The sequence below is a fragment of the Pristiophorus japonicus genome, chromosome 8 (assembly GCF_044704955.1).
Source record: "Pristiophorus japonicus isolate sPriJap1 chromosome 8, sPriJap1.hap1, whole genome shotgun sequence".
Classification (NCBI taxonomy): Eukaryota; Metazoa; Chordata; class Chondrichthyes; family Pristiophoridae; genus Pristiophorus; species Pristiophorus japonicus.
The window spans coordinates 84,756,562-84,900,740 of record NC_091984.1 but is presented as its reverse complement, the minus strand read 5'-3'; the positions used below and the strand labels follow the sequence as shown (position 1 = coordinate 84,900,740).

Genomic DNA, 144,179 nt, shown 5'->3' with positions numbered 1-144,179 from the left:
ATGTTGTAGGAAGTGGGGCTGAAGGTGAACACAGGTAAGGCATAGTTAGTACAACAGCATGTTATGTTCCTCAGCAATTCTGTTTTAGCGACCTGACAAGCATCAGCATTACTGTGATCAGCTGATCGTCTGTATTCAATATCATATGTATATGCTGACAAAATCAATGCCCATCTCTGCATTCGGGCTGCAGCTAATGTTGGAACTGGGGACTTTGGATGGAGGATTGCTGTTAGGGGCTTATGGTCCGTAACGATGGTAAACTTACGACCATATAAGTATTTGTGAAACTTCTTGACCCCAAAAATTAATGCCAAAGCTTCCCTTTCAATTTGCGCATAATTACTATCACTGGCACTAAGAGTGCGTGAAGCAAAAGCAATTGGTCTCTCCTCCCCACTACGTAATACATGAGAGATTACTGTCCCAACTCCATACGGAGAGGCATCACATGCTAGCTTAATCTCCTTAGATATGTCATAGTGAACTAACATGGTGCTCTCTACCAATTTGCTTTTACACTCCTTGAATGCTGTATCGCATTCTTTTGACCACTTCCAATGGACCTATTTTTTCAAAAGTTCATTCAGTGGATGTAATACTGTAGCCAAATTTGGTAGGAACTTCCCATAATAGTTCAAAAGACCCAAGAATGAACGAAGTTCAGTGACATTTCTCGGAGTGGGTGCATTTCTAATTGCATCCAATTTTTCCATGGTTTGATGAAAACCATCTTTGTCTACTCTGTACCCTAAGTACTCCACTGAGTTTTTAAATAACTCACACTTACAAGCAGACACTCGTACTCTGTGCTTCTCTAGCCGTTTGAGGACTTCATTCAATATGTTATTATGAATTTGCCTATTTGGTACTGAAATTAGTATGTCATCCAAATAACATACTACCCCTTCAATACCTTGCAAAATCTGGTTCATCACCCCTTGGAATATGGCAGGGGCGGTGGACACTCCAAACGGTAGCCTATTAAATTGATATAGGCCTAGATGAGTGTTTATAGTCAAGCATGACTTGGACTCCTCATCTAGTTCAAGCTGCAAGTAGGCATTTGTAAGATCCAGTTTTGAGAAGATCTGACCACTTGTCAGTGTTGTGAACAAATCTTCTATATTTGGCAATGTATTGGGGACATTACCCTCTCGAACCTGGTTTACGGTTTCTTCATAATCACCACACAATCTTACCTTACCATCGGACTTAGGTACAACAACAATGGGTGTAGCCCAATTACATCGATCTATCTTACAAATCATGTTCTCAGTCTCTAGTCTTTTGAGTTCTTGCTCGACTTTCTCCTTGAGTGCATATGGTATGGAACGTGACTTGTAGTAAACCGATATAGCATCCTTCTGTACCCTGACACTCGCCTTGAATCCTTGGATCGGACTGCCCGTTTCGCAGAATACCTTCGGATACTTCTTGATAACCTCATCTGTTGATGAAAATCTCGCTTCCACACAGAAAATCTTACTCCAATCCAGCTTCAGTGAGCTCAACCAATTTCTTCCTAGCAAGGCAGACTTGTCTCCTTTCACTACTATTAGAGGCAAGTTCTGAAATTGATCTTTATATTTCATCGGTACGGTGATACGACCTACCACAGGAATTTTCTCTCCCGAGTATCCTTGCAGCTCTATCTTGGATTTCTCCAGTTGGAAATCACGCAATTTGTCGCGATCTAGTGACTCCGGTACTACACTCACGGATGCATCCGTGTCAATTTCCATTGGTATCTTGAATCCCGCAACATCTTTGTGGATTTTGATGCTTTCCGAATCGCTGTCAATCAACCGAGGTAAATCACCTGCAGGCTCAACCTTCTCTGCTCTAAGGAGATAACACCAGCTTCTCCAGTCTATCCATGTAACTGAAGTCCCTCATTCATGGAACCATTCTTGTAAATCTTTTCTGCAACCTCTCTAAGGCCTTCACATCCTTCCTAAAGTTCAGTGCCAAAAATTGGACACAATACTCCTGTTGAGGCCCATCCAATGTTTTATAAAGATTCATCATAACCTCCTTGCTTTTGTACTCTATACCTCTATTTATGAAGCATAAGAACCCGTAAGCTTTTTTAATCGCTTACTCAACCTGTCCTGCCACCTTCAATGATTGTGCACATATACCCTCAGGTCTCTCTGTTCATGCACCCCCTTTACAATTGTACCCTTTAGTTTATATTGCCTTTTGTAAGATTTCTAAATCTCTCTGGCATTAAATTGACAGCAAGACCAATTCTTTCAAAACAATCGGAATGAGTTTATTAAACACACACACATGCACGTAGCCTATCGAACACAACAGTAGTCTATTAGTATCTTACGGACTCTACTTAATTACAACAGGTAAGGTAATGAGTTACAGATTTACAGAGACATATACTTCCCTCTGAGTCAAGCAAAGCACGTAGCCTTCTTCCTTGCTTCTTGTGGTCTTGTGGAGAGGGAAGTTTCGGGATTCGGAATAAAAAGGCTGATGACGTTATCAGTGATTACATCGTAGCATTAAAAAAGCTATCGATGCACTGCAATTTTGGAAACTTTCAAAACCGACCATTACAGGATCGTTTTGTTTGTGGGGTGAAAAATGATGCGACCAGAAGGAAGTTATTGACGACGGATGACTTGACTTTTGAGATTGCTTGTCAGACAGCGAGGTTGATTGGGATTTCAGGGTGTTAATCGCGACAGGACATAAAATTTTACACCTGAAAATATTTCGCGTTTCTGTCCACAAGTTTTGGCAAAAAATCCATCTGGAGGAGCGTTGGCATTAAGTCAGGCGTTGCACGCCTGAACCGAAACATTCGCCGTTAAAGGAGGCAGCCATTTTGCAAATGCACATTGATTTTTTTTTTTCTTTTACAGTCGCAAACGCTAATGCAGGGCGTGGCAGCTTCATGCGCGAATGCGCATAAAAACCGACCCACTTCAGCCACTTCTGCTGAGATGGAGGATCAGGAGGGAAGGCAGTGTGCCAGGTGCTTCAGCCATGAGGCAAGTGACGCCTTAGTGCACGCAGTGGAGAGAAGGTGGGCCTCATTCCATCTTGCTGGGGGAGCCAGACCACTCACTCCTGTGTTTAAGAGAATATGGAGGGATATAGCACAGGAGGTGTCTGCTGCAGACACTGTGTCCAGGACTGGCACACAGTGCTGCAAAAAGTTCATCGACCTTACAAAGATCATCAGGGTGAGTACCATTTGCATCTATGTATGCCTCTGTGACTTCTAACATTAATCTCACACACTATGTGAAGTTTGTCATGCATATGGTCCCTCTCAACACTCTGTGGGGTGACTATCACAATGTATCAGCACCCATTGGCTTTTAATGATCCATGCACAATCGGAGGCTCCTGGTCCCAGTGGCGTACAGCAATGCAGTGCCGGGGTGGAATCTCGCAAGCCAACTCTCTGGAGGATGAGTCGCTCTGCTCAAAGACAGGCAGACGTGGAAGTGGACCTGGTGAAAATGTCCAGGGAAACCACAGGAATGCACCATGAGCTGGTGGCTGCATTGGGGCAGATCCCAGCGAGCATCGTCAAGCTTACTGCGACTGTTGCGGAGGCAGCGTCGCAGATTGTTGTTGCGGGTCCTGAGTCCAGCGAGACCATCATTGCCCACATCATTGCCCATGGCCTCGAGCAATAATAGTGGAGTTCCAGAGTGTGAGGCACGTGCCATTGATGACGTTGCAGACTCGGGCGCATCACAGACACAAGCTTTGCTTCAGCTTGGCCATCTCTCCACGTTTCCCACTGTCCAACGGGGAAGTGATGGTGCCAAAGCAGGCCAGGAAGGTGTGGAGAGACATTGTGCTCCAGTTGCTAAACCCAGCCCTGTCGGACAGTCAGTGGCTCCACGGAAATGCGAGGTGGAGTCATTCCTCAGGATGACAGCATTCCAGATCCCATCACGCACTCGCCAACCATGCTCCATACACAGTTGACACCCCAGTCACCTGTGTCTGGTGACGCCAATGATGAGGTGCCCCAGTTCAAAGCTGGGCCTTCCAGGCCAAGAGCTGGTCCGGGCCATCCTGAGATGCCATCTGCATTGTCTGCCCCCCCTCCCCCCCCCCCCCCACCCAACACAGCAACCCTCCAGCAGCCTTGCTGTATGCCCTGAGGCCTCATTGAGAAGGAGTAGCAGGCATGGGAGAGGGTTGAAGGGAGGGGGGTGGGGTGGGGGGAGGTGGTGAAATGTCTTGCAAAGACCCATTAAGGGCTGGCATCACTTCATTGGCAGTAATGTCTGTACCTTTGTGTTAAATCACTTTTTGTTCATTGCAGGAAGCTGTCTTGTGTGAAATCACTTTTGTTCGCTGCAGGGAGCAGTTTTGTGTTAATTTACATCGTATTTAAGGATTGTATAGGTGTTTTTTTGGGAGGGTAGAAATTGTTAATGTTAGATCTTGATAAACATGTTTGTTTGACTTTTGCCATTGGTGTAGTGTATCTCATTCGCAGAATCAAGTGTAGAATAGCCAGCATGGTAGCATAGAGTAGCGAGTCAACACAGCAACGTTACCTTCCCCCTTCAACCAAAACGGTCAATGATGAGCTGCTGAAGTAAGGCTCTTGCTGCGGTCACATCTCCATGCTGCCTCCCCTGTAGTTGTGGTGGATGCGCAATGGGTTCCTCGCCAGGCTCCTCTTCCTCGTCCTCCTCTTCCTCCTGAGGTGGTCCTACAATCCCCACTGGCAATGCCTGTCCCCTCATAATGGCTAAGTTGTGTAGCATGCAGTAGACGACAATGGACTCTGAGACCTGTTGAGGGCAGTATTGAAGGCTGCCTCCAGAGTGGTCTAGGCATCAGAAGCGCTGCTTTAGCAAGCCAATTGTCTGTTCAATGATGCTGCGGGTGACTGCATGGCTCTCATTATAGTACTGCTCGGCTTCTGTGGCAGGGCTCCGGAGGGGGATCATGAATCAGGTGGCTAGGCCATATCCTTTGTCCACGATTAGCCAGCTCTGACCTTGTCTTTGTCGCTGAAACATTTGTGAGACACTGCACTCGCGCAAGATGAAAGCATCATGTGTGCTCCCTGGATAGTGGGCATTTACTGTGAGAATGTGCTGCATGTGGTCACAGTGGTATCCCTTTCCGTTTCTGAAGACCTCTTGGTGTTCGCAAGGCGATGTGTGTACAATCAATTGCGCCTTGAACCCTCGCGAAGCCTGCAAATGGTCCAAACCCGAGAGCCCTCTCATTTTAGCTGTCCCTGCTCATTGGGAACTTTATGAAGTCCATTCTGCGGGCGTACAGAGCTCTTGTAACTGGCGAATGCAGCGATGTGCAGCATGCTGCTAGATGCTGCATATGTCACCTGATGCTGCCTGGAAGGAGCCGGAGGCATAGAAGGCCATCGTCACAGTCACCTTGACGGGCAGCGCAGTGCTGTTGGCGCTGGCAGGCTGCAGGTCTGTCTGTATGAACTGGCATTTCTCTGTCAGCACTTCTTTTCGGAAGCGCAGCCTTCCTAACGCACTGCGCATCAGAGATGTGGAGGTATGAGCGATGTTCTCTGTAAGCCCATGGGGGGTAAGGCCTCCTCCCCAAACATCTGCGACCTCTTCGATTCCGTGGTCCAACATGGACAAGAACCCTTCTTCCAGCTTGAAGTCGCCTGCTAATAGCACCCAGCATGATTTGCTGCCGAATGAGTATTGCCCCCATTGAAATCTCTCACTGAACTTGTAAGCAAATTGTCATGGCACATAAAAGTGTCGTTTGCAACTCGGAGCCTCAGGCAGCATTCCGCGCGCAACAGTAGCGGTAACTGACAACTGCGATATAAGATCCTCCCACCTGCTGCACCCTGGGACCACCTGGTTTTTTTCAGTCGTTTTCTGGGGCAGTCGTTAAATGAGGTATTAGGGCAGAAAATTCCATTCGAGGCATTAGCGCAGCCTTGCACGATGATCTAAGTCATACTGACGTTCAAAATGGAGGGCAGGCGGTAAGCTTTTGCACCGCGCTAAAACCATTTGCGAAACTTCTGGCTGTGCGCGAAATCCTGGATGCCCCATTTCACATCCAGAAACAGCATTTACCACCCCACCGGGGCACAAACCGAGGCGCAAAAGAGCAGAAAATCCAGCCCCATAGGCTTTTACTTTTCTGACCAGTTTACCATGTGGATGTTGTAAGGGAGACCTTCAACAAGTACCTGTGGTCACTGCAAGACTAGTCATATCATTAGGGCTGCCTTTTTACATCGAACTGTTTATATGCTGGCATTTAGCTCTCCTCCCCAACTACCAAGGCTCCCATTGTGAAAACATTCCAAAAATAATTATCCCAGGAATTGCCCCACCTTTCCCCAAATCATTCTGCACCTATTACATCATTACTAACAATTTTTTAATTAACAGAAATATTTGTGCTATTATGTTGCTTATTGATACCGTACTTCGCCTTTGTGCCTGAAACTGTGTGATCTTTCAAACCCAGTCTACCACTTCCCAGTGCTCCCTCAGGGGAATGGAGTACTTAAATGACTGACTATTGCTTTCCAGTAGGAGCCAGTAGAGCCTGTTAAGTTAAAAAGCACAAAAAATTGCATTTCAAAATGAAATTGGCTGTATGCCCAAAATCTAGTTTTCTTCTAATGCCCATTCTCACCAAAGCTGAACAAATAATTTTCTTCTGCATGAATATGTACTTTGGATAAATAAAAAATGCTGGCTGGTACTGAGAGAGGGACAGTGTTTGACACTGAGGGTATTGCCAACACATCCATGGCTGACAGCACATTTGCATGTGTCCAGAGGGCAACAAACTATTGAACATAATGCAACAGAGCTTTACTACTTTGATGGTATATAACAAAATAGTTTGCATGTTAAAAATATCTTTTACATGGAGAATTTAGTATCTATGGGCTCAATTTTGGCCACCATTCTGCGGTGTTCTTTTGGCGTCTGCAGCTTTTTTTTGGAGCAGACAATAATCTGCAGATTTGGCCAAAGTTTCTGCGCTGTTCTAAAATAGGTACATCCGATTTTTTTAGTTCCCGATTTTTCTACGTCACTGGGGGCAGAACCTGTCGTGTGCGCCACTTCTGGCCATTTAAGCGAGTTTGGCCAAATACAATTTTTTTTCTAAAACGGTGTACTGCACGCTTGTGAAAAACCTTTCCTAAACTTAAGGAAATCTGCGCAAAGGAGAGAAAATCGGCGGAGAGAAGACGCCATTGTTCAGCGGAGCTGAAGACAGGGCAGGTAGGTGGGGGAATGGGTAATTTCGGCCCGGAATAGGTGCGGGCTGGCCCACTGCCATCCCAGGCCTTTTGGCCGGGATGGCAGCGGCTTCAGTTTCCAGCCCAGCCTCAGCCCTTTTTCAGATTCCAACCTCAACCCTTTTGAGCGCCCCTCGTTACCCTAGCAACATTAGTTTTTGGCGCATGCCTTAAGCTCCACCCACAAAGCTTAAGGCCAATCTGCGCTGCTCCAAATTCAAAGTTAATTCCGGCGGGGTTTTTTTGCCGCATTTGGGCCACTAAAAAATCGCACGTACCTCTTCAACTGCGCCAAAAATCACCCATGCGGAAAATTGAACCCCATGTGTTCTTTTGAGTCAGTAATACATATTTTCACCACAGGATGGCATAATTTGACAGCAACAATCAGGGTTCTAGTGTAGAGAATGATCATAGGAACATAGCAATTGCTAGATTTTTTTAAAGTCCAAGGTCCATCTAATTTGCTTTCTACCATCATGGTGGTCGATACAGTGATAATGGAATTGTTGACTAATCACAGCAGTAAAACTCACTTCCTGAGATTTGGACTGTTACATTCTTCTGTCTATACAGCCCAAGATCCTACTTGAAAGACAAAAAAGAAAGACATGCATATAAGATTTTATTTGCTCTTTTTAGTGCTTCCATAACATGTGCTGAGTGTTCAGTGATCTGCCCACCAGAACCCACAAATCCTTCTCCTGCCCATTTCAGATCCCATACATTTCCCTGCTACCATGAAGGAAAAGCAGGAGGAAATTACAATTTTTTTTTAACTGCTAAATCTCTTGAAGGTGTTGATTCATTCTCGGGTTCCTTTTCATGGATACAGGGAGCCCTCCAGCACCTTACCCAAACGATTATTCTCCATATGTGGCCCCATACAATGATTGCTGGCAGGTTGTTTGCATAGATTTTCCAGCAGGGGTCATTCAATAGCTATTGAGTGAGAACCCTGACTGATCCTTCCACTTCCTAGTCCACTAAAGTCGATCCAGCATCTCATGCTGCCCCAGCATCTCAATGCCGTCCCAGCATCTTAGTGCTGCCCCAGCTCAGACCAGATAATTCAGCACAACCATTACATTGAACCCAGGTTTAATGCAGGTTTCCATATCTCCATGTTTCAGTATGAAATGATTAATTAATCCTGAAACATAGCGATTTAATATGGAAGAGCTGTTTTAATCTCAGCTGGGATTTGGGTTTTTATCAGAAACTGGAATCTACTGCAATATTTAGTCTCAGAGTTACTCTCATTGATAGAATACTTTTCTCACTTGAATGGATCTAACAGTCTGGTACTGCTTCTTCCATCAGAGTGCAAAACTAGACATTTAATAATGTATATATTGCATAGCAACAATGTCATAGCAACATTCGCAAAAAGGTCATCAAGCTTAACACAGACCTGATCACAAGGTTTGTTTCTTTGGACTACGTAATAGTTAAAAAAAAATGTTTCCTCTGTTACTGGCAGGAGTTCTGTAAGATAAACGTCATCAACACATTGTAAAAGCAAGACTACAGCAGATAATTCATGAGAGATATGACTTTTAATACTGGATTGGTTCAGCGATTGCTATGTGTGTAATGCTTTCTTTCATCATATCAATTGAAATTAAGGAAAAGAATTGTAGAAGAAATACTAGTTAGTGAGGGAAGTATCAGCTGGAGATTCTTCCGATTGGTATCCAGCACCTGCAGCTGGAAAAGTCATGGAAGTTAGATGAAGACAGGACTGGGATTAGCTGCGATGTTTCCCTCCTCCTCATATACCCCTTGGTTAAATAACCCGGTGACACTCACAGTTCTCGGCTCATACTTGCACTGGAGGCTGCTGGCACCTGTGGAATTGTACATTGGCAAATGGTCAGCTGCTTTGGGAGGGATTCAGTCAAAATTGGCTTAGAGTAGGAAGCAGAGGGTAATGATTGATGGATGTTTTTGTGACTGGAAGGATGTTTCCAGTGTGGTTCCGCTTTTTGTGGTATATATCAATGATCTAGATTTGATTAAAGGGAGTATGATTAAGAAGTTTGCAGACGACACTAAAATTGGCTGTGTGGTTGATAATGAAGAGGAAAGTCAAGGACTGCAGGAGGATATCAATCTATTGGTCAGCTGGGCAGAGCAGTGGCAAATGGAATTTAATTCGCAAAAGTGTGAGGTAATGCACTTTGGGAGGGCTAATAAGGAAAGTGTACACACATTAAGCGGTATGCCACTTAATAGTGTAGATGAACAAAGGGACCTTGGGGAGTGCTTGTCCATAGATCCCAGAAAGTAGTAGGCCAGGTGGATAAGGTGGTTAAGAAGGCAAATGGAATGCTTGCCTTTATTGGCTGAGGCATAGATACAAGAGCAGAGAGCTTATGCTTAAATTGTATAATACTCTGGTTAGGCCACAGCTGGAGAAGTGAGTGCAGTTCTGGTCGCCATATTATAGAAAGGATGTGATTGCATTGGAGAGGGTGCAGAGGAGATTTACTAGGATGCTGCCTGGAATGGAGAATCTTAGCTATGAGGACAGATTAGATAGGCTGGATTTGTTCTCAGTGGAAGAGAAGAGGTTGAGAGGAGACCTCATTAAGGTGTACAAAATTACGAGGGGCCTGGACATAGTGGATAGCAAGGGCGTATTACCATTGGTGGAGGGGTCAATTATGAGGCAGCATAGTTTTAAGGTGGTTGGTGGAAGGTTCAGAGAGGATTTGAGGGGGAGCTTCTTCTACGCAGAAGGTTGTGGGGATCTGGAACTCGCTGCCTGGAGGGTGGTGGATGCAGAAACCCTCACCACACTTAAAAGGTGCTTGGATGGGCACTTAAAGTGCCGTAACCTGCAGGGTTACAAACCTAGAGCTGATAAGTGGGATTAGACTGGATAACTTCTTGTTGGCTGGCGCAGATACAATGGTAAGTATTGCAGGGAATCGAATATGGCCAGTGTGATCTCCTGGACTAGTTTCGATCGCCTGGATGGGTTGGAGAGGAACTTTCCCAGATTTTTTTTTCCCCCAATTGGCCTGGGTTTTTATCTGGTTTTTGCCTCTCCGAGGAGATCACATGGCTTCGGTTGGGGTGGAGTGTAGAATGTTTCGGTGCAAGGGGTGTCGCAGTTGTGTAGGGTGGACTGGTTGGGCTGGGTGCTCTTTACCTTTCGGCCATTGTTCATTGTTCATAGGCTTATATGTAAATTTCAGGGCTGCTGACCGAGGACCGTGCAGCTCTGTCGGCCGGTGTGGACACAATGGGCCGAAATGGCCTCCTTCTGCGTTGTGGATTTCTATGTTTCTATGTTTCTATCTTGTGCCCTTGATAAGATGCCCCTTCCACACTAAAAAGTTGGTGTTAAGCCTCAATGTTTGCAGTAGTGACTAAGCATAAAAGTGTAGTGTTCTGAAGAAAATCCTTTTATTTACACAGCAGCGTGAGGAGAACATTTCCTTTACACAAGTCCTGTAAAATTATAACCTGCACTGTGAAGCTCTCCAGGTGCAACACTCATGGTATTTTTATAACTTGTTTTTCATCGCTTAAACCAAAACATGTTTTTATAACTCATCCTCTGACATTTTGAGACACTATTATTGCTAGATATGCAAACTCCTCCCCCCATCCCTAGCATATACAGAAACTGTACTGTAATCTGAGAAATGTCAGCGTCTTCATAATCACGTACATTAAAACCAAGTCTGAGCAGTTCAATACGGTGACATTGCTGAAATAAGTGAATTCAAAAGATTCCACTGAAAGAAAGAAATTCCTGAATCAAAAAATCCATTACTCCATAAAAAAGCTTTTATTTTTCTAAGCTGGTTTTGAGAGAGCGGTGCTGTCCTGGCTTCCCAGTATCACTCTTTCTTGATCATAATTCCATCATTTATTCATTGTTCCAGAGGCATTTGATCCCCTTTGGTAACTTGCCCAATTGGTTTCTCGACATGTAGGGTGGGCGAGATGGAGGATGTGAGAGAGAGGGTGTGAGAGAGGGGGATGGAGAGAGGGTTGGGAGAGGAGGAGGGAGGGAGTGAGAGAGGGAAGGGGAGATGGAGGGTGGGGGAGATGGAGGATGTGAGAGAGAGAGGGTGTGAGAGAGGGGGAGGGAGAGAGGGGGAGGAGGGGGGAAGGGAAAGGTTGGGAGAGGAGGAGGGAAAGTGAGAGAGAGAAGTGGAGATAGAGGATGTGAGAGAGAGGGTGCAAGTTCAGAACCAGAAGAGGTGAGGGCCCAGGGGCAGCACGGGCCAGCCCACACTGCGATATGTGTGCGCATTAGGTCCGTGCAGCAGAGCTGGTCTCCAGTTGTCTTGGTTAATCCTTGCCACTGAACCAAGACCGAGCTCTGTCAAGTCCGTGTGGTGGCTGGTGTGCAACGGCCACCAAACGTTAAAAATATCCACGCACGACATCTTCCAACCTTCAACATGTAGTTCAGGACCTGGAATATTAGGTCCTTCATTGAAACACCTGTGAACTCATCCCTTTTTGGCGTGGAAGCAAGTCATCCTCGATACGAGGGACCACCTATGATGATGACTCGACATGTGTGTACCAATTACAGTCAGTCCAGAGACTTGAGGTCTACTCCCACTTCACCTGTGTCTTTTAGCAATTGTTCTGCTCCACATACCTCTGGACTTGCATTCACAGCCCCCTGGGTATTAAATGTCATAAGAGCTGGGATTCAGTCCTTTTCCCGTTCTTTTGCTTGCTGTCTAGTGAGAGAATGCAGTGGAATCCTATTGGGAATGGAAAAACTATCAGCATAGCACTAGTAAAAGGAACCTATTTAAACTATAGGCTTGATAGTTTAATACATTTTGTTTGTTCTATGCTTTTTCTTCTCCTGTCAGGAAGCATTTTCTTCTAATCCGTAACTACTCACAGTGACATGATTAAAATCATGAAGTATCACAGGATCAGATCTTTGCCCCCTCACTCCAGGGTGCAGCATGTTGGAGCACTTTAAAAAAAAATCATTCCTAGGATGTGGGCGTCACTGGCAAGGCCAGCATTTATTGCCCATCCCTAATTGCCCTTGAGAAAGTGGTGGTGAGCCGCCTTCTTGAACTGCTGCTGTCCGTGAGGCGAAGGTACTCCCACAGTGCTGTTGGGAGGGAGTTCCAAGATTTTGACCCAGCCATATATTTCCAAGTCAGGATGTTGTGTAACTTGAAGGGGATGTTGCAGGTGATGATGTTCCCATGTGCCTTCTGCCCTTGTCCTTCTAGGTGGTAGAGATCACGGGTTTGGGAGGTGCTCCCGAAGAAGCCGTGGCGAGTTGCTGCAGTGCATCTTGTAGATGGTACACACTGCAGTCACGGTCCACCGGTGGTGGAGGAAATGAATGAATGTTGAAGGTGGTGGATGAGGTGCCAATCAAGTGGGCTGCTTTGTCCTGGATGGTATCGAGCTTCTTAAGTGATGTTGGAGCTGCACTCATCCAGGCAAGTGGAGAGTATTCCACTCCTGCCTTGTACCTTGTAGATGGTGGAAAGGCTTTGGGGAGTCAGGAGCTGAGACACTCACCATTGAATACCCAGCCTCTGACCTGCTCTTGTTGCCACAGTATTTATGTGGCTGGTCCAGTTAAGGTTCTGGTCAATGGTGAGCCCTAGAATGTTGATGGTGGGGGATTCGGCAATGGTAATGCCATTGAATATCAAGGGGCGGTGGTTAGACTCTCGCTTGTTGGAGGTGGTCATGGCCTGGCACTTGTATGGTGCGAATGTTACTTGCCACTTATCAGCCCAAGCTTGAATGTTGTCCAAGTCTTGCTGTATGTGGGCATGGACTGCTTCATTTTCTGAGGAGTTGCGAATGGAACTGAATGCTGTGCAATCAAGGAACATCCCCACTTCTGACCTTATGATGGAGGGAATGTCATTGATGAAGCAGCTGAAGATGGTTGGGCATAGGGCACTGCCCTGAGGAACTCCTGCAGCGATGTCCTGGGGCTGACAAGTGGCCTCCAACCACCACAACCATCTTCCTTTGTTCTAGGTATGACACCAGCCAGTGGAGAGTTTTCCCTCTGATTCCCATTGATTTCAGTTTTACTAGTGCACCTTGATGCCACACTCGGTCAAGGGCAGTCAATCTCACCTCACCTCTGGAATTCAGCCCTTTTGTCCATGTTTGGTCCAAGGCTGTAATGAGATCTGGAGATGTGTGGTGCTGGCGGAACCCAAACTGAGCATTGGTGAGCAGGCTATTGGTAAGTGCTGCTTTGTAAGCACCTTCCATCACTTTGCTGATGATTGAGAGTCGATTGATGGGCCGGTAGTTGGTCGGATTGGATTTGTCCTGCTTTTTGTGGACTGGACATACCTGGGCAGTTTTTCACAGTGTCGGATAGATGCCAGTGTTGAAGCTGTACTGGAACAGCTTGGCTAGAGGCACGGCTAGTTCTGGAGCACAAGTCTTCAGCACGACAGCCGGGATGTTGTCAGGGCCCATAGCCTTTGCTGTATCCGGTGCACTCAGCCGTTTCTTGATATCATGTGGAGTGAATCCACTTGGCTGAAGACTAGCTGAAAATGGTTGCAAACGTTTCAGCCTTGTCTTTTGCACTCACGTGCTGGGCTCCGTCATCATTGAGGAGTGGGATATTCATGGAGCCTCCTCCTCCTGTTGGTTGTTTAACTGTCCTCCACCATTCACGACTGGATGTGGCAGGACTGCAGAGCTTTGATCTGATCCATTGCTTGTGGGATCACTTAGCTCTGTTTATAGCATGCTGCTCCCGCTGCTTAGCATGCATGTAGTCCTGTGTTGCAGCTTCCCCAGGTTGGCACCTCATTTTTAGGTATACCTAGTACTACTCCTGGCATGCTCTTCTGCACTCCTCATTGAACCAGGGTTGGTCCCCTGGCTTGATGGTAATTGTAGAGAGAGGGATATGCCAGACCATGAGGTTACAGATTGTGGTGGAATATAAGTCTGGTGCTGCTGATGGATCACAGTGCCTCATGGATGCCCAGTTTTGAGCTGCTAGATCTGTTCTGAAGCTGTCCCACTTAGCACGGCGGTAGTGCCACACAACACGATGGAGGGTGTCCCCAGTGTGAAGACGGGACTTTGTCTCGACAATGACTGTGCGATCATGGGTAGATGCATCTGAGACAGGTAGATTGGTAAGGACGAGGTCAAATAGGTTTTTCCCTCGTGTTGGTTCTCTCATCACCTGCTGCAGGCCTAGTCTGGCAGCTTTGTCCTTCAAGGCTCGGCCTGCTTGGTCAGTAGTGGTGCTACTAAGCCACTCTTGGTGATGGACATTAAAGTCCCCCACCCAGAGTGTATTCTGTGCTCTCATTGCTTCTTCTAAGTGGTGTTCAACATGGAGGAGTACTGATTCATCTGTTGAGAAAGGGCGGTATGTTTCCTCCCGAGTGTATACCATTGTGCCACCACCTCTGGTGGGTCTGTCCTGCCTGAGGGACAGGGATGGTGATGGAGGAGTCTGGGACATTAGCTGAAATTTATAATTCTGTGAGTATGACTATGTCAGACTGTTGCTTGACTAGTCTGTGGGACAGCTCTCCCAATTTTGGTACAAGTCCCCAGATGTTGGTGAGGAGGATTTTGCAGGGTCGACTGGGCTGGGTGTGCCGTCACCATGTCCAAAGCTGGTGCCCAGGTCGATGCCAAATAGTCCATCCAGTTTTATTCTTATTGTTTCTTGTAGCGGTTGAACAAGACAGTGATTCAGAATGTAACCCTTGGCAAAAAGCTGAGTAGCATTGTTCTAGACCATGGTTATTATGTGGAAGGAGAGATCAAAACTGAGCCTGATTCTGCTTTCTGTAACACCGCCCGACTCCGCCCCTGCCTCAGCTGAAACCCTCATTCATCCATGCTCTTGACTATTCCAAGTCACTCCTGGCTGGCCTTCCATTTTCTACCTTCTGTAAACTTTAGGTCATCTAAAACTCTGCTGCCCCTGTCCTAACTTACACCAAGTCCTACTCACCCATCACCCCTGTGCTCACTGACCGACATTGACTTCCAGTTAAGCAACGCCTCAATTTTAAAATTCTCATCCTTGTTTTCAAATTCCTCTCTTACCCCTCCCTATCACTGTAATCTCCTCCAGCCCTACAATCCTCTGAGGTATCTGCGCTCCTGCAATTCTGGCTTCTTGAGCATCCCCGATTTTAATCACTTCACCATTGGCGATTGTGCCTTCAGCTACCAAGACCCTAAGCTTTGGAATAACCACCCTAATCCTCTCCACATCTCTCCTTTAAGGTGCTCCTTAAAACCTACCTTCTTGACCAAACCTGCCCTAATATCTCCTTATGTGTCTCAGTGTCAAACTTTGTTTGATAACGCTTCTATGAAGCGCCTTGGGGATGTTTTACTACATTAAAAGCGCTATATAAATACAAGTTGTTGTTGTTGGTATCCACACATGTGAACTTTACAGATCATTGGATAGCGATCAGGATCAGTGCACTGAGGCCGATTGTAGTGCTCCCCCTGCTGCCTCATCTGAGATCAGCTGACTCAGCACTGAGCAGAAATTGAAGCTGGGCTCTTCAGGTGTGTATTGCTTAGCTCCACACGTAGGGTATAACTGGTAATATTGGATATAATATTTTGTAGACACATGGACTAGCCAGATGGACCACAATGATCATTCTTATATATGGTCTTCTGTGGTCCATTTGCTTACTTCAGGAATGACCAAACAATGGGCCTTAGGCCATTTGTATTTTCGAACGCTTGGCCCATGGCCCAAAAAGCTGAAGCAACTCGGGTCAAATTTGCTGTCACATATTTTATTTGTTGCTTTACCTGTTTTAATTCCATTGGACTAGAGATGCTGGTCTTAGCGCTGTTACATCCTTGGTGCATAATTCGTAAATTAGAACACCAAGATCTGTCAGTATCAGCTGGTTTGAGATTTAAATTTCATATGTGGCCAGTGAGAGCCACCTAAACAGCCGTGACAACAAAAGCTTAGGTGCTGCTGCCGCACTGACATTGGGAGAAGCGAGTGCCAATTCCTTTTTTAACATGTACATGATCATTAACAAGCATCATTCTAACTTTCTCTTTACAAGGATGTACCACTTATTTGATGAGCCAGCAATGCCCCTTTAAGACTCGTTCCGAATACTAAACATTGGAGCATATGGCAGCAGAACACAAAAACAGGAGGTGAAACGTTTGCAATAAATGAATACATTTGCAAGATTACTTGGCATATTTGTTGTAAGATTTGGAATTGTAGAACTGAAGTTCTGCTTCACTTCTGAAGCAATTGAGTTTGTAAGATTGAGCATTCTTAAATTTGCAACCGAGATACAACCGAACCCCTGCAAAACAGATACCTGAACGGCGGCATTATTTACTGTGGCATTCCTGGCTGGACTCCCACATTCTACCCTACGTAAACTGGAGGTGATCCAAAACTAGGCTGCCAGTGTCCTAACACACACCAAGTCCCGTTCACCCATCACTCCTGTACTTACTGACCTAAGTTGGCTCCTGGTTAAGCAATGCCTCAATTTCAAAATTCTCATCCTTGTTTTCAAATCCCTCCATGGCCTCACCTCCCCCTAGCTCTGTAATCTCCTTCAGCCTCCCTGCCCCCCTTCTCCCCCCACCCCCCGAGATATCTGTGCTCCACTAATACTGCCCTCTTGAGCATCCCTGATTATAATCACTCAACCATTGTTGGCCATGCGTTCTGTTGCCTGGGCCCCAAGCTCTGGAATTCCCTGCCTAAGCCTCTCCGCCTCTCTACCTCTCTTTCCTCCTTCAAAACGCTCCTTAAAACCTATTTCTTTGACCAAGCTTTTGGTCACATGCCCTAATTTCTCCTTATGTGGCTCAGAGTCAAATGTTTTGTCTCATAATACTCCTGTGAAGCGCCTTGGAACATTTCACTACGTTAAAGACGCTATATAAATACAAGTTGTTCTTATTGTTGTTGTTATTGTACTGAACCATACAAACTGGGAAGAACACAGATTGGATCCTGCTTTTGTGCTTAATTAGCTGATTTCAGGTGTGGTGGTAGCGAGGCACAATGATTTAGGGTGACCATATATCCCTGATTTCCGGGGTCAGTCCATGGATGAGGTACTGTGTCCCTGAGCAAACATGTTCCTGAAAGAATCCCTGGTTCACAAAACACATCTCCAGAGTAAACCCCTGGGCAGTGAGTGTACCCCCTGACCTGCCAGTTTGTGGTTCTATGGCTAAATTAAACAACAACTTGTACAATGGCCAGAGTGACTCACTGTGCATGCGCGATTGGACGGTTTTCCTGCGCATGTGCCGAGTGTGCTTTGAGTTTCCGATCGGGCTCCTGCTGCTGGATTGTCGGCATCGGAAGTGCCTGGGAGCACGGCAACCGGAGCAGGTGTGGGAGAGGCCGTGGGGAAGGATCCGGTCACAATCAACGGGGGAAGGAAGGGGCGAGCTCATCCTAGACACCATATGGGGGCGGGGGTCAGATGTGACCTCAGTCATGGGGCGGGGGGTGTGGGGGGGGGAGCTGGAGTCAGGTGTGACCTCAGTGACTGGGGCGGTGGTCAGGCGTGACCTCAGTCATGGAGGGGGGAGTTGGGGTCAGGTGTGACCTCAGTCATGGGGCGGGGGGGTGGGTGGGGGGGGGGGGGAGTCAGAGTCAGGTGTGACCTCAGTGACTGGGGCGGTGGTCAGGCGTGACCTCAGTCATGGAGGGGGGAGTTGGGGTCAGGTGTGACCTCAGTCACTTGTGGGGGGGGGGGGGGAAGGTCAGGTGTCTGAATGTGCTTCAATAATGTGACGCCACATCCGCGGTAATGATATGCACATTTGTTCTGCATTTGTGGTGTTTATGCACAACTGTTAAAATATAGGCTGCTCACAAATTTTGCCTCACTACGCTGTGCAACCTACATTTCCGTCCTGGCTACTTTGCTGTGCTCCCAACCTGTGTGTCCCCGGATTCGGTTTAGAAAAAATGGTCACCCTACTCAGCATCCCATAAATTGAAAAGTAGAAAAATTTCCCCAAATTTCCCATCCCAGCCACAGTTCAGTGGATGCTGGATGAGGCAAAATTTGTGGAATTATAGACCAGCATTAGACAGTGCCATTAGGAGAAGAGGGGAAGACAGCCAAAGAAGGAAGGTATTCGTCCACCTCAAAATAGTTTTATTTATGTTCGGTGGCCCTGATACCTGAAGTTAACAGGAATTCCTGGCTTCATAGCACTAAAGAACACTATTGGTGGTCCCCAAAGGCTCCATTGGTAAATGCACGCCTGCTCTGGAACTGAGCCATAGACCCCAATTTAAACTCAAGGCCAGTTTTGGGCGGGTGAGCAGCGGTGTGAATGAGAAACCCCACTGCTCCAAAAATGAGGCCCACATTATTAAACTCCTGGGCCTCACTTAAATACAAGCAGCTGACTTCCAACTCATTCTAGGCAGGAAATTGGCAGAAAGTGGTAAAAGATTACGGAGCCCGGAGGCCACCTGCTGACAGCGGGTAAGTGGTGGGATTGGCTGCCAGGTGGTTTCAATTGTTCTAGATGCAGCCATTTTTGAAATGTACTGGAGTAATTCAAACTTTAGAACTAGATTTTGGCTGAACTCAGAAGCATTCTTGTTCAGAAATGATAGTATGACGAAGGAAGCCTGCCATTTTGCTCTTAATTAAATGGTTTTCTAGCAATTAGCCGCTGGGGGTGGGGAGGAAAGCAAGTGCAAATATAATACCCTCAAATAGAACATCATGTTAAACAGTTGAATCTCATTGTGTTTAATCAATGCTGCAATTCATCTCAGTGACTCAGACAAGGAAAGCGAGAAACTTGAGCACAAAACTTTAGGCTGACATTCCAGTGCAGTACTGAGGGAGTGCTGCATTGTTGGAGGTGCCATCTTTTGGATGAGCCGTTAAACCGAGGCTCCATCTCTCCTCTCAGGTGGACATTAAAGATCCCATGGCATTATTTTGAAAAATCATAGAATGGTTACAGCACAGAAGAAGGCCATTTGGCCTGTCAGGCATGTACCACCTCTCTGGAAGAGCACTTCAGCTAGTCCCACTACCCCACCTTTTCCCCATAGCTCTGCAAATATTTTTCCTTCAGGTACGTATCCAACTCCCTTTTGAAAGTCACAATTGAATCTGCCTCCACTATCCTTTCAGGCAGTGCATTCCAGATCCGAACCACTCTCTGTGTAAAAACGTTTTCCTCATTGTCACTTTTGGTTCTTCTGCCAATCACCTTAAATCTGTGTCCTCTGGTTCTTGACCCTTCCACTAATGGGAACAATTTCTCTCTATCTACTCTTTCTAAAGCGCTCATGATTTAGAACATCTGTACCAAATCTCCTCTCAAACTTCTCTGCTTGTAGGAGAACAATCCCAGCTTCTCCAGTCTATCCACATAACTGAAGTCCCTCATCAATGGAATCATTTTTGTAAATCTTTTCTGCACCTTCTCTAAGGCCTTCCAAAAGTGTAGTGCCCAGAATTGGACACAGTACTCCAGCTAAGTGTTTTATAAAGGTTCACGATAACTTCCTTGCTTTTGTACTCTATGCCTCTATTTATGAAGCCCAGGATCACATAAGCTTTATAACCACTTTCTCAACCTGCCTGTCACCTTCAATGACTTGTGCACATGTACCCCTGGTCTCTCTGTTCATGCACCACTTTAGGATTATATTGCCTTTCCTCATTCTTCCTACCAAAATGTATCATTTTGCTTTTTACTGCATTAAATTTCATCTGCCACGTGTCCAACGATTTCTCAACCTGTCTGTGTCCTCTTGAAGTCTATCAGTACCCTGCTCACTGTTCAATATACTTCCAAGTTTTGTGTCATCTGCAAATTTTGAAATTGTGCCCTGTACACCCACATCCAAGTCATTAATATATATCAAGAAAAGCAGTGGTCCTAGTTCAGACCCCTGGGGTGGAAATTGCCCACCGCCTGAAATGAGGCGCACCTACTGCTTTTTGCCATTCATTACTGCCGCAATGGATGTGGCGGCCTTTAGAGGGAAATTCAGCATTTTTGCTGAACAAAAGGAGCGGTGCGGTATTGGTGTTGTGAATGGGCTGTTTGCAGCGGTGTGGGGGCGAAGTGGCGGATTGGGTCGCGAAATTCAGCTGTTGCCGATTCACTCAAAGCAAGCCATCTGCTCCCTGGTCTTCTTAAAGGGTAGGTTTTCCAGCTAGGCCCTGAGCACTGAGTTTGTCTCAGTTGTTTGCGAAGGTATGGCTAATGCCAGAGGTATAAGGAGGGCCAGCCGCTTTTCTGATGTGGATCTCAAGACCCTGATCAAAGCTGTGGAGGGAAGGAGGCACCTTCTCTACCCTAACACAGGCAGGCCGACTCGCACCGTGTTTGTGGATACCTGGAGAGAGATCGCTGTGGAGGTCTCGGGGACCTCCATTCATGACCACACTGCCACCCAATGCCGCAAAAGGCTGAACAGCAGCATTCGACTGATGAAAGTGAGTACATGTTCAATCAACTCCTCACCTTCCATCTGCGAGCCTCTCCTTCACCTATTATTTCCCACATTCACTATATTGTCACTGAAGCACCATTTGATTGGTGAAGCATGTATATATATATGTGTGTGTGTACTCGCAATGGAGGCTCCCTTTCACTTCAGAGTTACACCTGCATGTAATGGACCCACACGCATTAATTGCCAAGGCCTCATGACACCGCTACTCACCAACCCTTCATTGCTTTGCAGGCCAAGGTATCTCACAACCATTTGGAGCAACAGAGGACTGGTGGGGGCGAGCCAGATATCCAGCAGCTGACTCATATTGAAGAAAGGGTGCAACGGCTAGTGGGCCCACATATTGCCTTCCCTGTAGCTGCCGGTCGTGTTGATCTCACTGGGGGGCAGCATCGTTAAGTGAAGGCCTTCCTTTAATACCATTTCTTCCTGTCAGTCCAAGCGCCTACCACGGATTTGCTTATGATTGGATGCAAGTTGCTGGCTGCAAGGTGCAATGCCCTACCTCACCCTCACGGGACCCATTGTGCCATTTATGATTGCAGATGAGACCCCGAACGTGAGTCACAGCGAGACCGAGACCCTTGAGGCGACTGAAAGCCAAAGTCAGGATGACACCCTTGAGTCCATTCCAGATATTGCCGGCGTGTCTGATGAGGCCGAGGAAGAGGGGGACACTGCTGGCAACACCGTGTCACTGCTTCCTATGCTCACACGCGCCAGCTCGGATACTGGGAGCATGTGGTCGGGTCAGTTAGAAAGAGCAGAGTGGTCTGCACTGGGTGAAAGCACCGCGGCCTAGCGGGCTGCAGTATGGTCGAGGGCATAGGCAACCTCAGGTGCCATCCCTCCAGGGGGCGAGTGCGCACACGACTTCTGCTGCAGTGGATTCAGATGAGCTCATCGATGTTGGGGCTTATGAAAGAAGGGTGGAGGCCATGCATTCGAAGATGTTGGGGGCAATGGCAAGGGTGCCCAAGAGCCTGTCGCAAGTTGTCAGCAGCATGGAGGAGTCTGCCTCCCACATTGTGGACAGCTCTGCACACACCATGGAGCCCATCATTGCCAGTGTGTAGACGACAGTGGACTCCCAGAGTGACTGTACAGATCTAGCCGTGATGCCGCATGTCGTGGGCGATGTGGCAGCTGCCATTACAGCACAAGCGCAACAAAACGAACGTTTGAGTGCTGCTTTGGAGAGGATGGCCGCAGCCCTGGAAGCTCAGAATGCTCTTATGTACTCTGGGCAACAGGCCACGGAGCATCTTACTGCTGTCGTCTCTAGTGGCATCGAGACTGTGCCTGCTCTGATGCAGTTTCAGCCGGATGCCATGTGAGATCTGACTGCTGCCATTGCGGCTGGGTCCACCATGATCCACGGGGGAACTTCCGGTGTCGCGCCATCCCACTGAACTGTGCTCCCACAGGTTGGTAGGGATGGCGAGATGCTGCCCCGGGGGAGTGGCGCAGGTTCCTTGGACCAGGAACATGATGTGCTCTCTCAGGATCACAGCAGTCCTGAGCCCAGACCTAGCACTCCTTTCTTTCCTTCCCTACTTTCCTGAACGCCTTATATCCAGGAATATTTAGCACCCAATCCTGCCCTTTTTTGAGCCAGGTCTCTGTATCACCATAACATCATATTCCCATGTGGCTATTTGCGTCTGCAGCTCACCAAACTTATTTATCACACTTTGAACATTTACACACCTGCACTGTAAACCTATGTTAGACCTTCTTGTATTCTCTCTTAGTCTGACCCCAACTAATTCTGTACTATTTCTTAGACTAGTGCTATCTGTCTCTCCCAATCGTTTGTGATCATGTTTCTCCTTTCTAATACTACATCTTGCTGCCCATCCCCCTGCTAAATTAGTTTTAAACCCTCCCCAGCAGCACTAGCAACACCCCCACGAGGTTATTGGTCCTGGCTCTGTTGAGTTGCAACCCATCTGGCCTGTACAGGTTCCATCTCTCCCAGAACCTGTCCTAATGTTCCAAGAATCTAAAGCCCTCCCTCATGCACCATCTCTCCAGCCATGTATTCATCTGCTCTATCCTCCTATTTCTATACCCACTAGCTTGTGACACCGGGAGTAATCCGGAGATTACTACCTTTAAGGTCCTGCCTTTTAATCACTTTCCTAGCTCCCTAAAATCTGCCAGCAGGACCTCATCCCTCTTTCTACCCATGTCGTTGATACCGATATGGACTATGACCTCTGGCTGTTCACCCTCCCCCCCAGAATGCTCTGCAGCTGCTCAGTGACATCCTTGACCCTGACATCAGGGAGGCAACACACCATCCTGGAATCATGTCTGTGGCCACAGAACCACCTGTCTGTTCCTCTAACTATTGAAACACTATCTCGATTGCTTTCCCAAATTTGTGTGCTAGCCACTATTTATACCTCAATCAACATCACTAAAAAAAACAGATTATCTGGTTATTATCACATTGCTGTTCGTGGGATCTTGCTGTGCACAAATTGGCTGCCTTGTTTCATAGAAACATAGAAAATAGGTGCAGGAGTAGGCTGTTTGGCCCTTCAAACCTGCACCACCATTCGATAAGATCATGGCTGATCATTCCCTCAGTACTCCTTTCCTGCTTTCTCTCCATACTCCTTGATCCCCTTAGCCGTAAGGGCCATATCTAACTCCCTCTTGAATCTATCCAATAAACTGGCATCAACAACTCTCTGCGGCAGGGAATTCCACTGGTTAAAAACTCTCTGAGTGAAGAAGTTTCTCCTCATTTCAGTCCTAAATGGCCTACCCCTTATCCTAAGACTGTGTCCCCGGTTCTGGACTTCTCCAACATCGGGAACAATCTACCCGCATCTGACCTGTCCCGTCCCATCAGAATCTTGTATGTTTCTATGAGATCCCCTCTCATCCTTCTAAACTCCAATGTATAAAGGCCCAGTTGATCCAATCTCTCCTCATATGTCAGTCAAGCCATCCCGGGAATCAGTCTGGTGAACCTTCGCTGCACTCCCTCAATAGCAAGAACGTCTTTCCTCAGATTAGGAGACCAAAATTGAACACAATATTCCAGGTGAGGCCTCACCAAGGCCCTGTACAACTGCAGTAAGACCTCCCTGCTCCTATACTCAAATCCCCTAGCTATGAAGGCCAACATACCATTTGCCTTCTTTACCACCTGCTGCACCTGTATGCCAACTTTCAATGACTGTTGAACCATGACACCCAGGTCTCGTTGCACCTCCCCTCTTCCTAATCTGCCACCATTCAGATAATATTCTGTCTTCGCGTTTTTGCCCCCAAAGTGGATAACCTCACATTTATCCACATTATACTGCATCTGCCATGCATTTGCCCACTCACCTAACCTGTCTAAGTCACCCTGCAGCCTCCTAGCGTCCCCCTCACAGCTCACACCGCCACCCAGTTTAGTGTCATCTGCAAACTTGGAGATATTACACTCAATTCCCTCATCCAAATCATTGATATTGTAAAGAGCTGGGGTCCCAGCACTGAGCCCTGCGGCACTCCACTAGTCACTGCCTGCCATTTTGAAAAGGACCCGTTTATCCCGACTCTCTGCTTCCTGTCTGCCAACCAGTTCTCTATCCACGTCAATATATTACCCCCAATACCATGCGCTTTGATTTTACACACCAATCTCTTTGTCAAAAGCCTTTTGAAAGTCCAAATACACCACATCCACTGGTTCTCTCTTGTCCATTCTACTAGTTACATCCTCAAAAAATTCCAGAAGATTTGTCAAGCATCATTTCCCCTTCATAAATCCATGTTGACTTGGACCGATCCTGTCACTGCTTTCCAAATGCGCTGCTATTGCATCCTTAATAATTAATTCCAACATTTTCCCCACCACTGACCCACCACCACTCAGGCTAACCGGTCTATAATTACCCGCTTTCTCTTTCCTCCCTTTTTAAAAAGTGGTGTTACATTAGCTACCCTCCAGTCCATAGGAACTGATCCAGAGTCGATAGACTGTTGGAAAATGATCACCAATGCATCCACTATTTCTAGGGCCACTTCCTTAAGTACTCTGGGATGCAGACTATCCGTCTCCGGGGATTTATCGGCCTTCAATCCCATCAATTTCCCTAAAACAATTTCCCGCCTAATAAGGATATCCTTCAGTTCCTCCTTCTCACTCGGTCCCCTAGTACTTTCGGAAAGTTATTTGTGTCTTCCTTCGTGAAGACAGAACCAAAGTAATTGTTCGATTGGTCTGCCATTTCTTTGTTCCCCATTATAAATTCACCTGAATCCGACTGCAAGGGACCTACGTTTGTCTTCACTAATCTTTTTCTCTTCTATATTACAACAGTGACTACACTTTAAAAAGCACGTAATTGCTGTAAAGCGCTTTGGGCTATTTGGTGGTCGTGAAAGTCGCTATATAAATGAAAGTCTTTCTTTTCTTCTTTTTAAACCTCTCAAAGCAGTTCTCATGTCATGGTTCCTAGAATTTCTTTGATAATCACTGTTTTAAATTAGCATGATAAGATGAAGAACACCCATTTTGAAACTTGATTTCCTTCTTTCCTTTCAAATCTAATTCCATGAGCGCAGCCCATCCTCCATCCCAGTGACAATGTTTGAGCCTGAACAATGAGTGTTGGTAGACTATTCAACTATAGGGTGAATCACAGCAGAGCCTGACCCCAACGTTACCTCAATGTCAGTAGGTGTGGATGAGAAGATGACTGGCTCACTGATGAGTGGAAATCGATTTTCCCTATTTACCTTATCAAAACGTTTCATAATCTTGAACACCTCAATGAGCTCTCCATTTAACCTTATCTGCTTTAATGAAAAGACAATTTCCCTAGTGTCTCCTCATAACTAAGCTTCCCATTTCTGGTGTCATAATAGTGAATTTCTTTTGCACCCTCTTCATGGCCTCTACATCCTTCCTAAAAGAGAAAAATGAAAACTGAACACAATAATCTATCTGCATCACCGCTTTCTTTGTGTATTCCAACCCACTATTTATAAAAACAAGGATTATCTTATGTACTTTCTACAGCTTTATTAACGTGTTCTACTAATTTGTATAATGTGAACCCGTAACTCTTAAAGTTTTAATATTCAGTCTAGATTTCCTCTCATTCTTCTCTCAAGTTAAATTTCATCTGACATCAATCTGCCCAATTTAGTAACATATCTATATCCTCCTGAGGTCCCTTACAGAACTCTTCAGAGAACCACACTCCTTTTTTTATGTTATCTGCAAATTTTTATATTGTACCTCCTATACACAAGGCCAGATAATGTATGTATATTGAGAAGAATAATACTAACACTGTCCCCTAGGAGACATCACTACTTGTATCCCTACAATCTGAAAAAAGTCCATTAACCATTACTCTCCGCTTTCTGTGTGTAACCAACTTCCTAACCATGCTGCTACATTCCCTTTAATACCACATACTTTAATCTGATCAACAAGCCTCCTATGCAATATTTCATCAAACACCTTTTAAAAATCCAAATACCAATATCAACCATATTTCTTTATCAATACACTTTTTTAGTTCCTGTATGTCAGCTGTGGTTCAGTTGGTAGTACTCTCGCCTCTGAGTCAAATGTTTGTAGGTTCAAGTCCCACTCCAGAGACTTAAGGACAAAAATCTAGGTTGACACTATTAGAGATGCCTTCTTTTGGATGAGATGTTAAACCAAGGCCCTGATTGTTCTCTCAGGTGGATGTAAAAGATCCTATGGCACTATTTTGAAGAAGAGCAGAGGAGTTATCCTCAGCTTCTTGGCTAATATTTATCCCTCAATCAACATCACTAAAACAGGTCATTATCACATTGCTGTTTGTGGGAGCTTGCTGTGCGTTTCCTACATTACAACAGTGACCACACTTCAAATGTATTTCATTGGATATAAAGTGCTTTGTGACGTCCTGAGGTTGTGAAAGGCACTGTATACATGCAAGTCTTTCTTTTTTAATTAAATCTGTCAGACACAACTCACCTTTTACAAATCCATGCTGGCTATTCTTAATTAACCCGCATCTTTTAGATCAGTATTAATTTTATCCCATATTACAGCATCTAGAAACTTACCCATTACCGATGTTAGGTTGGCTGGTCTATAGTAACCTGTTTATCACTTTCTTCCTTTGAACAGAATGTTACACTGGTATCACTTCAGTCTTCTGGAACAATTTCCATATTCAAGGATATGGTCAGATTGTGTCTGAGCCTTTGCCGTTTCCTCTCTGGCTTACCTCAACATTCCAGGAGATATGTGTCAGGACCCATTCTCCTTTTGAACTGTTGTGGCAATGTGGGACTCCAGCCTATCTTTACATGAGCTCTACCCTTGCAGATTTTTCATTTCAAAGTTGCACAGGAAATTACATTTTTTCATTGTGCTCTGCCTGAAATAATTTTTATGTCGTTTTGTCTTTTGCCGCTGTGGGCTGATTTGCTGGGAGATGTAGTTTCCCAGAGTTCAAACTGTAAATTTTATGGATACACAAACAAGGGAACATTTTGACACTTGTATTATGATAGAAACTGGGATATAAGAAATTAAATGGCAATTTCAGTGGTTCAGTGGATAAATGTACTGAATTATACAGCTCAGGAATGCTCCACTTTGGTCCCTGATTGGTGCTGATTTCAGTTGAGGCAGTCACTGGGATGCAACAATTGACTACAGCACAAAAGAAGAAGATTCATAAAGTATTCAATTCTTCACTGCTATCTAGTGGCTTCTGCTGAAAATTGCATAAATTTGATGTCTGGTGAACAGAAAGCCAGATATTGCTGCGATGCTTCCCATGGTTGAATAGCCTGCTGAGACTGATTTTCTGGTTATATATATGAAAAATGACCACTGAGCGAGGTACTGGAGGGAATGCCAGTGCCAGTGGAATTGTACCACAGTCTGAGTTGCCACCTTCAGTGAGGGAAAATTTGAGTTGGAACAACATGCCGGCATTCAAAGCTTGAACGTGGTAGGTTTAGGAATCAGATCAACTGCTGTTTCAATACTGCTCTTGCTCTTGAATAAAACAGATGGAACAGTAGGAGTATTTGAAAAAAAGTTATTAAAAAATTTGGGTTGAGTGGGATATTTTTCAGGTTCCAGCAAAGCTGCCAAATACTGTTTATTTTGCCAAAAACAAAAGGCCCAGATTGCACTAGTTTGACACATATCTCAGTACGTACTGCTGGATTTCTAAAAGATGTTCCATATCACTCATGAAAAAACTTGTCTCAAAGCAGACTGATCCTACATTGTTCCTATGCTATATTATTAATATTCCTGGTAATCCAGACATTGAATGATAAAGGAAAAACAAATAGATTTCCTATGGTAGAGAACAACTTCACACACAGAGCAACCAGTAAATTGACTGCTTTATTAATTTAGTTTCGATGATCGCTATTTGAATTTCTTGATACTGCTTTTAGTTAGAACAGACCATCAGTTTATTTTTGTGATTAATGGGATGGGACTAATCGCTGATCTGTACAAAACGGTACATACACCAGCTTAGTAATTCCATTTGGTAGACGAACTAACTCCTGTCTGGATCCAACTGATCGCTTAACTGCAACATTGATACAATATTTATGGTGTTCAGTGAACATCTCTAAATTTTCAAACTCAAGCTAATACCCCAAATCTTTCTACCTTTAAAACAAACAAATATTTGCATGTATATATTTCCATAGGATCCAAGCATATTCAAAATCTACTGATCCTTTTGTCAACAATTACAAGTCAGTTGACCCAGATTCCATTTGTTTATCTATTTTCTTTATAACCTATAAGTCCTCCAATCTATCAAGCTCCGCTTTTAGTTTTTTTCCTTCTACAGTGCAAACACTGCTTTTCTGCAGGAGTAGTTATCAGCATTGGAGAAATTGAGTTGAGAGGAGACAAAAATGTGGATATTATCATCAAAGATGGGAATGAGATACAAGTCAAAGAAGGCAAGGTTGCAAGATGGAAGTAAACAGTCATCATGTTGGACAGGATGATAGGTTTGAAGCTGAAATCTTGTTTCAACAGGATAGCAAGGATTCACATGTTCTGGTACAGCTTGAGTCTGTGGTCAAGGAAGAGATGGAATCAACAACAACAAAACTTGTATTTATATAGCGCCTTTAACGTAGTAAAACGTCCCAAAGCCCTTCACAGGAATATTATGAGATAAAAAAATTTGACAATGAGCCGCGTAAGTAGAAATTAGGGCAGGTGACTAAAAGCTTGGTCAAAGGGGACAGAATTAAAGGAGCGCAGTCATCTCAGCAGGTTGTGGGGTTGGAGGAGATTACAGAGATAGGGAGGGGCGAGGTCATGGAGGGATTTGAAAATAAGGATGAGAATTTTGAAAACGAGGCGTTGCTTAACCCCTCTCCTCAAAAAACCAACTCTCAACCCAATGTAGATCAGCGAGCACAGGGGTGATGGCTGAGCATGGATGAGGGCTTCAGCAGCGGATGAGCTGAGGCAAGGGCTGAGACGTGGAAATAGTCGGTCTTAGTTATGCTGTGGATATGTGGTCGAAAGCTCATTTCAGGGTAAAATATAACACCAAGGTTGCGAACAGTCTGGTTCAGCTCAGACAAAAGTTGTGGATAGGGATGGAGTCAGTGGCTGGGGAACAGAGTTTGTGGCGGGGACCAAAAACAATGGCTTCGGTCTTCCCAGTATTCAATTGCAGAAAATTTTTGCTCACCCAGAACTGGATGTCGGACAAGCAGTCTGACAATTTAGAAACCATGGAGGAGGTCAAGAGAAGTGGTAGTGAGGTAGAGTTGGGTGGCATCAGCGTACATGTGGAAACTGAAGCTGTGTTTTCGGATGAAGTTGCTAAGGGGCAACATGTAGATGAGAAATAGGAGGGGGCCAAGGATAGATCTTGGGGGACATGAGAGGAAAAGATGCGGGGGTGGGAAGAGAAGCCGTTGTAGGTGATTCTCTGGCTACGATTAAATAGATAAGAATGGAACCAGGCAAGTGCAGTCCCACCCAGCTGGACGAAGGTGGTGAGGCGTTGGAGAAGGATAGAGTGGTCAAAGGCTGCAAACAAGTCAAGAAGGACGAGGAGGGATAGTTTGCCTTTATTATAGTTACAAAGGATGTTATTTGTGAGTTTGATGAGAGCCGCTTTAGGACTGTGGGAGGCGCGGAAAGTGGATTGGAGGGATTCAAACCTAGAATTGCGGGAAAGATGGGCATGGATTTGGGAGGTGACAACACATTCAAGGACTTGAGAGGAAAGGAAGATCGGAGATGGGATGTTAGTTTGCAAGGACGGAGGGGTCGAGGGTCGGTTTTTTGAGGAGAGGGGTGACGATGGCAGATTTGAGGGAGAGGGGGACAGTACCTGAGGAGAGAGAACCATTAACATGGGAGCCAGAAAAGGAAATTGGGTGGTCAGCAGTTTGGTGGGAATAGGGTCAAGGGAGCAGGAAGTGGGTCTCTTGGACAGGATGAGCTTGGAAACGTCATAGAAACATAGAAACATAGAAAATAGGTGCAGGAGTAGGCCATTTGGCTCTTCTAGCCTGCACCGCCATTCAATGAGTTCATGGCTGAACATGCAACTTCAGTACCCCTTTCCTGCTTTCTCACCATACCTTTTGATCCCCCGAGTAGTGAGGACTACATCTAACTCCTTTTTGAATATATTTAGTGAATTGGCCTCAACAGCTTTCTGTGGTAGAGAATTCCACAGGTTCACCACTCTCTGGGTGAAGAAGTTTCTCCTCAACTCGGTCCTAAATGGCTTAGCCCTTATCCTTAGACTGTAACCCCTGGTTCTGGACTTCCCCAACATTGGGAACATTCTTCCTGCATCTAACTGTCTAAACCCGTCAGAATTTTAAACGTTTCTATGAGATCCCCTCTCATTCTTCTGAACTCCAGTGAATACAAGCCCAGTTGATCCAGTCTTTCTTGATAGGTCAGTCCCGCCATCCCAGGAATCAGTTTGGTGAACCTTCGCTGCACTCCCTCAATAGCAAGAATGTCCTTCCTCAAGTTAGGAGACCAAAACTGTACACAATACTCCAGGTATGGCCTCATCAAGGCCCTGTACAACTGTAGTAACACCTCCCTGCCCCTGTACTCAAATCCCTTTGCTATGAAGGCCAACATGCCATTTGCTTTCTTAACCGCCTGCTGTACCTGCATGCCAACCTTCAATGACTAATGTACCATGACACCCAGGTCTCGTTGCACCTCTCCTTTTCCTAATCTGTCACCATTCAGATAATAGTCTGTCTCTCTGTTTTTACCACCAACATGGATAACCTCACATTTATCCACAAGGTTCCCCCTTGTCCACTCTACTGGAAACATCCTCAAAAAATTCCAGAAGATTTGTCAAGCATGATTTCCCTTTCACAAATCCATGCTGACTTTGACCTATCATGTCACCTCTTTTCATCTGCCATGCATTTACCCACTCACCGAACCTATCCAAGTCACTCTGCAGCCTCATAGCATCCTCCTCACAGCTCACACTGCCACCCAACTTAGTGTCATCCGCAAATTTGGAGATACTACATTTAATCCCCTCGTCTAAATTAATGTACAATGTAAACAGCTGGGGCCCCAGCACAGAACCTTGCGGTACCCCACTAGTCACTGCCTGCCATTCTGAAAAGTACCCATTTACTCCTACTCTTTGCTTCCTGTCTGACAACCAGTTCTCAATCAACGTCAGCACACTACCCCCAATCCCATGTGCTTTAACTTTGCACATTAATCTCTTGTGTGGGACCTTGTCGAAAGCCTTCTGTAAGTCCAAATACACCACATCAACTGGTTCCCCCTTGTCCACTCTACTGGAAACATCCTCAAATAATTCCAGAAGATTTGCCAAGCATGATTTCCCTTTCACAAATCCATGCTGACTTGGACCTATCATGTCTTTCCAAATGTGCTGCTATGACATCCTTAATAATTGATTCCATCATTTTACCCACTACTGATGTCAGGCTGACCGGTCGATAATTCCCTGTTTTCTCTCTCCCTCCTTTTTTAAAAAGTGGGGTTACATTGGCAACCCTCCACTCCATAGGAACTGATCCAGAGTCTATGAAATGTTGGAAAATGACTGTCAATGCATCTGCTATTTCCAAGGCCACCTCCTTAAGTACTCTGGGATGCAGTCCATCAGGCCCTGGGAATTTATCGGCCTTGAATCCCATCAATTTCCCCAACACAATTTCCCGACTAATAAGGATTTCCCTCAGTTCCTCCTTCTTACTAGACCCTCTGACTCCTTTTATATCCAGAAGGTTGTTTGTGTCCTCCTTAGTGAATACTGAACCAAAGTACTTGTTCAATTGGTCTGCCATTTCTTTGTTTCCCGTTATGACTTCCCCTGATTCTGACTGCAGGGGACCTATGTTTGTCTTTACTAACCTTTTTCTCTTTACATATCTATAGAAGCTTTTGCAGTCCGTCTTAATGTTCCCTGCAAGCTTCCTCTCGTACTCCATTTTCCCTGCCCTAATCAAACCCTTTGTCCTCCTCTGCCGAGTTCTAAATTTCTCCCAGTCCCCGGGTTCGCTGCTATTTCTGGCCAATTTGTATGCCACTTCCTTGGCTTTAATACTATCCCTGATTTCCCTCGATAGCCACGGTTGAGCCACCTTCCCTTTTTTATTTTTACGCCAGACAGGGATGTACAGTTGTTGTAGTTCATCCATGCGGTCTCTAAATGTCTGCCATTGCCCATCCACTGTCAACCCCTTAAGCATCATTCGCCAATCTATCCTAGCCAATTCACGCCTCATACCTTCAAAGTTACCCTTCTTTAAGTTCTGGACCATGGTCTCTGAATTAACTGTTTCATTCTCCATCCTAATGTAGAATTCCACCATATTATGGTCACTCTTCCCCAAGGGGCCTCACACAATGAGATTGCTAATTAATCCTCTCTCATTACACAACACCCAGTCTAAGATGGCCTCCCTCCTAGTTGGTTCCTCGACATATTGGTCTAGAAAACCATCCTTTATGCACTCCAGGAAATCCTCCTCCACCGTATTGCTTCCAGTTTGGTTAGCCCAATCTATATGCATATTAAAGTCACCCATGATAACTGCTGCACCTTTATTGCATGCACCTCTAATTTCCTGTTTGATGCCCTCCCCAACATCACTACTACTGTTTGGAGGTCTGTACACAACTCCCACTAACGTTTTTTGCCCTTTAGTGTTCTGCAGCTCTACCCATATAGATTCCACATCATCCAAGCTAATGTCCTTCCTAACTATTGCATTAATCTCCTCTTTAACCCGCAATGCTACCCCACCTCCTTTTCCTTTTATTCTATCCTTCCTGAATGTTGAATACTCTTGGATGTTGAGTTCCCAGCCTTGATCATCCTGGAGCCACGTCTCTGTTATCCCAATCACATCATATCTGTTAACATCTATTTGCACAGTTAATTCATCCACCTTATTACGGATACTCCTTGCATTAAGACACAAAGCCTTCAGGCTTGTTATTTTAACACCCTTTGTCCTTTTAGAATTATGATGTAGTGTGGCCCTTTTTGTTTCTTGCCTTTGTTTACTCAGCCTTCCACTATTGCTTTTTACCTTTCTACCATCTGTTTCTGACTCCATATTACTTCGCTCTGTCTCGCTGCATAGGTTCCCATCCCCCTTCCATATTAGTTTAAACACCCCCGAACTGCATTAGCAAATGTTACCCCCAGGACATCAGTTCCAGTCCTGCCCAAGTGCAAATTGTCCCTTTTGTACAGGTCCCACTTCCCCCAGAACTGGTTCCAATGTCCCAGGAATTTGAATCCCTCCCTCTTGCACCACTGCTCAAGCCACATATTTATTCTAACTATCCTGCTCCCTCTACTCTGATTAGCATGTGGCACTGGTAGTAATCCAGATTACTACCTTTGAGGTGCTACTTTTTAATTTAACTCCTAGCTCCCTAAATTCTGCTTGTAGGACCTCTTCCCGCTTCTTACCTATATCGTTGGAACCTACATGTACCACGACAAATGGCTGTTCACCCTCCCTCTCCAGAATGCTCTGCAGCCGCTCCAAGACATCCTTGACCCTTGCACCAGGGAGGCAACATACCATCCTGGAGTCTCGGTTGCGGCCGCAGAAACTCCTATCTATTCCCCTTACAATAGAGTCCCCTATCACTATTGCTCTCCCACTCTTTTTCGCACTCTTCTGTGCAGCAGAGCCACCCATGAACCTGGCTGCTGGTGCCTTCCCCTGGTAAGTCATCTCCCCCAACAGTATCCAAAACGGTACATCTGTTTTGGAGGGAGATGACCGCAGGGGACTCCTGCACCACCTTCCTGCTCTTGCCTTGTCTCTTGTTCACCCATTCACTGTCTGTCCTAACCTTTACCTGCGGTGTGACCAACTCACTAAATGTGCTATCCACAACATTCTCAGCATCGTGCATGCTCCAGAGTGAGTCCATCCGCAGCTCCAGTGCCATCATGCGGTCTGTCAGGAGCTGCAGCTGGACACACTTCCTGCACACATAATAGTCAGGGACACTGGAAGTGTCCCTGATTTCCCACATAGCACAGGAGGAGCATGACACGAGTCCGAGCTCTCCTGCCATGACTTAACCCTTAAATTAATTTACTTACTAAAATTTACTTAAACACCAAACAGCTACTTAGTAGTTCGCTTCCAATTAAACCCATCTAAAAGTCAGTCTAAAAGAGAGTTATACTTACCAGTCATGAGGGGAGATCAGAGAGAAACTGGAGAAAGATGTGAGTTCAGGGCTCGGGCAGGGGGCTTCCTTAGAGGAAGTTTGGTCCGGTGGGCTAGGGGAAGGAAGGGAAGGGGCAGAGGTGGCCGAACCGATGGTCTCAATCTTTGTGACAAAGAAGTCCATGAGCTCCTCACACATTGTCAAAGGGTGGAGAATGGGGAGAGGGGTTTAAAAAGATGGGTAACAGTGGAGAATAGAAGCCGAGGTTTATCTTTACATTCCAGAATGATTCTGGAATACTGAGCAATTTTGGGAGATGAAAGCAGGACCCAATAATACTTTATGTGGTCCAGCCAGATCTGGTGGTGAATGGCTAAATCAGTTTCTGCCATATCTGTTCAAGTCTGCGCCCCTTGGACGTGAGGGAGCGAAGATTAGGGCTGTACCAGGGGGAATGGCCAGGGTGAGAGAGAGTAATTGTTTTAACAGGGACTAGGGCAACAAAGATAGTGGTGAGGGTGTGATTAAGCAGATCGGTAGCCGCAGAAAAGTCATGGTGAATGCAGAGCTAAAGGCTGGACAGTTGGAAGTTCATAAGTGCAATTGTAAGAGAGTTGCAAGAGATTTTTTTCCAGATATGGACACAGAAAGATGTAGGGTTTGGTGGCAGGCGGGTGGAATGGGGATGTGGGTGGCAAGCGATACGAGGAAGTGGTCAGAGATGGCCTTATCTACAATTGTCACGATGGGAGTAGCGAGTCCACGAGAGATGGCAAGGTCGAGGGGTTGGCCGTGAATATAGGTTGGGGAGTTTAGATGGAGGAAGAGATTAAGGGAGGATAAGAGGCTAGTGAACTCCGAGAGAAAGAGCATGATTAATTGAGATGGAGGTTGAAATCACCGAGGATGAGAAATCGTTCGGTGCAGTGGCAGAGGGAGGAAAATAGTGAAGAAATATCAGTGGTAACATTTTTATGGTACTTGGGTGGGTGGTAGCCAACGAGAATTTTAAATGAGAGGTGGAATAGGGTGGAATGTTCCAAGGAGGAGAAAGTGCCGGAGGAGTAGGGTAACAGACCAAGGTGTGATTTGCTGAGGAGAGCCACACTGCCACCACGGCAGTCTGCGCGGGGCAAGTGGTGGAAGGTATAGCCAGTCAGGGAGGCTTCATTTAAGGGTATGGTGTCATCGCCCCTCAACCAAGTTTCTGTCAGGGCCATGATGTCGATGCCATCATCCACAATAAGCTCATGGATGGGAAGGGCCTTGTTTGCAAGCGAACGCACGTTCTGGGGGAGGTGTGGAGGGGTGTGCCTGCATCCACAGAGTCAGTGCTGCGGGGAGTGAGTTGGACGGGGAGGAGATTGGAAAGATTAGCCACCAGTGGGCACGCTGGGTGGGAAGGTCAGCGAGAGAGTAGGATGGGACAATTGGGATTGCTGCTCATAAGGAGGCAGTGACGAGTACCTCGACGGGCCCTTCATAGGATGCCAAGAGAGGCACAGAGGGAAGCTGGAGGCTTTTCTCGGAGGGCGTCAAGCCTGGGACGACAGCTGGAGAGTAGGAAGGTCGAAGAGTAATGAAGGATTGGGATAGGGATTTGGGAAGGCAGAGAATTCAAGAGAGGAGAGATGAAAGGAGGCCTGACGACAGGAGAGAACGGTCAGGGAGAGTTAAAGAGAAAAAGAAATAGGCGGAAAAGTGGAAAAGTATTGAATGGCTTGAATCCGGAGCGGCAGCCAAAGTGTGGACGTGAATGAACAGGGAAATAGTTCAGGTTACAGAGACCTGTTTAAATGTAGTAGTTAATGGGATACAATAGTAGGGAGACCAGAGTCAAAGTCAGAGGTTCCATGGAAGGACAAAGTTGACATGAACAGGATGGGCCAGCGCAGAGCATCGCCGAACCGCTGTCCGATGCAGGTGAATGAAGTCCGGAAGCTATTTGAAGTGTAGAGAGATCAAGGGCGTGCTGTAGCAACGAGAGTCGGTAGCGGTAGAAAGATGATGACGACATTGACATAAGTTTGTGGATCGGGGTAGATCACCATAAAAACTGCAGCCAGCAAATTAGTGACAAGGGAGTTAAGTTTCTGGCATAGGCTAAAAACAATAGTCTTCCTAATATTCAGTTGGAAAAAATGTTGAGTCATTATGGGCTGGATTTTCGGCTTTTCTGTTTTCGGGGCGAAAACGGAGACTGAATGGGAATGTTACCGGTCGGGAATAGGTTGCGTTTTAGTAAGGAATTTTCACCAGCAGGGCCCTGCGCCAGGATGCACAGCGCAAAGGGAGGGGTTGTGCAACTTTTGTGGCGCAAAAATGGGAAACTCGCAAACTAAAGTGCCGGGCCGGGAGTGCTCCGAGAGAGGCCTTTGGGGGTGGGAGAAAAAATACTTTAAAAAATCCACAAAAACATTCCCAAAACATTGCCCACACCACAACACAAATCGCTAAAAAAAATTAAAAGAACAAACACTCACACTTATCTTTACAGCACTTTACTTTCCTCACCGCCACCAGCTCACTGATTGATGTCATAATCTGCCTGCTCTGCATGCTGCTGGTGGTTGTTCGGTGCACATGCTCAAACCCATTTGCCAAAATGGTGTCCTGTGTGCTTCCCGTCGGAAGTGCGCACGCAGCTCAGACCGTCATTGCGAAGCGCGATTCCAGGCGTACGGGTCGGGTTTGAGTGAAAACTCAGACCCTGTCGCAACATCCAAGACGTCTGAGGAATGAAGGATTGGGGTAGGGATTTAGGAGGGCAGAGTATTCGAGAGAGGAGAGATGAAAGGAGGCACGAAGACAAGAAAGAACAGTCAGGGAGAGATAAAGAGAAAAAGAAATAGGCGCAGCTCTTCCCAGCGGTGCTGCTAAGCGCCATCGCAAAACCTGACCCGAAGCTCGCGACAGGACGCAGGAGGCCTCGCCGCCTTATTTCATGCCGGCCCGGGGTGAAACCTGGAGTGCAAAGGACTGGAAAATCCAACCCCATGACTTGAACAGGCAGTCTGACAACAGTTGTGGGGTCAAGAAAAGTGGTGGAGAAGTAGAGCTGGGTGTCATCGGCATACATATTGAAGCTGATCCCTTGCTTGAAAATGATATCACTAAGTCCAGCATGTTAGATGCCGAGAAGGAAGAGGGGGCTTGAGGCTCACTTGGGGGATACTGGCGGTGACTGTGCACAGACAGTAAAAGAGGCTGTTGTTGGAGATGCTTTTGGATAGGTAGGAGTGAAACTACGTAAAGAGGGTCCCATGGAATGAAAGAACAGAGAAGGAGCGATAAAGGAGGATTGTGTGGTTAACCATTACCAAATGCTGTGGAGAAGTCACAGAGCGATAATGCACTATAGTCAGAGGATGTAATTCATGCCGTAATCAGGAGAAAAGGGATTTAAACACAGTGTTTAGAAGAGAAGGTATGGAGTTGGATAGAGACACTAGGGGCTAAATTTGCCTCTGTAGCACATGTATCTTAGGTGGCACACGGCAACATATCTGGTTGGCAACTAGTGGGGTGCCGCAGGGATCAGTGCTGGGACCCCAACTATTTACAATCTATATTAACAACTTGGAAGAAGGGACTGAGTGTAACGTAGCCAAGTTTGCTGACGATACAAAGATGGGAAGAAAAGCAATGAGTGAGAACACAAAAAATCTGCAAAAGGACATAGACAGGCTAAGTGAGTGAGTAAAAATTTGGTAGATGGAGTATAATGTTGGAAAGTGTGAAGTCATGCACTTTGGCAGAAAAAATCAAAGAGCAAGTTATTATTTAAATGGAGAAAGATTGCAAAGTGCCGCAGTACAGCGGGACCTGGGGGTACTTGTGCATGAAACACAAAAGGATAGTATGCAGGTACAGCAAGTGATCAGGAAGGCCAATGGTATCTTGGCCTTTATTGCAAAGGGGATGGAGTAGAAAAGCAGGGAAGTCTTACTGCAGCTATATAAGGTATTAGTGAGGCCACACCTGGAATACTGCATGCAGTTTTGGTTTCCATATTTACGAAAGGATATGCTTGCTTTGGATGTAGCTCAGAGAAGGTTCACTCGGTTGATTCCGGGGATAAGGGGGTTGACTTATGAGGAAAGGTTGAGTAGGTTGGGCCTCTACTCATTGGAATTCAGAAGAATGAGAGGTGACCTTATCAAGACGTATAAGATTATGAGGGGGCTTAACAGGGTGGATGCAGAGAGGATGTTTCCACTGATGGGGGAGACTCGAACTAGAGGGCACGATCTTAGAATAAGGGGCCACCCATTTAAAACAGAGACGAGGAGAAATTTCTTCTCTCAGAGGGTTTGAATCTGTGGAATTCGCTGCCTCAGAGAGCTGTGGAAGCTGGGACATTGAATAAATTTAAGACAGAAATAGATGGTTTCTTAATCGATAAGGGGATAAGGGGTTATGGGGAGTGGGCAGGGAAATGGAGCTGAGTCCGTTATCAGATCAGCCATGATCTTATTGAATGGCGGAGCAGGCTCGAGGGGCCGTATGGCCTACTCCTGTTCCTATTTCTTACGCAAAAATGTGGTCTGAGCTGCGCACGCACTTCCGACAGGAAGTACGCAGACACCATCTTGGTAAATAGGTTTGCGCATGTGCACCTAATGACCGCCGGCAGCAGGCAGATTATGACATCAATCAGTGAGCAATGCTGATTTAATACCAGCGCTGCAATTTTCAAACTCCTCACTTCAGCCAACACCCTGACTTAATCTTGCACAGCTGAACATGACATTAAATGGCATGAAGGACCACCTGCAGTGCTACTTAAAGGAATCTTGAACTACTTACAGGTTAGTTGTCTGATTATTTCTTCTGGCTGCTGGTGTAATGGTATGTGTTTTTGGAGCTTTCATATACTTTGCTAAAGTTTGAATAGTCTACAGGGAGTGATCTGGCTGGTGCTGACGTACTTTACTGTTAATTTAACAGCTTGTCCTGAAACAAGTTGTTTCCAGACAACAGTGGCCTGGCAAGGCTTTCTCTAGGAATTGAGCGTCACTGGGAGAATGAAGAGAGGCCACGCAGAGCAGGATAAGCTGCTGGAAGAGAGGGGAGATGGAGAAGTGCTCTCAGCCGGAGGCCATATCCACCGAGTAACTTTATGGAGCAATTCTTTTACGTGAGGTAAGGACCAATGCATGAGACGTCTTTGCTTCACAAAAGAGGTTGTGACTGAAATCTTCCAAACGCTGCAGTCATAACGGCAACCTCAAAGCTGAGGTGTGAAAGTAAGGTGTGTCAGATCATTAAACTTCTTCCTGCAATGCATCCATGTTCTTGGAGCAACATTCACTTTTCAAAAACCTCCCACCTTGTCTTCCAGCCTCAATGTACCTCCCCTTTAAGAGGTGTGGGCTGCCTTTAAGTCGCGCCAGCCGCTTGCGATATAGGTCCCCCTGCTGATGCGAGTGGCCAATAAACAGCACAGGTAGCACTGGCTGTATGCAGAAATGATTTCAAACAGCAGGCAGTACCAAGTTAACATGCAATGAACGGGCGTGGGTTAATTGCAGACTAAGATCCCCATGGCCGTTTTCAAAGTTAGCCAATTTAACCCCCTTCAATAATACAAAAGCAAAATACTGCGGATGCTGCAATCTGAAATAAAAACAGAAAATGCTGGAAATCTCAGCAGGTCAGGGAGCATCCGTGGAGAGAGAAACAAAGTTAACGTTTTGGGTCTGTAACCCTTCGTCAGAACTGGAAAAGTTAACCCTCTTCATGTTTGATAACCTTAGAGAGGAAATGGAAGTTAGAGATGGTAGCTGGAGAGAATGGATAGTTCAATGGTGTTTTTTTTGAGAATGGAGTTGATGATGGCAGTTTTGAAAGGGGGACAGTGCATGAGGAAATCAATCCACTAACAATGTCAGCCAGTATGGGAACAGATGGGATAGTTTGACAGGAGTGGGTACCAGATTCAGGGAGGAAGCGGCAATGTGGATGGAACACTGGGAGAGGGTGGGAATGATGGAGGGGGGAGAGAAATGGGAAGTAACACCAGAGGCAGCTGCACAGATGGCCTTAATCATCTTCTCTTCACGTGTTGCAACCCATTTCTTCCACCACTTTATATCGAGCAGATCAGGCTCTGCGTTGTTTCTGTAAAAGTCTCTTTTTACACCGACAAATCGTTAGCCTGATTCACAACTCCCTATCAGGAGAACAGACTAGATCCGATGGGAGGCGGTCACTGCACTCCCATCAGACACAAGAATAGCGCTAGATGACAATCCAGTATTTAGAGGCTGGAATTCTGGTCTCCTGCTCACCAGGACAACGATGGAGGAGGCCAGACAGGTGTATCCCCCTGGATGCCATCCCAGGATTCATAGAATCATAAAATAATATAGCAGTGGTCCTGGTACTGAACCCTGGGGAACACTAATGTACACCTCCCTCCAGTCTGAAAAATAGCCACTCACCCCAACTCTGATTTCTATCTTTTAGCCAAGTTCGTATCCACGTCGCTACTGCCCCTTTTATCCCATGAGCTTCAATTTTGCTAACAAGCCTAATAAGTGGTACTTTCTTTTGAAAGTCCATATACACAACACATCAACCACACTGCCCTCATCCAACTTGTTATCTCATCAAAAAACTCCAAATTTCTTGAAGTGGCTGTTAATTGTCTTCTGGATTATTGTTTCTAAAAGCTTCCCCACTGTTAAACTGACTGGCCTGTAATTGCCAGGTTTATCCTTCTCCCCTTTTTTGAACAAGTGTGCAACATTTGCAGTCCTCCAGCCCTTGTATCTAAGGAGGTTTGGATAATTATGGCCAGCACCTCTGCAATTTCTATCCTTATTTCCCTCAGCAACCGAGGATGCATCCCATCTGGACCGGGTGACTTATTCAATTTAAGTACTGTCAGCCTTTCTCTAACCTCCTTTTTGTCTTATTAACAGATATCTAAACTTCCCTAGCCACCTCTCATCGGATCTCTCTGCCTCCTATCCTAACTCAGTCTCTCCTTCACATAAATTCTGCCCCATACCCATGGCAACCCATTTGGTCTTGCTTCATCCCATGATACAGGAATGATATCCTCAGATGTTTTTCTTCATCCACTATGGGGAAGTGTTGAAATGCCCCACAGCAAAATGGCTGAGATCAGGAACACCGCCCAATGGTGGTTGGGGGAAGTCAAGCCAGTGACCCACCCTTCAAACACCAAACACTAGAGTTTCAATAATCAGTGCTGCTGCTAAAGATCTTTTAACATGGCATTTACCTCAGAGAAACAGTTGACCTCAGTCCTAAAAGAAATGCCACAAGATGTGTTCGCCACCACACCAGGAATAGCAGAGCTGATGCATCAACATAAACAGCTCATACCAGCTAAGCACCCAATGCTAGCTGCCCTTTTTGGGGCAACCAGTGCACCAATGGTGAGTGTGGAAACATCCCCAGCATGGCTCAGTGGGGCCCAAATTACCTTTTTTTTTTAAAAAGAGTCATCACTCACTGCTTGGTCAGCACGGAGTCGGCGACAATTACGACATTGCTCTCATTTATTTTTGGGGAGGAGAGAGTTCCCGCCCCGTTGACCCCTTACCAACCGGCGGTGAACCCCTTTCCGCCCCGTGGGAGTGGACCGGCTGCCGCTCGGTGCCCCTGACAGCTTTCCACTGCAGGAAGCTGCCTGTGGCAGGGTGGTGGTCCGCCCTTAAATGGGAGGGCGCACTGCCGCCATTTCATTTTGATTGTGGGCCGACTCCGAAGTCGGGTTCGGGCCACGGGTTCGGCCGAGCTGCCAACAGGCAGCCCAGCACCCCTTTTTGGGTACCGGGCCACTGGCCCGGCCGAAACCCTCCCTTGTGGCCCAATGGGTGCCACTAACGTGACTGCAGAGGCCCTCCCCTTCAACTGAAGGGGAGGGATATTGCTACATGTCACCACGATGTGGAACGTCCGCGTTGCACTGATGACACTGACCGATGTGTGCCCCGCTCCATACCAACTTAAACACTGCCCGGAAGGAATTTTTTTTAATATATAAAAGAGCTCAATTCCGCTCCATTTTTCCAAGAGAAAAATCTTTAAAAACAGTAGGTGTCCCCCCCCCCCCCCCCCCTTCAGTCAGGGGGCAATTTTGGCTCCACTGTCTTTGAGAAAGGGGGAAGGGAAAAGGAAACCTCTAGTGTGCCTACTGGTCGGTCTTGAGTTCTGAAATAAGGCATCAGTCACTTTAGCACAGGGTAGGAGGTGAGCTAAAAGGACTATAAAGACTACCACTTGCCAAGTGGGTAAATGTACTCTCGGATGTAAAACAAAGCTAGACAGGTCAAGAAAATCCCAAGTTTGATCTCCGGTTTGTACTGAGTGTGCGGATTTCAGCCAGCGCAGCAATGGATATTACATTCATGTGCTTCTCCAGGCCCAAGGAAAGTTTAAGCCTCCCCTACCCCAGAGTTCCCTCCTTTGAGATCCTGCCACCCGAAATTCCTCTCCCACCTGCCAGCCAGCTGCAATGCCCACCCGATCCGGGCCGGCAGCTGACTGATGACATGCAGATGGCAACCGGTTTTTAAAATCACCCAGGCCTCACAGTAGAGCCAATGGAGTTTGATGTTCACCGTACTCGCTGCCCACCTGAATCCTGCATCCAGTTAAAATTGGGACTTTAAGTCTAATCCCCACAAGAAGAATGGCACCTGGGTGAAGCACTGGAGAGTCGCTGCCTGGCCAGCACTCGTGGAAATACGTCCCTGCAAGAGTTGGTGGGGGTAGATTTTCAACTTGCCTCCCGGTGTAAATTTGCCGTTGCAGATTGATTGACCATTATAGGAACTGCCTGATCTCAACGGAAATGATAATCTGGTCGTTCCTGGGCGGCAAATTGAATATCTACCCCAGCACTTTCAGTAGTGAAGGTGTTGTGATTGCAGCAAGTGGAGAAATAGAGACTAATAGACCTAGCTGTTTGTTTAAAACAGTCTGATCAATCATTGAGGCTGTATCCAATCACAGCATACAAACTTTATTTAAAATGAGCACACAAGCATATCTATTTCCAAGTTATAAAAATCCTAACCACCATTTGCCACCTAAAAATTCATTAATGCTACACTGTTACATCATAAAATATCTACACCTTCGAAGGAGTACAATTTTCACCGGTGTTCGAGTCAAAGAAAAGACATGCCATATCCCTTTTTGTTTTAAAGTGGCCATTATAGTAAATATGTTTCCAACTTTATCATTTTTGTGATGTGTTGTGCAATATATCCCTATTGCAAGGTGCAGGTGTCTGATGTCTCCATTAAGTCACAATCCTATGTTTTGAACAATGTCTTTGCTTATACATGCTGATGTCAAAGTCCTACTTAACATCTATTCATTGACAGCAGATTTTTTTGATCAATTAAATGAGAGACACCTTAAAGCATCAGGCACAGTCCTCCTGATTCCTTAGGCAAGTAATAAAATGGCGTGATGTGGTACTGAGCTATACAGACCAGGAAGATCCCTGCTTATTGCTTAGTTAGCTCATCTCAGCTATGGCAGCAACTTCCACATTACAATTGACCTTAGTGCCCCTGGGACAAGAAGGGGAGAGAAAAATTTAAAGAATAAAAATCAGCCATGATCACTATCCAGTGACCGTTGCTGGAAAGCATCTGTTTATGATCAGGCTCAGTTGTTATGCCCCTGCCCCGTTGCTAAATTGCCGGCCAACACGGACATTCTGAATAATCACTTGGGTAAAATATTCGAGGGTTGCTGATCCCTCGGGGTAATGTACCCCAGCAACTGCAGGAGACAAAGGGAGAAAAGAAAACGTAACAGGTACCCTTTATGACAATGTTCCTACATTTTTGTAGAGGGTCATAACCCCAACCAGTACCTTGCTCAAGGGTCACCGACAGGATTGCTCCAACATGCTGCATTACAGTGGTGGGCTGCACCTTCAATTCCTCACACCCTGTGCTCTTGATTGGAATGGAGGCCTGGTAACTTCCCAAAGTAGGAAAAAAGAATTCCAGACTGATTATTCGATTGGTTTAAAAGAGCCTTTTCAATTGCTTTAATACTGTTGGAATAACCCCGCCATCTAAAAGCATTCATTTACTTTCTCTCATTGGACAGCAAGAGAACTGCACTGAACATCGGCTCGGTCAACATCTCAGTTGTGAATGGAAGCCCAGACACAATATAGAGCACCAGTTCTACTGAGGGCAGATAGGTGAAGAGCATGTGGACCCTCAGGCTGCAGTATGAATACTACTAGTTTAAGGTTAGTCTGCTGTCTGTCTGTGCACAACATAACCTTTATAATATTTGCATATATTGGCAAGGATCAACAGATTAAACAACACATTCAACTTCCTTTAGGCTTCTCTTCCTCTTTCAAAAAGGAATACGTATTTAAAATCATCAAAAACAAATGTGTGTACACAGATAATCATAAAATAGTTTTAATGTTTTTAAAGTGTATATTAAAGTACTATCTGACAGTAATGTTGATGTCCATCACTGCACTTAGCCTTTCCTTGTAAGATTTGGATCTAAATCTATTTGCTCTATAATTCACTAGATGTAAAGCGCTTTGGGGCAGCTTGAGGACATGATAAGGCGCTATATAAATGCAAGTTCTTTCTTTACCTCTTTCACAGTCTCACTTAGGACCAATCCCTTGAGCACTGATGGTGGTTGCCTACAGACAGTTGCAACACTACAATACTTTATACTTACAGAAAGTAATGTTCAGTGAGATATAAACTACAGTGATGGTAATTTGCTTTGACAAGCACTTGAATTCTTTGACTTAAAAAAAATGGAAATAATCCCATTTTTATAAAAGGCACAGTTCTGGAATCTTCCACAGACTATACAAGTTGTAATTATCGGAAGGAGGAGTCCTATCTCACCAGCAACAGGAATTCCAACAGGCTCAATTCCCTATCACATGATGTCAGTCCACATATAATTGAACAGATTTATACATTTTCCCCATTCCGCAGGGAAATGCTCAGTTGGCCTTGTGCTGCTGGCATGGTTTCTCCCAATTCCTCCTCATCGATTACTCTTGTGCCTCCTTGCCAGCCAATCTATAAATCTCGGTTGGTCCATCAGCATGGGTGATTGTGGTGGTCAGCTGCAGTTCCTCACCACCGTTTATTCCAAGATCACCTAGGGAATTGCAAGAAACCAGAACACTTAGGTCACAACTGATAGATTTTGTTTACCTCCTTTCTCGGTTTGCCTCTCCCATGAGAGAGTGTGATCGGTGCACGAGATTGCACTGTGAACTGGTCGAGATAGGCTTCATGGCATGTTATACTGTAAAATATGGTGATATTCATTTGACTCGGAAGGAAAGGATGTGGCTTTCACTGCATTCTAGGAGCTGAAGTCCACAAAGTACCTGGCAGGATGAGAGTGTTGTGTAGTGGGAGTTGTAGTTTGTTACCTGGTTGAACACCTTTATTCAGTTGATAACTGACAGTGATAGCTATGGGAAGTCCCAAGAGACCAGGAGAAGGGCTGGCCTCCAGTGGGAAACATTGCTCGAGAGATTTCATAGAAACGGTAATTACGTGGAAACGTTTAATGGTTTAGCAACAGAATGTAATTTTATGTTTTTATGTTGTGAACCTTATTTTTAATCTTTGTGTTATTGCGGGGGGGGGGGGGGGGGGGGGGAGATGGTGATTGAATATTGAATAATTAAAAAAATAATTGAAGTTATTTTATTGGTTGCTCTTTGCTAGTTGTTTTATTGTTTGTTGTTGATTCTTGATTGGTAGTTTTTGCACCTCGTTGGTACTTGGTAACTGGTAGATTCCCTGCCTGTTTATTTGTGATTTGTGGCTTTTTTTTGAAGTATTCTTGGGATGTGGGCATTTAATTGCCCATCCACAGTTGCGAGAAGATGGTGGTACGAGTTCCTCTTTAACCGTTGTAGTTTGTGGCAGTTTGATATAATCGAGTGGCTTGCCAAGCCAGTTCAGAGGACAATTAAGAGTCAACCACTTTGGTGGGGGACTGGAGTCACATATAGGCCCAGACTGCAAGAGTGGCAGATTGCCTTCCTGAAAAGACATTAATGAACCAGTTAAGTTTTTACAACAATCCGTTTTATGAACGACATTTGAGCAAATCAGATGCAAATACGCCACATGGTTTGTACCTGTATCAAACTAACACTTTCAAGTTTGGCAGTCATACACTAGATGTATGATTAATATATTAGAAGAGTCTTTTTTATTCAAAGATACACATTTGGAGCCATCATCCAACTGGGGCCGTCTAAGGAGAATACATCGTGCAAATTTAAAATGAGGCTGGATGTTAACTGGCTATTATTCTTTGCAAGTCTAAAAAATGTTGTTCATTTTCCTCTGTTCACTAATTGTAGCAAAAATGTAGACAAGTAAAAATCGGTGTTAGTAAATGGAAGAAAAAAAATAACCGTGCAGTGATGGAAGTTAATTGCAGCACCCCTGCAATCTTTGCCGAGATCAGCTAACTTGGCAGAGTAAGTGATATCTTCCTGTATGGCCAGTACCACATTGGATAATAAACTTCCCAAATCAGCCATCAGGGAAACTTACAGTTGCTTAAAAAAAGCCTTGACAGAGAGAAGATCCCCACCCCTTGCAGCAACCCTACTCCAGAGAAACAAAGCTCTCTAACATTCAGCAATTGATAAATTAAAAAAAAAGGATACCTACCGTTGGATTGATCAGCGTCACTGTAACACTTGTGGGATGGAGCATACAGAAACATGATAGCGAAGACATAAAGGTTCCACATGCCATAAATGCCAGTGAAGAAAGCACTGTTCACCTGCACGGTGTATTCTCCCCACTTCCAGTGTCCCTCATTTACCTGAGGAGGGAACGTCAGAATTTGATAGGATGTTTGTAAAGGAGCACAGAACAACAAAAAGCTGAAGAGAAACTATAAATACTGGAAATGTTAAACCAGAATAAAATGGTTTGCATCTGAAACTTCAACTCTTTTTTTTCTGCACAGATGCTGATGGACCTGCTGCGTATTTCCAGCATTTCCTGTTTTCTTATTTCAGATTTCCAGCATTTGTAGTGTATTTCTTTTTATTGATAAAAATCACACAGCTCCCCATTTCTCCTGAAGGTATGGATTTGTACCAGAATACAGCTGTGTTGTATATCGAAAGAATGTATTGGAGAAGTTAGTTAAGCTAAAAGGACAACAAAGTGGCGGGAACAGTTTGTGCCGAAGGCCCCTGTTTTCTTCTTGTAATTTCTATGCATCTTGTACATGCAGCTATTGTTCATGCATGAGCCAAGATCACGTGTAGCCAGCTATTCAACTGGAGGTTATTGCAGCCCTCCCCTCAATGTTCACACACACATTTCCCAGCAGGAGTCACTGGATAATCATCAGAAATGAGAACACTTGCTGCATCTTTCTCCCTCTAGTCGGGAGATATGGAGGCCAATTGTCACACACCCACTGGCACGCTGGCTGAGATTTACTAACTCAGTACAGACTGGGGATTAAAACAACCAGAAATACATGGGTGCACTACACAAAATCTTGTAGATTTTAAAATTAGTTAGATATCTCCAGTGCATGAGTTAACTAAAAATGAAAGTAAATAGTCATTCTTTGTAAAGATGAGCATAATGGATAACTATCAATTGTCAACCTGAACCCAATATATACCAACACAAGAGCTAGGATGGAGTGATAGATGTTCTTGTGTAGCGCTCTTTCCTGTACTGAAGTGTTCAACTGGTTGACGGAGAGAATTTCTGCACTGAATTCACAAGCTGGAGTGATGAGAATCAGAGGGACCGGGGGGTCCTTGTGCATGAATCCCAAAAAGTTAGTTTGCAGGTGCAGCAGGTAATCAGGATGGCGAATGGAATGTTGGCCTTCATTGCGAAAGGGATGGAGTACAAAAGCAGGGAGGTCCTGCTGCAACTGTATAGAGTATAGGGTATTGGTGAGGCCGCACCTGGAGTACTGCGTGCAGTTTTGGTCACCTTACTTAAGGAAGGATATACTAGCTTTGGAGGGGGTACAGAGACGATTCACTAGGCTGATTCCGGAGATGAGGGGGTTACCTTATGATGATAGATTGAGTAGACTGGGTCTTTACTCATTGGAGTTCAGAAGGATGAGGGGTGATCTTATAGAAACATTTAAAATAATGAAAGGGATAGACAAGATAGAGGCAGAGAGGATGTTTCCACTGGTGGGGGAGACTAGAACTAGGGGGCACAGCCTCAAAATACAGGGGAGCCAATTTAAAACCGAGTTGAGAAGGAATTTCTTCTCCCAGAGGGTTGTGAATCTGTGGAATTCTCTGCCTAAGGAAGCAGTTGAGGTTAGTTCATTGAATGTATTCAAATCACAGATAGATAGATTTTAACCAATAAGGGAATTAAGGGTTACAGGGAGCAGGCGGGTAAATGGAGCCGAGTCCACGGCCAGATCAGCCATGATCTTTTTGAATGGTGGAGCAGGCTCGAGGGGCTAGATGGCCTACTGCTGTTCCTAATTCTTATGTTCTTATGTAAACCATTTCCTGAACTTCTTTGCCACATGGCCCTTGCACAGCAGCCAAGGCAAGAGAGAAACCCATTAAATGGCAGAGACAAAGGCAGCCAGTTGTTTTGCCCACCTACAAGCAAAGAAAATTGCCCCTGATGTAGAGAGTAATTCATGAGCTTGAAAGAACATTGGCATCATGCTCTCTTTATATTACTGCACTGTTGTGTATAGCAACCTTAACTTGGTGATTGCGCTGAAATATGAATGAGGTCGCACTGCTGCTGCTGGAGGAATGGAGAAGCAACTCCTACTAAAAGGAGAAAATAGAAGAACATCGAGAAACCAAAAATATAATAATGAATAGTCAGCATGGATTTCAAAAAAAAAGTCAAGTCTTGCTTGACCAACCTCACTGAATGTTTTGAAGAGGTAACAGAGAGTAGACAATGGTAGTGCAGTAGATGTAATTTATCTAGATTTTCAAAAGGCCTTCAATAAAGGTACCCCATTATAGACTGATGAACAAGGTCAGAGAAGGCAGTGTCAGGGGACAAGTAGCAGAATGGATAACTAGCTGGCTTCAAGACAGAAAGCAGAGGGTAGGGGTAAAAGGTACAAAAGCAAAATACCGTGGATGCTGGAATCTGAAAAACAGAAACTGCTGGAAATCTCAGCAGGTCAAGCAGCATTGTGGTGAGAAACAGAGTTAAGGTTTCAGATCTGTGACCCTTCGTCAGAACTGGAAAAGTGTAGCTATTCACAGGGGCAGAAGGTGGATAGCAGTGTTCCATAAGGATCAGTGCTGGGACCGCTGTTCATAATTCATATTAATGATTTAGACTTTGGAATCAAAATCACAATTTCTAAATTTTTGGATGACACCACATTGGAAGCTAGTCAATACTGAGGAGGACTGCAACAAATTACAGAAGGACATTAATAAACTTGTAGAATGGACATATAATTGGCAAATGAAGTTCAACACAGATAAATGTGAGGTATTACATTTTTGAAGGAAGAATAGGGAGGTCACGAATCTAGGTGAGGCAGTGGAACAAAGGAATCTCGGAGTACAAATACATAAATCACAAAGTTGCAATACAGGTTAGCAAGGCCATTAAAAAAGCAAACCAAGCAGTAAGCAAGGGTTTATTTCTAGAGGTATAGAATTGAAAAGTAAGGAAGTTATGCTAAACCTGTACTGAACCTTGGTTAGAACAGCACACAGTTTTGGTCGCCATATTATAAAAAGGATACAGAGGCACTGAAGAGGGTGCAGAGAAGATTTACAAGGATGATACCAGAAATGCGATTGTATCAGGAAAGGATGAACAGGTTGAGCCTCTTTTCTCTTGAAAAAAGGCTAAGGGGTGACCTAATAGAGGTCTCTAAATTATGAAAGCTTTTGATAGAGTAGATAGAAAGAGAATGTTTCCACTTTTAGGGAAGACCATAACTAGAGGCCATCAATATAAGATAGTCACCAAGAAATCCAATCGGGAATTCAGAAGAAAAACTTCTTTACCCAAAGAGTGGTGAGAATGTGGAACTCGCTACCACAGGGATTGGTTGAAGTGAATAGTACAGATGCATTTAAGGGGAGGCTAGACAAGTATATGAAGGAGAAGGGAATAGAAGTTTATGCTGATAAGATTTAGATGAGGAAAGACGGGCGGAGGCTTGAGTGGAGCATAAACGCCGGCATGGACTGGTTGGGCCGAATGGCCTGTTTCCGTGCCATATATCGTATGTAATCCTATGTAACTCAGGTGGTGGTTTTCCTTGGCTTTTCTGAACACATCAGCAAAACTTAAATTCGTGCTATTTTTTCTGGTCGGCTCTCATAGAATTATAGAAATTTACAGCACGGAAGGAGGCCATTTCAGCCCATCGTATCCGCGCCGGCCGACCAAGAACTATCCAGCCTAATCCCACTTTCCAGCTCTTGGTCCATAGCCCGATAGGTTACGGCACTTTACTACTGCTCATTTAAGCAGTATTGGCAATGTTATATTGAACTATATAGACCAATGGGTATGTGGTTCAATCCCTGTTCTTTACTGAAGTAACCAATCTCAAGCAGGGAGTTGGATGCTACAATTGGTCTCAGTACTCCTGAATTGAAATCAGACAGCCAAGATTCCCAGTCCTGATTGTTAGACAGTGACTGTATGGAATGTTAGTGTTTATATCTAAAGGGCTAGATTAGAAAGAAGTTTTGCTACAGCTATACAAAGCCCTGGTTATTCCGCATCTGGTGTACTGTGTACCATTCTGGGCACCGCACCATAGAAACATTGGCTATGGAAAGAGCACAGCTCAGATTCACTACAATGTTACCAGGACTCCAAGGATTAAATTATAAGGATTACATGAACTAGGTTTGTATTCCCTGGAATATAGAAGGTTAAGTGGTGATTTAATTTAGGTTTTTAGGACATTGAAAGGAATTGATAGGGTTGATTGAGAAACTTTTTCCATTGGTGGGCGAGTCTAAGACAAGGGGACATAAGCCAGGCCATTCAGGAGAGGGGTTCGGAAACATTTCTTCATAAAAGGGTGGTAGGTGTGAATCTCTCCCACAAAAAGCAGCAGATGCCAGCTCAATTAATAATTTTAAATCTTAGAGGAATAGAGGGATCTTAGAGTATATCAACCTATCCTGCTACCTTCAGGGATCTGTGGATAAGAAGGCATACGGGATACTTTCCTTTATTAGCCGAGGAATATAATAAGAGCAGGGAGGTTATGCTTGAACTGTATAAAACAGCAGTTAGGCCATAGCTAGAGTATTGTGTACAGTTCTGGTCACCACATTACAGGAAAGATGTGATTGCACTAGAGAGGGTACAAAGGAAATTTATGAGGATGTTGCTGGGACTGGAGAACTTTAGTTATGAGGAAAGATTGGATAGGCTGGGGTTGTTTTCTTTGGAATCGAGGAGGCTGAGGAGAGGCTTGATTGAGCTGTATAAAATAATTAAGGGGCCTAGATAGAGTGGATAGGAAGGATCTATTTCCCTTAACAGGGAGATCAATAAGCAGGTGGCATAGATTTAAAGTAATTGGTAAAAGGATTAGAACATATAAGAACATAAGAATTAGGAACAGGAGTAGGCCATCTAGCCCCTTGAGTCTGCTCCGCCATTCATCAAGATCATGGCTGATCCGGCCGTGGACTCAGCTTCACTTACCCGCCCGCTCCCCATAACCCTTAATTCCCTTATTGGTTAAAAATCTATCTACCTGTAACTTGAATACATTCAATGAGCTAGTCTCAACTGCTTCCTTGGGCAGAGAATTCCACAGATTCACAACCCTCTGGGAGAAGAAATTCCTTCTCGACTCGGTTTTAAATTGGCTCCCCCGTATTTGGAGGCTGTGCCCCCTAGTTCTAGTCTCCCTGACCAGTGGAAACAACCTCTCTGCCTCTATCTTGTCTATCCCTTTCATTATTTTAAATGTTTCTATAAGATCACCCCTCATCCTTCTGAACTCCAACGAGTAAAGACCCAGTCTACTCAATCTATCATCATAAGGTAATCCCCTCATCTCCGGAATCAGCCTAGTGAATCGTCTCTGTACCCCCTCCAAAGCTAGTATATCCTTCCTTAAGTAAGGTGACCAAAACTGCATGCAGTACTCCAGGTGCGGCCTCACCAATACCTTGTACAGTTGCAGAAGGACCTCCCTGCTTTTGTACTCCATCCCTCTCGCAATGAAGGTCAACATTCCATTCGCCTTCCTGATTACCTGTTGCACCTGCAAACTAACTTTTTGGGATTCATGCACAGGGACCCCCAGGTCCCTCTGCACCGCAGCAGGTTGTAATTTCTCCCCATTCAAATAATATTCCCTTTTACTGTTTTTTTCCCCCCAAGGTGGATGACCTCATACTTTCCGACATTGTATTCCATCTGCCAAAATTAGCCCATTCGCTTAACCTATCTAAATCTCTTTGCAGCCTCTGTGTCCTCTACACAACCCGCTTTCCCACTAATCTTTGTGTCATCTGCAATTTTGTTACACTACACTCTGTCCCCTCTTCCAGGTCATCTATGTATATTGTAAACAGTTGTGGTCCCAGCACCGATCCCTGTGGCACGCCACTAATCACCGATTTCCAACCCGAAAAGGACCCATTTATCCAGACTCTCTGCTTTCTGTTAGCCAGCCAATTCTCTATCCATGCTAATACATTTCCACTGACTCCGCGTACCTTTATCTTCTGCAGTAACCTTTTGTGTGGCACCTTATCGAATGCCTTTTGAAAATCTAAATACACCACATCCATCGGTACACCTCTATCCACCATGCTCGTTATATCCTCAAAGAATTCCAGTAAATTAGTTAAACATGATTTCCCCTTCATGAATCCATGCTGCGTCTGCTTGATTGCATTATTCCTATCTAGATGTCCCGCTATTTCTTCCTTAATGATAGTTTCAAGCATTTTCCCCACTACAGATGTTAAACTAACCGGCCTATAGTTACCTGTCTTTTGTCTGCCCCCTTTTTTTTTTTAAACAGAGGCGTTACATTAGCTGCTTTCCAATCCGCTGGTACCACCCCAGAGTCCAGAGAATTTTAGTAGATTATAATGAATGCATCTGCCATAACTTCCGCCATCTCTTTTAATACCCTGGGATGCATTTCATCAGGACCAGGGGACTTGTCTACCTTGAGTCCCATTAGCCTGTCCAGCACTACCCCCCTAGTGATAGTGATTGTCTCAAGGTCCTCCCTTCCCACATTCCTGTGACCAGCAATTTCTGGCATGGTTTCTGTGTCTTCCACTGTAAAGACCGAAGCAAAATAATTGTTTAAGGTCTCAGCCATTTTCACATTTCCCATTATTAAATCCCCTTCTCATCTTCTAAGGGACCAACATTTACTTTAGTCACTCTTTTCCGTTTTATATATCTGTAAAAGCTTTTACTATCCGTTTTTATGTTTTGCGCAAGTTTACCTTCGTAATCTATCTTTCCTTTCTTTATTGCTTTCTTAATCATTCTTTGCTGTCGTTTAAAATTTTCCCAATCTTCTATTTTCCCACTAACCTTGGCCACCTTATACGCATTGGTTTTTAATTTGATACTCTCCTTTATTTCCTTGGTTAGAGGGAAGTTGAGGAGATTTTATTTCACCCAGAGGGTGGTGGGGGTCTAGAACACACTGCCTGAAAGGGTGTTAAAGGCAGAAATCCTCATCACATTTAAAAAGTACTTGGATATGCACTTGAATGCCGTAACCTACAAGGCTACAGACCAAGAGCTGGAAAATGGGATTAGGCTGGATAGCTCTTTTTCAGCCGGCAGACACAATGCCAAATTACCTCCTTCTATGTCGTGAATTTCTAAGATTGATAAATTTTTGCTAGACAAGGGTATAAAAGGATATGGAGTCAAGGCAGTGGATGGAGAGTGAGGATACAAATCACCCATGATCTCAATGAATGGTGAAACAGGTTCGAGGGGCTGAAAGGCCTGCTCCTGTTCCTATGTCTGCTGTTGGAAAGGATATGAGCACGGATGTCAGGCGAGGACAGATTCAGGCTCAACGGTAATGCCAATGAGGTTGATTAGGTTACTAAATCCTCTATTTAGGCTCACACACAAAGGTTAAGTACCAGAGGGCAGCAAGTGTCCTTGGAGCCACAGCCCGGCAAATGAGTGCCTTCAGGACGAGAGAGAAAATTCAGACAACATAGCAAACATTCCAATCCAGGAGTGTCCGGGGCTTGTGTTTTTGTGGGCTACATGGGCGAATACCACAAAACCTTGTGGGTCACAGGGCATTTAAATCATTTCCATTGCTTTGTAAATATCTCAAGCTGCTTAAATGAACAGATCTTCATGTTCTGATTTAGGATTTATCCACAATGATGCAACAGTCCAAATACAGCTCTCTATAAATCTCCAGACCCATGAAATTCAAATAAGACAAGGCAATGAGTGATAAATATAAGGAAATGCAAGCGCAAATAAAACTGAGTTGCCTAAGCTTTATAGATCAGATTCCTGGGGCTTATTGGCCCTGTGATTCAGGGCCACAGTTAGGAAACCCTTTGTTCAATAAAATGAGTTACTTGGACATTCACGCGCTGTCTCTTCCTCACAAATGGATTTTCGTGAGGATTTCAAGCAGTCACATTTCGATGGCACAAATAGAATTTGGTTTTTATTACATGGGATTCCAGGATTTTTATGATGCTTTGGGATCATGTTCTGTGCTCGTGTCTATTTTCTGTGGAAACAGCAAATTAGTAGCCTTGACCGTTTCTAAACTTGAATTGATGTTGCAAAGGAGGAAATTTGCATCAAAATAGGTTGGAAATGCTGTTGGCCTCGCCTGTAGTCAGAGCTGACATTTAACAAGTGGGTGTCTGTCTTTTGTACAGCTGTAATGGAACTGATTCAACTCATTGTGGGAATGCAAACACACTGGCCAGTGAATGATGTCGACTGCCTTTAAATAGATTCAGTGTTAGCAGCCCTTACAGTGCCAGGTAATCAGTGGAGTGTGAAGTCTCCAGCTTCCTATTTTGACCATCAAGATAAGCCCTCATTATAATTTTTAGAATTGGAAAGACTCTGAATTAGGCTGCAATACTTTCTCTAAGCTTCTTTTTCTTGAGTCTGCATACTGAAGCAGAGAAATACTGTTTAACAACCAGCAATGAGGTCAAACAGGAGTGGATACGAAGTGCAGATGAGTGTTCAGTGGCCGTCAATCCGCCCCAATGGCTCAGGTGGTAAATCCACGGCTTAGTGTGGAACCAAGCCACACAAACTAAGGAGGGCCCACATTCAATCTTTGGTAGGCACCAAATTACTTAGGTCAGCCATTGTGGCAGTCAGGAAGCTGTAACTGGCCAGTCTAAGTTAGTAAACAAAGAAAGTGGTTGGCTAATGTTTCTTTTTCCTACCCTGATTAAATATTCCCAGATGTCGATCACAGTGAATGAAGTGCTGAAGCCATTTATTGATGCATTATATAATGCACTCTGTTAAATTATTATGGGAGCTGGGTGATTTTGACCACTTGAAGTGTTTGAGATGAAAAAATATTTCTGATTGGAAAAATTATTTGGGGATAATTTTCTGCGAGACCGCTTGGCTTTTATTTTTTGTGTCCCAGTGCATACAGAATAAGGGGTCGCCCATTTACAACGGAAAGGAGAAGGAATTTCTTCTCTGAGGGTCGTGAATCTGTGGAATATTTTTACGGTGGAGATGGACAGATTTTTGAACGATAGGGGAGTCAAGGGTTATGGGGAGCGGGCAGGAAAGTGGCGCTGAGGCCAAGATCAGATCAGCCATGATCCTTTGAATGGCGGAGCAGGTTTGAGGGGCCGTATGGCCTACTCCTGCCCCTATTTCTTATGTACATGTTACCTGTGCTGTCGGAATCGAGGGGGCGGGGTGGGGGGGGGGGGGAAGAGTCGTGGCCCAGAAGCAGCAGGGTCAGAGTCGAGGAGCGGCGGGATCGTGGCCCAGGAGCGGCGCAGCAGTGTTTGGTCTCCAATTGTTTTGGTTAACCCTTACCACTGGACCAAGGATTTACTCTGTCAAGCCCGTGTGATGGCTGCTGTGCAATGGCCACTCCACGTTAAAATAATTCACGCACAAGCATCTTCCACACTTCAAAATGCAACTCATTGAAACACTGGTGAACTCATCTTTTTTGGTGTGGAAGCCGGTCATCCTTGACATGAGGGCCCGCCTAATACTACTACTCATCATCATCATAGGCAGTCCCTCGGAATCGAGGAAGACTTGCTTCCACTCCCAAAGTGAGTTCTTTGATGGCTGAACAGTCCAATACGAGAGCCACAGACCCTGTTACAGGTGGGACAGACATTCGTCGAGGGAAGGGGTGGGTGGGGCTGGTTTGCCGCGCGCCTGACCTCTTCATGCTCTTTGCGTTGAGACTCGAAGTGCTCAACGCCCTCCCAGATGCACTTTCTCCACCTCGAGCGGTCTTCGGTCAGGGTCTCGCAGGTGTCAATGGTGAGGGAGGATTTGAGGGGGTCCTCGTAAGGTTTCCGCTGCCCACCTTTGGCTCGTTTACCATGAAGGAGCTCCGCATAAAGCATTTGCTTAGGGAGTCTCGTATCTGGCATGCATACCATGTGGCCTGCCCAACGAAGCGACATCAATTACTGCCCTCCAATCATCGATTCACGGCGCGGCCCTCAACAACGTGGACCAGTTCCCATATCTCGGGAGCCTCTTATCATCAAAGGCATACTACTACTACTACATGCAGATGGCACCTCTTAAAAGATTCTTTTTTGAGCTGGAGAATTAAAACCGTCCTAAATTCCTTGTAATTATTTAGCTTTAAAAAAAGTTCAGATGGCAAAATCCTCCTTTAACAATATATAGCAGTTGTCACTCGGCTCACTAATCATTACACATGGCATAATATACCTCAACAGTGAAGAAGTTTACCATTTCTTGTCTGCCCCCTGCCACAGTTGAAAGTCATTGGTGCTGGTCGAGGCACAGCTTACTTATACTGTTGAGCAAGAGTGAAACCACTCTACGACCACTAAGTTTTATATATATATATCTCTCTGAGTAATGCAAGTTCGTTCCAACTTCATTAGTATGAAAGTGACTCGAGCTGTCGAGGTAGCAAGAGTCATCATCATCATAGGCCGTCCCTCGGAATCGAGGAAGACTTGCTTCCACTCTTAGCATGAGTTCTTAGGTGGCTGTACAGTCCAATACGAGAACCACAGTTTCTGTCACAGGTGGGACAGATAGTCGTTGAGGGAAAGGGTGGGCAGGGAGCCTGGTTTGCCTGCGCTTGATTTCTGCATGCTCTTGGCCATGATACTCGAGGAGCTCAGCGCCCTCCCGAATGCACTTCCTCCACTTCGGGTGGTCTATGGCCAAGGACTCCCAGGTGTCAGTGGGGATGTTTCACTTTATCAGGGAGGCTTTGAGGGTGTCCTTGTAATGTTTCCTCTGCCCACCTTTGGCTCGTTTGCCATGGGTGAGTTCAGAGTAGAGCGCTTGCTTTGGGAGTCTCGTGTCTCACATGCGAACTATGTGGCCTGCCCAGCGTATTGATCAAGTGTGGTCAGTGCTTCAATGCTGGGGATGTTGACCTGGACGAGGACGCTAATGTTTGTGTGTCTGTCCTCCCAGGGGATTTGCAGGATCTTGTGGAGACATCGCTGGTGGTATTTCTCCAGCAACTTGTATCTACTGTACATGGTCCACGTCTCTGAGCCATACAGGAGGGCGGGTATTACTACGGCCCTATAGACCATGAGCTTCGTGACAGTTTTGAGGGACTGATCTTCAAACACTCTTTTCCTCAGGCGGCCGAAGGCTGCATTGGCGCACTGGAGGCAGTGTTAGATCTCATCATCAATGCCTGTTCTTGTTGATAGGAGGCTCCCGAGATAGGGAAAGTGGTCCACATTGTCCAGGGCCACGCCGTGGATCTTGATGCTTGGAGGGGGGGATAAGCTGGTGGAGGACATTTGTCGTACTAATGTTTAGCGTAAGGCCCATGCTTTCATACGCCTCGGTAAATACGTTGACTATGTCCTGGAGTTCAGCCTTTGTGCGTGAACAGATGCAGGCATCGTCCACGTACTGTAGCTCGACGACAGAGGTTGGAGTGGTCTTGGACCTGGCCTGGAGACGGCGAAGTTTGAACAGGTTCCCACTGGTTCTGTAGTTTAGCTCCACTCCAGTGGGGAGCTTATCAACTGTGAGGTGGAGCATGGCAGCAAGGAAGATTGAGAAGAGGGTTGGGGCGATGACGCAGCCCTGTTTGACCCCGGTCCGGACATGAATTGGGTCTGTGATGGATCCATTACAGTGACAGATATAGGAAACACAGCAAGAAAAACAATAAAATCAATTACCAGGGGACAGCATCTACCATTAAGTTCTACTGAAATCTTGGTGACAACCCACAGAAACATGGGCACTTACAGCACAGAGAGGCCATTCGGCCCAATGTGTATGCTGGTATTTTACTACAGTAATCCAAAACGAATCCCACTGTCCTGTTTGTATCTTCCTCCACTTCTAACGTTTATCTACACTTCTCTTGACAGATATAATGGTCTTGGTAGCAAAGCATTATGTCCTAACAACTCTCTGAATAAAGACATTTCTCCATAATTCTCTCCTCACTCTCTGACTATGTTGAATTGATAAGCCCCTGTTCCTGACCAGAGGAAATAGCTTTCCCTTGCTCACACAAAATTTTAAACCCCCTTCGTAATTTAAAAAAATCACTATCAAATCTACTCCGAGGCTTCTCTGCCCCAGTGGAAAAGTATTTCAGGTTTCTTGCTTTAGAAACATAGACATAGAAAATAGGTGCAGGAGTAGGCCATTCGGCCCTTCTAGCCTGCACCGCCATTCAATGAGTTCATGGCTGAACATGCAACTTCAGTACCCCATTCCTGCTTTCTCGCCATACCCCTTGATCCCCCTAGTAGTAAGGACTTCATCTAACTCCTTTTTGAATGTATTTAGTGAATTGGCCTCAACAACTTTCTGTGGTAGAGAATTCCACAGGTTCACCACTCTCTGGGTGAAGAAATTCCTCCTCAGCTCGGTCCTAAATGGCTTACCCCTTATCCTGAGACTGTGTCCCCTGGTTCTGGACTTCCCCAACATTGGGAACATTCTTCCTGCATCTAACCTGTCTAACCCCGTCAGAATTTTAAACGTTTCTATGAGGTCCCCTCTCATTCTTCTGAACTCCAGTGAATACAAGCCCAGTTGATCCAGTCTTTCTTGATAGGTCAGTCCCGCCATCCCGGGAATCAGTCTGGTGAACCTTCGCTGCACTCCCTCAATAGTAAGAGTGTCCTTCCTCAGGTTAGGAGTCCAAAACTGTACACAATACTCCAGGTGTGGCCTCACCAAGGCCCTGTACAACTGTAGCAACACCTCCCTGCCCCTGTACTCAAATCCCCTCGCTATGAAGGCCAACATGCCATTTGCTTTCTTAACCGCCTGCTGTACCTGCATGCCAACCTTCAATGACTGATGTACCATGACACCCAGGTCTCTTTGCACCTCCCCTTTTCCTAATCTGTCACCATTCAGATAATAGTCTGTCTCTCTGTTTTTACCACCAAAGTGGATAACCTCACATTTATCCACATTATACTTCATCTGCCATGCATTTGCCCACTCACCTAACCTATCCAAGTCGCTCTGCAGCCTCATAGCATCCGCCTCGCAGCTCACACTACCACCCAACTTAGTGTCATCCGCAAATTTGGAGATACTACATTTAATCCCCTCGTCTAAATCATTAATGTACAGTGTAAACAGCTGGGGCCCCAGCACAGAACCTTGTGGTACCCCACTAGTCACTGCCTGCCATTCTGAAAAGTCCCCATTTACTCCTACTCTTCGCTTCCTGTCTGACAACCAGTTCTCAATCCATGTCAGCACACTACCCCCAATCCCATGTGCTTTAACTTTGCACATTAATCTCTTGTGTGGGACCTTGTCGAAAGCCTTCTGAAAGTCCAAATATAACACATCAACTGGTTCTCCCTTGTCCACTCTACTGGAAACGTCCTCAAAAAATTCCAGAAGATTTGTCAAGCATGATTTCCCTTTCACAAATCCATGCTGACTTGGACCCATCATGTCACCTCTTTCCAAATGCACTGCTATGACATCCTTAATAATTGATTCCATCATTTTACCCACTACTGATGTCAGGCTGACCGGTCTATAATTCCCTGTTATCTCTCTCCCTCCTTTTTTAAAAAGTGGGGTTACATTGGCTACCCTCCACTCCATAGGAACTGATCCAGAGTCAATGGAATGTTGGAAAATGACTGTCAATGCATCCACTATTTCCAAGGCCACCTCCTTAAGTACTCTGGGATGCAGTCCATCAGGCCCTGGGGATTTATCGGCCTTCAATCCCATCAATTTCCCCAACACAATTTCCCGATTAATAAGGATTTCCCTCAGTTCCTCCTCCTTACTAGACCCTCCGACCCCTTTTATATCCGGAAGGTTGTTTGTGTCCTCCTTAGTGAATACCGAACCAAAGTACTTGTTCAATTGGTCCGCCATTTCTTTGTTCCCCGTTATGACTTCCCCTGATTCTGACTGCAGGGGACCTATGTTTGTCTTTACTAACCTTTTTCTCTTTACATATCTATAGAAACTTTTGCAATCCGTCTTAATGTTCCCTGCAAGCTTCTTCTCGTACTCCATTTTCCCTGCCCTAATCAAACCCTTTGTCCTCCTCTGCTGAGTTCTAAATTTCTCCCAGTCCCCGGGTTCGCTGCTATTTCTGGCCAATTTGTATGCCACTTCCTTGGCTTTAATACTATCCCTGATTTCCCTTGATAGCCACCTTCCCTTTTTTATTTTTACGCCAGACAGGAATGTACAATTGTTGTAGTTCATCCATGTGGTCTCTAAATGTCTGCCATTGCCCATCCACAGTCAACCCCTTAAGTATCATTCGCCAATCTATCCTAGCCAATTCACGCCTCATACCTTCAAAGTTAGCCTTCTTTAAGTTCTGGACCATGGTCTCTGAATTAACTGTTTCATTCTCCATCCTAATGCAGAATTCCACCATATTATGGTCACTCTTCCCCAAGGGGCCTCGCACAACGAGATTGCTAATTAATCCTCTCTCATTACACAACACCCAGTCTAAGATGGCCTCCCCCCCTAGTTGGTTCCTCGACATATTGGTCTAAAAAACCATCCCTTATGCACTCCAGGAAATCCTCCTCCACCGTATTGTTTCCAGCTATAGAACTATAGTTCTTCATCCCTGGTAAAATCCTGCAGAGTTGGGAGACTCAGTGCCGATTACTGAAAGCTGCTATAACCAATTCCAGTTTCCACTCAGGATTCATCCAACGTAGCCTGCACTGTGATCATCACATACAGGCTAACCTTGAAAATTGGCAAAAGCTGACAAACAGCCCCCAAAAGGTGACAACTCAGCACCACTCCCTTTTTTTCACCAGCAGTCAGGAAAGTGGTGGTGATGGTGGGCGGGGGAGGTCTCCGGACACGATTGGGGGAGGGGAAAATCAAGGGCATGGGAGACCCAAGGTTTTTGTGTGGGGCTAGGAGGCGCACTCTTGAGGAAATATGTATTTTAAGCTCACCTGCCTGGGCCTCTTCTGGCCTTCTATAAAGCTTCAGGCAGATTTGGCTTGCTGGGGAAGCTAATCAGGCCTCAGGTTGGGCCCTGATGCTGTCACCAGAGCCCGACCTACATATTTGAAGAGGACTCCGCCGGCTTGGGACAGATGTCCTTGCCGCCCATGATTTAATATTGCAGTAAGTCAGATCTGGGTAGGAAAGGAGTGGGCAAGTTCCCCACTCCATTTTAACTGCCGCCCCACCTGGTTTCCGCTGCTCAGTCCAAATGCTGATTGTGGGTGATCGACATGCATGCTGTCTTCATTTACTCAACATTAAAACAGGGTTAGAAATCCACAACAGGTCAGACAGTATCTGAAAAATAGGTTAACTTTATGGGTTACTGTTTACCTGGCTTATAATGAAGAATATGATAGTCATGGCTGCACATGTCAGTGTGACGAGCATCAGGAACTTGAACCGAAAGATCAGCCCCTGAAAAAGAGACAACAGTCAGCAAAATCCCTAAAGCGATCATAAACGGATAATATGCTAGCTGACCTTTCCTCTCCTCGGGTATGTTCTCCCACCCTTTCAAAACTGCAGCTATCATCACCATCCCCCTTTTAAGAAAAAACACTCTCAACCAACATTCCCTGTTAAGCCACGCAGCAGTCTGGAGGTCCTGTGCAGACCACTCACCGGTTTTTGTATGCGCGAAAATGTGAATGGGCCATGCAGCCACTTAAAAGGGACCGCGCACCAAGAAACAGAGGAGACGTTGCTCTCGACTCTTCTGCCCACCTCCAACCTTCTTTTCCTCTCAAGTCCTTGAATATCGTTTCTTACAAGTCCATGCCCATTGCTCCTGCAACTTCCTGTCTGAATTTCTCCAATCAAGTTTCTGCTCTTCCCACAGCACTGAAGTGGTCCTAATCAAAGTCACAAATGACATTCTCTGTAACTATGACCATGGTGCATTATTCCTCCTTTGTTCACTTTGCAGCCCTTATCACAGCTAACTACACTACCCTCTTCCAATGCCTCTCCTCCATCATCTAGCTCAGTAGGACTTCCCTCCCTCGGTTTTAGTTTTACCTACCAAAAGCATCTCCAACAATAGCTTCTCTTTCCGCCCCTGCACTGTTACCTCCAGAGTTACTCAAGGACCCGTCTCCTCATCAACATGTTGCCCCTTGGCAATATCATCCATAGACTTGGCGTCAACTTCGCTGACAACACCCAGCTCTCTCTACCACACCACTGTTCGTTGACTCCAGTCTTGGTGAGCTAGTTTCCTCCAGCTAATCAATTGGAAGACCACAGCTATAGTCTTCAGCTCCACCACAAACCCCATACCCCAGCCTCCGATTCCATCCCCTTTCCCTGTCAAATGTATCAGGCCAAACCTGATCATTTTCAACCTTGGTATCCTATTCAAACCCGAGCTGGGCTTTCAAACCCACATCCTCTTCAACAGATAGACCACTTAAGTTCCACCTCCAAAACATTGCCCGCCTGCCTCAGTTCATCTGTCACTGAAGCCTTATCCATGTCTTTTATCACCTCAAGATACAACTAAAGCTCTCATCCCAGCTGCCACTCTCCATAAGCTTCACCTCATCCAAAACTCTGCTGCGCCTATCCTATCAGACACCAAATCTTGCTCGCCCAGCACCTGTCTTCAGTGACCAATTTATTCCCAGTCCCCCAATGCCAATTCTCAACTTTTTGTTTAAATCCTTTCATGGCTTTTCCCTTGCTTACATCTAACCTCCTGCAGCTGTACACACACCCATCTCTCAATTCCTCTGATTTTGGTCTCCTGTGCATCACCCCCTCCCTTCACCTCACCATTGGTAGCTGTGCCTTCAGCCGTTGAGGGCCCCATGGTCTCGAATTCCCTCCCTAAAACCCTGTCTCTCCACCCCCCCTCCCCTCCTTAAAACCCACTTCTTTGACTACCTTTGATTATCGTTCCTAATATCGCCTCCTTTGGCTTGGTACCCATATTCTGACAACATCGCTCGCAATTCATCATCTCCCCCCTTTGACTCTTTGCTGTCTCCCAACACTTGTTGGGCTCCTTACAACCTCAGAATTTTCAGGATGCTTCTATATATTTTCAAGTGCAAGGTGAGCTCTTTCAGATGCGTTGATTGCTACAGGACTGAAAATTACAAATTTAGAATTGTACACACTCTCACTCTAAATGTTACCCCCATTCACTGTCGCTCCACCACTCCAACTGGTGGTACATTTCAAGAGTGATTGGTTTAGGGGTAATTAACCGCTGGAAAATTTGGGATTTTTAATATGTTAAAAATGGTGCATTCTGCTAATCTTTTAAAATTACAATTTCTAGATTTTTTAAATAAAAAAAACATTTCTCCAAAAGCTACCTCAACAGTCAGTCTTCCTCCTCCCCCTCCTAGTTCACAGAAACACTCATCCCCTTGCAAATTCATGCTCCTCCTCTACACGACGCCACCCCCCCCTCCCCCCTGCCCCACTGTTTGCTGGCATTCCATCCCCTCCCCTTATTTAAGCTGGTTCTCTTCTCTCTCATTAACCCCTCGCAGTTCAAGCCGTCACTTTTCTGCCTCCCTCCCTCATGGTTTGTGCTGACACTCTTCTTCCTCCTCTACCCACTTCACTTCGAGCTGGCATTCTTCTCAACCACACAGCCCCCATATCTCGACCTCCTGTTGCTGCTGTAGGCAATTAAATGCTGCTGCACACTCTCGCAATCCCTACTGACATTAAATCAATACTGGATGCAGTTTTAGTGCAGTGGTCCAACCAAAGTGTCCACAGTTCATTGGTAACCGGACCCAGGTCATTCAAATTCCTCTTTAGTAAAGATGGGGTTAAAAAGGGTTAAAATCATTCCTCCCCGATTTATTTAGGTTGGATTCATTCCAGGAGCTGCAGATGAAAGAAGATGAGACACCCGCGGCAAACAAATATCTAACACTAGGATAAGAGGGCTGGCAATATGACACCTTTGTTCAAGAGGGGAGAAAGGAGTATCCAAGTAGCTGTAGACTACTCAGACCAACATTAGTAGTGGGTACGTTTCTAGAGACTATAATACAGGATTATAAATCATAGAAAGACATGTTAATTAAAGTACATAGATTTGTAAAGTGAATGTCATTCTGACAAATTTAATGGTATTCTGAGGAAATAAAGAGTGTACTGAGAAAGGAAATGCAGCGGACGTGGATTTTCAAAAGGCATTTGATAAGATGCCACATATAAGGCTTGATAAAATTAAGGCACATGGTTTAAAGGGAATGTGGCAGCATAGATGGGAAGATGCCTAAAGGACAAAAACACATTAATGGTAAAGGGATGTTTTCACACTAGAGGGGCCAGTGTTAGCACCACTGCTAAACGATCTGGGGTCGGAAATTGTCCTCTGCCCAGAACGGGTCGTGCCTACCACTTATAAAGTATTCCGTCCGCCCCAATGCATGGGGCGGACAATCCGGAGAAATTCAGGTCTTTGTATTTTGTTTCCGGTTGGAGCGGTGTTGGTGTCGGGAGAGGGTCAGAAGTGTGGGCGGGTAGGAGTGGCGGTCATCAGCGGGGTGGCAGTAGGAGCGGGTCAGAACGGCCACTGCTCCAAGTCATCAGCACCAGCGATAACGTCAGCGCGACGCGGATGTGCCGCCTCCCTCCCCTTCTGTTAAAGGGCAGGGCCGCTGCAAACTCTGCAGAGTTTTCAGTTAGGTTCACTGGGCCACCAGGGAGGGTTTCAGCCAGGCCAGCGGCTTGGCACCCAAGAGATGGCGCCAGGCTGCCTGTTGGTGGCCCGGCCAAACCCAGGAGCATAATTGTCGGCCCAACCTGGCAGCCGCCGCCCAGACACACAAGCTTCCCGACAGAAAAAGCTATCAGTGGCACCGACCGGCGGCACTCCCGCAATTCCACATGGGGCAATTTCCCGCGGGTGTCGGAAAGTGGGTTGCCGTTGGTCGGTAAGGGGTTGCTGCATTCCCAACATGGCAGGAAAATGGGCAGGGCAGAAACCCGTTCCCACCGCTTCCGGCCCAGGGGCAATTTCAGACGGGTTGGCCCATCCGTCTGCCCCCAGTCGGTAAGGTCTTTCCGCTCCACTCACGCCCCTTAGAGGCGGGAATGGAGCTTGTAGAAGAGTGCAATTTCAACCCTCTGGACTTGGGTATAGAAGGTACAATATCAAAATTTGCAGAGGACATAAAAATAGGAAGTGTGGTTAACTGTAAAGAGAACTATAAATGATTTCATGAGGATGTAGTAAAGTGGGTGGATGGCGAATGAAATTTAATGCAAACAATTGTGAGATCTTACATTTTAGGAGGAAGAATAAAGAAAATATATACATAACATGCTAAAAATAAAAAGGAGTACAAAAGCAGGGGCGCTTGGGGGTTCAAATACAAAAAACTTCAAGTTGGAAGGACATGGTGATTAAAAAGGCATATGGGATCTGAGGTTTTATTAAAAAAAAGGCTCGAGTACAAATAGAATGTAGTAATACTAAACCTATATAAATCATTGATTTGGCTACAGATAAAATATTGTGTCTAGTTTTGGGCATCCTACTTTAGGAAAGATGTCAAGACCATGGAGGGGGTGCAGAACAGATTTACTAAGATACCAGTGATGAGACACGGTGCAATTATGTGGAGAGAGGAGAAAATGGATTGTTTTCACTAGAACAGAGATCTGATAGAAACATTTGAAAGTGTGAGGGGCTTTGATAAGGTAAATTAATCGGAAGAACTATTTTCATTGGGTCAGTTACTTGAGGACACAAGTTTAAGATCACCAACAAAAAGGGATTAGTACTGTTAAGATAAGGAATGCCTGACTAGATACGGTGGTGGAAGCTGAATTAATGACCGCTTTTAGAAGGGAAGTGGATAAATATTTGAAAAAGAAAAATGTAAAAAGGGTATGGGGAATAGGACTAATGGATAGCTCTTTCAGAGAGTTCAAGCAAACATAATGAGCCAGTCTCTTTCTGTGCGTGAAATCCTACATTTCATTTAGTCTGTACCTCGTAGTGTAGTCTCCTTGCTTTGGACATGGCAGGAAGAGAACATCGTTTGCCGCTTATATTTCGGAAGACCTGGAACACCATGAAGCACAGAAAAAAGAAATACAGACAGGCACAGATACCTGCTACTATGATAAAGGCCATCTCGATGTGCAGCTGTCAAGGTAAACACTGAATAGTGGTTTAAATTGTTCTTGGAGAGGGTCTCCCCAAAAGAAAACAACATTGTCCTTTAATCCTGCTGAATAGACAGCAAATAAAAGGAATACCGGAGCCATAAATTGAACACAAATCTTTATGCCCTCCTCGCTGATTCAGGCTGGGATATAATCTCCAGTACTGGCAGCCCAAACTACTCTTCACATGTGACAAGAGCATCAGAATCACATCCCGGGCTGACCCTGCCCTCACCTCACTGGATAGTGATCCAAAATGGCTGAATTGTACCATGGCACTGAGGCCAAATATACCCTAGTCTTGCCCCCCTGCCCTTCTTGGCTGAGATCAGCTGATGCAAGCAGCACTCTGGTACCCTCCAGTCTGTATGGCTCAGACCACACTGGACACTGAATAGCAACAAAACCACTGGGAACCTAGTGCCACGAGTCATCTTTCACATGCAAGAATATTTTATAATGTATTTTAATAAAGTAAATGCCACATCAGTGCTTAAACAGTATGTGTTAGTAATTTATGTCTGGGGCCCAGGGGCAGCACGGGCCAGCCCACACTGTGATATGTGCGCGCACTAGATCCGTACAGCAGAGCTGGTCTCCAGTCATCTTGGTTAATCCTTGCCACTGGACCAAGACCTAGCTCTGTCAAGCCCATGTGGTGGCTGGTGTGCAACGGCCACCACACGTTAAAAAAAATCCACACACAGGCATCTTCCACCCTTCAACATGTAGTTCAGGACCTGGAATATTAGGTCCTTCATTGAAACACCTGTGAACTCATCCCTTTTTGGCGTGGAAGCAAGTCATCCTTGATACGAGGGACCGCCGATGATGATGATGTACAGACAAGAGAAAACTGCAAATTTTGGAAATCTAAATGAACAGAAAAGGCCGTAAATACACAACAGCGCCATAGGCAATGAAAGGATAAATGGGAGCCCACTCTCATTAGTCCTGGGTCTAAACCTGGAAAATTAACTTATCTTTTCTCTCTTCATGCAGACAAACTTGGAGCGTATTTCCAACATTTTCCATTAAGTTTTGTATATTGTTTATAGAAATGTGTGGGTGTGGATAAGGGACAAGTATTTCCTTCCTAGCCTGAAAATAGAGGCAAACTGTACCATCCCTAACCTCAAGTACTGTCCTGGTTCAGATTAAGTTATTGAGCATAAGCCAAGGACTGAACATTCTGTCTGGTTGGTCAGTTCCAGACCATGTAACGACACTTGCCCACTAAGCCATTAAAGATGCAGGCTAACGAGAGAAAAAAAAGTTAAACAAAACACATTCTGCAGGATGATGGAAAGTTTAGCTTTACAAAGCTTTAAAACAGGAAAGTTAAAAAATAAATAAATAAAAGGATGTTAGTAATTTTCTGCTAATCTTTCTTCTCCCTTCAAGAAGTTGACTCCTTGCTGAGGTATGGCTCTATGAGTACTGAACACTCTCCGGTAGCTTTGCTCAAGTTCCTATTCATGACAGATTATTGTCAGAGCAAGTTATCAATAGAGTGTTCAAATGTGGAGATCACCACAAGAGAAAGCTGAATTTGTTTCTGGCTGTGGCAGGGATCATCTCTTACAGAAGGTAGGTACTGCAGGAAGGATAAAACCGGAAATCTTTTGATCTACACAGTTCAGCTACATACTGCTTTGACCAACTAAGCTATCGGGGGAATTAAAGACCAAGAATTGTTTTTTTTAAATGCAGCCAGCCATCTTTAGCTCTCCAGAATTAAATTTATTAGCTCATCAGTATAGTGGCTTTTCCAATTGCTTCTGCACCTCTTTTAGCCATTATATAGTGATAGATATAGTAACAAGCCCATTGTTTCTGTTCCTACACTGTGTGCTGAGAGTAATAGGGTCAGACTTGCAAGAGGGAGGAGGAATTGAAGGCACGGAGGCAGCTCCCACTGCTGGCATTCGTCCAAACCTGCAGGCTCTTCACAAAACAAGGAACAACATTCTTTAGAGCTTTACCAAAGAACAGTGATCTCTGCACTAGAATTAGACAATAAGTGAAACTTTGCCAGGTGCAGTGAAAAATACTTTAAAAAGCAATTCTATCTACAAATCTTACAGACCAGTTGTTGAGGATGAATCAATAAGGGAGTGAAGGAGAGTTTGCACAGGCCAAAGACAAATTACAGTGTAATGCCCAATTGAACTATTTACTAAGCATTTTGAATTAGATTTCAACAGTCCAGACATGTTTAACCCCACGGGGTGTACTGCAGATGTTTCTTTTCCCATTTTTCTTTGTTTAAAGAAAATTGTTAAACATTCTGTAACCTTGTACATCCCCCCCAATATTGCCCCTTCTTGTGAAGGTGCCGACTGCTTCGGAGGTTTAGTTTCATACAAGTGTCTCTTTGATACCCTGTCATGTGCGAGCCTTGGCGAAAAATTCGATTGTGGAGTGTTATAGTCAAGCTCAATCCTGTCCTAACCGACAGTTACATACATGTCCCAACAAGAATCACTGGATAGCAATCAGGTACTGGCATCTAGCTTACTTCCCCCTCCATAACCCAATTCGGCTAATTTTGCAGTAGGCTATAGTTAAATCAACACAAACCAAGAATCAAACTTTGGACCTTCCTGCTAGGTAGGGCTCAGTAGCACATTGATCACTTCACATATCAATTGAGTCATGATTTGTTGCAAAGATATTCTTCTGAATAATCCTTGAACTTCAAAAGAGGTAAAGAAATCTAGATTCAAAAGATTTGACTTGCCAAAAATAAATAATATTTTGCAGTGTCCCATGGGTGAGGGAAAATTAAATCAGGCAAAGTTCCTGCTCCTGATCACTAATCGAGAGATCCCTGGCGGAAAGTGCACTTGCACATTGAGCACGCCAGGATTCAGCACAGTACTGATGCACCCATGACACATGAAGAATGGCCACTTGGGGTTAAGGTACTGGACAACTGTGGAACTATAATCCAGCATTGAGTCAGCAGCTTCTGCAGAAGAAGAGATACCAGAAGGAAAAAAGCTCAAATTTTGTTCTAACGAGCAAGTGCATTGGTCAAAGTGCTACACAAATTAAATTTTGCAATTAATTGCTTTGGGGCTGAGCTGAAATTGACTCTTTGCAGTGAATAATTCTGGGAGATTTCCAGAGAATATTGCCTGCGTTCAAAGGAACTGGAATTAATCACAGCAGCTTATCTCTGCTGCACACAAGAGGCAAAGTCAACAGGTTAAAGCATAGCCTTCCAAATGTTTTAATAGCAAATGCATACATCTCAAACTCCAGCTCAGGTTTTAGGAAGCGAGGATGCACTCTAATTGTGCTTTTAGCTCAGTACTGCGAAATAGACAAATGGCACTGCTATTTTCTCAGACCCTTTCGAGACCGACCTGAAGTGCTTTTCATCAGCATCTCCAGCAGCAGCTGCAACATTGGTGGTGGAGACCATCACCTTTACTAGTTTTAGATTCAATTATCAACCGCAGTACATAGGCCAGCAACATAGATAATGTCCCATTACTGGCCTATACAGGCCTTCCCAGCTGATCACACATCCAGTGATCAGCAATGGATGTTTTTTTTCCCCTGCCCTAGATCGTTGGCACGGAGACTAACTGCAACTCCCCTTCCATTACCCCCATGTGAAATCAGCTAACTTCGTACAGATGGAGGAATCAAACTCTGTACCTTTCTGGGCAGCAGCTGGCCTACATAATATTTTACACACATTTTGCTATTAATCAAAAATGAATTTCACTTCCTGCCATGTGTGGAGGAGATAAATTTGTTGATAATAATAAATCCACAATAAAGGATACAGCCAATTCTGTGCCGACATCAGTGGCCCAAATACTGTAGAAGGGGTTGGTCAGTTGCACACCCCTGTAAGAAGATTAAAAAAGGGTAAGTTAACTTTTGTAAGGAAAAAAAACTTTTCACTCAAAACACAACATTTAATAAAAAGAGAGCAACCTCTTGGCATCCTTCAAAATGCGTGGTTTTAATTTGTTGCTTAGGCGAAAGATTATTTCTTCTTGTCGGTGCTTTTACTCCACCAATTTGCCAATGTTGCTCATTGACACTGCATTTATACCAGTAAAATGGCGAGCGACAGCCAGAGTATGGTGGCATGCTATAATGAAGACTGGGCTCATGTCTCCAATTGCACAGAGACCCATCTCAGCTGTGGGGTTTCCCTGTACTGCCGGCAGCATGCACAGTGCTCGCAGCACAAGGAAACCAACAACCCAGATGGGTCTCCATGCCACTGAATGCTCTTACCCACCATGTTTTCTGGCAATTTTCACCTTGCTGGCCTGTACAGACCTGTTCCATCACTGGGGAAGGTTGATGTGCAACAATTGTGACTTTTTAAAATAAGTGCCACGTGTAATCCTGTGTACTTGCAGCAGTTTCTCAGTTACCACTGGTGCTCAAAATGTACTGGAAAAGTGAACACATCACAGAACCACTAGTAATGTGCCAAAGTGGAGTGTGAGAAGGTAACTGCCTCTTTAATAATGAAAGTCAGGTCAGGAAAATTTACAATTTCTGGAGTGATTTACTACACAGATCAGCACAAGGCACTTCCAAGCAAAATAGACAGGTTCTAAGTGAAACCTCTCTTCAGAGGATGAGTCATAGAATTGGTGGCAGTGACCAGATTAACCTGAATCTCTCACTGAAATGTACAACAAGCCTTTACCTTTCACATAGGTCAAAAATGAAGAGGCAGAAGGAACCAAAGCCAATCGGCACAATCTGCTTCAGGTAAACGGACAGTCGATTCCTTTCATTCTGGTCCTAAGGACAGAAACACGATGCAATGATATTACACATGCACAAGACATTAACAGAAGTTAAGCCAACTGGTGAAGTGAAAAACTGAGACTTTTAAACAATAAAAATAACTTTCCCACTGGCCCAGTGTAGCATTGAGTCACACAGACCAAAAGATCCCAGACTTTAATCCCAATCTGTGCTGAGTTATCTAAACTCTGCTGGGGCAATAACTATGCTGTTCCAATTAACCTAAGGTTAGGGAGATTTTTTTTAAAGTCAGTCAGGGATTCTGATTGCTCCCGATCCAAAATCCTTCTTGGGAAGTATACATGTTTGCATACTTGTAATGTTTCCATTGACAAATAGCCTATTAATGCTTCCAGTCAAGGCCCACCTTTGAAAATATCCACTTGGGCAAGGTACCGGGCGAGGTACTGGGAGGCTGGCAATGCCTACAGAAGTGTACCTTAGCATGAGTTAGGTCCTTCAAAAAGAGGAGAAAATTCACGACTACTTTGCAGTCAGTCTCCAGCCCCATAAACCCTTCCTGCTGCTACCACTGCTGAAACCAGATAACACAACACACACCTACTTGGTTTTATTTGCCTAATGCTATGCTGGGTCATCAGGTATAAAGGGATAGGATGAAGAGACTGCTTTTGTAAGCACAACTTGTATAAATCAAAACAGATTGGAATATTCTGAGAGTTTTGTCACTATAGGAAATGGCTCTGTAACAATTAATCACCCATTGAAAGGCAACGCCAAGCCGTTTGGTTGTGGGTCACTGATTATTCTAATTTAATATGCATGGACCGAGTATGTCTCACTGCTGTGAGATCCAAAGTCTGATACACAATTTCCTTTGTTGTTTTTCTTCGAGTTATTTAGAAGTGTGCATCTTATGCTCACAGCAAGGATGTTTGTTTATGCTGGGAAATGAAGCACTTTCCATTTCAGGCACCCAGTGTCAGCATCAAGCATTGCAAGATCAGGTACAGCAGAGTTAAATGCAGTGTGAAGCTCCAGCCCAATAATGTGCTTCAGTCCTAACCTCAGATTACTTTCAATTCAAGCATGGTGATCTTCAATATTGTCAATTTCAGTGCAAAATTAAGGACAGTTCTGCAGAGTAAATCAAAATTTGGCAAACTGTGAAATTCAATCTAAAGCATCCTCATGCGATAACACATCTCCGTCTTTGCATCCTACCCAGCCACGACATTCACTTAGCTATTTCCGAGACAAGGAACAAAAAGAAAGACCAGGAAAGAGAACTAGAAGTAGAAAAAGAGAGGAGACTATTGATTTTGTTATTCCCATGATGATAGTAGCAGATGGAGATAAATTGTATGGACAGGTGGATTCACTAAAAACATACATAATATTTAAGAAGAATCCAATAGCATTGTCCATTTAACAGATAGAAAGGCAGACTTGCATTTATATAGTGCCTTTCATGACCACCGTTCATCTCAAAGTGCTTTACAGCCAATTAAGTACTTTTTGGAGTGTAGCACTGTTGGATTATACTACAATCAGTAAAACCTACAAGGGTTCCATTCTGCTAAAGTTGTGCATTTGATACCTTCACACACTTGAGCCATTGGTTTTGAGTCAATATTACAAAAAATCTACTTTTTCTGAATTCTCAGGGGAGAGATAGGTTCTGAAAAGAACCAAATCTAAATGGAGAGGGAAATAACATCCGAGTGATCTTTGGTGGGTGGCTACAAGGGACATTGCAGAGATCGGAGAGGAGGCCATGAACTTGCCCGGTCAGCTGTAGAGCTGTCATGCTAGATGACCAAAATGAATACAAATTACAGGAGAAAACAGAAAAATAAAAGGGATGGAAAACTTCAAAGTTCCTTTCATAAAAATTATGAATCTGCCTTAGATTTACTCTTGGGTCCAGAGGTACTGTTTGTTCCTGTAAGTGGTTCCTGTGTCTTACATTCAAGAATGTACCCATACTGCCCAATATCTAAGCCTATAATAGTGTAACCCATTTATTTCACTTGATCTCATTATGCACTTCTCTAATCTTTCTCCATGTTGTCTTAAATAATTTTAGTGAACTGAGGCCAGATGGAAATCATTAAGTTATTTTATTTTAGAGAGCAAGTAAACAGAGTAACAGTCATAATCAAAATTCATTATCTTTACTTAACTTCAGACCCTCCCCATGATCAAGAAAAATAATAAACCATGCAGTCCCATCCTGGATAGTGGTCTCTATACACTTGCTTTTAGTCTGTCCTTGTATTGAAGCACACCAAGATGTATGCAGGCTTGGTTGGCATTATCTTACAACAACTTGCTTGTCTTTCACAGCAACTCAGTGACATTTGAGTCTTTGTTCTCCTACTTCCTCTTAGGGCAGGGAATTGGTAGTTGACCTCTGAGCCTCTTCCTTAGTCAAAGATTGGCTAGTATGACTGCCAATTAGACTGGCTCCTGAAGCATCCGACTCCGCCCCCCCGTCTGCCGTGTGTCGCTCTAGTACCATCTCCTGATTTTCTCAAAATAAATAGGTGACTGTCTTGACAATGTATCTGGCATGTATCATTTGACTCTTATTGTCTCGGTTCAAAGTGGTCTGTGAGCAACAGCATTCCACAAATTTCTCCCCTCCAATCGTATGGCTGCTGTGGCAATTTCAATCCCTCAATAACTGGACTGAATGTAAAAGGTTTTTAAGATAAATAAAAACAAGATCCTTCCCTTGGGTAAATGGTCAAAGTCTCTAAACAATGACAGCCTTCATTAAAAATAAATTTAAAACAAGCATTTTCTTGAGCCAAGTACTCTTCAGAATAAACTAACCATGAGATGCTCTCCACAGAAGATAATCCAAAATGACAGCAACATGGCATAAAAGATCCCCTGTCGAATGTCTCCAAACAGCAGCATCCACGTCCAGTCAAATCCAATGGAAAACCATTCCACTGGGATATTTATAAAGGTCATTGAGATTCCAAGTGCAAAAATTACTCTGCAAATAAAATATTAACATTAAATTTTACTTCCAGCAGAAACATTTTATGAAGTTGCTTAGAAAAGCTTGCATAGCTAATCCGACAGCTGGAGTGAGTCTGCCTGCATGTGTATTCATCATCATCATCATTAAACAGGAGTACGCTCCATAGACCCTCGCGGTTGACAGTGTCAAAGGCCTTTGTAAGGTCGAAGGCGGCCATGTACAAGGGCTGATGCTGTTCCCTGCATTTTTCCAGCAGCTGTCGCGCTGCAAAAATAATGTCCGTTGTGCCCCGTAGGGGACGAAATCCGCACTGCGACTCCGGGAGGAGCTCCTCGGCTACAGGGAGAAGACGGTTGAGGAGGACAGAGAAATCAAAAAGGAGGTTGAGGAGGGCAGAGAAATCAAAGGCAAAAATCAAAAAGGATCACATTACAACATAATTCTAAAAGGACAAAGTGTTAAAAAAAACAAGCCTGAAGACTCTATGTCTCAATGCGAGGAGCATTCGTAATAAGGTGGGTGAATTAACTGCGCAGATAGCTGTTAATAGATATGATGTAATTGGGATTATGGAGACATGGCTCCAGAGTGACCAAGGCTGGGAACTCAACATCCAAGGGTATTCAATATTCAGGAAAGATAGACTGAAAGGAAAAGGAGGTGTTGCTGGTTAAAGAGGAGATTAACGCAATAGTAAGGAAGGACATTAGCTTGGATGATGTGGAATCTGTATGGCAAGAGCTGCGGAACACCAAAGGGCAGCAAATGCTAGTGGGAGTTGTGTACAGACCACCAAACAGTAGTAGTGAGGTTGGGGATGGCATCAAACATGAAATTAGTGATGCGTGCAATAAAGGTACAGCAGTTATCATGGGTGACTTTAATCTACATATAGATTGCGCTAACCAAACTGGTAGCAATACGGTGGAGGAGGATTTCCTGGAGTGTATAAGGGATGGTTTTCTAGACCAATATGTCGAGGAACCAACTAGAGAGCTGGCCATCCTAGACTGGGTGTTGTGTAATGAGAGAGGATTAATTAGTAATCTTGTTGTGCGAAGCCCCTTGGGGACGAGTGACCATAATATGGTAGAATTCTTCATTAAGATGGAGAGTGACACAGTTAATTCAGAGACTAGGGTCTTGAACTTAAAGAAAGGTAACTTCGACGGTACGAGACGTGAATTGGCTAGGATAGACTGGCGAATGATACTTGAAGGGTTGACGATGGATAGGCAATGGCAGACATTTAAAGATCACATGGATGAACTTCAACAATTGTACATCCCTCTCTGGCATAAAAATAAAAACGGGGAAGGTGGATCAACCGTGGCTAACAAGGGAAATTAGAGATAGTGTTAAATCCAAGGAAGAGGCATATAAATTGGCCAGAAAAAGCAGCTAACCTGAGGAATGGGAGAAATTTACAATTCAGCACAGGAGGACAAAGGGTTTAATTAGGAGCGGGAAAATAGAGTATGAGTGTAAGCTTGCAGGGAACATAAAAACTGACTGCAAAAGCTTCTATAGATATGTGAAGAGAAAAAGATTAATGAAGACAAACGTAGCAGTCAGAATCAGGTGAATTTATAATGGGGAACAAAGAAATGGCAGACCAATTGAACAAATACTTTGGTTCTGTCCTCACTAAGGAAAACACAAATAACCTTCCGGAAATACTAGGGGACCGAGGGTCCAGCGAGGAGGAACTGAAGGAAATCCTTATTAGTCAGGAAATTGTGTTAGGGAAATTGATGGGACTGAAGGCCGATAAATCCCCAGGGCCTGATAGTCTGCATCCCAGAGTACTTAAGGAAGTGGCCCTAGAAATAGTGGATGCATTGGTGGTCATTTTCAAACATTCTATAGACTCTGGATCAGTTCCTATGGACTGGAGGGCAGCTAATGTAACCCCACTTTTTAAAAAAGGAGCGAGAAAACAAGGAATTATAGACTGGTTAGCCTGACATCGGTAATGGGGAAAATGTTGGAATCAATTATTAAAGATTTAATAGCAGCGCATTTGAAAAGCAATGACAGGATCGGTCCAAGTCAGCATGGATTTATGAAAGGGAAATCATGCTTGACAAATCTTCAAGAATTTTTTGATAGTGTAACTAGTAGAGTGGACAAGGGAGAACCAGTGGATGTGGTGTATTTGGACTTTCAAACGGCTTTTGACAAGGTCCCACACAGGAGATTAGTGTTCAAAATTAAAGCACATGGTATTGGGGGTAATGTATTGACGTAGATAGAGAACTGGTTGGCAGACAGGAAGCAAAGAGTAGGAATAAACGGGTCCTTTTCAGAATGGCAGGCAGTGACTAGTGGGGTACTGCAAGGTTCAGTGCTGGGACCCCAGTTATTTACAATATACATCAATGAGTTAGACAAAGGAATTGAACGTAATATCTCCAAGTTTGCAGATTTCACTAAGCTGGGTAGCAGTGTGAGCTGTGAGGAGGATGCTAAGAGGCTGCATGGTGATTTGGACAGGTTAGGTGAGTGGGAAAATGCATGGCACATGCAGTATAATGTAGATAAATGTGAGGATATCCACTTTGGTGGCAAAAACAGGGAGGCAGAATATTATCTGAATGGTGACAAATTAGGAAAAGGGGAGGTGCAACGAGACCTAGGTGTCATGGTACATCAGTCATTGAAAGTTGGCATGCAGGCACAGCAGGCGATAAAGGTGACAAATGGCATGTTGGCCTTCATAGCGAGGGGATGAGAGTATAGGAGCAGGGAGGTCTTACTGCAGTTGTACAGGACGTTGGTGAGGCCATACCTTGAATATTGTGTACAGTTTTGGTCTCCTAATCTGAGGAAGGACATTCTTGCTATTGAGGGAGTGCAGCAAAGGTTCACCAGGCTGATTCCCGGGATGGCAGGACTGACATATGAAGAAAGACTGGATCGACCAGGCTTATATTCACTGGAATTTAGAAGAATGAGAGGGGATCTCATAGAAACAGATAAAATTCTGACAGGACTGGACAGGTTAAATGCAGGAAGAATGTTCCCGATGTTGGGGAAGTCCAGAACGTCAGTCTAAGGATAAGGGGTAAGCCATTTGGGACCGAGATAAGGAGAAACTTCTTCACTCAGGGAATTGTGAACCTGTGGAATTCTCTACCACAGAAAGTTGTTAGGGCCAGTTCCTTAGATATAATCAAATGGGAGTTAGATGTGGCCCTTACTGCTAAAGGGATCAAGGGGTATGGAGAGAAAGCAGGAATGGGGTACTAAAGTTGCATGATCAGCCATGATCATATTGAATGGTGATGCAGGCTCGAAGGGCCGAAAGGGCTACTCCTGCACCTATTTTCTATGTTTCTATGACTCCAGAGATGACTTTCCCAGTGGCTGATAGCAGGGAGATTCCTCTGTAGTTGCTGCAGTCGGACCTGTCCCCTTTTTTTAAAGATGGTCATTTTCACTGCATCGCTAAGATCTCCCGGCATACTCTCCTCCCTCCAGATGAGAGAGATGAGGTCATGGATTCACACCAACAGTGCCTCTCCGCCATACTTCAGTGCTTCAGCAGGGATTCCATCTGCTCCTGTAGCCTTGCTGTTTACAGGGCTGTCCTAATACCCGCGCTCCTGTATGGCTCAGAGACATGGACCATGTACAGTAGACACCTCAAGTTGCTGGATAAATACCACCAACGATGTCTCCACAAGATCCTACAAATCCCCTGGGAGGACAGACCGTTAGTGTCCTCGACCAGGCCAACATCCCCAGCATTGAAGCACTGACCACACTTGATCAGCTCCGCTGGGCAGGCCACATAGTTCGCATGCCAGACACGAGACTCCCAAAGCAAGCGCTCTACTCGGAACTCCTTCATGGCAAACGAGCCAAAAGGTGGGCAGAGGAAACATTACAAGGACACCCTCAAAGCCTCCCTGATAAAGTGCAACATCCCCACTGACACCTGGGAGACCCTGGCCAAAGACCGCCCTAAGTGGAGGAAGTGCATCCGGGAGGGCGCTGAGCTCCTCGAGTTTCGTCGCCGAGAGCATGCAGAAATCAAGCGCAGGCTGCGGAAAGAGCGTGCGGCAAACCAGTCCCACCCTTCCCTCAATGACTATCTGTCCCACCTGTGACAGAGACTGCGGTTCTCGTATTGGACTATACAGCCACCTAAGAACTCATGTTAAGAGTGGAAGCAAATCTTCCTCAATTCCGAGGGACTGCCTATGATGATGATTATGAAACAAAGACATGCTTCAATCCTGCCAGTTACAAATCTATAGCATTTCACTGTGAAAATCATTGATGGTTATAGGACCCCACTATTCATTTTACTAGTTTCTAGAAATGGTCCTTTAACTATATATCACAACTTTACAACAAACTAATTTATCTTTGGACTTTTAAAATCTTGGTTAAAAAATTCCTAGGACTAGAAATTGCGTGGTGCCCTGTTTGGGGCGATAACTTTTCAGGGAGCGCAAAAGTATCGGCAGGTGAAAAATAACTCTTGCTCCCGGGAACTTCCGCTTTAGTGCCCCAAGAGGGAAGTGGAGCGCTAAATCAAGCGCCATCACTTCCCTTAGAGTGCTGAAGGGAGTGAGGGGGGGCGGTAGCGGCATTGTTCAGTGCTGTGCTGCCATCTTTGGTGACTCCTTCCCTCACTTAAAGAGAAGGGCCAATGTTGGTTTGAATCAATCCTCATGCTATCTCTGTGGGGCCACGGATCCTGCGCTACATGCATAACAGTCCCAAGTACTCAAAGAGTGCTCAGGGCTGAGTAATCATGGCGTCAAAACAAATCAGGAGGTGACAGTTCTGGGGAGAGAAATACATTTTGCCCTACCTGACCACCACTGCCTTTAAATAGCCTTCCCCAAGCGGCAAGGTGAGGTGACAATGCCTCCTACAGCTGTCGTTGTTGATGCCTGGCAATGCTGCAGGGGCTGAGAGCGAATATCACATCCAGGGTGCTGCACACTGCATGACGTCACGATTGACAGGGCACAAGAGAGTGAGGCGGGAAGTGTTAGCGTCAACGCAAAACTGCCAGGGAAGTTAGTGGGCGTCGGTGAATTCACCACGCCTGGTCGGTAACGCCTTGGCGCCCGGTTACCATCCCCTGCAGGTGCAACCCAGGCCAATTTCTACCCCCTAATCTTTAGGAAAAAAAACACCTTTTCCTTATGCCACATTATGCTAGGGTAGGACTCTAAATGCATCTTACTCAATTGGCCATTTTTCATATGTTAACACATTACTTGACTATGAAGGGAATCACACCAGTGCTTGACCCAAGATGGCAGGACTGACCTATGAGGAGAGACTGGATCAACTGGGCTTGTATCCACTGGAGTTTAGAAGAATGAGAAGGGATCTCATAGAAACATATAAAATTCTGACGGGATTGGACAGATTAGAGGCAGGAAGAATGTTCCCATTGCTGGGGAGTTCCAGAACCAGGGGTCAGTCTAAGAATAAGGGGTAAGCCATGTAGGACCGAGATGAGAAGAAACTTCTTCACTCAGAGAGTGGTTAACCTGTGGAATTCTCTGCCGCAGAAAGTTGTTGAGGCCAGTTCGCTAGATGTATTCAAAAATAAGTCAGATATGGCTCTTACGGCCAAAGCGATTAAGGGGTATGGAGAGAAAGCAGGAAAGGGGTACTGAGGTTGAATGATCAACCATGATCTTATTGAATGGTGGTGCAGGCTCAAAGGGCCGAATGGCCTGCTCCTGTACCTAATTTCTATATTTGACCCTGTTCTCACCAGATGCTCACACATTTACTTTCCAACAAGAGTTACTCTGATCAGCTTAAAGAATCTTGGTTGAAACTTTTTCTTTCACCAATCCCATGGACAACATCTTACGCCGCAAGCACCGTCATAGCTGACATGAGATAACTCATCACAGATTTGCATTTTGACTTGGGATCTTCTTGGACTGCACGATTCAGTTACACACAGAGGGCTCAGTTTTTCCTACTGGGTCTGGAGAGAGGCGGGCGACATCGGCTGCGAACTTCGCTCCTGGTTCCATATCATCTTCCCCCAGACCTTCCCTGATTGGGCTCGTTAAGCCTGCCCTGTAAGGTTGCTGGCCAATTAAAAGGAAGCGGATCTGATGACATCATATGATGACGCAGCATCAGCCGGTTTCCTGAAAAAGGTCCATGTCCACATTCATTTTGACAGTTGTGCTGTCAGTGTTCTGCAGCATTGTGGTGCTGCAAACACTGACAAGCACGGCACAAAGGTGCACGGCTGCACCCAGGCTCTCCCATGACTCCCTCCATATGTTTCTGGAGGGGGACACAGCATGCGGGAAGGTTCTTTTCCCTTCCAATGGGCGGAAGAGACCTCCCCAGAAGACCAACGCAGCTGCAGCCGCAGCCTGGTTGTACATTTTACAGGAGGGCACAAGCAGGGATGTGGTCAGGAGAACCTGGCTGCAGCGGCACAAACCTTTCAATGATCTCAGTAGATCACGACATGTTACTGCAAAGCCACACTCAACCTCATTCTGCTGTGCCACATCACATCACCATCACTCTGCCTTCCCTACCCTACTCCTGCACATCCTTACTCACACCAAATAACCTTGCACCTCTACCATACCTCTCTATCTACATTATCATATACCCAGCTCACTAGCCACCCCTCACACTCACCCTCATCCTTGTCCAATCATACCAACGAACACCACACAAGGGTAGGGACTTAGGTCTTTTAGCCAATGTTCATGTAAAGTTTATGTTGATATGTTATCAAACATTGAAATCTTTATTTTCAACACTTTACCTTCTTGGATAGATCTGTGTGCACCTTTGGAAGTGGCTTAGTGAGTTGCAGTGAATGGTGAGACATAACGGTACCCCCCCAATTGTGATGAATGCTTTATGATATTAGTATGGGGTGGTGCCAACTTGGTGCATCATGTGGCAGCCAGGGTGTACAGCGTCAAGTGAAGTAAATGTGGCCATAGTGAGGCCATCACTAATGTCCTAGGCAGCAATGTGGTCGGGTGTTAATGCCCCGTGTTCTGTGCAGCATCAGTGATTGTTGTTGTTGTTGGTGATGCTGGTGTGCCTGCTGATGTTGGTGTTGGGGCTGATCGTGGTGGGATTCTGAGGACCAAGGTGGGAGAGTTTCAAGGGCGCTGATGTTGATGAAATAGATGACAGCTGAAGTTGAGATGACAGAAGCAATCTGTCACTGATGAGAGGTGTTGCTCCAAGGAGGTGACACTGGATAGAGAGTTCACGCCAAAGACCGAAATACTTACCCGACATGATCCCAGAGTGCAAGGAACCAGGTAAAAAAGCTCAAAAAATGTTAAGTACCTGGTAAAATGCTTTTTAAATGTCTTTAAACAAGCTGTTAATGATTTCTATTGGCTCCCCTGCCGCTTGGTGTCAGGTCTGTGAACTGTAGTCAGATCCGGCACTTGGGAAACTGACATGGAAGCGGGCTGAAAGCGAACTGCTGCCCCGCTGTCAATCACTGCCATTTTTATAGCTGACCCGACTCCAACCTTGCACTCGCAGCGCTGGTAAAATTCCGGCCCGAGTGTGCACTTACCAGCTGAGCTACAGGAGTAACTATTTTCAAAAATCTTTTCTTAAATTTTTTATTTCCATTTCAATAGAATCCTTTTCAGTTGTTATGTGGATACTGAATGTCGCCTTTGACTATATTCCATAGCTAGAATTGAGAGAGAGAGTTCGCGAGGGGGCGGAGACCGAGCGAGGGGGACGGAGAGGGTCTGTTAAGGGCCACAGGGTAAGGGGGAGCCACAAACAACTACTGGACCATAATAGGAGTACAACTACAGTGAAACAATAGCCATATATAATGAGGAGGAAGCATAAAAAGCAGTGAATTATAGGCTAAAGATAAACATCTTGTACAGCCATCAGACTCCATTCAATATCAGACTTACTTCTCCAGAAGGACAGGGGGACGAGTCATCATAGTAATACGCCTCCAATACCAGATCATAATGATGAGAATACTTGGAGTCAGGAAGGTTTTCATCGCAAACCAGATCCTTGTGAATCCCCCATTCTGATGGATTGCCTGTGAAGACAATCAAATACCAGTCACACCAGGAATATCCTAGTACAAAAGCAAAATACTGCGGATGCTGGAATCTGAAATAAAAACAGAGAATGCTGGAAATCTCAATGGGTCAGGCAGCATCTGTGGAGAGAGAAATAAAGTTAACGTTTCGGTTCTGACGAAGGGTCGTCGACCCAAAAGGTTAACTTTGTTTTTCTCTCCACAGATGCTGCCTGACCCGTTGAGATTTCCAGCATTCTGTGTTTTTATTTCAGGGATATCTTTGGTTCAATCGTTGGACAGGGTTACATAAAGCATACAGCACAGCAACAGGCCATTCAGCCCAACTGCTGCATGCTGGTGTTTCTGCTCCACACAAGCCTCCTCCCACCCCTCTTCATATAATCCTATCAGCATAACCTTCGATTCCTTTCTTCCTCACAGGTTTATCTAGCTTCTCCTTAAATGCTATGTTATTTGCTTGAACTACTACTACTTGTGGCAGCGAGTTCCACATTCTCACCACTCTTTGGGTAAAGAAGTTTCTCCTGAATTCCCTATTGGATTTATTACTGGCTATTTTGTATTTATGGCCCCTAGTTTTGGTCTCTGCCACGAGTGGAAAAATCTTCTCTCTGTCTACCCTATCAAATCCCTTCATAATCTTAAAGGCCTCCATCAGGTCACCCCACAACCTTCTTTTTCTGGAGATAAGAGCCCCCAGCCTGTTTAATCTTTCCTGATCAATTAGGTAATGCCAGCTGAGGCTCCAGGGTGTAAAAGGGGGAATTATAATGGGGTTTAGTGCCTTGAGCTACAGTGGGTTAAAACAAAGGTCAGTGCGATATCACCCATACTGATCCAGTGGCATCAGCTAATGATATATCTTCTGACGAAGGGTCATCGACCTGAAACGTTAACTCGGTTTCTCTCTCTGACCCGCTGAGATTTCCAACATTTTCTGTTTTTATTTCAGGTTCCAGCATCCGCAGTATTTGCTTCTGTAATGATATATTTTTCCTCCTTTCCCCGCTCCAACTTCTCCTGAAGTCAAACGTGGTCCCTTATTTAAAACTTTAAACTGTGAGGGACACTAAGTTGCTCTTTTCCTCCTTCCAATCTTCTTCCTTTCCTTGTGTGCTTCTCCTGAAGGCAACAACTCTTGCTGCAGACGCTGGTAGCCTTCCTGCACGTCACCTAGGAAGCTATTCTTCCAAGTGCGGGCCAATATAGTGAGCGCCAGCAGGCTGTTTGACCACGGAGCTTGAACCTGCTGTTACCTGGCATCCACACAAACACACTTTCCAGCAGCGTTCACTGAATCGCAATCAGGTACATGAACTCTGCTTAGCTCAGAGACCAATTATGGTGCCCTTACTAATTCCTTGGCCAATAAAAACTAACTCAGCACAGAGTGGGGATTGAACCTGGGACTTCCCTCACTCTTATGGTTTTGTGCAGCACCAAGCTGTGCCATTAGCCACCAGGTAATTGAGGGAGCCATTTTGAAGAGGTAAATATTTTGTAACTTGGAAATATAATTATCAGTGAGGAGGATAGTAACAGACATCAGGCGGACATAGACAGACTGGTAAAATGGGCCGACACAAATGGCAGATGAAATTTAACGCAGAGAAGTACAAAATGATACATTTTGGTCGGGAGAATGAGAGGCAATATAAACTAAATGATACCATTTTAAAGGGGGTGCAGAAACAAAGAACGGAGTGGGGGGTGGAGTGTATGTACATAAAATCATTGAAATGGCAGGACAAATTGAGAAGGCGGTTAAAAAAGCACATGGGATCCTTGTCTTTATAAACAGAGGTGCAAGAGTACAAAAGCAAAGACTTTATAAATCACTGGTTAGGCCTCAGCTGGAGTATTGTGTCGAATTCTTGGTACCATACTTTAGGAAAGATGTCAAAGCCTTGGAGAGGGTGTAGAGGAGGTCTACTAGAACGGTACCAGGAATGAAAGGCTTCAATTATGGGAGAGAGCAGAGAAACTGGGATTGTTTCCCTTAGAGCAGAGAAGGTTGAGGAGATTTGCTAGAGGTGTTCAAAATCAATAAAGGTTTTGAAAGAGTAAATAAGGAGAAACGGTTTCCAGTGGCAAAAGGGTCGGTAACCGAAGACACAGATTTAAAGGTAATTGGCAAAAGAACCAGAGGCAACACGGGCAAATAAAATGTTTATGCAGCAAATTGTTATGATCTGGAATGCGCTGTCTGAAAGAGTACTGGAAGCAGATTTAATAATAACTTTCAAAAGGCAATTGGTTACATAAATGGTGGAAAAATTTGCAGAAGTGGAAACATTGCAGGACTATGGTGAAAGAGGAAGGGAGTAGGGCTAATTGGATAGCTCTTTCAAAGAGCCGGCATAGGCATGATGGGCCAAATGGCATTTTGTGGTGTATAATTCGATGATTTCTGTGATATATAGGCAACTCTTGATCATCCGGGGCCCTCGGGGATCGGGCTATTCCGGGTAAACAATTTTGCCGCTAGGGTGTGTGCAAGTACTTGCCGAGAATGTTTGGGTCCCAAATTTATACTTTGCTCGATTAACTTGCTGGAGTCAACGACCCCTCCCTCAAATCAATATTGAAACTAGTTAGAACACCAACTCGACGAGCCTAATCCCCCAATCCTTCGGCAGTCATCGGTCGGCGGAGGAAGAGCACAGACAAGCAGGACGGTGCCAGTTTGCAGGGTCCCCAGATCCTGCCTAGAAACCCGAGCTCATTCCCCGCTAGTGCTGCGATCAGGCCCAGCGGCGTGGCTGAAAGGCGAAATGGCCAGTCTAAAGGCTTCAACCGCTGGAGGTCGAATGAGACTCGGCTTTACTTGCCCGAGACCAGGTGGCACCCTCAGTGGCGGACAGGTGCAAAGTGGTCAGCGCAGGACTGTGTGTGGGGTGGGTTCAATGGTCGGGTGCAGCTGTACACGGGACAGAATCACAGTTTTTAAAAAGTGCCGCTGCAGCGGGTTCTCCGTTAGATCCGTGTACGGATAATCGAGAGTTGCCTGTATTAATATTCCTGGCACTGAATTGGTAGTTGGAGTCTATTCTGTTCAAGACAATGTCATTTTCTTCCCTTTACCTACTGGCAAAGAGGGCTATCCCAATATCATTAATACTAATAATGCTTCTAAAAATCTGATTCTATATTTAATTAATTAATGAGTGGACTTTGTCCCTGGTCTGTGCCCAGCATATGATCCCAGCCTGGTTAATGTGGGCCTCAACACCCTGATCTGATGTTCTGAGCAGTCAGGGATTATGCCAGGACTCTCCCTCTTGATTTCCCGGTAACTGCTTGTGTGCAGACATCAGTGGAAGACAAGATTATATTCAGCTATAATTCCTCTAAGGTCCTACTGGCAGTCATTCGTCAGGTTACACTTAAATAGTCAGTCTGGCAAGGCATTGGAAGACTGCTGGGACCTTTGCAACCTTACCCCACCATGAGTTAGCGTCTTCTGCCAATGAGGGGAGCAAGTACAAAGTAATTTTTTCACTGGGAGTACAAATAGCCAATTCAATAATATTTCATCATCAATGACGAGCATTAAATCATCTCATTTGATTTTCAAATCAGAACAGAGCAGCAATGATATCAATGACATTACCACCATCCTGATATCCTTGAGTTTTCCAATTTTCATGTTGATGTTCTTCTTCTCATTGACAGGAAGGCGAATGTTAATCAGGTAATATTTGTGCGCCACGCTCCCCAATTCCATGAAGGGAAGCAGTTCACAGTCATACAGCTGACCTTGATTGTCATGATTCTGTTCAAAGCAGGAAATAGAATTATACAAAATTAGAATTACATTCCACACCATGAGGGAACTGGATAGTTATTACACAATGTTTTCCTCTCCTCTCCCCGAGGCACTGACTCATGCTGTAATGCAGATTCATGGGCAGCCTCTTCACCAAAAAAGGGCATTCTTCTGATGTGAGCCCCAAGACAAGCATCTGCAGCTTTTCTGATTGGAGAGCAACACAGCCAAGAGCAATGCTGACCCCACCTAGTCTACATGAGCACAGCAGTTAAGTTAGGAGCAACAACCCTGGCCGATTTCCCCTAAATGCAACGTACCGCTGTCTCAGTCTTTTAATTGTGACAGATTTTTAAATAAAGTTTTATTGGCAAATGCACAATCAAATGTTGGACGAAGTGAGGGACAGTGGCGTTATACCCCAATAAGTCTCAGCACTCTGAGGAAGTGTCAGTGGGCCATTTGACCATAGGAGTTATCTCAGTCACATCCTCAGCCAACGAGTGCATGTTCCAGGATGGGTAACTGGATAATGAGCAGGAATAGGAACGTTGGCGGACCTTTCCCTGTTGCATTCTTTGCATTGTGTCTAATTGTATTGCCTGACTGCTATCCTGACCAAGACCAGATAACTCAGCACTGACCAGAAATTAAACCCGGAATCTGCTAATCTTATGGTGGTTAACCCCATTTACTAACTGATTCAATAGAGGAGTTCATGGAATACAATTTATACTCCATTTGAGTTTCTTGATTATTAAATCAGCATCATGTTGCGGAGCACTTGACAGTGGATCTATTCACACTCTAGTAATGCAATGCTGTAGAAATAAGGTACAGGTAGTACATACTTTTGGAGATGAGAAGTTGCAATTTAGTTTCCGACTCTCAATTGCATGGGCCATTTCTGTCCATTCACCAAAGCGGTCATCACGATAGCCCAGTGAAACATCCAATGTCACCACGGCTCCCTCACCTGAAAAAAAAAGCAAATCTCAATTGTAGTGCCATGACGGTTATTCTTGAAAAAGAATTCTTCTCTACACACCACGAGGTCACACCAACAGATATAAATTTCACAGGGGAAAATAATATATTTTGTCCAGGCACTTGCCAATTAAGTAGCACAGTGCACTAATCCATCAGGAATTTCCTTGCACAGCATTTGTAATTAACCTTTCTTGCCTCAAGGCCACCAGTGTTGGTTGAAGGTTGCATGCTCATGCCAAGAAAGGTGCAAGAGGAGGAACCTCTAGCTATATTTAGAGCTTAACCAAAAGGGAGAGGGTTGAGCAGTATCTGTGGTGTAACCATCTTGCATTTGATGCTACATTTCTTGTAAAGATACACCTGTAGGAGAATACACCACCACCAATGCCCTGGGAGAAAACCTGTAACAAGTGCCCCCTTTTCCTGTCAGCAGTGCCATGGAGTAGAATGGGCCTATATTCTCTGGAGTTTAGAAGAATGACAGGTGATCTCATTGAAATGTACAAGATTCTAAGGGAGCTCGATGCCGAGAGGATGTTTCCCCTCGCTGGAGTGTCTAGAACTACAGGGCATAGTCTCAGGGTAAGGGCACAGCCATTTAGGACTGAGTTGTGGAGAAATTTCTTCACAGAGGATTGTGAATCTTTGGAATTCTCTACCCAAGAGGGCTGCGGTTGCTGGGTCATTAAGCATATTCAAGGCTGTGATAGATAGATTTTTGGACTCGAGGGGAATCAAGGGATATAGTGATAGTGCGGGAAGGTGGAGTTGAGGTCGAAGATCAGCCATGATCTTATTGAATGGCGGAGCAGGCTTGAAGGACCGTATACCTTATTCCTGCTCCTAGTTCTTAGTGACAGTGTAAAACAAATAGGTGAGGTTGCTGACTCAAGACTCACCTGAAGATATGCCTGACAGCTTTGTCGGAGGCACCACCGCCTCAGCTTTTAAGATGCTGTCTCTAAAGGCAGAGACCACCAGTTCTTGTGTCAAGCCACAGACCAACAATGAAATTTTACTAATCTTTTACCTGCACTAAACTACCTCAGACATCTTAGTCAGAAATGGAGTGGTGCTTAATTTTCAAGGCGAGATATAGATCACATTTCTAAACTAAAAGTGAGCGAGTTATCAAGTTGCATTAATCAGAAATCAAAAAGGTGTCAAAATAAGAGTTGTGACCTTTGCACTTGTATTGCCGAACATGTTCTAATATATTTCAAGTTGCTATTACAATGATGCTCGACCAATTAGTTAAATTCAAACTCTGAGGGCTGGGCACAGTAATGAAATTCAGAATAACGGAAGCCTGTAAGAGATTATTCGAATAGAGGTTTGCAAGAGTTATCTAAATCTTGAGATTAGGTTACTGGTTGGAAAGGAATTCCCAAGTACCAGCTGTTGTTAGTGGGGGCAGGGGTGCTATTTTTGCTCAGCACCTGCCAATAGTGACTATGCATATAGTGTCCTTGATGCATGAAAACAGTGATACAAATGTTTTAACCATTACAGAATTACGGCAGCTTTATTAGTTACCAGAATATTCAATATCCAATATTCTAGAAATTTACAAACTGTTTAATCTCCTTACAAAGATTTATTGAAGACTGCTAAGCACTAATACATACATACTTTCCATGACAGGAATCAAGAGTGTACACACCATTAAAAAGATAAAGACAGACTTGCATTTATATAGCGCCTTTTACGACCACCGGACATCTCAAAGTGCTTTATAGCCAATGAAGTACTTTTGAGTGTAGTCACTGTTGTAATTTGGGAAATGCGGCAGCCAATTTGCATACAGCAAGCTCCTAAACAACAATGTGATGATGACCAGATAATCTGTTTTTGTTATGTTGATTGAGAGATAAATATTGGCCAGGACACTGGGGTTAACTCTCCTGTTCTTTTTCGAAATAGTGCATGGGATATTTTACATCCACCCAAGAGAGTAGGCGGGGCCTCGGTTTAACGTCTCATCTGAAAGACAGCACCTCCGACAGTGCAGCACTCCCTCAGCACTGCACTGGAGTGTCAACCCAGATTCATGTGCTCAAGTCCCTGGAGTGGGACTTGAACCCACCACCTGCAGACTTAGAGGAAAGTGTGCTACCCACTGAGCCACAGCTGACATAGATTCATGTGATCAAGTTATTGTTTGATTTACGCTCATGTTTTGGGATACGCACACACGCAAACCAAGGTGCAGATCGGCAAAGTGAAAATCTACCTACTACCCATGCACAGTGGTGAGCACTGGATTCTGATATGGTTAAAATAAAGATTGCTAATGCCGGAAATCTGAACGCAAAGCAGAACATCTGGAAATACACGGGTCAGTCAAAATCGTGATGAAACTGGTTATGATGTCTCAGGTGTGCATCCTCTTCATCATTGTATGTTATGTCTGTTTTTATTTCAGAGTTCAGAACTCTGCTACATTTAAAGTTCCATTGATCCTGTAGCGCTGCCTCTGTTCTGTAAACAACAGAGATATCAAATGTGCCCTTCCTGCTTTATTTACCACATGTATCCATAATCAATATTAACACTTTCACTAATGTTACAATTATGTTCTGCAAAACACATTTTGAAAGTTTGAGAGTGCTGAGTTTGAGGTTTTGAGGAGGGAGTTTCACTGGGCACCCCCAACAAAAAAGATACAGCCAGCGGCAAAGATAAATGGCTGTTACTGCCAAAAACCTGTCCGCCATCTTGCATACATAAAACTAATTATTGTCCTTGGAAAGTAATTCATTTTCTGGAATGCTTGAGGTTGCAACATCGAAATAGACTTATACATCACCATCTGTATAGGTTTGTCCTCGGATACTGGGGAAGTCTGAGCCAGAATGATAAAGTCATACATAGGACAATTTGTACTGCACATGTACACAGCCTGCACAGTTCCATTATTCCCAAATTTGCCCAGTCATATAAACAACATGAATTCAGCAAGAATAGGAACTGCCATAATCATGAACTTTTCCTTGTGGAGCATGATGTCAATACAGAACAAGTGATCAGACTTTCACATCATTTAATTTTGGGTAACTAGATGTTTTTTTAATAAAAATGGTTTAGGGAACCACTGTTGGCACAAAAGCAACAGCTATTTCCACTTCAAAGTATAGAAATCAAAGAGCTGTTACAGGTGCTCTCTCCTTCAGTTCATCGTGCCCCTTGCTTCACTAACTTCAAAAAGGAAAAACAAGAATATATATTTATATTTTTTTACAAAGGTCACTTGGAAGGACTCAGCAGTAAATATTTTATTAGATTTATGTCCCTGACACAACTCTTTTTGAAAACAAAGTAAAGATAGCTGGATGAGGAAATCACATTGTAAAACACTGAAGTATGAGCCCAGTACATTGGATGATGTCAGTGCCTTTACGGGCAGAGAAAAGTCCTAGCTGGAATATTTAATGGTCCCAATTGAGGAAGGCGGCTCTTTCCCAGGAACTCAAAACTGTGGAATGATTTACTTTCTTCAGTTCCAATTCTCCATTGCCATTAAGCAGCCCAGCCTGGATGTTGTGTGAAGACACAGACAGCCAACCAATTTGCCAACGCAGACTGTGTAAGCTCACCCATGAAATATGGTCACTTGGAGGAGTTCCTGGAAAGCTGCGGCCAGCTGTGGAACCATATCAGCCTGTCAGCAGCTTCATAGAACCACTTACAGCGCAGAAAGCCACTATTCAGCCCATCAAAACTAATCCCAAAGCTAAAATCATTTAAAAATGAAAAAGTAGAAATTTATGTTTAAACAACCTATTTTTAAAAGATACCAAAACCGGCAGCTGCAACCTACAAATTACTCTCTGGATTCTTACTGACATTACACCAGGATACTTGTTTTGTAATGAAACTGTTCTACACAAGAATAACGGAGGAGAAATACAAGAGGGAAGTCAGTGACAAAAGGTCAGTTAATATTGTCCACATACAACAATGATACAGATCATATTACAGAGATTTACCAGTGAACCACACCAGTCATTACCTGCTTTTAGATTGCTCAATCTTTGTTATCCATTTATAGGCCTTTATCAGTAGTATAAACTATTTTCAAACAACGGTGCTGTATTAAAAAATAAATAATCTTTTGTTGCTCTCCTGAAGTGATTTACTTTTGCTGGAGTATGGTTCCACAGGCACCAGTTCTCCTTCCATAACGCAGGGCCCAGATGCCCAAACTTATATACTAAAGCGCAAACTATCCCTGGATGGTAACTTTCCCACCCCGCCTCTGTTTTTGTCCCGAAAACAGAAAAGCCTAAAATCCAGCCCAGATTTTTTTTTTTTAAATCGAATTTCAGACCATTTAGAGTGCAACATTATGTTGATATTACCAGTATACCCACTAGCAGCTGGGACCTGAGCAAAGAGGGAACAATAGACATGGGGAAGGCAGGGAGGGATTTTTTTGTTAAGATTCCCCATTTAGTTTAGAGGCCTAGTGTAGGAGCAGCACACACAAACCTGGATCGACCCAGATTTAATTCTCAGTTTGTGTTGATATAGCTGAACTCACTAAGGATAATGGAAGGGAGCAAATAAATGAATGTATTTCATTTATACATAAAAACCAGTCAAAGCTCCTATTTCAGATTGCTGTCCAGTTAGCCCTGCTGGAATGTGCATGCCCCAACATGGGCAGTAGGTCACAGAAACCCCAATGGTTATTTTTTTCTTGATCCCAGAATGTAAAACAGAGGATTTTCTCCAAGTTTCATTATGTGGATTTTTCACCAAGTGACAAGTCCATTTCATGTGGATGCCTCCTCCCTACTCTATTCAAAATGAAGAATCTTGCACTGTCTAATGCACAACAGAAATTCAATAATACAGTTTAAAAATCACTCCAATGTTGGAAACAAAGTCTTTTTGTGAAGTTTTTCTTTATACAAGAACAGAACAGAAAACTTTTTGTGGTCAAGCGCCAGATTAGTAAGAGTTCTCCTCAAGGTCTGGAGTGCACACCAATCTAACATTCTGTCACTCCACCATGTCTGTCTCCCCTGACGACTAATCCATTTCAACAGCTGTGTTATTGCTGGGGAACTGCCAAATCTTGTTGGAGTAGAGTATTTATTTCATCCCGATTACACGAATAAGCTTCATTTCACCCACACAGGATATGATTACTATTTGTAGTTTTGCTAACTATGTTCCAACTCGATCAAGACTCAAGCAGAAGAGAATCTGGATCAAACTGCCTGCTGTATCTAAATGTTTTACAAAATCTTTCAATACAACTTATAGGTGCTAGGTTTTCTCTCCCTCCCATGTAACCAATAATGACCAAATATTGTAGGTGAAAACAAGAATTCAATTAGAACAGAGGTGATTTTTTTTCTTTCCAATGTTTTTCCTTTATTCTCTCAATGGTGTTGAATCTTGTTGGGAGTGCAGTTCCTTGAGCATGTTCAGCTTCCCCACAACTCACTAAAGTGACCATTATTTAGGCCTGAGCCTTCACAACTGGTGTTGGTTGGCTATTCAACTGTGAAGTTCGAGGGACCGCCGATGATGATGCTGCTGCTGATACTTTCCTCAGCTGGTGTCTAAATGCGAAGCCCTTTAGCAGGAGTCACTCCTGCTGTTTATCCACCAGCACACACTGGAAGATCCAACCTAGGATTTCCTGGTCTTTGTGGCTCGATTTCATGCTGGACAGTTGTAGTGTACATAAGAAATAAACCAATGGATTGGGCCCCATTTTTACCCATCTGTGAGCCACATACTGGCTCGTGATAGACCACAATCTCCACATATTGGGCCCAAATTTCCACACGATAAAAATCGGGCGCCCCTCCGAGCTGGGCGCCCGTTTTTCGCGCCTAAAAAAAAAAATCGCGATTCTGGAGAGCCCTGCAGCTCCTTGTCTGCCTGGCGTGGCGCCCAGGGGGGCAGAGCCTACACTCGCACCGATTTTGTAAGTGGGAGGGGGCAGGTACTATTTAAATTAGTTTTTTTCCTGCCGGCAACGCTGCGCGTGCGCGTTGGAGCATTGGCGCATGCTCAGTGTGAAAAAAACATTGGCACTCGGCCATTTTTGTAGTTCTTTGTAGCTGTTTAATTTTTGAATTTTTTTTTAATAAAAGCACATTAGCACTTGCAGCCTTCTCACTGTCTCCTTCCCCCCCACCCCGCCCCGCGGGAAAGAACGGGCGCCTCCTCTCCCATCCCCCCCCCCCGCGGGAAGAACAGGCGCCTCCTCCCCCCCACCCGCGGGAAAGAACAGGCGCCTCCTCTCCCCTCTCTCCCCTCCCCCCCCCGCCGCGGGAAGAACAGGCGCCTCCCCCCCCGCGGGAAAGAACGGGCGCCTCCTCTCTTTCCCCTCCCCCGCGGGAAGAACGGGCGCCTCAGGCTGACTGCAGCATTCTCTGTGCCTGAAGCACTTTCACACAGGTAGGAAGATGGTTTATTTAATCTTTTCTTTGCTTATAAATGTTTATTCAGGTTGGATTTATTTGTATAATATTTGTAGAAGTATAAATAAGGATTGATTGTAGAATTTAATGACTTCCCTTCCCCCCTCCCCCCCCACGCCCCCCCCACGTCGTTCTGGACGCCTAATTTGTAACCTGCGCCTGATTTTTTAATGTGTAGAACAGGTTTTTTCAGTTCTACAAAAATCTTCACTTGCTCCATTCTAAGTTAGTTTGGAGTACGTTTTCACTGTGGAAACTTTGAAATCAGGCGTCAGTGGCCGGACACGCCCCCTTTTGAAGAAAAAATTCTGTTCCAAAGTAGAACTGTTCTACCTGACTAGAACTGCAGAAAAAAAAGTGGAGAATTGCGATTTCTAAGATAGTCCGTTCTCCACCAGTTGCTCCTAAAAATCAGGCGCAAATCATGTGGAAACTTGGGCCCATTGTGTCACTTTACGAATTGGACCCCCACAAAAGAGTGGTCCAATAAGCAATGCCAGGACCCTGTGAAATATCAGTTCTAGAGTCAACGTGAAAGGGAAAACCATACAACAAAAGGAAAGCCTGGTTAAAATAGCTGGAGTTACTGCCCTGATGGATCAGTGGATGAATGCACTGGGATCAGACAAAAAAAATCAAAATGGAAGGCAGTAATAGTTTCCTGGCTATTCTGGGGTATCCCTGACTAGTAGAAAATAACCTGCTCATAATGTGCATGATAAATAGGGACAGTCTCAAGAGTTTTTATTTGTACACAAATAAATGCAAGAATTATTTCTCAATTTCCCCATCCCTACATTGTGAGCCATGCAGACCAGGATGATTCAGAGTTTAAATCCTAGTCTAAGCTAACTCAACTGATCTCAGTTAGTGGTGGGAGTGCTACAACTCCTGTAATCAAATAAAAACAGAAAATGCTGGAAATCTCAGCGGGTGAGGCAGCATCTGTGGAGAGAAACAGAGTTAACGTTTCAGATCTGTGACCCGTCGTCAGAACTGGAAAAGTTTGAAATGTAACAGATTCTTAAGTTAGTGCAGGGGCATGACTTAATCCACTGCTAATGCAACTTGGCTAAAAGGGGAGGAGTTCCCACTTCGACCCTACAGGTCTCCGTTGTAAAGTGTGCGTGCATTTGCACAGACAGTGGATCCTGTAATGGCTTTCAAAACAAATAGCCGAGAAACACCAACACATGAAACGCAGCTATTGATCTAGGTACGAGAGTCAAGCTTCGTGCCAGGTGGAAAGGATTAGTGGACAAGATGCTCCAATAATTGTGATACGTATCATTAGTGACAGAAAGATATTCCAGTGTTACTATCATTATGCTGAAATCATCCTGTAGTATATAAATAGGTGAATCAAATCCACATCTGCGCCCATATAAAAGTCAATGTATAAGAAGTGCAAAAGTCAAAGAGAAAAAAATTACTGATTTTCCACTGGTAATACCATTTTTGAAGCAAATTATAGACTTGCGTGAGATAAACTGGTCATGAATTTCCTTTCACTCCTTCCTTGCCCAGAAACATTAGTTAGCTATGCAACATCAGCAGAGAAACATGAGCTATATAATGCATAGAAAACTAGACGCAGGATTCCCTGATTAAGACAGCGAATATTTGAGAGAATACAGATCAGGAAGATTGCAGGTTAATTCTCCAGCTGTGCTGAATTATCTGATTTCAGCTGGAACAGGAATAATTTACCTCAGCATGCCTGGGTTAGGGAAGGGGAACAATGGGTGCTGGGATTAAAGGTGGATAAATCCCCTGGACCTGATGGCTTGCATCCTAGGGTCTTAAGAGAAGTAGCGACAGGGATAGTGGATGCAATGGTTGTAATTTACCAAAATTCCCTGGATTCTGGGGAGGTCCCAGCAGATTGAAAAACTGCAAATATAATACCCCTATTTAAAAAAGGAGGCAGACAAAAAGCAGGCAACTATAGACCAGTTAGCCTGACATCTGTGGTTGGGGAAATGTTGGAGTCCGTCATTAAAGAAGCAGTAGCAGGACATTTGGAAAAGCATAATTTAGTCAGGCAGAGTCAGCATGGATTTATGAAGGGGAAGTCATTTTGCTGGAATTCTTTGAAGATGTAACAGGGTGGATAAAGGGGAACCAGTGGATGTGGTGTATTTGGACTTCCAGAAGGCTTTTGACAAGGTGCCACATAAAAAGTTACTGCACAAGATAAAAGTTCACAGGGTTGGGGGTAATATATTAGCATGGATAGAGGATTAGCTAACTAACAGAGAACAGAGAGTCGGGATAAATGGTTCATTCTCGGATTTGCAATCAGTAACTAGTGAGGTGCTGCAGGGATCAGTGCTGGGACCCCAACTATTTACAATCTATATTAACGACTTGGATGAAGGAACCGAGTGTAACGTAGCCAAGTTTGCTGATGATACAAAGATGGAATGAAAAGCAATGTGTGAGGTCACAAAAAACCTGCAAAAGGACAGACAGGCTAAATGAGCGGGCAAAAATTTGGCAGATGGAGGATAATGTCGGAAAGTGCAAGGTTATGCACTTTGGCAGAAAAAAATCAAAGAGCAAGTTATTATTTAAATGGAGAAAGATTGCAAAATGCTGCAGTACAGCAGGACCTGGGGGTCCTGGTGCATGAACTACAAAAGGTTGGTATGCAGGTACAGGAAATGATCAGGAAGGCCTATGGAATCTTGGCCTTTATTGCAAAGGGGATGGAGTATAAAAGCAGGAAGTCTTGCTACAGTTATATAGGGTATTGGTGAGGCCACACTTGGAATACTGTGTACTGTTTTGGTTTCCACATTTAAGAAAGGATATACTTGCTCTGGAGGCAGTTCAGAGAAGCTTCACAAGAATGATTCCGGAGATGAGGGGGTTGACTTATGAGGAAAGGTTGAGTAGGGGTTGGACCTCTACTCAATGGAATTCAGAAGAATGAGAGATGATCTTATCGAAATGTATAAGATTATGAGGGGGCTTGACAAGGTGGATGCAGAGAGGATGTTTCCACTGATAGGGGAGACAAGAAATAGGTAATCTTAGAATAAGGGACCACCCATTTAAAACTGAGATGAGGAGGAATTTCTTCTTGGGTGGGTTGTAAATCTGTGGAATGCACTGCCTCAGAGAGCTGTGGAAGCTGGGTCATTGAATAAATTTAAGAGAGAGATAGACCGATAAGGGAACATAGAAACATAGACATAGAAAATAGGTGCAGGAGTAGGCCATTCGGCCCTTCTAGTCTGCACCGCCATTCAATGAGTTCATTGCTGAACATGCAACTTCAGTACCCCATTCCTGCTTTCTCGCCATACCCCTTGATCCCCCTAGTAGTAAGGACTTCATCTAACTCCTTTTTGAATATATTTAGTGAATTGGCCTCAACAACTTTCTGTGGTAGAGAATTCCACAGGTTCACCACTCTCTGGGTGAAGAGGTTTCTCCTCATCTCGGTCCTAAATGGCTTACCCCTTATCCTTAGACTGTGACCCCTGGTTCTGGACTTCCCCAACATTGGGAACAGTCTTCCTGCATCTAACCTGTCTGAACCCATCAGAATTTTAAACGTTTCGATGAGGTCCCCTCTCATTCTTCTGAACTTCAGTGAATACAAGCCCAGTTGATCCAGTCTTTCTTGATAGGTCAGTCCCGCCATCCCGGGAATCAGTCTGGTGAACCTTCGCTGCACTCCCTCAATAGCAAGAATGTCCTTCCTCAAGTTAGGAGACCAAAACTGTACACAATACTCCAGGTGTGGCCTCACCAAGGCCCTGTACAACTGTAGCAACACCTCCCTGCCCCTGTACTCAAATCCCCTCGCTATGAAGGCCAGCATGCCATTTGCTTTCTTAACCGCCTGCTGTACCTGCATGCCAACCTTCAATGACTGATATACCATGACACCCAGGTCTCGTTGCACCTCCCCTTTTCCTAATCTGTCACCATTCAGATAATAGTCTGTGTCTCTGTTTTTACCACCAAAGTGGATAACCTCACATTTATCCACATTATACTTCATCTGCCATGCATTTGCCCACTCACCTAACCTATCCAAGTCACTCTGCAGCCTCATAGCATCCTCCTCGCAGCTCACACTGCCATCTAACTTAGTGTCATCCGCAAATTTGGAGATACTACATTTAATCCTCTCGTCTAAATCATTAATGTACAGTGTAAACAGCTGGGGCCCCAGCACAGAACCTTGCGGTACCCCACTAGTCACTGCCTGCCATTCTGAAAAGTCCCCATTTACTCCTACTCTTTGCTTCCTGTCTGACAACCAGTTCTCAATCCATGTCAGCACACTACCCCCAATCCCATGTGCTTTAACTTTGCACATTAATCTCTTGTGTGGGACCTTGTCGAAAGCCTTCTGAAAGTCCAAATATACCACATCAACTGGTTCTCCCTTGTCCACTCTACTGGAAACATCCTCAAAAAATTCCAGAAGATTTGTCAAGCATGATTTCCCTTTCACAAATCCATGCTGGCTTGGACCTATCATGTCACCTCTTTCCAAATGCGCTGCTATGACATCCTTAATAATTGATTCCATCATTTTACCCACTACTGAGGTCAGGCTGACCGGTCGATAATTCCCTGTTTTCTCTCTCCCTCCTTTTTTAAAAAGTGGGGTTACATTGGCTACCCTCCACTCCATAGGAACTGATCCAGAGTCAATGGAATGTTGGAAAATGACTGTCAATGCATCCGCTATTTCCAAGGCCACCTCCTTAAGTACTCTGGGATGCAGTCCATCAGGCCCTGGGGATTTATCGGCCTTCAATCCCATCAATTTCCCCAACACAATTTCCCGACTAATAAGGATTTCCCTCAGTTCCTCCTCCTTACTAGACCCTCTGACCCCTTTTATATCCAGAAGGTTGTTTGTGTCCTTCTTAGTGAATACCGAACCAAAGTTCAATTGGTCTGCCATTTCTTTGTTCCCCGTTATGACTTCCCCTGATTCTGACTGCAGGGGACCTACGTTTGTCTTTACTAACCTTTTTCTCTTTACATATCTATAGAATCTTTTGCAGTCCATTTTAATGTTCCCTGCAAGCTTCCTCTCGTACTCTAAAGGGTTATGGGGAGCAGGCAGGGAAGTGGATCAGAGTCCATGATCGGATCGTCCATGATCGGATCAGCCATGATCGTATTAAATGGTGGAGCAGGCTCGAGGGGCCGTATGGACTGCTCCTGCTCCTACTTCTTATGTTCTTCTTATCTAGCAATCCCTGCTGGAAAGGAACATAGAACCATCACAGTTTACATCACAGGAAGAGACCATTCAGCCTTGTGTCCATGCTAGAGCAATCCAAAACTAATCCCACTGGCCTTCTCTTTCCCCATAACCCAAATTGTTCTATTGCTTCAAATATTTATTCAAGTTTTCTCTTAAAAGTTGCAATGGTCACTACTTCAACCACTCCATGTGACAAACCATTCCATGCTCCAACATGTGCACACAGAATGTTTCCTAACCTCTCTCCGCATTCTGACAATTTAAAATTGATTACCCCTCATCAATGACACCCTACCAGAGGAAAAAGTATTTCCCTATTTACCCAAATGGAACCCTTCATAAATTAAAATCTCTTGAATGGAGTGCAACAGTACTACCTACAATCCCTAGTCTGTGATAAGAATATAAGAAACATAAGAAATAGGTCCTGGAGTTGGCCATACGGCCCCTCGAGCCTGCTCCGCCATTTAATACGATCATGGCTGATCCAATCATGGATTCAGGTCCACTTCCCTGCCCGCTCCCCATAACCCCTTATCGGTTAAGAAACTGTCTATCTCGGTCTTAAATTTATTCAGTGTCCCAGCTTCCACAGCTCTCAGAGGCAGCGAATTCCACAGATTTACAACCCTCCAAGAAGAAATTCCTCCTCATCTCCGTTTTAAATGGGCGACCCCTTATTCTAAGATTATGCCCCCTAGTTCTAGTCTCCCCTATCAGTGGAAACATTTTCTCTGCATCCACCTTGTCAAGCCCCCTCATAATCTTATACATTTCGATAAGATCACCTCCCATTCTTCTGAGTTCCAATGAGTGGAGGCCCAACCTACTCAACCTTTCCTCATAAGTCAACCCCCTCATAGAAACATAGAAAATAGGTGCAGCAGTACACCATTTAGCCCTTCGAACCTGCACCAGCATTCAATAAGATCATTGCTGATCATTCACCTCAGTATCCCTTTCCTGCTTTCTCTCCATACCCCTTGATCCCTTCATATCTTTAGCCGTAAGGGTCATATCTAACTCCCTCTTGAATATATCTAACGAACTGGCATCAACAACTCTCTGCGGTAGAGGATTCCACAGGTTAACCACTCTCTGAGTGAAGAAGTTTCTCCTCATCTCGGTCCTAAATGGCTTACCCCTTATCCTGAGACTGTAACACCTGTTCTGGACTTCCCCAAAATCGGGAACATTCTTCCTGCCTCTAACCTGTCCAGTCCCGTCAGAATGTTATGTTTCTAAACTCCAGTGAATACATGCCCAGTCGATCCAGTCTCTCCTCATAGGTCAGTCCTGCCATCCCGGGAATCAGTCTGGTGAACCTTCGCTGCACTCCCTCAATAGCAAGAACGTCCTTCCTCAGATTAGGAGACCAACACTGAACACAATATTCCAGGTGAGGCCTCACCAAAGCACTGTACAACTGCAGTAAGACCTCTCTGCTCCTATACTCAAGTCCTCTAGTTATGAAGGCCAACATGCCATTTGCCTTCTTCACCGCCTGCTGCACCTGCATGTCAACTTTCAATGACTGATGTACCATGACACCCAGGTCTCGTTGCACCTCCCCTTCTCCTAATCTGTCGCCATTCAGATAATAGTCTGCCTTCCTGTTTTTGCCACCAAAGTGGATAACCTCACATTTATCCACATTATACTGCATCTACCAGCATTTGCCCACTCACCTAACCTGTCCAAAGCACCCTGCAGCCTTTTAGCATCCTCCTCACCGCTCACACTGCCACCCAGTTCAGTGTCATCCACAAACTTGGAGATATTACACTCAATTCCTTCATCTAAAATCATTGATGTATATTGTAAATAGCTGGGGTCCAAGCACTGAGCTCTGCGGCACCCCACTAGTCACTGCCTGCCATTCTGAAAAGGACCAGTTTATCCCGACTCTCTGCTTCCTGTCTGCCAACCAGTTCTCTATCCATGTCAATACATTACCCCCAATACCATGTGCTTTAATTTTGCACACCAATCTCTTGTGTGGGACCTTGTCAAAAGCCTTTTGAAAGTCCAAATACATCACATCCACTGGTTCTCCCTTGTCCACTCTACTAGTTACACCATCAAAAGATTCTAGAAGATTTGTCAAGCATGATTTCCCTTTCATAAATCCATGCTGACTTGGGCCGATCCTGTCACTGCTTTCCAAATGCGCTGCTATTTCATCTTTAATAATTGATTCCAACATTTTTCCCACTACCGATGTCAGGCTAACCGGTCTATAATTACCCGTTTTCGCTCTCCCTCCCTTTTTAAAAAGTGGTGTTATATTAGCTACCCTCCAGTCCATAGGAACTGATCCAGAGTTGATAGACTGTTGGAAAATGATCAGCAATGCATCCACTATTTCTAGGGCTACTTCCTTAAGTACTCTGGGATGCAGACTATCAGGCCCTGGGGATTTATCGGCCTTCAATCCCATCAATTTCCCGAACACAATTTCCTGACTAATAAGAATTTCCTTGAGTTCCTCCTTCTCGCTGGACCCTTGGTCCCCTAGTATTTCAGGAAAGTTATTTGTGTCTTCCTTCATGAAGATAGAACCAAAAGTATTTGTTCAATTGGTTTGCCATTTCTTTGTTACCCATTATAAAGTCACCTGATTCTGACTGCAAGGGACCTAAATGTGTCTTCACTAATCTTTTTCTCTTCACATATCTACAGAAGTTTTTGCAGTCAGTTTTTATGGTCCCAGCAAGCTTCCCCTAATACTCTATTTTCCCCCTCCTAATTAAACCCTTTGTCCTCCTCTGCTGAATTCTAAATTTCTCCCAGTCCTCAGGTTTGCTGCTTTTTCTGGCCAATTTATATGCCTCTTCCTTGGATTCAACACTATCCCTAATTTTCCTTGTTAGCCACGGTTGAGCCACCTTCCCCGTTTTATTTTTACTCCAGACAGGGGTGTACAATTGTTGAAGTTCATCCATGTGATCTTTAAATGTCTGCCATTGCCTATCCACCGTCAACCCTTTAAGTATCATTTGCCAGTCTAATCTAGCCAATTCGCGCCTCACACCATCAAAGTTACCTTTCCTTAAGTTCAGGACCCTAGTCTCTGAATTAACTGTGTCACTCTCCATCTTAATAAAGAATTCTACCATATTATGGTCACTCTTCCCCAAGGGGCCTCGCACAACAAGATTGCTAATTAGTCCTTTCTCATTACACATCACCCAGTCAAGGATGGCCAGCCCTCCAGTTGGTTCCTCGACATATTGGTCTAAAAAACCATCCCTAATACACTCCAGGAAATCCTCCTCCACCGTATTGCTACCAGTTTGGTTAGTGCAATCTATATGTAGATTAAAGTCACCCATGATAACTGCTGTACCTTTATTGCACGCATCCCTAATTTCTTGTTTGATGCGGTCCCCAACCTCACTACTACTGTTTGGTGGTCTGTACACAACTCCCACTAGCGTTTTCTGCCCCTTGGTATTCCGCATCTCGACCCATACAGATTCCACATCATCCAAGCTAATGTCCTTCCTTACTATTGCATTAATGTCCTCTTTAACCAGCAATGATACTCCACCTTCTGTTCCTTTCTGTCTATCCTTCCTGAATCTCCAGAATCAACCTAGTGAACCTTCTCTGAACTGCCTCCAAAGCAAGTATATCTTTTCGTAAATATGGAAACCAAATCTGCACGCAATATTCCAGGTGTGGCCTCACCAATACCCTTTATAACTATAGCAAGACTTCCCTGCGTTTATACTCCATCCCCTTTGCAATAAAGGCCAAGATTTCATTGGCCTTCTTGATCACTTGCTGCATACTAACCTTTTGAGTTTCATGCACCAGGACCCCCAGGTTACGCTGTACTGGAGCACTTTACAATTTTTCTCCATTTAAATAATAACTTGCACTTTGATTTTTTTCTGCCAAAGTGCATGACCTCACACTTTCCATCATTATACTTCATCTGCCAAATTTTTGCCCACTCACTTTACCTGTATGTCCTTTTGCAGATATTGTGTGTTCTCCTCACACATTACTTTTCCTCCCATCTTTGTATCATCAGCAAAATTGGCTGCGTTACACTCGGTCCTTTCTTCGAAGTCGTTAATATAGATTTTAAATAGTTGGGCTCCAAGCACTGATCCCTGTGGCACCCCACTAGTTACTGATTGCAAACCCGAGAATGAACCATTTATCCTGACTCTCTGTTTTCTGTTAGTTAGCCAATCCTCTACCCTTGCTAATATATTACCCCCAACCCCATGAACTTTTATCTTGTGCAGTAATCTTTTATGTGGCACCTTGTAAATGCCTTCTGGAAAGTCCAAATATACCACATCCACTGGTTCCCCTTTATCCACCCTGTTTGTTACACCCTCAAAGAATCCCAGAAAATTTGTCAAACATGACTTCCCCTTCATAAATCCATGCGGACTCTGCCTGACTAAATTATGCTTTTCCAAATGTCCTGCTACTGCTTCTTTAATAATGGACTCCAACATTTTCCCAACCACAGATGTTAGGCTAACTGGTCTATAGTTGCCTGCCTTCTTTTTTAAATAGGGGCGTTACATTTGCAGTTTTCCAATCTGCTGGGACCTCCCTAGAATCCAGGGAATTTTGGTAAATTACATTCACTATCCCTGCCGCTACCTAGGATGTAAGCCATCAGGTCCAGGGGATTTATCTGCCTTTATTCCCAGTATCTTCCTGAGTACCACCTCCTTAGTGATTGTGATTGTGTTAACTTCCTCCTCCTCCGCCCCCCCACCATAGCCCCTTGACTATCCATTGTTGGAATATTGTTAGTGTCCTCTACCGTAAAGACTGATAGAAACTCTGAACAAATATTTTGTGTCATTTCCATGTTCCCCATTACTAATTCCCTGGTCTTGTCCTCTAAGGGACCAACATTTACTTTAGCTACTTTTTTCCTTTTTATATACCTATAGAAACTCTTGCTATCTGTTTTTATATTTTGTGCTAGTTTACTTTCATCGTCTATATTCCCTTTCTTAATCATTTTTTTAGTAATTCTTTGCTGGCATTTAAAAGCTTCCCAATCTTCTGTCCTCCCTCTAGTTGACTTATCTCGGGCAGAGGCAACAGCATACTACTGTTGGCCTCAGCATTCCTGGATTGCAGGGGAGGGAATAGTTCAAAAGCAGATAGGATTTCTGCTCCTAATCGTTCTCCAGTGATCGGTGCTTGAAAGTGTTGGGCTTGGCCATTATGTCAAATAGCCTGCTAACACTCATCGTCAAGGCTCAACACTTGAAACATGACCACTTGGTTGAGATACCAGTGAACTGCCAAAACCTGTAGAATTTTGCCGCCATAAGAAGAGGTGGGGAGATGAATGGGGTGGAAAACATTTGACGAAAGGTCACCGACCTGAAACGTTAGCTGTTTCGCTCTCCACAGATGCTACCTCACCTGCTGAGTGTTTTCAGCATTTTCTGTTTGTATTCAGCTTTCTAGCATTCACAATATTTTTGCCTTTCTTTCAAACATCTGTTTTCCTCTGCCTACAGACAAACAATACTGGTCTTTAGTAGTTAAAATGTACATGGATTCTCTAATACTTTCTCTGCTTAGTGACCTACCCAATCCACCAATCAGATTTGCAGGGAATAACCCTGGGTTGAATCACAAGAGTCCAAGTGGAATAAAATTACAACCCACTTAAAACTCACCCCTACCAAAAAAAAATCAAGCCAAATAATTTTACCAATGTACAAACGACAAGTATTTCTCCTTTCTCATACCACCACTTACGTATCTCATTGTCAATTTGAAATTCGATCTCAAACTGCAGAACAACCAACAGAAACTGAAACCAGGAACTCATTTCCCAACTTTGGTGTGGAACGTGGATCGCAAACACAATGTCATTGGCTCCAATCTGTTGCTTCATAGCTTCGGAAAATTCCTGGATCTTCTTTTCGCACTGGTTGGGACCCCATGGCATGAACCACTTTGATTTCTGGTGATGTTTCCTTACATCCACACATTTCGTTGCAAGGTATGGAACTCCTATGGTTGGACTTGGGGCTGAAAAATATGAATCAGAAGCATATTATTAGAAACATTTCAATTTTGGTCTGATTGATTTCCTTCCCTGCCTAATTTTCAGCTCAACAGGTAGACTCTTCCTGGCATGTGGCAGCACAAACTCTGGGAGCCTTTGCTGCCCCACCCAAGTGGCAAGTCTTCATGTGCAAGTTGAGACATTCAATATCAGGCTATTTAACTATGAGGGGCATTGCTACCAAGCACGATACAATTCTCAACCAATGCCCACTTTAAAGAAATTACTGGATATCAACCAAGAGCGAGTACCCTGGCTTCGTTCTCTCTCCCACCAAATCCAGAGGTTGCTGAGACCAATAGTAGCACTTTAATTGCTCCTTCAAATAATAGCTAACTCAGCGCAGATCAAACCTCCTGGTCTATACTTCCTATTATTACATGGGGGCCTTTAACCACTGGGCAACAGGGGAACGTTAAAAACATTCTAAAGTACTATGATTTCTGAATAATGTGGTTGATTTATGGTGCTTTAACTAATAGGAAACAAATATAAAGCAGCCGAAAGAATAAACACTATATAGAAACACTGACGCCCCTGAGTCAGTTCGCTTTTCAGCAGTTAGGCCATATTCTGTCTTTACTTGAAATATGGGGAGATATATAACTTACATAAATGATTTAACCATAGGCACAAAGAAATGATATTGAAGTTTCCTAAAACCACCAAAATGGTAGCATGGTAAACTATAAGGAAGAATTCTGAGGAAGATTGCAGAAGGATACGTTAACGGAGGTGGACAAATAGACGGCAGATGCAATTTAATGCAGAGAAAGGTGACGCAGTACATTTTGGGGAAAAGAACATTGAAAAGTATTTTACTATTTACGTCATACTTCTTAACAGAATGGAGGAACAGAGAGACCAAGAGATGCATGCAGACATTTAGATCTTTGAGAGTACAGGTAGAAAAGACCATAAAATAACTTAAATGGGATTCTAGATTTTATAACACATTGTAGGACGGATGTTAGAAAAAAAGTTTGCATTTATATCGTGCTTCACACGACCTCTGGCTGTGAAATGCTTTGGAATGGCATATCAAGTACTTTTGAGTATAGGAAACGTGGCAGCCAAATGGCACACAGTTGTTTGCAATTGTTTGCACTAGTTGGTGAAACAGTAACAAGGGGCCATCAATGGAGGAATAAACACAGGGAGAATGGACGGGACATTAGAGCATTTCTCCCCCCGCCCCACCCCCCACACAAAACTGTTATTGGAACATGGAAAACATTACTGCAAGTGGTTATGGAGATAGATAAACAATTTAAAAAGGTGTGGATGTGGCAGGATGAAAGTTCCACACCCAAAAAGTCACTAGAACATCTTTCCTCTTTACAGAAGCAGGGTATTTCCAGTACTTCATATTTTTAATTGAGTTAAGAACATAAGAAATAGGAGGAGGAGTAGGCCATTTGGCCCCTCAAGCCTGCTCTGCTATTTAAAAAGATCATGGCTGATCTGATCATGGACTCAACTCCATTTCCCTGCCCGCTCCCCATAACCCTTATCACTCAAAAATCTATCTCCGCCTTAAATATATTCAATGACCCAGCCTCCACAGCTCTCTGGGGCAGAGAATTTCCACAGATTTACAACCTTCTGAGAAGAAATTCCTCCTCATCTCAGTTTTAAATGGGCGGCCACTTATTCTGAGACTATGCCTCGTTCTAGTATTTGCATTTTTTCATTTTCATTTAAAAGAATATTAGGTAAGTATTTAAAATGTAAATAATATAAGAGATAGGGGAAAGGGATTAGAGAAGATGGTTCCAGTTAAGAGTTAGAGCTGACACAGATCATACGGCCTCCATCTGTGCTGCAATTTCTATAATGCTAACTCTGGCTTTATGCCTTTTTTATTAGATGGGGACACAACCAATGATGAAATACAAGAGATTACAGAGGGAGAATGTGTGGAGGTTTATCACACTCGTATATTACAGAAATCATTTCAAGGTTTACATGAAAAAAAACAGGAAATGGCTTGGAAACAAGCCCGCAAGGTATTCAGCCTGAAGCAAACAACTTTACTCAATTAACATCTGAATATAGTCGTCTGCTCTGCACAGGCCATTGACAATAGTCTCACACAGAATTGATACTCTTCATTTCCTCTTGCAGTGAATGAAGAGGATATTTCCTGAACAGACAATGGTTGCCTTAACTCTTCCACGTCTCACCCTCAACCGGTTTTCTTTTGGCGTCGCCACCAACACTGATTAAAGCCTTAATCCTAGTGGCCTGGACGGTTTTAACTTTTACACAATTAACCTCACAACTGAGTGGACATAATCATGGAACAAGCAAGTACAACATGTTGCTGCTTCATTTTACTAACTTGCTGCAGGAAAGGAACAGACATAATTTAGTATTCAGTAAACCTTATCAAGAGCACTTCACCGACAAGCAGCAAGGGAGCCATGTGTTCCTCATACATTCTGGAAGAAGCAGCTATTAAAAAAATGAGAGGCGCGCTTCTATAGTTAAAAAGACATCTCCTTTAGGCCACCGTTCTGCCAGGTTTGGCAGTACTGTAATAGAAAAGTTTTCATCTGCTGCATCAGAACTTTGCTTTGTTGAAATGCTACATCCCAAAGTTCATGAAATTGAATATTCAATGGCTTTAGAAAGAGACCAATAGCTTCCCCCAATGACTTAGTGACTAAATGCACCACCCAGATGGCACCAGGAATGGATTAAGGGGGAGGGGTGGGGGAAAGGGGCAGGCATATGGGGCAGTCGCCTGGGGCCCCAAGCCTGGAATGGAGCCCATACAGGGTCGGATTAAGGGTAAGGGTAAACAGTATTAACATGTGACGTTGCAAGATGTGATGTGACGAAGCTGCGAGGGCTCAGGCGCATGTTATTCTCGACTTGATGTAAACATACTCTAGATGCTCTTTTTCTAGAGATGCATTCTACACACAAATCAGGGGCGAAAAAAAAGGAAAGAGCACCAGCTACGCGAGAAGCAAAAGAGACGAGAGTTAGTTAAACTTCTTAAACTAGCTAATTTTTAACAACTAAAAACTCAAGTGCATGAAGATGAAGGCCAAGACGACACTGTGCAGTCAACGTCAACAACAAAACCAAGAGTGGCACCGGATCCAGAGTAGGAGCTCCAAGTCCAAAAAGTTGAAGATGAAAACCAACTGGCGCATATGAAGCTGAAAGAGGCGCAACTTACGAGTTACACTGGGCTGTGGGGAGATAATATCTCAGAAGACATGCAAAGCCATTGGATTGCAAAAGGTAGTGAGGTCTGCCGAAACTGTGATAAAGACTTCCAAAACTCCGCCGTGATTCATGCCAAGGAAGGATGTCGCCGATACTGCTCGAAGTCCTTCTTCACACGTGTGCACCCGCTGACCGGGGAACGTGTGGAGCGAACGTGGCTCTATTATTCACCTGCAAACGGTAGAGTATACTGCTTTGCTTGCAAGGTCACAGCACGAACAAGTAGCCACTTTACTCATGGGTTTACTGACTGGAAGCATAGAGATGAGAGGATTTCACGAAAACAGCCACCAGCATAGAGAAGCCCTGGTAGTAATGTGCACTAGTCAAGCAGGCACTGGTGTGTGGATGGTCATATTGTCTTCCAGTTTGCAAATGAACAGCAGTACTGGTGCAAGGTGCTAGAGCGAGCTGCCGGTAATATAATGTTTCTCTGAACGAGATATTTCATTGTGAGGCAGAGATGAAATCGTTGGGTCTCCAAGTAATGGTAATTATGTGGGTGTGTTGGAGGTTCTCACAAACTACAATGCATTTCTTGCTGAACACATCAAGCGATTCGCCAACAAAGGCAAGGGGCATACTTCATACTTGTCTTCCACCACTTGTGAAGAACTGATTAGTCTGATGGGTGGCAAAGTACTTGAGACAATTATCCAGGAATTGAAATCAGCGAAGTTCTATTCAATATCTGTTGATTCAACGCCAGATGTCACACACTCTGATCAGCTGACATTTGTCGTCCGCTATATTCTACCGACTGATCCGGAGGAAAGGTTCCTAAAGTTCTTGCCGATAATCTGTCATACTGAACAAGAAATAGCAGAAATAATACTGGCCTTTCTGGATATACATCAATGATTTAGATGAAGGAATTGAATGTAATATCTCCAAGTTTGCAGATGACACTAAGCTGGGTGGCGGTGTGAGCTGTGAGGAGGATGCTAAGAGGCTGCAGGGTGACTTGAACAGGTTAGGCGAGTGGGCAAATGCATGGCAGATGCAGTATAGTGTGGATAAATGGGAGGTTATCCACTTTGGTGGCAAAAACAGGAAGACAGAATATTATCTGAATGGTGACAGATTAGGAAAAGGGAAGATACAACGTGACCTGGGTGTCATGGTACATCAGTCATTGAAGTTTGGCATGCAGATACAGCAGGCGGTCAAGAAGGCAAATGGCATGTTGGCCTTTATAGCTAGAGGATTTGAGTATAGGAGCAGGGAGGTCTTACTGCAATTGTACAGAGCCTTGGTGAGGCCACACCTGGAATATTGTGTTCAGTTTTGGTCTCCTAATCGGAGGAAGGACATTCTTGTTATTGAGGGAGTACCGCGAAGGTTCACTAGACTGATTCCCAGGATGGCAGGACTGACATATGAGGAGAGACTGGATCGACTGGGCTTGTATCCACTGGAGTTTAGAAGAATGAGCGGGGATCTCACAGAAAAATATAAAATTCTGACGGGATTGGACAGGTTAGAGGCAGGAAGAATGTTCTTGTTGCTGGTGGGCAAATTATAGGCCCCCAAATAATAACTTCAAGGTGGGGCGGGCAATAATCAAGGGAATAATGGAGGCATGTGAAAAAGGAACGGCAGTAGTCATGGGGGATTTTAACCTACATATCGATTGGTCAAATCAAATCGCACGGGGTAGCCTGGAGGAGGAATTCATAGAATGCATACGGGATTGTTTCTTAGAACAGTATGTAACAGAACCTACAAGGGAGCAAGCCATCTTAGATCTGGTCCTGTGTAATGAGACAGGAAAAATAAACGATCTCCTCGTAAAAGATCCTCTCGGAATGAGTGATCACAATATGGTTGAATTTGTAATACAGATTGAGGATGAGGAAGTTGTGTCAGAAACGAGCGTACTATGCTTAAACAAAGGGGACTACAGTGGGATGAGGGCAGAGTTGGCTAAAGTAGACTGGAAACAAGGACTAAACGGTGGCACAATTGAGGAACAGTGGAGGACTTTTAAGGAGCTCTTTCATAGTGCACAAAAATATATTCCAGTGAAAAAGGGCGGCAAGAGAAGGGATAACCAGCCGTGGATAACCAAGGAAATAAAGGAAAGTATCAAATCAAAGACCAATGCGTATAAGGTGGCCAAGGTTAGTGGGAAACTAGAGGAGTGGGAAAATTTTAAGCAACAGCAAAGAATGACGATAAAAGTAATAAAGAAAGGGAAGATAGATTACGAAGGTAAACTTGCACAAAACATAAAAACAGATAGTAAAAGCTTTTACAGATATATAAAACGGAAAAGAGTGACTAAAGTAAATGTTGGTCCCTTAGAAGATGAAAAGGGGGATTTAATAATGGGAAATGTGGAAATGGCTGAGACCTTAAACAATTATTTTGCTTCCGTCTTCACAGTGGAAAACACAAAAACCATGGCAAAATTTGCAGTCCACAGGAATGTGGGAAGGGAGGACCTTGAGACAATCACTATCACTAGGGGGGTAGTGCTGGACAGGCTAATGGGACTGAAGGTAGACAAGTCCCCTGGTCCTGATGAAATGCATCCCAGGGTATTAAAAGAGATGGCGGAAGTTATAGCAGATGCATTCGTTATAATCTACCAAAATTCTCTGGACTCTGGGGAGGTATCAGCGGATTGGAAAGCAGCTAATGTAACGCCTCTGTTTAAAAAAGAGGGCAGGCAAAAGGCAGGTAATTATAGGCCGGTTAGTTTAACATCTGTAGTGGGGAAAATGCTTGAAGCTATCATTAAGGAAGAAATAGCGGGACATTTAGATAGGAATAGTGCAATCAAGCAGACGCAGCATGGATTCATGAAAGGGAAATCATGTTTAACTAACTTACTGGAATTCTTTGAGGATATAACGAGCATGGTGGATAGAGGTGTACCGATGAATGTGGTGTATTTAGATTTTCAAAAGGCATTCGATAAGGTGCCACACAAAAGGTTACTGCAGAAGATAAAGGTACGCGGAGTCAGGAAATGTATTAGCATGGATAGAGAATTGGCTGGCAAACAGAAAGCAGAGAGTCGGGATAAATGGGTCCTTTTCCGGTTGGAAATCAGTGGTTAGTGGTGTGCCACAGGGATCAGTGCTGGGACCACAACTGTTTACAATATACATAGACGACCTAGAAGAGGGGACAGAGTGTAGTGCAACAAAATTTGCAGATGACACTAAGATTAGTGGGAAAGCAGGTTGTGTAGAGGACTCAGAGAGGCTGCAAGGAGATTTGGATAGGCTAAGCGAATGGGCTAAGGTTTGGCAGATGGAATACAATGTCGGAAAGTGTGAGGTCATCCACCTTGGGAAAAAAAAACAGTAAAAGGGAATATTATTTGAATGGGGAGAAATTACAACATGCTGTGGTGCAGAGGGACCTGGGGGTCCTTGTGCATGAAACTCTTTTTGGAGTTTATCTGCAAAACAAAAACATTAATCGGTGCCACCCGACCTGGATGAAACACCAGACATTTACAAGGCCCCTTTTTTTTTCCTTTTTTTGGTCTTTTTTTTGTGTTTTTCTTTTTTTGGGGGTTTTTCTTTGGGCACTAAAATCACCTTTTTTCCCCAGTGCCCCCTATAAAAGGGAAGGGGACACTAAAAGCACCGGCAATGAAAACAAATTAAACTTTAAAACGTAAAATCAAATTAAAATTTGGTTGCCGGGCGTGATGATGCACTCCAGTCCCTCCGGTGCCCACCTCTCGCGGAAGGCCGCGAGCGTACCGGTGGACACCGCGTGCTCCATCTCCAAGGACACCCTGGACCGGATGTAAGAGCGGAAGAGAGGCAGGCAGTCAGGTTGAACGACCCCCTCGATTGGACCGGCTGATGGTCCTTGTGCATGAATCCCAAAAGGTTAGTTTGCAGGTGCAGCAGGTAATCAGGAAAGCAAATGGAATGTTGGCCTTCATTGCGAGAGGGATGGAGTACAAAAGCAGGGAGGTCTTGCTGCGACTGTATAAGGTATTTATAAGGCCGCACCTGGAGTACTGCGTGCAGTTTTGGTCACCTTACTTAAGGAAGGATATTCTAGCTTTGGAAGGGGTACAGAGACGATTCACTAGGCTGATTCCAGAAATGAGGGGGTTACCTTATGATGATAGATTGAGTAGACTGGGTCTTTACTCCTTGGAGTTCAGAAGGATGAGGCGTGATCTTATAGAAACATTTAAAATCATGAAAGGGATAGACAGGATAGAGGCAGAGAGGTTGTTTCCATTGGTAGGGGAGACTAGAACTAGGGGGCACAGCCTCAAAATACGGAGGAGCCAATTTAAAACCGAGTTGAGAGGGAATTTCTTCTCCCAGAGGGTTGTGACTCTGTGGAATTCTCTGCCCAAGGAAGCAGTTGAGGCTAGCTCATTGAATGTTTTCAAGTCAAAGATAGATAGATTTTTAACCAATAAGGGAATTAAGGGTTACGGGGAGAGGGCGGGTAAGTGGAGCGGAGTCCACGACCAGATCAGCCATGATCTTATTGAATGGCGGAGCAGGCTCAAGGGGCTAGATGGCCTACTCCTGTTCCTAATTCTTATGTTCTTATGGTGAGTTCCAGAACCAGGGGTCACTATCTAAGAATAAGGAGTAAGCCATTTAGGATCGATATAAGAAACTTCTTCACTCAGAGAATGGTTAACCTGTGGAATTCTCTACCACAGAAAGTTGTTGAGGCCAGTTCGTTAGATATATTCAAAAGGGAGTTAGGTATGGCCCTTACGGCTAAAGGGATCAAGGGGTATGGAGAGAAAGCAGGAAAAGGGTACTGAGGTAGAATGATCAGCCATGATCTTATTGAATGGTGGTGCAGGCTCCAAGGGCCGAATGGCCTGCTCCTGCGCCTAATTTCTATGTTTCTATGAGAACAGGATCAAAATACAAAATTATCACAGACAATCTTATGATAATGCTTCAAATATGAATGGGAAATACATTGATATCCAAAGTATCAAAGCGCAATGCCCATATGCAATGTTTATACCATGCACAGCGCACTCACTCAACCTTGTGGGGAAAAACAGTGCCAAATGCAGCCCAGTGATTGTCAGATGTTTTGACATTTTCTCTCTGCATCGACGTATCGCTGACGACTACTTTATGAAAAACTAAAGCCTTTAGGGCTGTCCGTCATCAAACAGTTTTCTGCTACTCGATGGTCAGTAAGGTATGAAGCAGTGTCAGCCCTACTCAAAGGTTACACTCCCATATGCGAAGTGTTGGAATCCCTGGCAACTGACGTGGAACAGAAAGTTGAATTCCGAAATGAAGCTTAGTTGACCCTTGACAAACTGGATTCAGCTATTCTCATTGTTATTTGGAACAGAGTCTTGAAGCGCATTCACTTGACCAATCTCTCGTTTCAAGAGACTGAATCAAGTCCCATGTCGATTTTGGCAAGACCCAGCGGAGAGAGTTTGAAGACTACGAAGGCCTAGGGATTAAACTGTGTGGCCACAATGAGTACAACTCAGCTCAGAGGCGCATCCGGGTATGCAACTGCCGCTATGACGATGGAGATGCTGAAAAGACTGTGCTGTCACCAAAAGAGAAATTCAAAACTGAAGTGTTCCTTGTCATCATTGATCAACTAATCAGTAACTTGAAACACCGCCTTGAAGCATACAAGGAAATCAACTGTAAGTTTGGATTCCTGTCCAAGCTAGCCGTTCTCTCAACTCATGAGATCAAGCAAGCCGCAACAAATCTTGCCCGCTCCTGTCCCAAAGATCTGGACCCTATGAAAGTGAATTCATCCCGTTTTCTAGCTTGGTTGCATCCTCAACAGAACTTCAAACCTCAATTTGCATCAAAGTCAGCAGAGCTGAGAATGTACCAATTCCTCCATACACACGCCCTCACTCAAACCTTTTCAAACATTGAAATAGCTCTTCGGATATATTTTGTCGATGTTGGTATCAAATTGCAATGGTGAACGGCCCTTCTTAAAAACTAAAACGCATCAAGGATGAGGTCAGGAACCGAATGGGACAAGATCGACGTAATAGTGTTTCAATCATGAGCAGCGAGAGCGAAGTACTGCGAGGACTTGACTTCTCAAAAATCACTGACGAGTTTCGCCAGCAAAAATAAAGGAACAGACCCATGAAATGTTATACTTGTAGCTGCCTCCATGGATAAAATGGAATGTAAATGACAAATGATGGTCTTCCAAAAGAATTGCGCTATTTTGTTCTAAATTGTTGTCATTGTTGATTTAGTTTCATAATGTAAGAATTTCAAAACATTAAAGCATTGTTGTTTACTGTTTATACAGGGTTTCATCAAAGTATCAGTTTGATTGTTTGGAAACAAAATAAAATATTAAATGAGTGTCGTCATAGTATCAATGAGAACCTAACCGGAGATGTAGACCTGAACTGATCTTGACCTGATGTATACTCAGTTTTACTCTAACCCGTGCTATCCCTGTCCTGGGGAGTGATTCATGGGTCAGTGTAAAGAGAGATTTACTCTGCATCTAATCCATGCTGCAGCTGCCCTGGGAATGTTGTTGCGACAGTATAGAGGGAGCTATACTCTCTATCTAACCCGTGCAGTACCTGCCCTGGGAGTGTTTGATGGGAGAATGTAGAAGGAGCTTTACAGTGTATCTAGCCTGTGTTGTACCTGTGCTTGGAGTGCTTGATGGGAGACTGTAGAGGGAGCTTTACTCTGTATCTAATCCATGCTGTCCCGGTCCTGGGCATGTTTGATGGGCGAATATAGAAGGAGCTTTAATCGGTATCTAACCCGTTCTGTACCTGCCCTGGAAGTGTTTGATGGGTCAGTGTGGAGGGAGCTATATTCTGTATCTAACCAATGCGGTCCCTGACCTGGGAGTGATTCAAGGGTCAGTGTAGAGAGAGATTTACTCTATCAAACCCATGCTGCCCCGGCCCTGGGAGTGTTTGTTAGAACAGTATAGAGGGAGCTTTACTCTGTATCTAACCTGTGCTGTACCTGCCCTGGGAGTGTTTGATGGGGACTGTAGAGGGAGCTTTATCCTGTATTTCATCATCATCATAGGCGGTGCCTCAAACGAGGATGACTTGCTTCCACGAGAGTTCACAGATGTTTCAATGAAGGACCCGATGTTCCAGTCCTGAACTCCAGTTGAGGGGGTGGAAGATGCCTGTGCGTGAATTTTTTTTAACGTGTGGTGACCGTTGCACATCAGCCACCACACAGGCTTGACAGAGCTAGGCTTTTATCCAGTGGCAAGGATTAACCAGGACAACTGGAGACCAGCTCTGCTGCATGGAGGAGCACACAAATAACACGAATTAAAACTTGACCTCAGTCACAAGTCAACAATGTGACAAAGAAGAAGAATTTTTCTTAAAAGGCCATTAACAATAAACAAATTCAGTCATGGCACAAGTGAATCGAACCCATACCTAAAAGTAACTCTTTGTCAACTGTTACAACAAGTATTTATATAGCACCTTTAACGTAGTAAAACATCCCAAGGCACTTCATAGGAGCGTTATAAAACAAAACTTGACACTGAGCCACATAAGGAGATATTAGGGCGGATGACCAAGAGCTTGGTAAAAGAGGTAGGTTTTAAAGGAGCGTATTAAAAGAGGAAAGAGAGGTAGAGAGGCAGAGAGGTTTCGGGATAGAATTCAGGAGCTTAGGACCTTGGTAGCTAAAGACATGGCCACCAATGGTGGAGCGATTAAAATCCTGAACAAAGGATTTTGTTACAGAACAGAGTCAACCTCAGCACGTAGTGGGGTAACTGATGTGAGAAGAATGCATTGTACATAAAATAAACTCAGCAAATGGCAGAGCAGCCAAGAAATGAGTACGTTGACAATACCTGTTTTATAGAGCTCTGCCAGTCAAGATCTGAACAAAAAAGTTTTTAAAAACTAGCTTCTCTACTGAAAGAGTCGCATGCAGGTGCTGTAATCAAATTTTGGAATTAGTAAGATCATCCATTGCTCAATTTTCTTTTGCAAAATTATCTCACCATCTCTCCTAATGGTTTGGACTGTTGCTGGGTACGGTTCCAGAGATGTCAGCAGCCTTGCCCAAGTGACTTCTTTCTGGGAGAGCCCAGACAATTAAGTAGTTGCAAGCTATTTAATCACAGAGGCCATCACAGCCAATCAAAATCCTATCCTCACTAAACCTGTAGCTATTAATTAGACAACAGTGCGTTACAGTAAATATTAGACAACGGTGAATAAGAAAGTGTGTATCACAGGGACAAAGTGTGATAAACATTACACAAATGCCTTTAGCTCCTATTCATTCGTCTGCAATAAGTCAATTACTAGTTAAGGGTTTTAACATTTTGATTTCCCCAATGGCTCAAAGGGTAATTGCATTGCAGAGCTTGAAAATGAACCACATAAACCACAAAGGGCCCAGCTTTAATCTCCAGCGTGTTGAAATTGCAAATCTCAGGCACGGCTCGACAAATGGCCGCCACTCCCTTGGTTCAGAAGAGATGCAACAAAAAAAATTAAGCTAGAGTTCCCTCTTTTATTTCACTATCCAATGACACCAGCTGGAAATTGGGCATGTATGGACATTAGATGAAGAGACATGTCCCTCACAGCCAAATAACTGGCCATTACACATGAAGCGTAGGAAACTGGATGAAGTATCAGAAGACACATGTTGGCCTGCGAGAAAACACCAGGGGCAGGTCGGGGCCATAAAAGGCGAGTGGCCCCTGGACAGCGTGGCGGCATACCACTTCACAGAGCTGGTGCAGGAGGACGAAGGCAGTGAAAAGGGCGACTGGTTTGGACGTCACCATAACCCAGGTCGGTGATTGAAGCGTGGGAAGGTACAGCAGGAGCAGCGAGAGATTGCAGCGCAATGTGATCGGGGCACAGGAGAGGCGTAAGTTCGAGGCCCAGAAGAGGCGTGGGCTCAGGGGCAGCTCGGGCCAGCCCACACTGCGATATGTGCGCACGCTAGGTCTGTGCAGCAGAACTGGTCTCCAGTCATCTTGGTTAATCCTTGCCACTGGACCAAGACCAAGCTCTGTCAAACCCATGTGGTGGCTGGTGTGCAACAGCCACCACACGTTAAAAAAAATCCATGCACAGGCATCTCCCACCCTTCAATATGCAGTTTGGGACCTGGAATATTCGATCCTTCAATGAAAAACTTGTGAACTCATTGAACACACCCCTTTTTGGTGTGGAAGCAAGTCATCCTCGATTCGAGGGGCTGCCTAAGAGAAGAGAACAGTGCCCCAAGCAGAAAAGAGAAAAACATCTAGGACTGAAAAGGTTTATTTATCAATATCAGAGCAGCAGATGTCCACCTTCTCAGCTACAATCAATAAAGAAAGGCATAAGATTGCTTGGGGATTGAAGGATTGGAATTTTATCCCCATGAAATACTGCATAAAAATAAATTTATTTTCTTCATAATTTACTCTAATATAAATTAACTATTTGAAGCTACAAAGATTAAAAAATAAATCAAATGCAACTCCAGTAATAAAATACAACCAACATATTCCCAACATACAAGGCAAACCTCTCACATAGGCACCAGACTGAAATAAGCCCGAACCACAAATAATTTCTCACATGTAGAATGTATTTTAAAATATATATTTTTTTAAAAACACTGGTTGCTCATAACTTGTGGTCTTGCAATAATAAAAAGATGCCATGGTTGTAATCAGTGGTAGCTCTACAGGAACAAATGGGTTCAATTCTTCAATTTATTGGAAATATTTTATTTTGGTCCGCCAGCTGTCTGCCATATGTGAAAAGTCATCACCATGTTAACAATTTTTTAAAAAACAAGCTGAGAGAGCCACACAGGGTGAGTTCTGTTTGTCTGATGTGAAGTGCACATCCATTCTCTCACTTTACAGATACACCCCATTTACCCAAGAATGTGAAAAGTTCGGCGCAGGTTGGCAGAGCCATGGCTTAAGGATCCTTAAGTGTGTGCAGAGATGCAGTTGTAGTTTCACCAGATACAAGTTCAGTGGGCCGTGCGCACTGCAGTCTGCGAGGCCCCCGGCCTGCGAGCACCATCGGAGCAGGCCGGGAGTGGAAGGAGCAGCATGGCAGCATATCACTCCAGGGAGCAGCACATGCTGGAGCAGGAGAGCAACAGCAGCGAAGAGGGCGACTGGATTGGACGTCACCAAGATCTAAGTCGCTGATTGGAGCATGGGCAGATACTGCAGGAACGGCGAGGTCAGGGCGAAGGAGCGACGAGAGACTGTAGAGGTATGTAATCGGGGCCAAGGAGAGGCGCGAGTTCGGGGCCCAGAAGCAGCACGGGCCAGCCCACACTGCAATATGTGTGCGCACTAGGTCCGTACAGCAGAGCTGGTCTCCAGACATCTTGCCACTGGACCAAGGCCTAGCTCTGTCAAGCCCGTGTGCTGGTTTGTGTGCAACGGTCACCACACGTTAAAGAAAATCCACACACAGGCATTTTCTACCTTTCAAGATTTAGTTCGGGACCTGGAATATTAGGTCATAGAAACATAGAAACATAGAAAATAGGTGCAAGAGTAGGCCATTCGAGCCTGCACCGCCATTCAATGAGTTCATGGCTGAACATGCAACTTCAGTACCCCATTCTCGCCATACCCCTTGATCCCCCTAGTAGTAAGGACTTCATCTAACTCCTTTTTGAATATATTTAGTGAATTGGCCTCAACAACTTTCTGTGGTAAAGAATTCCACAGGTTCACCACTTTCTGGGTGAAGAAGTTTCTCCTCATCTCGGTCCTAAATGGCTTACCCCTTATCCTTAGACTGTGACCCCTGGTTCTGGACTTCCCCAACATTGGGAACATTCTTCCTGCATCTAACCTGTCTAAACCTGTCAGAATTTTAAACGTTTCTATGAGGTCCCCTCTCATTCTTCTGAACTCCAGTGAATACAAGCCCAGTTGATCCAGTCTTTCTTGATAGGTCAGTCCCACCATCCCGGGAATCAGTCTGGTGAACCTTCGCTGCACTCCCTCAATAGCAAGAATGTCCTTCCTCAAGTTAGGAGACCATAACTGTACACAATACTCCCAGGTGTGGCCTCACCAAGGCCCTGGACAACTGTAGTAACACCTCCCTGCCCCATACTCAAATCCCCTCGCTATGAAGGCCAGTATGCCATTTGCTTTCTTAACCTGCATGCCAACCTTCAGTGACTGATGTACCATGACACCCCGATCTCGTTGCACCTCCCCTTTTCCCAATCTGTCCTTCATTGAAACACCCGTGAACTTTTTGGCGTGGAAGCAAGTCATCTTCGACTCGAGGGACTGCCTATGATGATGACAATCTCAGTCTATCAACAAAGGGCAATGGCAAACTTCCTGCTGCTTGGTCACACAGGACCAGTTTAACCCTTGCAGCACTGGTTTGCAGGGTAATCTGGAACTAAGTGGAAAGAACTCCAGCTGTCTGTGACAATTTATTCCTGCAGTTTGATTAATGAAGACTGGCTGGTCTGCAGCAATACCCTCGAGCACTGCAACCTGCCTGACTCAGGGAATGGATTACTGAATCTGCAAAAGAAGGTGGACTTCTTTTTGAACTTCCATCACCCACTCTGAAACCTTGGAACCACCTGGACCCCAAATGAAACCCCACTTACTTCCTGTTTCCCAGCCCCAAAGAGGATAGCCACCAGTTGGTCCTTAAACAGCTACTAAATGTAAGCTGAACCCTCACTAAACACAAAGTAGCCAACAGGAGCTCCTCATAAATGGCACATGAGCAACAGAACTCACTATGAAATGGGAATGGATTGCCAACATTCTCCTGACCACAGCATGGACAACCATATTCCAACCAGTGGGAACTTCAGCAGCAGCTGCTTATCCAGAAGTACTTGACCCCTCAGGCTCATTATGACAAAGATGCAGTCACCAATGTCCAATAAAGCAAAACCCAAAAGGAAAGGCATACACTAGTTTAAACAAACTTCCCTCCTCATTACAAATTACTATAAATAGACTGGGAGCCAATCCTTTGGAGCCAAGCATTCTCATGCAGTGCAATTTCTTCAAACTGAAACAACTCCAATAAAGAAGTGGCATAAGACAGGAGTTCAGAAGACCCCAGTGTCAGACTCAGCTCCATGTTTACACGACTAAATCCACTCACTTATTCCATTAGCAGACTCATAGGCCCAGTTTTCTTAAGTTAGGGATATAAACATAGAAACATAGAAAATAGGTGCAGGAGTAGGCCATTCAGCCCTTCGAGCCTGCACCACCATTCAATATGATCATGGCTGATCATGCAACTTCAGTACCCCATTCCTGCTTTCTCTCCATACCCCTTGATCTCTTTAGCCGTAAGGGCCACATCTAACTCCCTTTTGAATATATCTAACGAGCTGGCCTCAACAACTTTCTGTGGTAGAGAATTCCACAGGTTCACAATTCTCTGAGTGAAGAAGTTTCTCCTTATCTCGGTCCCAAATGGCTTACCCCTTATCCTTCGACTGTGACCCCTTGTTCTGGACTTCCCCAACATCGGGAACATTCTTCCTGCATCTAACTTGTCCAATCCCATCAGAATTTTTCTATGTTTCTATGAGATCCCCCCTTATTCTTCTAAATTCCAGTGACTATAAGCTTAGTCGATCCAGTCTTTCTTCATAGGTCAGTCCTGCCATCCTGGGAATCAGTTTGGTGAACCTTAGCTGCACTCCCTCAATAGCAAGAAACCAAGAACTGGCTCACGATGTCAGTCCCTCAGAACCCGAATGAAAACTACAGCAGTATCAAACAGTTTAAGCAGGTGTGAATGTCCAAGATCACATGGTGACAATGTTTGAAAAAATGTATATATATTTGTAGTGGTTTAAGAAAATAAATCTTGCATTGCAGTAGAGTCCTGATATCACAAGTCTCCTGCCCTGCAGGGATGTCAAAGCTCTATTCATTTCAATGACTATTACACTCAACTTGGGATGGTTCTGAGTGAGGAGCCTGATCTACTTGACCCTCAGGCTTGTGAATAGGTTAACACATGAATAATGGCCACTTTGGGGAGATACTGGAAGTCAGCCAGCACCTTTGGAGTTATACCTCAACAACCTTCAGATGAGGAAGCAAGAATAGAAGATGGTGAAAAAGGCTTGTTTTCATAATTGTTTATGCACATATATTTAGGGATTACTTTGAACTCCCTCGAGACTTCCCTTCCCTTTTAAATTAGTGGTTGAAGATAGGTTGAGCCTATACACATTGGAGTTCAGAAGAATGAGGGGTGATCTTATCAAAACATACAAGATAATGAGGGGGCTCGACAAGGTAGATGCAGAGAGGATATTTCCACTCATGGGGGAAACTAAAACTAGGGGACATAGTTTTAAATGGGCAGCCCCTTATTCAGAGACTGAGATGAGGAGGAATTTATTCTCTCAGAGGGTTGTAAATCTGTGGAATTCCCTGTCCCAGAGAGCTGTGGAGGCTGGGACATTGAATATATTTGAGGCGGAGACAGACAGATTTTTGAACGATAAGGGAATAAAGGATTATGAGGAGCTGGCAGGGAAGTGGAGCTGAGTCCATGATCAGATCAGCCATGATCTTATTAAATGGTGGAGCAGGCTTGAGGGGCCAAATGGCCGACTCCTGCTCCTATTTCTTATGTTCTTATGTTAAATGAGCATTGTCTTCACATATTGACAAAGAGGATTGGCAAACATTTCCCCCATTTGTTGCTAAAGCGCTTGGAAACCGGTGGTCGTGAAAGGCTCTATATAAATGCAAGTCTTTCTTTAAACACTACTCCCACAGGCGTTACTGATTTTATGCTTTAAAAAAGGGTGTGCGGTGAATTAAAGGGAGAAATTACTTAACATGGCCTGTTCTTCTTTGAATGTTTGAAGTAGAAATCCTAACAAAAGGCAGGGATTGTGTGTCAGATCGTTGGCCATTTTTGGTACGGGAGAAGTACTCCTTCCACCATAAATCTGACCGTTTTGCGGTAACTAACAGGGGCGGAGCCTCACAGCTGCAATCGGTGCCTCTTTTGTGCTTTCAGACGCTGTTCCATCGCTATCCCGATCAATCCCTGCGCTGTTTCGGAATGGCGCAGTCAGTCACCTGCGACAGGAATGCGCTGAATTTAATCCCCAAGAGATAGGGGCAGAAATGAAGCTTTTAAAAAAAAACTCGAAGAGGTGGCAGCTCCTGCTTTCCCGGGGGAACTCGCTGCGGAATGAATCCCAAGGCTGCGATAACCCCGGGATGCTGCCATCAACCCAATCCGCCAAAAAAAAAAGGAGCTAAAGGTGCGGCAGAGAGTTTCGGAAATCCCCAAACAACCTTCAGCCAGCCCCACCGAGTCTTTACGGGCTGTCCGAAAGTCTCCCCTCCTGTAACTCCAGTCCCCTCAAACTCCACACAAGCACCGTTCGCAATCCCGCCTCGATCACAACTGAAAGCAGTGCGAGGTGGAGCCACATAACTCGGCTGGAGTGAGTGAGAACAAAAGAAAGTTTTAAAACTGAAGTCATGTTTAAAAGTTATTAAGCAACGTTTAAAAATCTTAAATTTAAACGGTGTAGGTGGTTATTTTAAAATATATTTACTGATCGCATCTGGGTTATAAATTTGAACAGATCTTTAAACAAAAACAAAAATCGGTACAATCCACTCACGCCGATTTTCACGGTACAGGCGTAACCAAAACTCGAGCCAGAGCCGCACCAAAACCAGGTTAAAACTTTATAAAAAGTCCAAATCCAACCACCCCTCAAGGAACAATTGTTTTATTATGCAATTATTTTTCTTCTGAACGATACAAATTTGCATGAAATTAACAATGTCCTTTTTTTCAACGTTCTGTCGCCATGCTTCACTTTCCCCCTTTTTTTTAAAGCAGAAGTTGATACTGAAAGTAGGCCAAAAGTTTTCTTCCACTTTACGCACTAGACTGAACCGCTACAAAGAGCCCATGCAGTTCTTCTCTCCCCAAGTACAATGGCAGGACTAATTAGATCATAGTACGTTGCTACTGATACTGTAATAAATAGCTAACAAAAGAAAACGACAAGTAGAAGCCACTTACCGATCAAACCTCCCACCAGAAAGGAAATTACTTGGAAAACCAGCAAAATCCCTCCAACAATGCAGAGCTTCTTCGTGCTCATATTTTCTATAATTGCGCCTGCCATCTTTTATTATCTTGTTTTCACTCTTTTCGGCTCGCAACAATAACTAATTGAATTAGAGTCAATGTAATCAAAGCAAGGATCTTGTCGCAGCTCCAGTGTCCGAAGCTGTGATTCTGCAAACGAGCTCTCTCACACACTCTCTCTCTCTCTCTTCCTTCAAGCCTTTTTTTTAAAGGGGCGCTGTGGGAAACCGACAACACACATACAAAAAAATAAATCACATGACTTGCCAGATTCCCAGATGCTGTTTAGCCGATTGCTACAGTATCGTAATAACTACATGCTCAAGAAATTGGCGATTGAAAATCATTCAATTCATTACCAGTTTAAAGGGCCTCTCGCCTGCAAAAGTAAGAATGTGGTCAAATGTGCTGTACGTGCGTAGAACAGTGATGCTGACAGACACGAACTGTTAATGTCCTGAATTAAGGAAGGGGGGGAAATTTTTTTTTAAAAAGACTTACATTTATATTGCGCCTTTCACTACCACTGGATGTCTCAAAGCGCTTTACAGCCAAACAAATACTTTTGGAGTGAAGTCACTGTTGCAATGTGGGAAACACAGCAGCCAATTTGCGCACAGCAAGCTCCCACAAACAGCAATATGATAATGATCAGATAATCTGTTTTTGTTATGTTGATTGAGGGATAAATATTGGCCAGTAGACCAGGGATAACTTCCCTGTTTTTTTTCCAAATAGTGCCATGGGATCATTTACGTCCACTTGAGAGAGCAGACAGGGCCTCGGTTTAACGTCTCAACCAAAAGACAGCACCTCTGATTGGAGTGTCACTCTAGTCCCTGGAGTGGGACTTGAACCCAAAACCTTGTGACTCAGAGGCGAGACTGCTACCCACTGAGCCATTGGCTGACACTAAAGACAGAGGGAAAAAAATCAGTGAGGAGTTTCTGCTCCTAATCTCGAACCAGCAATTTTTATGGTAAAATGCACATTTAATAAGAACATAAGAACATAAGAATTAGCAACAGGAGTAGGCCATCTAGCCCCTCGAGCCTGCTCCGCCATTCAATAAGATCATGGCTGATCTGGTCGTGGACTCAGCTCCACTTATCTGCCCTCTCCCTGTAACCCTTAATTCCCTTATTGCTTAAAAATCTATCTATCTTTGACTTGAAAACATTCAATGAGCCAGCCTCAACTGCTTCCTTGGGCAGAGAATTCCACAGATTCACAACCCTCTGGGAGAAGAAATTCTTTCTCAACTCGGTTTTAAATTGGCTCCTCCGTATTTTGAGGCTGTGCCCCCTAGTTCTAGTCTCCCCCACCAATGGAAATAACCTCTCTGCCTCTATCTTGTCTATCCCTTTCATGATTTTAAATGTTTCTATAAGATCACCCCCTCATCCTTCTGAACTCCAATGAGTAAAGACCCAGTCTACTCAATCTATCATCATAAGGTAACCCCCTCATTTCTGGAATCAGCCTAGTGAATCGTCTCTGTACCCCTTCCAAAGCTAGTATATCCTTCCTTAAGTAAGGTGACCAAAACTGCACGCAGTACTCCAGGTGCGGCCTTACCAATACCTTATACAGTTGCAGCAACACCTCCCTGCTTTTGTACTCCATCCCTTTCGCAATGAAGGCCAACATTCCATTTGCCTTCCTGATTACCTGCTGCACCTGCAAACTAACTTTTTGGGCTTCATGCACAAGGAATCTAAAGGGGCTTCTCCTGAAATTCTGGCTGCACTTCAGTCCCACTCTCCTGATCTTTGGGCACCCTGTACGGAGGGGAGCGGCTAGGTCCGAGGGTCTCCTCGTAGGACTGCTCCTGGGCACGGCCAAGGGTGCCATCAGCCGGTCCAGGCAGCGGGCGGTCGAGGGGGTCGTTCAACCTGACTGCCTGTCTCTCTTCCGCTCTTACATCTGGTCCAGGGTGTCCTTGGAGATGGAGCACGCGGTGTCCACCGGTACGCTCGCGGCCTTCCGCGAGAGGTGGGCACCGGAGGGACTGGAGTGCATCATCACGCCCGGCAACCAAATTTTAATTTGATTTTACGTTTTAAAGTTTAATTTGTTTTAATTGCTGGTGCTTTTAGTGTCCCCTTCCCTTTTATAGGGGGCACCGGAGAAATTGTGATTTTAGTGCCCAAAAAAAAAACAAAAAAAAAAACAAAAAAACACAACAAAAAAAAAACCAAAAAAAGGAAAAAAAGGGCCTTGTAAATGTCTGGTGTGTCACCCAGGTCGGGTGGCACAGTTTAATGTTTATGTTTTGCAGGTAGACTCTAAAAGAGTTTCATGCACAAGGAATCTAAAGGGGCTGCTCCTGAAATTCTGGCTGCACTTCAGTCCCACTCTCCTGATCTTTGGGCACCCTGTACGGAGGGGAGCGGCTAGGTCCGAGGGTCTCCTCGTAGGACTGCTCCTGGGCACGGCCAAGGGTGCCATCAGCCGGTCCAGGCAGCGGGCGGTCGAGGGGGTCGTTCAACCTGACTGCCTGCCTCTCTTCCGCTCTTACATCCGGTCCAGGGTGTCCTTGGAGATGGAGCATGCGGTGTCCACCGGTACGCTCGCGGCCTTCCGCGAGAGGTGGGCACCGGAGGGACTGGAGTGCATCATCATGCCGGGCAACCAAATTTTAATTTGATTTTACGTTTTAAAGTTTAATTTGTTTTAATTGCCGGTGCTTTTAGTGTCCCCTTCCCTTTTATAGGGGGAACTGGGGAAAAAAAGGTGATTTTAGTGCCCAAAAAAAAACAAAAATAAAAGAAAAACACAAAAAAAACCCCAAAAAACCAAAAAAAGAGGGCCTTGTAAATGTCTGGTGTGTCATCCAGGTCGGGTGGCACTGATTTATGTTTTTGTTTTGCAGATAAACTCCAAAAAGAGTTTCATGCACAAGGAATCTAAAGGGGCTGCTCCTGAAATTCTGGCTGCACTTCAGTCCCACTTTCCTGATCTTTGGGCACCCTGTGCGGAGGGGAGCGGGTAGGTCCGAGGGTCTCCTCATAGGACTGCTCCTGGGCACGGCCAAGGGTGCCATCAGCCGGTCCAGGCAGCGGGCGGTCGAGGGGGTCGTTCAACCTGACTGCCTGCCTCTCTTCCGCTCTTACATCCGGTCCAGGGTGTCCTTGGAGATGGAGCACGCGGTGTCCACCGGTACGCTCGCGGCCTTCCGCGAGAGGTGGGCACCGGAGGGACTGGAGTGCATCATCACGCCCGGCAACCAAATTTTAATTTGATTTTACGTTTTAAAGTTTAATTTGTTTTAATTGCCGGTGCTTTTAGTGTCCCCCTCCCCTTTTATAGGGGGCACTTGGAAAAAGGTGATTTTAGTGCCCAAAAAAAAACCAAAAAAAAAGAAAAACACAAAAAAAAACACAAAAAAGGAAAAAAAAAAAGGGCCTTGTAAATGTCTGCTGTGTCATCCAGGGCGGGTGGCATGGTTTAATGTTTTTTGTTTTACAGATAAACTCAAAAAGAGTTTCATGCACAAGGAATCTAAAGGGGCTGCTCCTGAAATTCTGGCTGCACTTCAGTCCCACTCTCCTGATCTTTGGGCACCCTGTGCGGAGGGGAGCGGCTAGGTCCGATGGTCTCCTCGTAGGACTGCTCCTGGGCACGGCCAAGGGTGCCATCAGCCGGTCCAGGCAGCGGGCGGTCGAGGGGGTCGTTCAACCTGACTGCCTGCCTCTCTTCCACTCTTACATCCGGTCCAGGGTGTCCTTGGAGATGGAGCACGCGGTGTCCACCGGTACGCTCACGGCCTTCCGCGAGAGGTGGGCACCGGAGGGACTGGAGTGCATCATCACGCCCGGCAACCAAATTTTAATTTGATTTTACGTTTTAAAGTTTAATTTGTTTTAATTGCCGGTGCTTTTAGTGTCCCCCTCCCCTTTTATAGGGGGCACTTGGAGAAAAGATATGTTTTCGTGCCCAAAAAAAACCCAAAAATACCACAAAAAAAATAAAAGGGCCTGTAAATGTTTGGTGTTTCCCCCAGATCGGGGGGGGGGCACGGTTTAATGTTTTTTGTTTACTCCCAAAAAGAGTTTCATGCACAAGGACCAATCGTGGAGCAGTGGAGGCGTGTCCTGCTCAGTTGGCTGAGTGAGCAGTGAGGAGAGCAGCTCCTGTTGTAGCTCCTGGCTGGGCCTGTGAATCAGCCCAGGAAGAGAAGGAAGGAAGGAAGGAAGGGGCTTTACCACCAATTTTCACCCAGAGGGAGAGGAGGAAAAAGCAGAAAACTTGAACAACTTCACCATTTCTACAAAGAGTTGGAGAGAGGGGGAAAGACCAACAACAACATCCAGTGTGGAAGGAGGGAGACTCTACCATTCTACAGGTGGGTGTATTGGTGCAGTCCCTAAAAGACTTTGTTCTATTGGTGGGGGGAGGAAAGAAGACCAGTCGAGGGCCGGAACATCGCGGGGGGTGTGTGTGTGTGGAAGTGTGTGTGGGGGCCTTGCTTACAACTAGGCCCCACACACCTTTGAAGCACCCCTCCCCCATTTGCCTAGCCTGGGATAGCTGGAGCTACCAGGCTGAAGAAACAATTAATCCACCCTAATTAACATCGTTGGGAGTGTGTGCCTGTGTGGCTCCAGCTGCACCAGGTGAAGACATCTTCTCCCCTCACCCGAAGACCACCCCAAAGACTATTTTTGTTTTGCCATCTGGGGATTGCACCCACCCACAGCTGCGAGGGGAGACCTGCCCTCGCAGTTTCCCCCCCTTCCTACCCCCCTCTCTCTTTCTCTGTTACTCTCTGTTTCTCCCCTCTCTCTCTGAGAGCCCTTCCTCCCAAATTGATTGAAAAGAAAAAAAAACAATTAAGACAACTGAGCAGAGGGAGCAAGGCCCCTCCCCAATTGCCAACTAGGGGAGAGGTGTGCCTCGTTAAGAGCTCCTCTGCTCAGTCTTTTGAACGAGGCCATTTAAAGACCATTAAGGCCTGTGACTTTGGGGTGGGTGTAGCCCTTAAAGGGACCCCGTGATGGCGACTCCATCCACGCCGGTGGCGGGGTCAGCAAAGACATATGCGCAGGCGGCGTCAACATCCACGGCACGTCCTGCGCCTCCTGCTGCCCTGCCACCTTTCAGATTGATTACAAAAAAACACGGGGTCAAGAGCTACACTCACCCCACAATGAGCATCGAGGAGTGCGTGCGGGCGATGGCTGGGGTAGTCGGCCCCTCGGCCATTGTCGCAGCCTCCAAGATGTCTGGGAAGGCTGTGTTCTTCCTGGGGTTGGAGCGGGCGGTGTCCCTGGCCCTTGAAAGGGGGCTCACGGTGGGCGGGACGTTCCTGCCGGTGGACCCTCTCGAGGCCACCGCGCAGAGGGTCATCATATCTAACGTCCCGCCCTTTGTTCCCGCTGAGCTCCTCCTCCCTCACCTACACCAACTGGGGGAGGTAAGGTCGGGGATCAACCCCATACCGCTCGGCCTCAGGGAGAGCAGCCTGCTCCATGTGTTCTCCTTCCGCCGCCAGCTCTTTGTCCGGCTGGCGCGGGAGGAGACGACGGAGGGCTATTTTAATGTGATGCACAAGGGGACTGCCTACCGCATCTTCTGGACGTCGGACGGCGTGCGGTGCCATGCCTGCAGAGAGGTGGGGCACGTTCGCAAGAACTGCCCCGCCTCCAAGGCCGCCAAACCACCGAAGGCGGCCAAGGCTGGTGCCGCCGCCACCCCTCCCCCTAGTTGCGTCCGCGTGCCGGGAGCCGTAGGTGCGCGGGCATCGTCAGGGGCCTTTGTTTTCACGGCCTCCGGCGGGGGGGAGGGAGAGCGTCTGATCGAAAAGAAGGCGCGGAAGAAGACGAAACATCTAGAGGCGGGTCCCCTCAGTGCGCCAGAAAGTTTGACCACCGCGCTCAGCCCAACCCAGTCACCGGCGAGCGCGGGGTGCCCTGAGCCCGTGTCCGAGCCCTTGACCAATACCGCAGAGGGGCTCGGGCGAGGGCAAGATAAGGAAAATGGGGGGGCGGAGCGGGAGGCCTCGGCAGACATGGAGGTCTCCCCGCCTCCGCGCACCCCCAGGAACAAAAGGAGGCACCGCCCCAATGAGGCGGAGGGGAACAACATCCCTCCGCGGAGGAGGCGGTGCCCGCCGCGTGTCCCGCGTCCCCCACCAGCGCCCCCAAATTGCGCCATAGGCGCGAGGAATCTGTCCCCGGGGAGGGTGAGGCAGTCGAGGCTGCCCAGCCGCTGCCTCCTGGGGATGGCGTGGAAGATCTGCCCGTCGTGGGGGGCGTGGGGCCAGCGGAAGAATGCGTAGCCGCCGGGTCGAGCGTCCCGGGGACTGAGACGGGCGGGGCCGAAAAGGCCGAACCTGAGCCCGCCCAGCCAATACCCAACTTCCCCCGGGATTTGCTCGACTCGGCAGAAACTGACACTGCAGACAACTACAATATACATCCACACGCTGGGCCGGGGGGTGGCGGCGGGGAGGGGGAAGAACAACAACCCTCGCCCCCTACTTTGGAGCTGAGGGACTCATGGGGCGAAGGAGGAACCCCTTCCGCTGTCGCTTCCCGACCCAGCACCACTTTTAAAAGAGCCCAGTGGGGACTCTTCTGCCGGCGATCCTGGGGGTGGGATCGGGGCAGAGCCAGGGCCGGATGAGCGGCCGGGCCGTTTGCCATACCTCGTGCGGTCGACGGGCCGGCTGCTAGCGGCGACCACCCGGAGGGGGACGGGGACTCGGTGGGGGACGCGAGAGAAGATCTAGAGTCCATCGCCAGTGAGGCGGTGGATCTGCTCGCGTCCGCCGCTGAGACCCTCCTCATTCCTGCAGAGGAACTCCGGGACTTTTTGGTCCAGTGCCGGGGTCGCCGCGACCAAGCCCGTCTGGCCCTGGAAAGATGGTCTGAGCCAGTGTTGCTCATCGCTTCCGTCCGCGCCGCCGCTAAAACCATGGCCGCGGGCGGGCCCTTATCAAGGGCGCAAGGCCTTGAGCTGCGCCGGCTCAAAAAGTTCCTCGCTGGGCTGCTGAAGGAGTGGAGGTCAACAAATGACTCCACTCCCCCCCACACAATAGGTTAGGTAGAGGTTGCACTATCTCTAGTCATGAAGATAACCATAGCCAGCCTAAACATCAACGGTGGCAGAGAGGCACGCCGTAGATTTAACAATTTTTCGCTCCTGCGGGAGGGGAAATATGCAGTGTGCTTCCTGCAAGAAACCCACACCGTTCCGGGAGACGAAGCCACGTGGCTCCAGGAATGGCAAGGAGAGGTCCGCATGAGCCACCTCACCGCCACTTCTAGTGGGGTGGCCATCTTGCTGGGCCCGCATTTTCAGCCGGAGATCTTGGGGGTCGAGGAGCCCGTGCCAGGCCGCTTGCTGCACGTAACGGTTCGCCTTGGGGACGTGCCGCTCCATCTCGTGAACATGTACGCCCCTCAGCCCGGCCCGCAGCAGGCGCGCTTCTTCGAAGAGGTGTCCGCTCTTCTTGGCTCCGTCGACGTCGGCGACTGCATTGAACTCGGGGGGGATTTTAACTGCACCCTCGAGGCGAGGGACCGCTCCGGTGCCCCGCAGTGCATGACGGCGATGGAGAAGTTGAGGGACCTGGTCGGGTCCTTCGACTTGGTGGACGTCTGGCGAAATCTCCATCCCGACTCCAGCGCCTTTACTTGGGTGAGGCCTGGAGTAGGATGGTCCAGAGTCGACCGCCTTTACGTGTCTCGGGCGTACGTTTCCTGCGTCCCGGCGGCCTCCATGCGGCCGGTGCCGTGTTCGGACCACCACCTGGTGTGGGCGGAGCTCGCTTCGCTCCGCGCGAGGACGGGGTCCGCGTACTGGCATTTTAACAACCGGCTGCTGGAGGACGTGCGGTTCCAGGACTCGTTCCGTCGTTTCTGGGCCGACTGGAGAAGGAAGCAGGGGGGCTTCCCCTCCTTGAGGCTATGGTGGGACGTGAGCAAGGCTCACGTCCGTGTCTTCTGTCAAGAGTACGCGAGGGGGTCGACCAAGAGGCGGGCGGCCAGGGTCGGGCGCCTAGAAAAAGAGGTGCTCGACCTAGAGTCCCGTCTCGGTCAAGTCGTTGGGGACCCGGCCCTGCGGACGGTGTACGAAGCGAAGAAGGCCGCGCTGAAGGACCTGCAGCTCGTCGGGTCCCGAGGCGCGTTCGTGAGGTCACGGATCTGGTTCCTGCGGGATCTGGACCGCGGCTCCCCCTTCTTCTACTCGCTGGAAAAAAGGCAGAGTATCCGTAAGCAGCTCTTGACGCTGCTGGCCGACGACGGCACTCTCGTCTCGGATCCGGAGGGCGTCAACAACAGGGCCCGTGAATATTACGGGGCCCTGTTCTCTCCGGAGCCGTCCAGCGAGGAAGCACGTAGAGTTTTGTGGGAGGACCTGCCGAAGGCCAGCCCGGAGGGCACCGAAAATCTGGAAGCTCCGCTAAGCCTGGCGGAGCTGACCGGTGCCCTCGACCGGCTCTCGAGGGGAAAATCCCCGGGGCTGGACGGGCTGACCGTGGAGTTCCACAGGGCGTTCTGGGACGTCCTGGGGGGCGACTACTCGCGGGTCCAGGGGGAAAGTCTGGCGACCGGGGAGATGCCCCTCTCTTGGCGCAGGGCAGTCATCGTCCTGCTGCCTAAGAAGGGCGATCTCCGCCTCCTTAAGAACTGGCGCCCGGTCTCCCTCCTCAGCACGGACTACAAAATCTTCGCCAGGGCGATGTCTGCTCGGCTTGGTGCCGTGCTGGACCACATGATCCACCCCGACCAGTCCTACACGGTCCCGGGCCGGACAATCCACGATAACATCCATCTGGTCCGGGACCTCATCCATTATTCCCAGGAGGCTGGTCTGTTGGTCGCCTTCCTATCCCTCGACCAAGAGAAGGCGTTCGACAGGGTGGATCATGACTATCTGCTCGGAACTCTGCGCGCTTTCGGGTTCGGGACGCATTTCGTCGCCCGGATCCGACTTTTGTACGCCGCCGCGGAGTGTCTGATTAAGGTTAACGGGTCCTTGACGGCGCCCCTTCGCTTTGGGAGAGGGGTGCGCCAGGGATGCCCCATGTCCGGCCAGTTATACGCCGTCTGCGTGGAGCCTTTCCTGCACCTCCTGCGGACGAGGTTGACGGGACTGGCTCTGCAAGGGCCGGGCGTGGAGGTCGTCCTCTCGGCTCACGCTGATGACGTGCTCCTCGCGGTAGAGGATCCCGCTGACCTGCGGAGGATGCGTGAGTGCCAGGAGATTTACTCGGCCGCGTCCTCCGCCAGAATCAACTGGGAAAAATGTTCCGGACTCCTGGTGGGTCAGTGGCGGGTGGACTCCCTGCCGGAGGAGCTCAGGCTTTTTGCCTGGAGCACGACCCATCTCCTCTATCTGGGAGTCTACCTTAGCCCCGACGAGGAAGTCTGGCCGGCGAACTGGCAGGAGCTGGAGGCCAAGGTCGCCGCTCGCCTTGGGCGCTGGACAGGACTGCTCCGAGTGCTGTCCTACAGGGGTCGAGCGCTAGTCATAAATCAGCTGGTGGCCGCCATGTTGTGGTACCGGCTGGTCACTTTGACCCCTCCCCCTGCGTTTGTCGCCAAGATACAGAAGAAGCTGGTGGACTTCTTCTGGAACAACAGGAAGCACTGGGTCTCTGCGGCGGTCTTGAGGCTCCCGCTTGGGGAGGGCGGTCAGTCGTTGGTGTGCGTCAGTGCCCAGCTCGTGACTTTCCGTCTTCAGACCCTGCAGAGATACCTTTACGTTGAGCCCCCTCCTAGGTGGCGTGCTCTGGCGACGTATTTCTTCCGCCAGCAGCACGGCCTCAACTACGACACGCAGCTCCTGTTTGTGAGTGTGGGGGGAGTCAGGACCGCCCTCCGGGAGCTGCCTGTCTTTTACAAGGAACTCATCAGGGTCTGGAACAAAGTCTCCACCAAGCGCAGCTCTCCACCGGCTGGAGTGGCGGTCGTCCTGCAGGAGCCGCTGCTCGGGAATCCGTACCTCCACGACCGAGGTTTTTTGTGGCGGTCGGACGAGAGGGCTGTGGCTGGTGAGGTGACCAGGGTCAGGGGCCTGCTTGATGGCGGAGGAGCAGGCTGGATGGTGCCAGACACGCTGGCGCGGCGCCTAAATTCTGCCAACGTCCGCCACGCGGCCGATGCCATCGAGTCGCTAAAAAGAGCTCTGGGCCCCGACTCCGTTAGGTGCATTGAGGAGGCTCAAGCACGTGGGGAGATCCCGTCCGAACTGACCCCCGTCCGGACGGAATTCCTCATCGGCGCCAAACCCCGGAACCTCCCTCGGGGGCCGGCGCCTCACAATTTGAGCCGCCTCGAGGAAATCCCCTCCGTGCCTTTCAGTTCTGCGCGGAGGGGTTTCCTGTACGGGCTGCTCCTGCACACTCTCAACTTTGCCATCCTCGCCTGCCGTCCGGACACGCCATGGAATACCATCTTGCCGTCCGGAGGAGGCGAGGGTCCCCGATGGAGGGCACTCTACGCGGGAGTCCTCCCAGTATTTATCGGGGACTTGGCCTGGAGGGTGATGCACGGAGCAGTGCCGTGCAACAAATTTTTAAGCCGGTTCACGGACTCCCAGGCCACCTGCAATTTCTGCGGTCTGGAGGAGTCCGTGTTCCATGTTTTTATTGAGTGCACGAGGTTAAAGCCCCTTTTTCATTATCTAAAGGGGCTGCTCCTGAAATTCTGGCTGCACTTCAGTCCCACTCTCCTGATCTTTGGGCACCCTGTGCGGAGGGGAGCGGGTAGGTCCGAGGGCCTCCTCGGAGGACTGCTCCTGGGCACGGCCAAGGGTGCCATCAGCCGGTCCAGGCAGCGGGCGGTCGAGGAGGTCGTTCAACCTGACTGCCTGCCTCTCTTCCGCTCTTACATCTGGTCCAGGGTGTCCTTGGAGATGGAGCACGCGGTGTCCACCGGTACGCTCGCGGCCTTCCGCGAGAGGTGGGCACCGGAGGGACTGGAGTGCATCGTCACACCCGGCAACCAAATTTTAATTTGATTTTACATTTTAAAGTTTAATTTGTTTTAATTGCCGGTGCTTTTAGTGTCCCCCTCCCCTTTTATAGGGGGCACTTGGAGAAAAATTCAATTCTGTGCCAAAAAAAAAAAATGGCATTGTAAATGTTGGTGTTTCCTCCAGATCAGGGGGCACGGTTTAATGTTTTTTCCGTTAACTCCCTAAAAGAGTTTCATGCACAAGGACCCCCAGGTCCCTCTGCACCACAGCATGTTGTAATTTCTCCCCATTCAAATAATATTCCCTTTTACTGTTTTTTTCCCCCAAGGTGGATGACCTCACACTTTCCGACATTGTATTCCATCTGCCAAACCTTAGCCCATTCGCTTAACCTATCCAAATCTCCTTGCAGCCTTTCTGTGTCCTCTACACAACCCGCTTTCCCACTAATCTTAGTGTCATGTGCAAATTTTGTTGCACTACACTCTGTCCCCTCCTCTAGGTCATCTATGTATATTGTAAACATTTGTCGTCCCAGCACTGATCCCTGTGGCACACCACTAACCACTGATTTACAACCGGAACAGGACCCATTTATCCCGACTCTCTGCTTTCTGCTCGCCAGCCAATTCTCTATCCATGCTAATACATTTCCTCTGACTTCACGTACTTTTATCTTCTGCAGTAACCTTTTGTGTGGCACCTTATCGAATGCCTTTTGGAAATCTAAATACACCACATCCAATGGTACACCTCTATCCACCATGCTCGTTATATCCTCAAAGAATTCCAGTAAGTTAGTTAAACATGATTTCCCTTTCATGAATCCATGCTGCATCTGCTTGATTGCACTATTCCTATCCAGATGTCCCGCTATTTCTTCCTTAATGATAGTTTCAAGCATTTTCCCCACTACAGATATTAAACTAATCGGCCTATAGTTACCTGCCTTTTGCCTGCCCCCCTTTTTAAACAGAGGCGTTACATTAGCTGCTCTCCAATCCGCTGGTACTTCCCCAGAGTCCAGAGAATTTTGGTAGATTATAACAAATGCATCTGCTATAACTTCCGCCATCTCTTTTAATACCCTGGGATGCATTTCATCAGGACCAGGGGACTTGTCTACCTTCAGTCCCATTAGTCTGTCCAGCACTACCTCCCTAGTGATAGTGATCATCTCAAGGTCCTCCCTTCCCACATTCCTATGACCAGCAATTTTTGGCATGGTTTTTGTGTCTTCCACTGTGAAGACGGAAGCAAAATAATTGTTTAAGGTCTCAGCCATTTCCACATTTCCCATTATTAAATCATCCTTTTCATCTTCTAAGGGACCAACATTTACTTTAGTCACTCTTTTCCGTTTTATATATCTGTAAAAGCTTTTACTATCTGTTTTTATGTTTTGTGCAAGTTTACCTTTGTAATCTATCTTCCCTTTCTTTATTGCTTTTTTAGTCATTCTTTGCTGTTGCTTAAAATCTTCCCAATCCTCTAGTTTCCCACTAACCTTGGCCACCTTATACGCATTGGTCTTTGATTTGATACTTTCCTTTATTTCCTTGGTTATCCACGGCTGGTTATCTCTTCTCTTGCCGCCCTTTTTTTTCACTGGAATATATTTTTGTTGCGCATTATGGAAGAGCTCCTTAAAAGTCTTCCACTGTTCCTCAATTGTGCCACCGTTTAGTCCTTGTTTCCAGTCTACTTTAGCCAACTCTGCCCTCATCCCACTGTAGTCACCTTTGTTTAAGCATAGTACGCTCGTTTCTGACACAACTTCCTTATCCTCAATCTGTATTACAAATTCAACCATATTGTGATCACTCATTCCGAGAGGATCTTTTATGAGGAGATCATTTGTTTTTCCTGTCTCGTTACACAGAACCAGATCCAAAATAGCTTGCTCCCTTGTAGGCTCTGTTACATACTGTTCTAAGAAACAATCCGTATGCATTCTATGAATTCCTCCTCCAGGCTACCCCCTGCGATTTAATTTGACCAATCGATATGTCGGTTAAAATCCCCCATAACTACTGCCGTTCCTTTTTCACATGCCTCCATTATTCCCTTGATTATTGCCCGCCCCACTATGAAGTTATTATTTGGGGGCCTATCAACTACGCTGACCAGTGACTTTTTCCCCTTACTATCTCTAATCTCCACCCACAATGATTCAACATTTTGTTCATTAGAGCCAATATCGTCTCTCACAACTGCCCTGATATCATCCTTTATTAACAGAGCTACCCCACCTCCCTTCCCTTCCTGCCTATCTTTCCGAATTGTCAGATACCCCTGTACGTTTAATTCCCAGTTCTGGCCACCTTGCAACCATGTCTCTGTAATGGCCACCAAATCATACCCATTTGTAATGATTTGTGCCGTCAACTCATTTACTTTATTTCTAATGCTGCGTGCATTTAGGTAGAGTGTTTTCATCCTAGTTTTTAAACCATGATTTTTAGTTTTTACCCCTCCTGCAGCCCTTTTATATTCAGTGGCCCTTTTTGTTTCTTGCCTTTGGTTTTACTCATCTCTTTTCTGTCTTTTGTTTTTGTCTCCTTTTTGTTTCCCTCTGTCTCCCTGTATTGGTTCCCATCCCCCTGCCATATTAGTTTAACTCCTCACCAACAGCACTAGCAAACACTCCCCCTAGGACATTGGTTCCGTTCCTGCCCAAGTGCAGACCGTCCGGTTTGTACTAGTCCCACCTCCCCCAGAACCGGTTCCAATGCCCCACGAATTTGAATCCCTCCCTGCTGCACCACTGCTCAAGCCACGTATTCATCTGTGCTATCCTGCGATTCCTACTCTGACTAGCACATGGCACTGGTAGCAATCCCGAGATTACTACTTTTGAGGTCCTACTTTTTAATTTAACTCCTAGCTCCTTCAATTCGTCTCGTAGGACCTTATCCCTTTTTTTACCTATGTCGTTGGTACCAATGTGCACCACGACAACTGGCTGTTCTCCCTCCCTTTTCAGAATGTCCTGCACTCGCTCGGAGACATCCTTGACCTTTGCACCAGGGAGGCAACATACCATCCTGGAGTCTCGATTGCGGCCGCAGAAACTCCTATCTATTCCCCTTATGATTGAATCCCCTATCACTATCGCTCTCCCACTCTTTTTTATGCCCTCCTGTACAACAGAGCCAGCCACGGTGCCATGAACTTGGCTGCTGTTGCTCTCCCCTAATGAGTCATCTCCCTCAACAGCATTCAAAACAGTGTATCTGTTTTGCAGGGGGATGACCAAATGGGACCCCTGCACTACCTTCTTTGTACTACTCTTCCTGCTGGTCTTCCTTTCCCTAGCTGGCTGTGGATCCTTCTCATGCGGTAAGACCAACTCACTACACGTGCCACTTATGTCATTCTCAGCATCGTGGATGCTCCAGAGTGAATCCACCCTCAGCTCCAATTCCGCAACGCGGTCCATTTGATGGCATTGGGTGAGAGCAGGATCAGGCTACCAACCCTCACAGTTGAGTAACCTGCCATCACTCACTAGCTAAGGTGTCACATGAGGAAAGGCCACTTACCCAAGGAAAGGTGCCATCATTTGGAAGTGATGCAGTGCTTTCAGGAGAGGAGAGGAAAAATGGTGGCAACATAGTGTTTAAAAAAATGTTAATGTTTACCCTGCCTTTAGCTGCACCTGTGACTGTTAGTAGAAGGTAATTTAATAAGTTTCAGTTCTTGCCATTTGAATATCTTAACCAGATAAAAGAAAGAAAGGAAGAACCTGCAGTTATATAGCACCTTTCATGACCTCAGGACATCCCAAAGTACTTTACAGCCAATTAAGTAATTTTGAAGTATAGTCACTGTTGTAATGTAGGAAACACGGTAGCCAATATGCACACTGCAAGCTCCCACAAGATAATGACCAGATCTGTTTTTTAGTTGGTTGACCAATAAATATTGGCCAGGACACCGGGGATAACTCCCCTGCTCTTCCTCGAAATAGTGCCATGGAATCTTTTACATTCACCTGAGAGCCCAGATGAGGTCTCGGTTTAATGTCTCTTCTGATGGAGGGCACCTCCGACAGTGCAGCACTCCCTCAGTACTACATTGAAGTGTTGGACCAGATTATGTGCTCACGTCCCTGGAGTGCGACTTGGACCTTCTTACTTAGAGGTGAAACTGCTACCACTTCGCTAAGATAACTGCTTATTCCTTAACTTAATTACTTTGTAAACATTTTAATTTGCTACGTGATATTGAGACCCATTTTGAAGAAGCAGTCTGAGGATTCTCACAATGGCTCAATGAGTAAATGATCAGAGTAAAGTACTAAGCCATATAGGCCAGGAGGATCCAACATTCAATCATTACTCTGGTTGAGGTAGCTCATTTTAGGCAGGAGAGCAGTGTGGTACAAATGGTATCAGTATATTGAGGTAGGGAGGATCCCGTCATAATTGCTATCCAGTGACTCTTGCTATTAAGTAAATGTGGGTGGATGCTGGGAGTGGGCAACACAAGATCAGGCTTTCCTCTGACATCCTCCACAACTGGGTAACACTCACTGTATGAGATCACGTATAAATAACTATGGCCAACAGACTGTTGACACACATGAATTGTTTCCCAGGATGAAACGGTCAAAAATGAGAGGCGAAAATGCGGAAAAGAGGATGTGAAATATGCAATCAATGCAACGAACTGCTTTAGACCAATGTAATACAGTGCAGCCAAACTCGGTGGCCTCATTCAGCATCATGTGATACTGCAGGAGTGTCCAAACTTCTCTCGTCACATGGCTCTGTACCACGGAGTTGACAGGATTACTCAAATACATGCTCTTGTTAATTTTCATATATCTCAGGTTCCTGATAACTAACTGATCTTGGTGTTCCGATTTTGGATTTATCCACCAATAAGGTAACAACATTAAAAACAGCCCTTTCCAAATCTCCAGGAACACAAAAAATCGAACAGGACAAATCAGCAAATAATAAATGCAAGAACAAATAAAACTGAGTTGCGTGGCCTCGCGGGCCAGGACTTGAGGTCGCATGTGACCTTCCAATATCTGGCCATGCAGTAGAACACACTTTTCTGGATCAATGCGGTGCTGTAATGTAGCATACTGTTCTAGATCAATGGCATATTGCATATTGTATTGTTCCAGATCAATGAGACATAGCCATATGGCATACTGTTCTAGATCAAAAGGTAAAATGCAGGACAAGAAACTCTTCAAACTCAGCCAACACTGGCGGGCTATTTGACCACGGAGCCCATCACAGCCAAGCAGATTATATCCTCATTTGAAATCCACACACACATAGTTTCGAGGGAGGATTTACTGTTTACTGAATAGCAATTAGCTTTTCCTGCCTTAGCTGAGGTGAGCTGAGACCAAATTTGCCATCCCGGCTGCTCCTGGCTCAGATCAGCTATTTCAGTACAGACTGATGATTAAATCCAGGACTTTTGTGTTCTGTGTGACTTGGCACTACACCAGTGGTATCTTTACTTACTGGGCCATTGGGAGAGCTGACAGCTCTAGATTATGATGATATGGCAGAGTATACCATGTTACATCGCACCTCAAATAATAGAGCCACAACACATAGATCAAAGAGTTGTGAATGGCACAGAAAACATTGAACTTAAGCATTAATGATTATTCAGCAGTTAAGTTATTAAAGGGAAATAATACACAGACTTTCTAATTTAAATATGAAGGTGACTTTGTGGATGAGTACCTCTGAGCCCATTATATTACAATGCTGCTACCACTGACAGACCCAACTTCAGTGGCAGTGACATAATATAGATGAGGTGGTGCTGCATCCTCTGGATGTGTACGACCATCATTGATGTACATCGAATGGTGAATGTGTCCAACCATCACTGATGTACAACTGTCACTGATGGTGAATGTGTACAACTGTCACTGATGGTGAATGTGTACAATCGTCACTGATGTACAACTGTCACTGATGGTGAATGTGTACAACTTTCACTGATGGTGAACATGTACAATCGTCACTGATGTACAACTGTCAGTGATGTACAACTGTCACTGATGGTGAATGTGTACAGTCGTCACTGATGTACAACTGTCACCTTCGGCCGCCTGAGGAAAAGTGTATTTGAAGATCAGTCCCTCAAAACTGTCACCAAGCTCATGGTCTACAAGGTCGTAGTAATTACCGTCCTCCTAAATGGCTCAGAGATATGGACCATGTACAATAGACGCTGGAGAAATACCACCAGCGATGTCTCTGCAAGATCCTGCAAATCCCCTGGGAGGACAGATGCACAAACATTAGCGTCCTCATCCAGGCCAACATCCCAGCTTTGAAGCACTTACCGCACTTGATCAGCTCCGCTTGGCAGGCCACATAGTCCGCATGCCTGACATGAGATTCCCAAAGCAAGAGCTCTACTCGGAACTCGTCCACAGCAAACAAGCCAAAGGTGGGCAGAGGAAACGTTACAAGGACACCCTCAAAGCCTCCCTGATAAAGTGCGACATCCCCACTGACACCTGGGAGTCCTTGGCCATAGACCGCCCTAAGTGGAGGAAGTGCATTCGGGAGGGCGCTGAGCTCCTCGAGTATTGTCGCCGAGAGCATGCAGAAATCAAGCGCAGGCAGCAGAAAGAGCGTGCGGCAAACCAGGCTCCCTGTCCACCCTTTCCCTCAATGACTATCTGTCTGACCTGTGACAGAGACTGTGGTTCTCGTATTGGACTGTACAGCCACCTAAGAACTCATGCTAAGAATGGAAGCAAGTCTTCCTCGATTCCGAGGGACTGCCTATGATGGCAACTATCACTGCTGTACAACTGTCACTGATGGTGAATGTGTACAACTGTCACTGATGTACAATCATCACTGATGGTGAATGTGTACAACTGTCACTGATGTGAATGTGTACAGCCATCACTGATGTACAACTGTCACTGATGGTGAATGTGTACAACTGTCACTGATGTACAACTCTCACTGATGGTGAATGTGTACAACTGTCACTGGCTGCCATTGTTCTTCCAAACGCAAATGAGCTGGCACCTGACACACAACCGGAAAATGAAAGTTGCGATCATGACTTTGGAACAGCCCAATTGTTTCCCCGTTATCGTTTGGGTTGAGAAATCCATCTCACATCTTAAATGGGTCAGATTCCAAAGGGCAGGGTGCCCAGTATATTACAATAGAAAGGAGGGAAATAATCGTCTAGTAAATATTTATCAATGGATTAATCCCATTCAACAAACAAATATGTTTAAAATAGTGCCATTGACAGGGCTCTTCTGGAAAGCTGCATATTGATTGATTAGAACAAGCAAAACATTAGGCTGGACACACAGAGGATATGTGTTTCCAAGCAGATTATCTCAGAGCACCTCCATTGTTTATTACTGTGGTCACTGTGATTAGTTAGCTTTCAGATCCTTCATGTGAACTGTTTCATATAAATTTAAAGGAACATTGAAAGTTTCCCCGATAGCTCAGCAAGTTCATCCAGTCAATAGGTGAGCCACACAGATCACAAAGACCTCACTCTTTTTTAAACCCTTGCTCTATCACCTTTTTGACTTACTTGGCTTAGTGGATTATTTGCACCCCACATATTGTACTGAGCTAAACGGACTCGGCAAGATCCCTGATTCAATTTGCAGACTATGTTGCCAATGAAGTACTTTTGGAGTGCAGTTACTGTTGTAATGTAGGAAACACAGCAACCAATTTGCACACAAGCAAGCTCCTACAAACAGCAATGTGATAATAACCAGATGTTTCTGTTATGTTGAAGAGCCAGAAGAGCCGAGGGTTCAGGGGCAGCATGGGCCTGCCCACACTGCGATATATGCGCGCACTAGGTCCGTGCAGTAGAGCAGGTCTCCAGTTGTCCTGGTTAACCCTTGCCACTGGATAAAGGCCTAGCTCTGTCGAGCCTGTGTGGTGACTGGTGTGCAACGGTCACCACACGTTCAAAAAATCCACGCACGGGCATCTTCCATCCCTTCAATTGGAGTTCAGGACTGGAACATCGGATCCTTCATTGAAACATCTGTGAATTCTTGTGGAAGCAAGTCATCCTCGTTCGAGGGACCGCCTATGATGATGATGCTGAGCTAACTGCTATCAGTCAGCATGCTATTGGAATTAACCCTGCAGGAAAGAATGGTTAAGCGAAGTAAATCATGAAGAATTCAAGCAGAGAAAAAATAATATTCTCATACTCTCTGTGTTCCATTTGAAGATTTGAACGTGATTGCTATAACTTAGGATGTTATCTTTATGGTCCATTTCATGTACACAGTTCACTGAATAGGCAGAATGACAATTTTATTTTCTTTTTCTCCAATTTTCCACCCTGTTACCTTTAGAGCACTGTCTTGACTCATGCCAAGATGCAGTTCCATAGGCATTGCTGTCCTCTGGTACTTCTCCCAAATGGCCATTCATCATGTATGAGCCCAGCCCGTGAGTGCCAGCAGGGCATTCACTTAACTCTGCACATACTGGGAATTGAAATTGTGACATTCGTGGTCTATTTGGCTCAATACTGGGGGAGGGGGCAATTAATTCACCTAGCCATTGGGGATCGAGATCAGAAATCAGCCCACATCTCTCTGGATTCCTCTGTTCATTTCCTTTCCCATGTTTCTGTTACATTTTGTGTTATATAGTTCTGCTTACATTTATTCTTAATTTCTAAATTTTTAATATCATGCCTTTGGTTTTTCAACCATTAATCAATGTGAACAATTTATCGGCGTCAACTTTATTGGTCTTCTCCTTAATTATTAAAACATGACTCGGATGGTAATGGCCGAATGTAACCTGGCCATACAGACCAGAAGGTTGCAGTTTCACTTGCTGGTCTGTGCTTGCTCAGAAGATCTCAGCCAAGGTGGCAGTGGGGGCGTTACAATTGATGTCAGAACTTGATATATGGACACGATGTACAAATCTCTGGACAAGGGAGGAAAGGATGTTCCGAACGTGGCCCTCATCCTGATGGCCACTTTTGTGTGCGGCTGCATTAAGCTGTGTATAGACCCTTCGTATGCAAACACCAAGTGTCAGTATGTGCTGAGATTCTATCTGTCCCCAGTGTTGCGAAGGATGGGTCTGGCCAGGCTGCCGCGGAATGCTCCAACCAGTTGGACCATGCCTCACCATCTGTCCTTCGTGGAAAAGTATTTCAAGAAAAACACCTTTGACCACAAGGCGATAAAGCAGTGGTCGGCAAGCAAGGT

At 45.4% G+C, this 144,179-nt stretch overlaps 1 protein-coding gene across 2 annotated transcripts; it reads right to left on the bottom strand.

The window, feature by feature from the left end:
- Positions 1-43,454: 43,454 nt before the first annotated feature.
- wls (Wnt ligand secretion mediator) lies at positions 43,455-124,231 on the bottom strand. Of its 2 annotated transcripts, none has more exons than XM_070886991.1 (12): positions 123,944-124,231; positions 105,357-105,632; positions 87,770-87,894; positions 86,763-86,924; positions 83,007-83,143; positions 74,925-75,093; positions 72,019-72,116; positions 71,132-71,195; positions 67,153-67,296; positions 62,514-62,597; positions 47,166-47,322; positions 43,455-45,621 (listed from the first exon to the last, which is right to left on the bottom strand). In XM_070886991.1, exons 1-12 carry the CDS (start codon positions 124,047-124,049, stop codon positions 45,512-45,514), a joined length of 1,632 nt encoding a protein of 543 aa, XP_070743092.1. In that variant the 5' UTR covers positions 124,050-124,231; the 3' UTR covers positions 43,455-45,511. The 2 variants fall into 2 exon arrangements, with proteins under 2 accessions (XP_070743092.1, XP_070743093.1); XM_070886992.1 differs by lacking the exon at positions 43,455-45,621 and adding an exon at positions 45,935-46,523 and having other exon boundaries at positions 123,944-124,229.
- Between the last annotated feature and the right edge of the window lie 19,948 nt (positions 124,232-144,179).

What these genes read in the sequence shown, in the direction of transcription:
- wls (XM_070886991.1), bottom strand. Translation starts at nt 124,049, where the DNA reads ATGGCAGGCGCAATTATAGAAAATATGAGCACGAAGAAGCTCTGCATT. An exon ending in GCAACTTCTCATCTCCAAAA is followed by an intron (nt 86,925 to 87,769) that starts GTATGTACTACC and finishes TGCTTTGAACAG; the next exon opens with AATCATGACAATCAAGGTCA. An exon ending in ATGTCGGCACAGAATTGGCT is followed by an intron (nt 67,297 to 71,131) that starts GTATCCTTTATT and finishes CTGCACATCGAG; the next exon opens with ATGGCCTTTATCATAGTAGC.